General features: G+C 41.2%; 1 protein-coding gene and 1 pseudogene across 2 annotated transcripts; both read left to right on the plus strand.

Annotated features, from left to right (window-relative positions):
* The first annotated feature begins 10574 nt into the window (after positions 1–10574).
* Positions 10575–102657, plus strand: LOC124723015 (copper chaperone for superoxide dismutase). Of its 2 annotated transcripts, none has more exons than XM_047248190.1 (6): positions 10575–10692; positions 29327–29525; positions 44481–44679; positions 80745–80811; positions 96025–96206; positions 102429–102657. In XM_047248190.1, the coding sequence occupies exons 1-6, from the start codon at positions 10642–10644 to the stop codon at positions 102565–102567; spliced, it is 837 nt and encodes a 278-aa protein (XP_047104146.1). In that variant the 5' UTR covers positions 10575–10641; the 3' UTR covers positions 102568–102657. The 2 variants fall into 2 exon arrangements, with proteins under 2 accessions (XP_047104146.1, XP_047104147.1); XM_047248191.1 differs by having other exon boundaries at positions 10593–10726.
* A 30837-nt stretch (positions 102658–133494) lies between these two features.
* LOC124724010 lies at positions 133495–133612 on the plus strand (annotated as a pseudogene).
* Positions 133613–144179: the final 10567 nt, after the last annotated feature.

Consider the following 144179-nt stretch of genomic DNA (forward strand, 5'->3'; position numbering starts at 1 on the left):
TCACAAGATTTGCTGGAATCAGTTACATTGACATTGAGACAGTTTTTGTTGAAATTTAACAACCTATTAGGCCTAACAATGGATGGTTCTCCAGCAATGAGTGGGAAACACGAAGGTATAGTTCGGCTGATTGAAAATGAGGCCCGCAAATTCGGCAACATATCGATGATAAATTTTCATTGCATTATCCATCAAGAGAATTTATGTGCCAGGTCCATCAAAATGGACTATGTCATTGGGGCAATTGTCAAAACAATGGGCTTGATTAAGTCGAAAGGATTAAATCACCAGCAGTTCCCAGAATTTCTCAGGTCTTTGGATTCAAGCACGATAATGTTACATTTTATGCAGAAGAGAGGTCGCTGACTCATGCCAAAATGTTGAAAAGAGTGTTTGATTTGAAGCAAGAAATACAAACATTACTCGAAAGCAAGTCAAAGAGTATCCTGGACTTTGAAGATAATGAGTGACTTTCTGATTTTGTTTTCTTGATCGATATAACTAACCACATTAAGACCGCATATACGCTCGCGACACTCATTGCTGTGAAAATTATTAACGTCTGACAGTTGCAAAGACGCTATATCCCCTAGTGGTGATTATGCCAGCTCTAAGATTAATGTTTATTTTTAACTGTTTTTCTACTTGGGGCCGATTGTACAATCTCTATTTACCAGTCATTTAAGCTCTAGTCCCATAATAGCGAGAGAAGCGCGTTGTACAAACCTGGAAAAACTCCGAGCCGGAGAATAAACTCGGGATAACTTAACAGACAGTTTCTGGTCAGCTAGCGAGTTTAACAGGGGAATAAGTCTTCAAGATGGCAGGGATAGTGACACATGCAATTACAGACAGCAGTGACAAGATTTTGTCTGAACTTTTCATGAGAATAAGGAAGGAGAAGAAAGTGAGAAAATGGCGATTCCGAATTTAGACTGAAGAGCCAAAGAAATTGGTGCACCTGTCTAATAACGTATAGGGTCGCCGCGAGCACACAGAGGTGCCGTAACACGACGTGGCACGGACTCGACTTATGTCTGAAGTGCTGCTGGAGGGAATTGACACCATGAATCCTGCAGGGCTGCCCATAAATCCGTAAGAGTTCGAGGGGGTGGAGATCTCTTCTGAACAGCACGTTGCAAGGCTTCCCAGCTATGCTCAATAATGGTTCATGTCTGGGTAGTTTGCTGAAGTGTTTGCGGAAGTGTTTAAATTCAGAAGAGTGTTCCTTAAGCAACTCTAGCAATTCTAGGCATGTGGGTGTCGCATTCTCCTGCTGGAATTGCATAAGTCTGTCGAAATGTACGATGAACAAGAATGGATGCTGGTGTAGTAGAAGTTGTAGTAGCTTTATTCATGTGTAGATCCTTTTTACAAGGATATAGGACATGTCAAAGTATTTACAAGTTTAGATCAATTTAAAATAAGCTAATTTGTATACACATATATTTACAGAATTCTAGGTAGAGGCAATCACTAGATTTACTCCTGGTATACAATACTTGCAAGTAACTTAATAAATAATGTAATGCCACACTGTTCACTCTGTTCACTCATATCTTATTATCAGTCACTGCACACACTATACACATATCGTTTCATAAGGTGATCAGACAGAATTCTTACATATGCGTCACCTGTCAGAGTCGTATCTAGCCACATCAGGGGTCCCATATCACTCCAACTGCTCATACTCTACACTATTACAGAGCCTCCACCATCTTGAACAGCCCCTGATGACATACATTGTCCACAGATTCATGAGGTTTTCTCCATACCCGTACATGTCAATCCACTCCGTATAATTTTTAACGTAACTCATCCGACCAGACAACATGTTTCCAGCCATCAACAGGGTAATGTTGGTGTTGACAGGCCCAGACAAGGCGAAAAACTATGTGTTGTGCTGTCATCAAGGCTGGGCCTTGGCATCCGAAAGCCCATATCGATGATGCTTCATTGAATGGTTCGCATGCTGACACTTGTTGATGGACAAGCATTGAATCTGCAGCAATTTGCGGAAGGGTTGGACTTCCATCATGCTGAATGACTCTCTTCAGTCGTCGTTGGTCCTGTTCTTGCAGTATCTTTTTCCGGCCGCAGCGATGTCAGAGATTTGATGTTTTACCAGATTCCTGATATTCATGGTACAGTCGTGAAATGGTCGTACGGAAGAATCCCCACTTAATTGATACCTCGGAGATGCTGTGTCCCATCGCTCATGCTCTGACGGTAACACCACGTTCAAACTCATTTAAATCTTCATAACCAACCATTGTAGCAGCAGTAACCGGTCTCACAACTGCGCCAGACACTAGTCTTATACAGGCGTTGCCGACAGCAGTGCCGTATTCTACCTGTTTACATATCTCTGTATCTGAATACTCCTGCCTATACAAGTTTCTTTGGCACCTCAGTGTGTATCCAGATTTCGGTTATCAAAGGAAGGTGTACAGCGTCGTATCAGCCATGTACTTAAGAAACTGGAGCCTATGCCATACAGATGATACTATTTTTCTGTTTTCTTAAATAATACTGTTTATTTGTAGTAACATGCATTTGATTTCTGAACTTCGTAAATTCCGTTGTGTTATTTATGTAAATTAGGCGCATTAAAATGACGATTCGCGCCAAAATAGTCTCATTTATTTGACGTGTGTTACAATTTCTGCAGTAGTGGAAAGGACTGTTTCGCTTTATTTAGCAGTGTCATTATAAACCAAACCAAATCGAAAAACCACAGCAGTTGTGGGTACTATTTGTATTAAGAGCTGTTTCAGTTTTGGACAAAAACGTTATGGTGTTTCATGTCGCAATACATTTCGATAAAGCGGTGGTGTTCCAATTTATGTCAATAGCAGAAAATATTGTTCCACTCTGTTGCCTATTAGGAATGACTCTTTTTAAAACACCACAACAGTGTCAGAACAACTTTCGCCTTTTAGTGAACATATTATGATTACAGCCCTATTAATGCTTCAGAGCAACATCATTATCTTCCACCTACCATTATTCAATGAAGCCTCTGAACTATTTGTGCTTACTCAAGCGAAGTTTAACACAATAAGATTAACAGGAAAGTTACTGTTTAAAAAAGAGGAAGGTAATGTCTCCTCAGATACAGAAAAATGCTGTTGTTTCTCAGTTATTAGTATTATCCACATAAGCCCATTTATAATTATCATAAAATAATAGCTATATAGCTACGTTATAAGCAGAACAGGAATCTAGTTAATGAATCTTCATAGTTCTAGCATATGGAACGAGTGACTGGAATGCTATGTTTTTATCTTTCCTTGAATATCAAGTTATTTTCAATGTCCTCTCTTTCAGATTATAGTTAGCTGAAGGTAAAAAATTGAAATATCTTATATTACACTTGTGTGAAGTACCATTTTTCTGAAATTGATGGCTTAAAATGATTGTTTATTGCAACACAAATTCTGATAGTACACTGATGTTCTGAGCTCACTCAGCCACATCTGTAGCAGAAAATATTGTTCACTCTTATCTCCCATTGGGACTACATTGTAGATGTAGAACTTTTCATCTGTCATAACATTAAATAGTCTACCACTTAGTATTATTCCCATATACATGTAAATTATTTTTGCTTACTCAGGGTAAGTTTAACACATTATAATTCAGAGGAAAGTCAGTCTTTTTAAAGAGAAAGCTATGGATATAGCTGTTGTGTTTCTCAGTTAATAGTATTATACACATAACCACACCCATATTTGTGATAAATGAAATGTTATCTGAGTGTTATAAGAACATAGGTACTTTTCGTTCACTGAACAGGAAACTTTAGTTATTGAATTCATGTAATCATAACACTGGAAGGAGCGGCTGACAAGTCATGTTTTTAAATTGCTCTTTAACTGTCCCACAGATTGTTTCATGTTGTTCTTTTCTTTTTTTCCGAAATGGCTCTGTTCCATCAATGAACCAGCTACTATTGACACTCAGATATTTTGCCTCTGGTTATTTCGTTCTGTTCATTGGAGATTTCACTGGTATTGGCAGGGGGGCAGCCAGCAGGATTATTAAAAGGATGTGTGTGACACTGGATAGCACGCAAAAGAGACAGCTATTTCATTATTTCAGTTGTCTGTTGTAGTAAATGAAAATAAAATAAACAAATGCATATGGACTAATATGTTTTACTTCTAAAATCATTTCTTTTAATTTTTATTTAATGATCCTAATTTTCAGTTTTTTGCTCTTTTTAATAAGTATGAGGTGCATTCAAGTTCTAAGGCCTCCGATTTTTTTTTCTAATTAACTACTCACCCGAAATCGATGAAACTGGCGTTACTTCTCGACGTAATCGCCCTGCAGACGTACACATTTTTCACAACGCTGACGCCATGATTCCATGGCAACGGCGTAGGCTTCTTTAGGAGTCTGTTTTGACCACTGGAAAATCGTTGAGGCAATAGCAGCACGGCTGGTGAATGTGCGGCCACAGAGAGTGTCTTTCATTGTTGGAAAAAGCCAAAAGTCACTAGGAGCCAGGTCAGGTGAATAGGGAGCATGAGGAATCACTTCAAAGTTGTTATCACGAAGAAACTGCTGCATAACGTTAGCTCGATGTGCGGGTGTGTTGTCTTGGTGAAACAGCACATGCGCAGCCCTTCCCAGACGCTTTTGTTGCAGTGCAGGAAGGAATTTGTTCTTCAAAATATTTTCGTAGGATGCACCTGTTACCGTAGTGCCCTTTGGAACGCAATGGGTAAGGATTACGCCCTCGCTGTCCCAGAACATGGACACCATCATTTTTTCGGCACTGGCGGTTACCCGAAATTTTTTTGGTGGCGGTGAATTTGTGTGCTTCCATTGAGCTGACTGGCGCTTTGTTTCTGGATTGAAAAATGGCATCCACGTCTCATCCATTGTCACAACCGACGAAAAGAAAGTCCCATTCATGCTGTCATTGGGCGTCAACATTGCTTGGCAACATGCCACATGGGCAGCCATGTGGTCATCCGTCAGCATTCGTGGCACCCACCTGGATGACACTTTTCGCATTTTCAGGTCGTCATGCAGGATTGAGTGCACAGAACCCACAGAAATGCCAACTCTGGAGGCGATCTGTTCAACAGTTATTCGGCGATCCCCCAAAACAGTTCTCTCCACTTTCTCGATCATGTCATCAGACCGGCTTGTGCGAGCCCGAGGTTGTTTCGGTTTGTTGTCACACGATGTTCTGCCTTCATTAAAGTGTCGCACCCACAAACGCGCTTTCGACACATCCATAACTCCATCACCACATGTCTCCTTCAACTGTCGATGAATTTCAATTGGTTTCACACCACGCAAATTCAGAAAACGAACGATTGCACGCTGTTCAAGTAAGGAAAACGTCGCCATTTTAAGTATTTAAAACAGTTCTCATTCTCGCTGCTGGCGGTAAAATTCCATCTGCCGTACGGTGCTGCCATCTCTGGGACGTATTGACATTGAACCCGGCCTCATTTTAAAACAATGCGCATGTTTCTATCTCTTTCCAGTCCAGAGAAAAAAAATCGGAGGCCTCAGAACTTGAATGCACCTTGTAGTGCAGCTTTTCCTCTCTTCTCTGCTTCTTGCTACTTTTGAAGCAGCACCATCTGCAACTCTGCTAATTCTTTCACATTTGAGAACAGGTATTTTTTTTCTGAAAACAAAGCTGACAGTTTTAAGCTGAGATGACTGTAGAAAAGAAATACCACAGTGAAGGTGTCACACCTCCAGGTGCACCATGTTCAATAATTCAGCAATGGTAATTTCTTTACAACACCCCTTGCTGCTTTAATGAATTAATCATTCTAAGACATAAGTACAACAGCAAGACAGCCAGTAACATCTCTGAGGATTGTCAGCCAAATCAATCTCAATTATGTCTGTGTTGTCACAGTTTGTTGAAGACTCTGAAAAGCCCAGATATTTCACAAAGCAAACCACATTCCACAGTTGCTTTTATATTATGTCCGTATTTGGACTGTGGCATCCTTCCCTTGACAACTTTATCAAATAGTAAGTTTCATTGTACACAAGTTCGAACTTACATTCCACGTATGGGGAGTTACCGATCTGTAGTCTCTGCTACCTTTCCTAGGCATAATATTCACGTGTTTCTTTCTTGGAAAAAAAATTGTACATCTGGCTTAGTTGCTCTGTTGATCTATGTGAAGTTGTTTATGAATGGAAACTGTTGCATATTTTTTCCCATACTTTATTTGGAAATCTAGAAAGATCTTTTACTGGTCAAACAACGAATACATAATCCTGTAACTAATTTTTCTGATGGATTGTTATCTGTTACACTTGTAAATACCCTACAAACTTAGTTAAATGTTTTGTGCCAATGTTTTCATAGGATGAGACCACAGCAGTTTTCGTGTTTTCTACTACACACTTGAACTCATGTACAGTATCTACCAGCCTTAAAAATCCTCAAACGAATAATTTTGCAAACTGGAACGCTTATTGCTCAAGTCAGACACGTAATTTCTGTAGACGACAACTAAAGTGTGAAAGACATATGCCAAAATACCCAGTGTACTGTACACTTGTTGTCAACTTAAATGGGCAGGAACGCTATTCTGGGAATGACTAACTGGGAAATAAAACAGTGTTGTACAAAGCGTGCTCCAACTTAACCCAGGGTTCTCCTATTCCTTGGTTAACTATCTCTGGATTTAACCTGAGATTGTACAGCTGGCCCTTCAGTAACGAAATAGTTATGATGTGTTTACGTTTCATGTATTAGCAAATTATCAAGAGGCATAAATGTAAAATCTCAATGCTTCAGTGACATACACTACAACTTACTTAGGAAGAGATTCTTTCGAATTCATGTAAAATTGCGGCTTACTCCGCTGAAAGCAAGAGTACATAAACACACATGAGAGCATATATTTCTGTCATTTTTTGTTCTTAATAAAAATAGGCACTTTCATTAACATGTAACACTCATGCATGCAGTCTATACTGAGTTAATACTCGACAATAAGGAAAAGATCAACTGATTACAATCATTTATGGTGTTATTCCCACATTCTAAATTAGACTTGGACTTTGGGAACAACAGTTACAAACAAAAAAATTGACTCATTTTCCTACACTGCCAAAGCAATCGGATGTCGCAGAGGTGGCAACTATTAAATACGCTTCTTTAATATTAGACTTTAAATTCGAATTCGAAGACCGATTTCAAGATTTTAAGAAACACAGTCTGCCTTTTTCTGGGTTTGCTAACCCATTCTCCTAAGACATGACTTCACTACTGGTGCATGTGCAATTGGAATGCTGTGAAATATAATGTGATGTACAGTTACAGCAGAATATTAACCAGGTAGTTTTAGGTGAGTTATACAAAAATATTTGAACAAGAAGGAATATCCTACATTTTACAAAGATGCTTCATCATTTCATTATTTGGAAACTTTTATGTGTGTAGAGGAGAGTAGTGATGAGTAGAGTTTTATTGGTCCTGGTAATCATATGGTAAACAAGTAGTACATTCTGAAGTAGGACAAGTCAATTGTATAACAAAATATAATTTAAATAACTTAAATTCAAATTAATTTCACTATTTCTACGTTAAATGATCATTAAGTTACAATATACAAAGCAAATATTGTACAAAAATATAGAGAAGATATTATAAAGCAGAAGAGCACGTACTATACTGGCAAGTTAATATTTGTGTTACAGTAACATTTACATGATAAATCATTAAGGTTCTGCTAACACTTATATGATACATCACTAAGGCAAAGACACAAATCTTTAGTGTACTACCTGAAGGAGCTCATGGAGGCAGCAGAAACAGTGATGGGTCAAATATGCCTTAGCAGCTGACTTGAAATTTACCATGCCATTTATTGATTTGATTTCTGAGGCAGATTGTTATAAAGAACTTTCTCATAACACTGTGTTCCTTGTTTATTTAAGGTGATGTTGGTGGGCTCTAAACAAAAGTTTTATTTTTACCTAGTGTTATTTAAGTGGATATTTTAATTTATTTTGGAGGAGTGTGGGATTTTCCGTCGAATATTTTTTCACAAAATCAGTTCTCTCATTCACATATATACATGGAAGTGGGAGTATTTCTAGCTTTTTAAAGAGTGGTCTAGACATTCTGTTCCATTTTACACCTTCCATTATTCTTATAATTCTTTTTTGTGGGCAAAAGAGCTTTTCGCTAAGAGAAGAGTTGCCCCAGTAAATAGTTCCATATTTCAGTAGTGAGTACATATAGGCATGATATACAGTTTTCAGACAATGTTTGTTGAGCATCCTTCTAATATTCCCATTAAGTAGCATGTAGTACTTAATTTCTTAGAGACTTCTTCAATATGTGTCCCCCATTTAAGATTATCTATGAGCCATACACCCAAGAACTTAATATTGTCTACACTCTGAAGATCCTTGTAGATCTCTGAATCTGAACAGTTTTAACACATTATTGAAATTTAGTGCCCTTGCCTTGCTTGCATGGCAAGCAAATTGTTATAACTGAACCAGTTTTCAGTATTGGTCAGTGTCTCTGTTGTAGACTTCTGAAACATTTCCATTTCTTTCCCACTCCCTAGTACAGTTGTATCATCAGCAAACTGGATGGTGTTCTCACAGAATTTGTTTAGGCCATTCACATGTAACAGAAATAGAAAAGGTCCCAGAACTGAACCTTGTGGCACTCCATATTTAATGGCTTTACAGTTTGAATAGTGTTGATTCTTTTTTCTGAAACTTTTATGTTGCACTTTGACCACTTGTTTTCGACTGCTTAGGTATGATTTTATAAAGTTGTTAGATGTTCCTCTAATCCCCATGTTGACAAGCTTAGGTGTGGTCTATAATATTAAAAGCCTTAGAAAGCACTAGACATAGTCCACTAACATTTTTGCCATTATCTAGTGTCTGAAGCACTTCACTTAACAGTTACAAAATTGCTGTATCAGTTGGTCAGCCTTTCCTAAACTCATGTTGTGCTGTTGACAGTATTTTGTGCTCTTCCAGGAAATCTACTACTCTTTTTGAAAAATATTTTCTTTGATTTTTGAGAATACAGATAGTAGAGCAATGGACCTGTAGTTAGGCACTTAATTATTTATACCTTTTTTCAATAGTGGTTTGAGCTTAGCTGTTTGTAGGCATGATGGGAAGATTCCAGTTTGAAAGGAATGATTACAGAGATGAGCTAATGGTTCAACAATGAGATCTCCACATTTTTAATAAGACTGTCTGGCATGCCATCTATTCCTGGAGAATGGTACCTTTTTAAAGTTTTGATAACTGTAAAGACTTCTTTTTGAGTTGTTGAAGAGAGAAAGAGTGAAGTAGGATTTATGTTGGTTCTTACAGATCATACTGGACAGTTCTTATTGCAAGGTTTGATGTCATAGACTAACTACTCACTTTTATTGCTGAAATAAATATTGAACATATTTGCTATTTCTTTAGCACCATTAATTTCTTTGTCATTACAATTCAATTTAATATTGGAGTTCTGAGGAGAAACATTATCAGTTTTTTTGTTTCACTATATTCCATACAGCTTTCAGTCTCTTTTTGGAGTTATTTATATACCAGTCATTTGCCATTACATTAGCTTCTTTGATGACTTTTTTAAGTATCATTTTATATTTTTCTAAATATGTAAGGAATTCATTAGACTTGGAGATCTCATATAACCTTCGCTTCTCAGCACATGACTTTTTTATACCTGTTGTCAACCAGCAATTTTTTTCTGTTAAGCCTACCACACTTTCTTTTCTGGTTTTGAACTGGAAATGACATGTTAAAATACCGTGTGAAGATATCCATGAATATCTTGAACCTCTCATCTGTGTTGAGTGTCCCACAAACCAAACATCATCAGCCCATCTTTCCTTCCTTAGTAAATTCCTGAAGTGTTCAATGTTTTGATGGCTGAAGGTTCTTCCTATTTTCATTGTTTCTGTTTGTATAATTAAATTCAGCACTGAAGATATTTCTAGCTGTGTAGTCACGGCTTTCCCTGTTTATCAGTATTGTATCAATAGTGGTGCAGGATACACTTGTAACTCTAGTAAGGGAATTTGTAAGTGGGAGCAGGTTCTGTGAACAGCTATGTGGTTGAATGAATTCCATCATAACGCAAATGAGAATACGCATAAATTAGATGTTCATCTGGAAAACTCTTAGGTTGTAGAGGCACTTTCAGTCGAAGTAAATGAGCCAAACAAAGCCAAACGTCCCACAAACATTTGCTTCATTAGCTAATAAAAAAATGTTTTCGTCAGATATGTTTTAGTTTCTTCTCATTTTACTTACTAAAATAAAAACTGGTAGTGCGGCCCGCAGGGAAATCCCACTACCAAAAATCTGGACCGCCTGCCGAGAAGTTGGCCAGACGTGGTCTACACAATTCAGCATAATGCGGGGGGGTTGCTGTCGCAGCAGCGTGCACATGGACTATAATGTGACGACAGTAGAGATACGTTGTGGATCGAAGAAGCTTGTGTTCAGTTTTACAGAGTCCCCACATTTTTCACTCTGTTGGAAAATCTAGCACTCTGAATCATTTCAGATGCAGACTGCGTATCTATAGTATGAAGCCCTATCTTCATACATGACATCAAAGATGTTCACTTGCTCAGATGATACAGTATGAGTATACCCAGTTACCCACTCCGCGGAGATTTAAAGCTGTTGGTAGTCGTAAGTGTATAATTTTGAAATGACAGCAGCTAAGGTTAGTGAGATTAAGATGAAAATATTGTAATTTGACTTGCCTACGTTCCTGTATGTGTTTGCTTGCCGAAGATCTTCAGGACATCACAGTTTTTGTAAATTCTGGTTGTGACGGTGAAAATTTTAAAACTGTAAAGCATCCCGAAATTTCGGGTGTGCTTTTGTTATCTGTGTTTATACGTTTATAAAGAATCGGAATACCACATTTCAAGTACAAATGGAGGCAACCACGGAAGCTTTATAGATTACGATTGACAGGCAAAACGTGAAGTGCTGAATCACGGGTGCAACACTGCCATACATATTAAGCCGATACGTCCGTCTGATAATGCTTAGTATTACGTCTCACGACAGCCTATTGTACGAATTCCTTATACAACCTAGTACATACTGTTCTGGGGAAACTCATGTCGTTACATCTGAAGGATCGCTAAAGTGGGTTTCCCAAAGGAAAGCTCCTGTTTGTTAACGAGATTTGTTCTTGGCCATTTTATGAAGTAGACAGCTGCAACTGTGTGTGCATGTATATAATTTTCAGGACCACTTTCTTTAATTGAAGCCATGTCTAAAATTTCAAGTCATTTTGACATGTTAGCGTAAAATCAAAATTTCACAGACTATACACAAACGTGCCTTTAACAAAACAAAGATTTACGTAATACTGAAATGAAATTCGTTCAGTAGTTGACTGTATGCCGGCTGTGAATACGTAGTTTAGATTAGATTAGATTTACTTTCATTCCAATTGATCCGTAGTGAGGAGGTCCTCCAGGATGTGGAACATGTCAGTCATTTGGAACTTTATCAGAAAAACTCAATTAAAGAAAATCGCCATTAGATGCTATTTACGAAATAGTCTCATTATTTCATCCTTCTGTTAAACACTTTTGTTTCTTTTTCTTTGTAGTACCCATAGTGATTTTACTTGTAAAAAAGACATTGTAAAATTTAAAAAAATGTTACACTGTGTGTACTGTCTCTGTAATTGCTTATTTTATTAGGCATTGTACATTTATAAGTTCAACTCAGTCTTCAGAGTTGCAGCTGAGTACTGAGGTACTTTCTTTGTGATGAGACCAAAGAGGTATCTCCTTCTGAATGTTGCTGCTCTCTTGAATATTATACAGTATATTCAAGAAAGTGGCAACATTCATGATTGTGTCCTTTGTGTTGACATGACAATGATGGCCCTTAAATACTAAACTGTGACATTGACTGATAAAATTAGCTATTGAAAGAACTGTAGATGAATAATTATTTTTATTTTAGCTTGGTTTCTACTGTGAACAGATTTAAACTTTCCATTGAGAAAAAAATTGGGCGCATCTTGCTGTCTTGAATAAGTCATTCTAATGGAACAAAAATGGAGTGTAACCCTGATCATACACAAAGTAACAGCCAATTCTTCTAATCTTCAGCCAGCCTTATCGTCATCATTATTGTCGTCTTGGTCTGTGCATTACAACAGTTTTTCTTACAGGCTTGCAGTTAATTAAATGATTTTTTCGTGTTGAGCTAGGGTATGTGCAGCAATGCACAAATAGCTGGAAATTTAATTTTCTGTTTCACCCTTTACAGGATTAAGATATTGAATATTTGAAGGGATGTTTGTATAGTGTAGTTTTTAAATTCTTCTTGAAAAACTCCGTAGGTGTCTCGAGGGTGCTGGGTAGATAAAATTGAGTGGAATCTGTCAAGAGACAAATTGGTTTTGTTCTACAGGAACAAAGAAGTAGAACAATGTATACATCCCTCCTGCATCTGTCTGGTGAAAGGGCAATAGTAATTTATTGTAACAACAGTAACGACAGAATTTTTAAACGTGTTTGTGGTAATGCAGTGCTATTGTCCATGAGAGATACCAGCCTTTGTGTATCACATTATTCATTTAGCGTATCTTCTTTCATAAAAGGACTGATGTTTCACATCTTGTTAAACATAGTTCAGTAACATGTTGTAGGCATTTGTTACGGGAACATAGAATCATCATATAAAAATATATTTGGTTAATGGTTAGTACCCACTTGAATATTCATTGCCACAATTAATAAAAATAAACAGCTTCATATAGCTTATCTATGTTATTGCCTGCTGTTGTAATTTTGAGAGGCATTTGACCCACTGATTAGTTTTATATTGTTAATTTTGTAACACTTCCTCTCCAAGGGAAGGATATTGTTATTACTCAAGTTACAACTTTTGATCAGAAAGGAGGACAAACATGACATAAAAATAAACATCAGTTTGGTGTTGGATGATGGTTTTCTTTAAACTCATGTTTTTGTTGTATATTAACATAAATTTGGTGAAAAATATAGCTACAGCCTAGTGGCACAGGCGACACAGTGTTGTTTAGTGGTCATCCCTCCCTCCCTCCCTCTGCTGCCCCACACCCCTAAACTGATTTGGGGGGTGGGGGCTGTTAATGCCTTAAATGCTGCCCACGTTGCTCTCAGTGAACTTAGACTTGGGTTAGATAAGTAAACTGGAATGTATGCTGATGGAACTTCCGGACTTAAATTCGTTAAATGTGGTGTGTCTTAAGGATCAGTGCTTGTCACACTACTTGCCATTTTATGTGAAAGTAGGTAGATATGCTGTCATGTATACTGATGCCACTTCATTTGTTATTTGTAGTATTTCAACAGATAACTTACAAATGTAAGCTATTCTAAATATGAAAACTATGTAGAAACCATTACTTCATTGAAAATAATCTTTTTATAAATTCTAACAAAACCATCATATGCAAACATGCAAGCTAAACATCAACTTGAACAATGTTACTATCAAGTTTACAGGCTTGGATCTAAAGAGGACTGGAAGTTATAGATGCCTGGTTGCGATGGTGGATAAGTACTGGACATAGGAGAATCGCATAAGTAGCATCTGTTGTGAAATGATTTCAGGCATATTTCTGATAACAATGATGACAATAAATACACACACTACTAACAGTGTACTATGATCTAGTCCATTCACAACTATCATATGGTATCCTGGTCTGGGGTAATGCTGGATATGTGCAGATACAAGGATTACTGCAACCACAAAAGAAAGAAGTATAGCAAAATTATCTCCTAGATATTCTTGAAAATATAAATTCGGGCAACTAAAACTATTAAGAGTATTATAAGTATACATGCACAGTGGGCAGCATAAAAGTGTCTAGTATAATATTTATATTTATAAGGCGGATGTTGAATAGACCCTTGTTAACAAAAAGAACTGCCAATCACAGAAAAACTGGAAACCGTGATTTTGATGTACCAGTCAGTTGCTGACACATTTCTGCTCATGCGCATCTTCCACATGCTCTGTCTTGAGTACTTCCTTGTGTCATGTTAGAGTGGGTGAGTGAGAGGAGCAGATGTGTTTAGTGACCAGTGGAAAACACCACACAATGCTGGTCACAATAAAATGGGTGTTCATTGTCAAGTGTTATGCGAAGGACAATTTGTTAAAGTGTGTATGAAAATCTTTGCAATAAAATTTGAGAGTGGAAGTGTTTTGACAAAACTTGCCAGTAAAATGCACAAGACGGGCTCTGTAGTGAGTAAAAACTATGGGACCTTCATCTGTACCCTTACAAATGTACTGTCATGCACGAATTAAAAGTGTCTAGCTGAACTTTCATATTTGAGTTCTGCCAGTAATATCTGAATGAAGGGAATCGGGACTTTTGGTTCCTCAGTGTTTCATTTCTTGAAATGAGGCCTGGTTTATCATGTCAGGGTATGTAAACTCGGAACATGCATCAGAAAATCCCCATCAGTACTTTGAAGAGCTGTTGCATAATCTCAGGCTTAGTGCAGTTCTCTTACCAAATTTAATGCTGACCGGTATGTCCAGAAATGTAAACCACATGTAAATCAACTTGCAGAAGACAAACGACAGATAGTACGGATATTTTCAGCAAGATGAAGCAATAGCACACACTCCCTTGACGACCTTGTTAAAAGTGCACAGGGTGTTTGGTGAGGAGAGTACAATCGGCAGAGGCAATGCAACCAGCTGGACACACAGATTGCCTGAGCTCTCTGCATATGATGTTCATCTCTGGGGCAAATTGAAGGGTATGGACTGTATTGTACTCAAATAATTCTTACACGCTAAAAGAGCTATAGCAGAACATTGAAAACTCTATTGCTCAGGCAGAACTTTTATACGTCTCACATTATAGTAAATTGAGTACAATGCTGCATTGATGTCAACGGAGGCCATTTCCAGCAATCTTCTGTGATGTTCATTAACAAAGATCAGTCCCGTGTCAGTCTTCTTGTAAATATATATTTGGCCAGTTTTATTTGCTGACTATGTATGTGAAACAATTGCTTATGTAAAAATTAACCGTGCTGTATTGTTGAACAAGTGATCCATGGTTATAACACAAAAAGTAAAAATGATTATAACATTGAAGGAAATCGGCTCAAATTAACTGAAAATAGCCTGTAATTACAGGATGTTTTCTATACAACAGTTTGTTAAATTATATAGAGATGATAGAAGATGCAGGTATTTTCAAAAGTAAATTAAAATGTTACTTGGTTACAATTTGTCCGTACAGTGTTGCAAAATATTTTAAATGTAAAAATTGAAGTTGGACGTTTGTATGAATTTATACAAATATTTTTAAAAAATTCAGATAGAATCAGTTGACTATAATCATTGTTATAAAGCAATTATTTTAAGAGGTGTGCCATGTGTTTTAGGTCCATGAAACAGGCTAAAAAAAAAATCTGTGTATAAATGTGCTTTTAGGTGCTTATGTTAAGAGAATCATTCATTTCATTGGTAAATTCATGTAACAGTGTAGGAACTTTTAAAATTCATGTAAATGTGTGTCCAATGCTGTTGCATAGAATAAACCATTAGCAATTTACTGAATGATATGTATATTTTGCAAGAGGAGTTTTGAATTGTTATCCATATTGGTGTCATTGTTCTAGTTTCCTATCTCTACACCTAAACCTTACTCTTGCACAGAAAATAGCAAATTATGTAGTAGTAAAAGTAAATTACAGGTGGTGGTGGATGTGGATAATAAATGTTTCAAGAACAGATTGAAATCATTCCTGCCTTATGAGACAGTGGTAGCAACAATGATCGCCAATGTACAAAAGAGAAACTAAAATAAATATAACTAGAAAGAGGTATACGTTTAGTATACTAGATAAAGAGGCAGTAGTGACATAGGTCAAGTAGAGACTTGACAAACATTTAACTCTGGACAAGAGCATGTAGAGGAATTCTGGCTGAAGTTTAGAGGAATAATTGACTAAGAACTGCTCATGATGGATCTCTTCATGGTATAAAGTAAAAATTTGACATTTTGATCTTCGTGTGCAATAATCACCATACACTCCAAAATTACAACTTCAAGCATAATTATTGCCCTAGTCATAAAGTAAATTTCAGGCTTCCAATGCAAAGATTAAAACCTTATGTCCATACACCACTATATAAAGGCCTAAATATTTCAGGTAAACTAAAAGGCAGGAATATATTTAACTTGAAGCTCATGTCTTGGAAATGACAGCTGCACAACCTTTTAGTAGATGTATGCTACTGTTCTATAGCATGAATTATTTAGAACAGTTTGAACAAAAATACATTTCTATGTTCATTTTTTAAATGTTTTGTTTGTTGTATACAATAAAGCTTGAAAAAATTAACTCTTTGTTTTATTGTATTAATAATTTGCTCCTATATAACAAATATAAATGTAAATAGTGTGGTAGTAATTTATATAAACTAATTCCAAAGTTTTCATTATTTTTTAAAAATCTATTTAGTCTTTTGTATAAAAATGGCATAAGATGAAAATCCTTGATGTGTGTCTTGTGTAACAACTAAGACGATTTTATCATTGTACCTTGTCAGGTAGATTACATTTACTGCAAAGAAACTTCTAAAGGAACAGCAAGTACTGCATAATAGATGTATAACAAAGTACAGGAGTATAGACAGACAGATGTTAAATGACCAATTTTGGGGTTTAAAATGCATAAAGTTTCCAATGGCCACCATAGCAGAATATTATAGAAGGATCTCACACAAAATCGAAAATTGTTGCCATATGTAAAGGCTTTCAGTTGCACCAAAGTTAGTTTGAAGACTTGTATAACTTACACATGAACTGAAACTGATGGTATCTTTAGAAAGAAGACTCAAAGAGTACTGTGCCATTTTGATTCCCACACCACTGCAGTGATAAGTAATATAAACACTAGGGTCAGTAGCAATGAACAACAGCTGAAATCGCTAAAATTGAACAAAGCCTCAGGCCCCATTGGAATCACTATCAGATTCTATGTAGGATTTGTGGGGCTGGCATAGTAAATGAGTCTTTCAGTTCAGATACTTTTCCAGAGGGTCTAAGGTGCACATAAGTTGTGTCTTTACTAAAGAAAGATAATGTAGAAAATTTTGAAAACTGTAGGCCAATTTCCCAACTCTCAGCATTTTGAAAAGTAATAGATTCAGCAATGAAAGAGAAACTAATGAGTTACTTGAATAAATACAGCCTTCTTAAAATGAAGCACAGTTTGCTTTCTGAGGCAGCAGAAGTACAGTATTGGCCATAATAGTTTACAAAAGTAATACTTGAAGCTCTAAGCAGAGATGGTTGACTTAAATTATATTTTTAGACCTGTCAAAGGTTTTAGACACTGTTAACCATAAAACACTACTAACTAGATACAACAGATATAAGAGAATATGTGGTTCCAGTCATTTCTGATAATTATGTATTAAGGAGATAGATAGAGAGCGAGCGAGCGAGCGAGCGAGCACTCCCACACTTCAGATAATGCTAAATTTTTAGTGAAACAGTTATCACACTCAAAACATATTAAAATAAGCATTCATTGTGGTAGTATACTAGAACCAATCCTATTTTTAATATATGGTGTGTCATTGACTATCCAGACAGTACAGGATATGTCATGGAGAAAAAATTCTCTTTGTGATGATAGCAACATTATTCATTCCTTCACAGTAGGAAATGGTTTCAAAATATACTTAATAGTCTTGCAGGGGCATTTCATGACAAGCTACAAGTATTAAGAGGATGAATGTTAATTTATTTTTCTGACACTTAAGACTTGATGTTATTGATCTTGACCAATAGTAAGTAATAAAGGAAAACAGTTGTTAGGAAGCAGGAAACTGTCCCACCACCACAAGCCCCACATAGCCAAATGCAGGTAACTAGGGTTGTAACTGGTATGCACACACTAGCATTAGAAAGCAGATGACAGAACAATGGTGTGCTGCCTGTATCCCAGGTGTATGCCTGGTCGAAGAGCTTATAATGGCAAGCATACCCTACCAGATGCTCTTGTCAATGCCTCAGTCTTAATAGATGAGGTTTCCCATGCTGCTGCAGATATACTGTCAGCTATGGTCAGCACCTGATACCTGTTGCATAGGCTTAAGGGGCCAGCCATACAATGCTACTCGCATTCACCTTATGCTTGGAGATTCACGATCCCTCCTCTATTTGCCTTTTATCTGTGTCCATCCAGTTGGCACATTGGAAGTAACATCGGGGATCCCTCGCAATGCCAGAGCCATCAGATGTAAGGCAGCATTCATTGCATGTGTCCCTATTGCTGCTGCAGCTCAAGACAGGCAACTAATATAACTTCCTTCTTTTTCCAGACAGCATCCAGTTTCCATGTCTCTGTGCACAACAAGCACAGTTCCTATCCATTTTCCACTACGTACAACTGAATCACAAAGTGAACAGAGCAATTGTATCTGATCCACCAGATTCAATGAAGCTACTACATGAGAGTTCATTCTCAAAAATTGGTGCTGCAGCTAACCCAAAACTACACTTTAGAAGTATTAAGGACAAGGAATGAAAACAAGAATGGGACATGGCCTCTTGTAGACAAGGATAACACTATGTTCTTTTTGTGAAAGCAAAATTTAAATCAGTGAATAAGCACAAACACTGAGCATTACTGCTCCATATACTGTCAAACATTCAAAGAATTATTATTTAATCTGTGAGAATTTAACAAAGTGTTACAGGTCCCCAAGACTTTGTTGATTTAGAATAGTGCTATAATAATTAAAAAAAAAGCTCAGAAGTGATTCAATCAGTATGCACACACTTGTTTTCTGTATTCAATAACAACATTGTGGATTCGTCATTTTTAAAAGGGAGTACAAAATTTCATAGTCAAAGTTGGTTGTTGGGAGCAGTCTGCTCGCCTCCCCCCTCTCTCACCTCCCAATTTTCTTCCCACTGTGTTCTAGCTAGTCACTGCTGTGAATTAAAAGACAAAAACTGTAGTACTGCAGTATCCTAACAGAACAGCTGGGAGTTTTTTTTCCACTTAACAATTGCTGTAAATTTGGGGAGGGGATTGTGCTCACTGTGTTGAGAAACTGTGAGAGCTGTACTTGGAGAACTTGGTTAAATTATATCTGACTTCAGATTTCACAAACCCAAAGCTCATGAGCAGTGACTAGGCCAGCAATACCAATCCTCTGCAATTATAAACTCTGTGTTTGCTTCAGCAAGCAGTATTTGGTGGGAGAGTGCAATGCTGTCTTCAGCAATAAGTGGTATATTGAGTTAACAGCTCAAATTGCAGAGGAGGAGATGACAACCCCAGTCTCACAATACTGTCCAATTTGTGCTATTGGAATACCAGTTACAGTGGTTGGCATTAGTCCCCCTGTTGCTGCACTTATTGTCTTGTATATAATTGAGAGTTCTCATGTTCTTCAGTGAGCATTGTGACCATAACATTGTCCTTTCTATTTTCCTATGTTTGAGTAGCCTTTGCTGTGACTAATTTTGGGATATTGATTGCCCAGTGCCACATCCTCTTCTCAAAAGGACAGCTACTATCCAGGTAGCCTTTGACATGGTAGAGTGATGCTTGTGGGAAGAAACTCAAATTGGACTGAGTGGCATCAAGGCAGATGATTCACAATGAAATGGATCAAACTCACCCATACCAGTGGCTGTGCCAACAAGGCCAGATAGAAAACAAGATTTGAATGCAGAGGCTTACAGCCCCATGTCATTTCCGTCTTTTGCCACACCGTGGGATGAGAGTCAGACAGGTGACATTAGTGGTGGACAGTTTGTCCAATTCTTGGTGTGCTTCAGAACTGACAGAATATTTCGCAACAACAAAGCCACTGTTTTTCATTGAATTTATTAAGTACCATTTCGGAGAAGTTGCTGCAATACAGATGATGAGAAATCTATCTTTGTTGATCAAAACTTTGAGTGCTAACTAATCACGTCAATATAAATGGTCTAGTAAAATACATTGGAAGCTCTTTAAGGTTGTTTACAGGTGATGCATTTGTCTATAAGAAGGTAGCAATGCCAGAAGACAGTAATGCTTTGCAGAAAGACTTAGACTTAGGGCTGATGAGTGCAGGGATGGCCATTGACCCTGAACATAAATAAATGTAACATACTGAATGTACACAGGAAACAAAATCCACTACCACACGATAACACTTTTTTCCTTTTTTTTCCAGGATAAATTTTCAGTCATCAGTTGTCGAAACCGATAAAACATAATAAAATTTATTTGCAACTGATACTGAAAATTTATCCTGAAAAGTTACTGATAAATTACAGCCATGAATAAAATAATAAAACTAAATTATTGATGACAAATTGCTGGAGACAGGAACCACATTAAAATATCTAGGAGTATCTATCTGTAGCAACCTTAAGTGGAATGAGCACATAGAAGAAATAGGAAAAGCAGATGCCAGAGTAAGATTCAGAGGAAGAATCTTAAGGAAATGTAATTCATTCACTAAAGAAGTGGTTCACAAGGCACTTGTTCAATTGGTTCATAAGTATTGTTCATCAATGTGGGACCTTTACCAGATAGGACTGATAGAAGAGAGAGAAAAGATCCAACAAAGAGTGGCACATTTCGTCATGGGATCTTCTGCTTGACACAAGAGTATTACAGAGATGATCAAAAACTTTAATGGGAGACATTATAAGAAGAGGCAGTGTGCATCACTGAGCAGCTCACAATTGAAATTTCAAGAGTATTTTCTGGAAAGAATTGGACAACATATTACCTCCTCCCACATATGTCTCGTGAAGTGATCATTACAAGAAAATTTGACAAATTAGAGATAAGATACAGGCTTATTGGCAATCATTCTTTCCACACAGCTTTTGCGAATAGAACACGGGAGGGGGGGGGGGGGATCAGTTAGTGGTACCAGAAGTACCTTCTGCCATACACAGGCAGGTGGTTTGTGGAGTAATGAGTAGATGTAGATGTAGGCACAGGCACTTCAGACCTGTGACAAGCTCCGAGATTTACCAGTTACCATCTATCCTCATAACAAATTCAACAGGATTCAAGGTGTCGTCTTCCAGCGGGACCTAATGCTACAAACAGATGAAGAACTGCCTAGAGTCCATTTTGTTCATCTCATCCGGAGAGGACGTAAGGATAAGGGGGACAGTGAAGTGTTCACCCTGGTCTTTGATGGAAATGTTTTACCTGGGAAAGTTAAAGTGAGAATTTATAGAGGGCTTCAGTGCCAAAAGCAAGGAAACATATCCCACTGTACTAATGAGGCTACTGGCAGGACAATACACAAGGGCAGCCCTTGCGAACAACCTCCTATATATGTAAACTGCCCAGAACACCGCCCCCTCATTTGCCGACATGTTGAGATTTCAAGAGGGAGAAGAAAATGCACGAATATAAAACACTTGACTGGCTGTTTTATCAAGGTGCTAATAAAAAGTTTGAATGACTCCACCCAATCGATATGATGTCAAACCTTGCAAACATTGTATCAAAACTAACACTTTGCCTGATAAGGTCTCAAACTTAAACCCCTGACTCTCTAGTCACAAATTAGTGCCAGTTTTTCTGTCAAGGGAAGGGGCACTAGCTCTCTCGACCCCCACACCCACAGCACCAGTGGTAACCACCCCACCCCATTGGTGCAGCTGGAGTTGCCGCATCCTCTTCTGGCATCAACAGGGAAGAGCGTAACTGCCAACATGTTCCCCTCTAAGGACGAAGCAGACGAGCAGTCTCCCACTACCCACTGACTGACACAGCCACAGACTGTGGGTCATAGAAAAGAACGGTCCTTCTCTGTCCCAGAAGTCAAGACAGGAAAATCCTCACAGGGACAGGAAGGTTAAATCTAATTCTAATGCTTCAGTCAATCTGGCCCCATCACCCTGGAGGTTGAGCCTGTGAATACTGATGAAGAATTGCACATTCCAATGGGGTATAACTCTGCAGCAAAGTAGTTCATATTTCCATTTCTCCTGCGCTGCTTTTTCAGACCACAACCTGATGTTTTTTCAATGGAACTGTAGCAGCTACCATAGCCACCTGGCAGAATTCTGTAAATTAACTTACTCTGCAGTTGGCACCTCAGGAGAGACAGTTCTTAGAAACCCAACACCCTACTACAAAAAATTCCAGATTACACTACAAATTCCATTAATGCTGAGAGGGCATCTGGAGGAGTCTGCACACTCATTCGATCTGACACTTTCAGTTAACAGGTGCCATTAACTACTGTGTTAGAAGCTGTAGCTGTTTATCTGTCTATCAGTTAGGGTAATGGTATGTAACATCTATCCATCCCCAGACAGGTCTATACCATATCATGAGACGGCAGAGATAGTGCATGCACCAGCTGCCTACACCCTTCCTCCTACTTGGGGGACTTCAGTACCTACTATCCTCTGTGGGGCAGCCAAACCCTGTCTAGCAGGGACCAAGCAATAGAGAAATTAATTTCGGATCTCAAAAATTGGAAGTCTGTGTGCTTAACACTGGAGCTGCAATGCACTTCAGTACGGCCCATGGGAAAAGACTCGGCCATAGGTATTACAGTCAGCATTCGAACATCTCACTCTTAAAGCACTGGTTCATCCACGATGACCTCTGTGACAGCAGCCACATTCATATTACTCTCTTTCTTGACTCATTGACCAATGGAGCATGCACCACTTTGGAAAGCCAACTGACAAGCTTTCACTTCCTAAGCAACTTCTGAAACCAGTCAAGGTGAGGATATCAAATGAGAGGTACAAGGTGCTATTGACACAATAGTACAAGCTGCGTAAGAAATGATAACCTATTCTTTGGGCTCTTCCCATTAGACACCACTGCCATGGTGGCTGGAGCTATCAGAGAGCCTCGCAGGTCACTTCGACGATACAAGCACTCTCCCTGCATGGAACATTTAATAGCATTCAAGAGATCCAAGAAAAGGCTTGGTTTTCAATAAAGAAGAGAGGTAAGAAGTGTTGGAAACGGTATGTATCATCTATGGGAGCACACACCCCACTGTCTCAAGTATGGACTAAACTCCCACCATCCACAGTTGTTCCTGGCATCTCCCTCAATGATGACATATGTACTGATCCCACGATTATTGCTGAATGTTTTGTGGCACAATCTGCTGAAGTGTCCACATCAGGTATCTACCATCCTAATTTCCTGACCCGGAAAGGCCTGGGGCAGCAAAACTTCTTATCTGTCCATGCAGAGGGAGAGTATTATTATTCCCACCCTGAAACCGGTAAAGACCTCCAATTTTGAGTAATTATTGACCAATCTCACTAAAAAATATACTGTGTAAATTATTAGAAAGAATGGTCAACCGACGAGTGTGTTGGTGCTTGGAAACCAGAAGACATATATCACAATTTCAGACTTGCTTTTGGGTATTCCGGCCCACCACAGACCAACTGGTTCATCAGGAATCTGCAGGGCACAATGCTTTCACGAATCAACAACACTTAATTGCTGTGTTGTTTGACCTACAGAAGGTGTACGATGGTATCACACCCTGTCTACACTGCATGAGTAGGGCTTCCGTTGCTGTTCAACGATTTTTACACAGAACTTCCTATCCCTCTGGCAATTTGGAGTCCAGATAGGTTTAACTCTCATCAACCAATATGTACAGGAAACTGGCATCCCTCAGGGATCAGTTCTGAGCATAATCTCTTTGCCATTGCTATCAATGATATTGTGACTCCAGTGGGATACCTCACCATTACTGCGTGTGGACAACCTTTGCCTTTTAACAGTTCTCCATCATTGTGCACCACAGAGTACCAACTACAGGTCACCTTATAGAAAGTATGTAATTGGGCCCTTAATCATGGATATCAATCCCCTGTGAAAACTCACATCATGCACTTTTGTTGGCACTGGACTGTGCATTCCCACCTGGAATTTTACTTTGGCATTCGGGAGGGCAACAATTCAATCCAGCGTCTGGCCATCCTGATTTAGGTTTTCCGTGATTTCCATCAATCACTCCAGGCAAATGCCGGGATGGTACCTCTGAAAGGGCACGGCCAACTTCCTTCCCCATCCGTCCCTAATCCAATGAGACTGATGACTTCGCTGTCTGGTCTCCTTCCCCAAACAACCAAACCCCTGTATGCCAGCTCAAGGCAAATTACTTGAAGAAGCATAATAACGTCAGATTTCACAGCACCAACTTCTGGAATATAGTCTGCACAGTTCTTCTGTGATTTTGTAAAGCTTTAATTTTTATCCCAGCTGGACTATAGATGTGTTGCCTAAGAGTCAGCAGCACCACCAGTACTGAGCTTGTTAGACCTGGTCAGCTACAGTGGTGTGCAATAGGCAACTGGAGCCTTCCGGAAGAGTGCTGTAGACAGCCTCCTGGTGAACTACGCAGTCACAATGTCAGATACCTACCCTTCCATGTTACTTGATCATGTTTCACAACAAACTGTTCAAACTGTGTATCAATCGTACGTAAATAGGTAGACCAGCTGGATACCTTTGGGAAATTTAGGCAAGGACTGCCGACTGCCCTCTCTTGTCTGTTTTCTCAGAGTTTCCTGTCAGCACCCCTGTTGTGTGCACCCATTCCTATAATTCAATTATGATTACAACTGTGACTCAAATTTTGAAAACCTGGGACATGTGATGGCAGGCTACTTCAACCCTCAACAAGCAGAGAACAGTCACAGGGAGCACCAGGGCATGGCATACTTCTCTCCAGGACTGTTTTAAAGGTGCCATCATACTTGCTGGTAGCATATTGGCTACACCAGACTTACCCACGAGTTCCTTTCATGTGAGGAGGACTCCCCTCAATGCAGCTGTGGTAATCATCTCATGGTCACACATATTGTCGCAGTGTGTGCCCCAATGCCTAATCCGAGATGAGCAATCAACTTGCCTACCTCAGTACATCAGATACTTTCAGATGATAGGTTAGCATTTACCTGATTCATGTATTTCCTGAGGAAATGAGGATTGTATAATAAAGTTTAATGAACCTCCATGCCCAGTGTAAGGCGGTTGTGAGGGTGGTGGGGGTATCTCTTGTTGTGACGTAACAAGACTGTTACGCCACACGGTAGTAGCCAAAAGAAAGGCACGCTAAACTAACGCTGTGGCCGATAGTGCACGTTCGGCATAGAGCAGGCGTGAAGTCTGGAACATGAGAACTTATGAATGAATAAGAAGAAAAGTAGGTAGATGCTTTTTACTTATCTTTTCTTTATTCCTTGGAATACATCGCTCTTGAATACTAGTAAGCTATAGGCACTGATACAAATGGCTCCTTGCTAGTTCGTAGCCATTAACTTAGCTGATGGCTATTCTGTCTCTCGGCTAATGAGAGAGAAAGGCTTCATACAACTGGGCGATAGCTAGGTTCGCGTACAACTGGTCGGTAGCTTGGTTCTCGTACAACTGGGCGGTAGCTTGGTTCTCGTACAACTGGGGCCGAGTCCACTCTCGTATCACGAGACCTGCCTAGGTGGTGGCGCTAGGTCTGCGATCACAGTGGCGACACGCGGGTCCGACATGTACTACATGGACCGCGGCCGATTTAAGTTACCACCTAACAAGTGTGGTGTCTGGCGGTGACACCACATCTCTCACTGCAGCCTGTGTCCCTGAGTGGCTTCAGGCAACTTCCTCCTTCTGCAGTGTCATGCATTTTTAAACTCCTGTGTACATGTTTTATTTATTGAATTGTGTAAGCTAATTAGCTCTCTAGTCTGTACAGTCTGCATTTTCTCACTCCATTTTAGTTTCTCGCCCCATTTTTAGTTTTACTGATTATGGTGACACTTTTTGGTGTATCCCTCAGTGACCAGCCACAGTTTTTACTTTCTGACTAAATTCACTGTCACATACATTTTCAACCAAGATACATGGCCACAGACCTTGAAGCTGCCAATGCTTGTTTTCTTGTGTAATATCTTTTGTGTGATTTTTCTGTGAATCGAGTGAGTGCTAACGAAGTAGTTTAGTACCTTTAAACCCACAACAACAATAATAATAATAATAATAACCATCACCATCACAGCAGCTGGCACGACACACTGAATCATGTGTTCTGTAGGTGGAAAAAATTGTGCCCTTTGAATCAGTCAGTCATTAGTTGATGTAGCTCTGAAATAAAGCTGTTATTTATTGCACTCCAGTTGTGGAAATCTTATAATTCTATTTTCCTGTCAAGAAAGCCTTTGGTATTCCAGTTTGAACAGGCAGCTTCCATAATAGTAAACAAATATATCACAGACTATACCCTTATTGTTTCTAGACACACTCACATTATATGATTACCATAATAAATGGTTCAACCATATGTAGGCCATCTTCAGATTCTACAACTGGAAATGAAAAGTCAACCATAAAATTTGTAAAACTTTTGTCCAGTTCTGTTTGTAAGTAATGTAAAGTAAATGGCACTTACGATGTATAGGTATGAATCACGTGTATTTTGGCTTTCGCTTTATATTGCTTAAAAATAAAACTTACAAAAGTTTTATACAACTTAATGTAGATTTCTTTCTTCTTATCCTGTTGTTGAATCTGAAGATGGACAAAAACCTGTTAAGATTGTATCATATTATGTGATTTTATCTGACATCAACAAATCAGTAGAAATGTATAATATGTGAATCACAATTTTCCTTAGACAGAATGTCATTTTTTCCAAAATATCACAAACTGATTGAACTGTGGTGATAGATTCACATGCTCTGATGATAGTTCTAGATTCTGCAGAAATCTCTCTCTCTCTCTCTCTCTCTCTCTCTCTCTCTCTCGTGTGTGTGTGTGTGTGTGTGTGTGTGTGTGTGTGTGTGTGTGTGTGTGTGTGTGTGTGTAGAATTAAACGATCTGTCCTGGAAGTATAGGAATTGGTGAGACTGCAACCTAAACATGGATTATGAGTTTGGCTAGGGCACCCCTGCACTGCCTATGGTTCATTAGCACTCTTAGCAAAGTTGAGCATCAATGATGAAAGACAGACTGCAAATACTGGCAAGAAAATGCTTTATTTACACCCTCCTCCCCCCCCCCCCCCCCACTCTCTCTCTCTCTCTCTCTCTCTCTCTCTCTCTCTCTCTCTCTCTCTGATATCAAGATATACAATAAGGGCATGCTGAAAAGTAATACTTCCAAATTTTTTAAAGAGTTTCAAAGAAAACACATTATTAACATTCTGCACCTTTATTCTTCTTGTCTATGTATTTATTTCTCAACATAATCACAACGACCACATTGCTGCCAACGGGAGACCAGTTTGTTGATACTGTCACTGTAGAATGTTTAATTTTGGAAGTGGAGTCACAACCACACCTCTGCTTGCACTGCTTCATCACTCTCAAAGCGAAGTCTTCCAAGGTGTTGTTTAAGTTTTGGAAACAGATGAAAATCAGATGGTTTGTTGCAGGTATTGCAGGACTCGTGTGTGTGGTCTGGCACTGTCACGCTGAAGGAGAGGGTGTTCCGTGTGTGGACGGCTCTTCAAATTTGAAATTTGATTACAACACACTGTTTCTCACGCACCAGCATAGTTACACATTGCCATGTCATATGCTACAATTTGGAGCCCTGTAGCGGCAGAGGGCTGCAAATATGTAGACATGAAAAATAATAGTGATGTAGAACGTTAATAACATCCGTTTTATTGAAAAAGCGTGGAGTTTTCACATAAATAATTTGGGGGCATTACTTTTCAGCACACCTTCGTATTTACAACCACCTGTCTAATGGAGTAAAAATAAACCTAATTCTCAATGTAGTTTAGCAGAGGACATTGGTTTCTAATTGTGAATGTGACAGTGTGGGTTGTGTACACTGTTTAGTCAGTCAACATGCCTTAAAGGATCATTTCAGGCTTAGATAGTGCACTTTGCCACTTTGACAAGAAGTGTTCTCAGCATGGGAGCTTGCCCGGCAAATTGGCATTCACCAAAGTGACATCATTGGAACATTGAACTGCTGCCATTGTGAGACACAAATGGTCGATGAACTTAATTTTAATAGTCACCTGACTTCAGCAACACAACCTGATGACAGTTATCTGGAAATTATGGCTTGCAGATATGCCGAGGAGGGTGCATCACAACTGTACTCTGCCATTTTAGAGGCAGTTGGGATGGCCGTGTTAATCCAGGCAGTATGCGAGCATCTTGCACAATCAGTTTGCTCTCCAGGCATCCATTATAAACAACAGTACAATTTCCCAATGTGATGCTAAAGAAAATGGGCAAAGGAACATGTGGGAGGGAACCTGGATCGATTACATCAGTTCTTTTCATTTGTGGGTGCAGGTTTTGCCTGCCAGCTGACCATCATAGAAATATGTATGGAGATGGCACGTCTGTGGTTGGTTGGTTGGTTGGTTGGTTTGGTTTGGTTTGGTTTGGGCAAGGGGACCAGACAGCGAGGTCATCGGTCCCATCAGATTAAGGAAAGATGGGGAAGGAAGTTGGTTGTGCCCTTTAAAAGGAACCATCTCAGCATTTGCCTGAAGCAATTTAGGGAAATCATGGAAAACCTAAATCAGGATGACAGATGTGGGTTTGAACTGTCATCCTCCCAACTGTGAGTCCAGTGTGGTAAGCACTGCGCCACCTCACTAGGTCACGTCTCAGGCACGCAGTCCATGGTGTGGCTGGGAGGTGGCTCAGTCACATTTAGGATTAGTGTCCTACATGACGTAAAATGCATTGCCAAAACATTTTGTTTTTCATGCAAAATTTTCACTTAACAAAAAATGCTACGTAGCAGACAGGTCCTTTCAATCCCACAAACCAACCAACCAAAAAATGCCAACCAAGTAGATAAAGATGGATTACTTTCAAAATTTTTTTGTTGGCTATTGTTTAAGAAATTTAATAGATACATTTGTAACATTAAATTTAGAATTAGCTGATAGGAGACTAATTTAATTTAATGTAAATGCACAGTAAAGACGAAACCAAAGATATTGCATGAAAGAAGTTGTTTTCTTAAGAAACTGTTGAGTAAGTTCTTGTACTGCCTTTATATGAATTTTTCTAAATATCTCATGGTTTACCCTGCAGTTCCCTTAAGGGGCAATGAAAGATGCAAGTACACAGTGAGAAAAATATGAAGCCATTTTTGTTGCTGTTTATAGATAATTAATTAATTAAGTAGGAAGCAATTATATGAATAGAAGTTACTTATCATGTATGGATTTTTTATTTTATGCACAAATTAACTTATAACCAATTACAGAAATAGTTTTCGAAGTCTTTTGACTTGCGGGTGTTTTACTGTATATTTTGCAGGTAGAATTTGCAGTGCAAATGAAATGTGATTCATGTGTGGAGAAAATAAGGAAATGCTTGACCAATGTTGACGGTATTTCTAAGTTTGATGTGTCATTAAAGGATGAGTCTGTTGTTTTGGAAACAACCTTGCCAACCTCGGAGATTTTAGAAAAACTTGAATCAACTGGCTGTAGAGCTGTCCTGAAGGGTTATGGTGGTACGTATGACTGTAATTGTTAAATGTTGTAGGGTTACATTCTTGCCACTAATCAGGATCTGCACTGATGGGGAAACCCACTGCTCAAATAGTAATGTGATAATGGCATCAATTAGTGAAAGTGGAAAATTTATTTGAAATGATTTAGAAGCAAGTGTTTTGGTTGCAGTTCTTTAGATTATTGATAGAGAATGAGTATACTTGCCAAGGAGTGTCATTTGTGAGCTCTTCACCATTAATAAGTGAATATGATTGTGATTACGTGTAAGGATAGTGTGTGTGCAGGGTGACAATTATTGAGCTGTATGAAATAACATTGTCATAACTTCTAAATGGTTTGCGTTAGGACATCCAAACTGCATGGTTGACCTTAGGGCATGATGGGAATTATGTGCTGTATGGTTTGGTTTAGTGCGAAGCCCACTCTCATTTGGATGGTTTGTCAGCAAGCAAAATTGGCACATTTGGGGGACTGAGACTCCACATTTTGCGATTGAGAAGTCTCATCACCCTCAATGGGTGTCACTTTAGTGTGCAATGTCCAGTCACAGAATAATCGCTGTGATATTCCTTGATGGCATGGTGAATATCGAACGGTACTTAAAGATTTTGGAAGATGATTTCATCCTCATTATCCAAAGTGACCCTCATTTCGACAAGATGTGGTTCATGCAAGACGGAGCTCAACCCTGTCAAAGCAGGAGTGTGAACTCTGGGGACCGCATTCTGGCTCTGGGGTACCCAGAGGCCACTGGCATGGGCCTTGATTGGCCGCCATATTCTCCTGATCCAAGTACACGTGACTCCTTTTTGTGGGGACTATATTAAAGACAAAGTATTCATCAATAATCCTAAAACCATTGCTGAGCTCCAACCAGCTATTCAGGAGCTCAGCATCGATCTTCCGACACTTCAGCGGGTCATGCAAAACTTCTCTTTTCATCTGCACCATATTATTGCCAATGGTGGCAGGCATACCGAACATGTCATAACCTCAATCTGAGTATCTGTAGTGACATTTACATGTTGAATGAAGTGTGTGCACACTGTAGTTTGTAACTAATTTACAATTTTTCAATATAGTTCAATAATTGTCACTCTGTATTTGCTAAAAGAAAAAGAAAATGTGTTCATATGAAATACTTGCTGTTGTGTTGGTTACTGTGGGAGTCAGCACTGACACAAATGAGGAAGGAGAAAAGTTGTGATGGCCGTTGTCAGACGTGCAGTTACTTTTCCACACTATAACTACTCATAGTACACATGCTAAGTATTGTCTTCCTATTACTCAGTATTGATGCCCTCGAAGTCTGCAACTGAACTGGGCCTGAGCAGAGATGGGCAGCTTGTTAAGTCAGCATTGACAGGGGGTGTTGAACTCTGTCTTGCTGGAGGTGTGGCGCTGCCCTCTCCTTCCACTAGCACACGGGTCAGCGCCTTCTCGATGCCATTTTGTGGTGCTGCACTGGTTGATGTGCAGTTGATGCTTCGGACTGCACAACCCTCCTCTCCAAAATGTCACACTGTTGTTGCGTAGGGAGCCATCTTGCCAGCTTATGACAATGGGGAATGGGGAGGCAGGAAGCTGGGTGGCATGAGGAGCCAGGAGCCACAAGTGGGACCAATGCTGAGCCCTTGGCCAAGCCCCAACATCCGTCCTGCCCTCTGAGGGGAAAGTCAGTTGGATAACCCCCAAAAAGGTACCCACCCTCCTCTTGAGCCAGTCTGACAAAAAACAGAGGGGGCAGTAATGACAAAGGCAGTGATGATAATGACGACGATGACAGTGATGACAATGACAGTGGCGGTCCACGGCAAAGGCAACGGGTCCAACTCCTTCGATTCTGCAGGTAGTGCCGAAAAGGCACCTGGGCGCAGTCACGCCGGCTACAAGATCCTTGTAGGATGCAAGTATGGGGACAGAAAATCTACAGAAGGATCTCACAATCTACAAGCACGAATCTGGTTCTGATGGCGGTGCAGCATCCCAGCAGGACCTTCAATTAAATATATGCAAGTGCCAAAATTTCGAAGAACGTTTCCTCTCTCCCAGCATCTGATGTGACCAAAACCTCTGAAAAGAATAGAATCATTAGGGGCAGAGCAATACTTCGGAGCATGGGAGGCGCCGTATGCTGCAGTGGGTGTTGCAGCTGGAGCAGTATGTGGTGACACCGGCCATATTGAAGCTCTGCCAGCGATGGACTGTCATGGTGCTGGGAGTGATACATTACAAGGAAGAACAGCGTTTGCTCCCGTGTGTGGATGCATGTAGCTTGTTCATTTGTAGCTTGAATGTACGCACAAATCATTCAGCTTCTGTGTTTGACTGAGGATGAAATGGAGCATTGGTGAGTGATACCGTTGGCTACAAAACTGTTCAAAGTCCTGAGCCATAAACTGTGGTCTGTTGTCTGTACCCATACTTCAAGCAAACCTTCCAAACAAAAAACAGATGACAAAGCCTGAGGTGTACTGTGCGACGTAGTTAAGTTCATGAGCAGTGCAAATGGATGTTTGCTAAAAGAGTCCACAGTGATAAGCCATTGAATGTTCTTAAAGGGACCAGCAAAGTCAATATGAACTCGTTGCCACGGCAATTGAGACTTTGGCCAAGCTGAAAACATTCGCAGTTTCAGCACAAGCTTGACACTGTGACATTATCTGTTCAATGTGGGCATCCATGCCCGGCCAAGTACAGTGCCACTGTGCTATCTGTTTTGTGCGTACAATTCCCTAATGTCCTCGGTGGAGCAATCACAACACATCTTTTTGCAACACCTAAGGAATAAACACACGCAATTGTCCAGAGTCATTTTGCAATGAAATCACTCTGTGCTGGATGGAGAGGCCATGCCAGTGAGCAAAATATTGGCACACAAAATAATTCTGAATGTTCTGCACTGAATGAGGCCAAGCAATACGGATGTAGTGCAACAAAAGGTTCAAGTCCGGGTCTTCTTCTGTGGCCTGTGCAATTTTCCTGTAGTGCAGTGGAAAAGTCTGTAAAAGTTCAGTGTCCTGACAACAAGATTGACAGTAACGTCGAATTCAGAATTGGGACCAACAGTAGGCGAGAAAAGGCTTCAGCATGTGCATGCTTCAACATGGGCTGTTACAATATGTCAACATTGCAGTTTATGAGCCGTGTGTGGTGTAACAGGTTCTGACAGATGAAACAAAGACTGAAGTGGTTTATGGTCTGTCACTAGGTAAAACCTCCGACTAAACAGATAATGGTGAAACTTTGTCACACTATAGATAAAAGCAAGTGCTTCCATCTTGGTTTGGGAATAGTTACATTTAGTCGTGGTCAATAACTTGAAAGCGAAAGCTATCAGCCTGTCCTGTGAACCAAATCTGTAAGGGATCACAACTCCGATCTCGTACAAAGAAATGTCCATGGCTAAAACCACACACTTAGTGGGATTGAAATGAACAAGGCATTTATCACTCAACAAGGCATTTTTAAGTTTCTGGAATGGAGCCACAGTGTGGGATGTGTTGTGTATAAACCAAATATAATATGTCATATTTCCGAGAACTGCCTGTAATTCCATCACATTCTGCAGGGCAGGGAGGTACTGGATGGTCAGCAAATGTGACTGAAGGTGGTGAACATCTTGGCTATTAATAACGTTACCTAAGTACTGAATTTCAATCTGAAAAAAAGGCACATTTGTCCAGGTGGCATTTCAAATCTGTAGCTGAAAGCACTTGAAAAAGAGTACGAAGGTTACTGATTGTTCCTCTGGTATATGTCCTGACACCACAATATAGACAAAGTAATTTGAATAGAATGGATTTTTTACAGTAGGCTGTTCTAAGTAGCTTTGGAATATGGTAGGCGTGGCAGTGCTGCCAAAGGGTAATCACAAAAATTTGAGCAACGCTACATGTGTGTTGACCACAAACATGTTAAGACTCCTCATCTAGCAGAATTTGGAAATGTGTGTTGTGTAAGAATTTTTGAAAAATAGCAGCCTACACCAAGTTTGTCCATTAATTCCTCAGGGCAAGACAATGGACAAGTATTAATTATTTATTGTTTGTGGATTCACATTGGGTTTGAAGTCAACACAAAGACGAAGTGTTTCAGAAGGATTTGGTAAGATTGCTAAGGGAGAAGCCCATTGACTAGTTTGGATAGGAGTGATAACACTATCGTCTTGCCATTGTTTAAGCTCACTTGTAACTTTTTCTCTAAGTGCATGAGGGACAGGATGTGCCTGAAATGACTTAGTTTACGCATTCTCCTTCATTGTAATATGCACCACAAAATTATTTGCTCTGCCAAGTCCTTCAGAAAATAAATCAGGGAACTCCTCAATCGATTGTGTAACATTGTCTTTTGGGTTGAAAGCAGAAACAGAAAGTGCATTGTCCTGAATACAAAGACCAAACAAATCAAATGAATCTAACCCAAAAATATTTTCACAGTCTTGTAAACACAAAATTGTAAATGTCATCATTCTGCTGAGAGACTGGAATGTGGCAGGCAAACTACATGTATTGTACCAAGCACTGGAATGTGCTGGCCATTATACGCAGTAAGTTGTGTGCAAGATTTTGTCAATTGTGGCGATCCCAGCTGTTCATAAGTGGCATGATTAAGCAATGTAATGGAAGTGGCATTGTGTAACTGAAGTCGCACACAGCATCTGACAATGATTTAAGTTCACAAACAGTTTGTTTGACTGTCATAGCACGCAGTTGGGCAGGGTGAGGGCACATCCTGAATCTGGTAATTACTAGGACCAGTAGCACTGAGTGAGAAAGTGCTCCGTACTTACAAAAGTGAACATGGGTAGAATTATTTTTCTGTTGCAAACACACACACATACACTCTCTCTCTCTCTCTCTCTCTCTCTCTCTCTCTCTCTCTCTCTCTCTCTCTCTCTGTACATGACCTGGCTTTCTGCAAGCTGTTTTCAGTGAAGGGCAGTTTTGTCTTTTATGTGTGGCAAAGCAGTGGGGACATGATTTCACACCAGACACACACATTGACACTTGTTTACACTGCCCATGGCACGGTGGCCTGTTTATGCATGATAGTTGGGCACAAGGCCATACCTGTTTGTCACTTTGTGTTACACTGCAAATGGGAGCTACCTCAATGTTTTCCGTGGAACTATCACACGAGTCCTGATGTTCAGTAATTTGTAACACTTGTTTCAAAGTAGAATCAGAATGTTATAGAATTTGGTCATGAATTCTACTGTCTGGCACATTGTATGTAATTGCATCGCTGTAGTACTGTCCGCAGCTACAGTGAAAATGACACTGTCGTGTCAAACCCTGAAGTTCAGTGACCCACTGACGGTATGTTTGTTCTGGCTCTTTCCACAATTGAAAGAACTTGTGACAAGCAGCAGCAACCTGTATCTGATACTCATAATACTTAGTGAGGGTGGAAACTAAAACTTCAAAAACCAACAACTCCAGCCGGGAATAACTTCTGAGTGAGGAGGTCAACTCCTGTGCCGGCCATCGACAAGAAATTGAAAGTTTCACTGTATCTTGCACTTGCTGTGTACCCCTCATTCCTCTCCTCTTGTTATTCACTGAAGGCTAAGAACAGTGGAATGCATGGAGGCAGAGCCATGGATGTGACTGACTGTTGTGGCGGAGTTGATGCAGCAGTAGCTTGTGCATTAATGAGCTGCTGGACTGCCATCTTCAACTGCGACATTTGGTGGTTCTGAAACTGAATAAACTGCATTAGATCAAAGCCAGCAGTAACCGGAGGCATCGGTGCAGATGGTGTAGGAGGTGGGTTAGAGGACATTTTAATGAGCGGAGCGCTGCAACAAATTAATTATAAGCAATGCAGATACACAAATAGTTGAAGTGTTGCTGTAAGTCTGCTAGAAAGAACACAATTAGTAACAACGTTCCTCTGAAAGAAAGAGGGAGAAATATTAGTGATGCACTGTGATAGAGCGGCGAAGAGCGAAGGCAGCGTTGATTCTGTAATCCACAGTGCCAGATGTTTTGTCGGCTACTGTGGGAGTCAGCACAGACACAAAGAAGGAAGGAGAGAATTTGCAAAGGCCGATGGCAGGAATCCAAAATGGTCTGTACATAACATTTGCAGATTAATAGAACACTTTATTTCTAAAAAGGAAAGAAACATTACTTAATTTCTTGTTATGAGATGGCTTGAGGGGCTTCCTGTGCCTCCTACATGCAATTACTTGTACGCACTATTACTGCTCACGAAACGCAGGGTAAGTATAGTCTTCCTATTATTCAGTAATAATGCTCTTGAAATCTGTGACCAAACTGGGCCAGACTAGTGATGGGAGGCTGGCTAAGTCAGTGTTAACAGGGGGCGCTCAACTCTGTCTTCCTGGAGGTGTGGCAATGCCTTCTCTTTCCATTGCCGCATGGGTCAGCACCTTCTTGATGCCGTTTCACAGCACTGCACTAGTCGTTGTGCAGTCAATGCTTTAGAACTGCACACTTGTGACTGATAGTAGTCACAGATTTTTAATATTTACCAAAGATACCAGTAGGCATACAGTAAGGGGCATAAACTGATGCTTATGCAGAGTTACAGACAAACCATTTGTAGAAATCCTAGCAGTGTCTCAGGTAGTGAGATCCAGAGTTAGACAAACTGCTGAGAAGAAAAAAGAAAGTAATGACAGGAATTTCTAAATTCCATAAATTGTTTCACAAAATTATCAGTAATTGGGGGTTAACAAGGAAAATAAATATGAAAGAGAAATTTTTATTCTATAACTACCGTTCAACTAAATCCGTTTTTACAGCTACAGCAGAAATTGTAGCCCAATTAATGCCAAAGCATTTCTTTATTGTCACCTCTGAAGTCTTGTGTTGAGAAGTCAATGGAAAATCTAGGACAGATGATGTCTAAATCCAATAAAAAGCAGATCCATTTTCCAGGTGCAAACTGGAAATGTTCTGTATAACTTGAATGAAGTGGTGGTGGTGGTGTTTTGTCAGACTTGCATAGAACATTTTTCAGTGTCCTCAAAATATGGAGGTATATTTTTACACATCATAATCTGATACTAGTACTGGAGGCCATGCTTTCGGACATGGACACTTTATAGGAATTTTCTGTGAGCAATAGGCATACAATGTCATTTGATACAGCAATTTAGGTCATTGACTAGAAATTATAAAGAAACCCAGCCATACCTCTCACTCCACAGTGCTTCAGCTGTAAGGAGAATGATGTTCGTGAAGGCAATGTGTAAAGCAGGTTGTTTAAAAATATTCTTGTGACCAACCAACCTAGAATAGTGTTCAAGTATGTGGGACACATACCACTAACAGAGGTATTGAATATATACAAAGAAGGGCAGAAGAAATGTTTACATGTTTGTTTGACCAAGGGGATAGCATTGTGGATGTATTGAAATATCAGAATTGGCAGTCACGTGAAGATAGATGCCAACTAACTTGCAACATAATTTCAAGAACCAGTATGAAGTGAGGACCCTAGGAATGTACTACAGCCTCCTATATGTTGCTTTGTACAGACTACAAAGACAAGATTAGACTAATTACAGTGGACACAGAGGTGTTCGAACGATCGTTCTTCTCGCACTCCATACAAGAATGAAACAGAAAGAAACCTCATCCAGGAAGATTTTACAGACAGATTGTTTATAACATCAAAGTTATTTCTTCTGTTGCTATGAATGTAGTAAAGTAACTTGTATTGATAGTCAAGTCCAATTTTCTTCAGTTTGTGTCCTTGAAAGTAATTATGTTGACTTCCTTTGTCTTCATGCTTTCTAAAAATTTCATTGTTTGTCATCATACTGATGATGATAGAGATGATGTGGGCCTTTCTTCCAACGAACATTTTTAAATTTCAGCTTCTCTGTTCCTCTTCATTGCTTTTGTGACTCAGTTTATAGCAACTTGGTCTGAAATATGCTTGGGTAATTCACTACCTTCTTACACAGTTCTGCTGAAATGGTATAATTCTTTCCATCCTTCATTGCTGTTGAGGATTTAACATGTTACACTGTGTGGTACTGCTGTTGAGGACATGTAAAACTCTTTGCCTTGCTTCATGGACGTATCAGTCTAGTGTTAACCTTACAACTCGTTGTAAGCTTGCACCCGTTGGTGCCTCTTGTGTTAAACTAAGGAGCTCATTTAAGGCAGAGCTGTTTATTCATGAAACTCTGCGTCATGAAACTCTGCTTGTGCTATATGACCACAGAAAGTTTAGAATTGTTTCTTTCTGTCACATGCATTTATGTGTGAAGTAAATAGATAAAGGATATATTACAGTAGTATTTGATTGTAATCATCATACATGTGGACAATAAACACTGTGTAATAAAGCATCAAAACTATGACACTTATACATATCACCTAAAGGGTGGCAATGGTCATGCCTTGTGAAATTTATCATTACAACTGAAGATATCACCTTAACTTCAGTTTTATGTGTTGGTGACAATTGTTTTTTGTCATTGACATAAGTGTATGCAGAGTACAATAGTAGCACGCTCCTGAAAATTTTGGTGCAATATTAATCTGAATAGTTCATATATAATGGGATTTTGAAGTTGGGAAGGTTTGAAAAAATGGCAAGAAAAATCTTGTTTCATATTTTTAAACACTTTGAGTCAGATCATGGGAAGACCACCTACAGCAAAAACCTGTGTGGTAATAGTACTAATTGTTATCAAAAGAAAATGTTTGTTGAATGTGTCTCTTTGTTTGTTTCCTATTGTCATGGTTAAAGTTATGCTCAATAATGTTGCAGGTAAATTACTGAAATCCTGTTCGTCAAATACCTGGTGGTTGTAATTGAAGTGCATCTACTCACAGATGCTGTAATTTTTGTATGGCAGCAAAACTTGGTAGACGTTCTAATGCATTAATGCAGCAGCCACCAGGTGCACATCTGGCACTATACAGCATCTCCTTAATGTCTCTGGTGCACATATTGAACAAATTGTGCAAGCAACGGTTAATAACATCAACATCATGCCTTTCTCACTTGTTTGACCTTTCCCGCCCATGTCCCGTTTCTAATCCATTACATATGGAAACATTTCTGTATGTCTTTCTTGAATTCACAATGCCATATTTGCCCTTGGTGGCCAAAATTGGAACTAATTTTGTTTCATGTGTAAATATGTTCCGCATTAGAATCTCTACCAAGTTTCACTGCCATGCGATAATTACAGCCCACACTGGACATATGTGACCTGCTGCACTTTTAACATTCGGTATATACAATGTATTCAGTCACATGTGCAACACATTACTATCACATTGTATGTTTCCAGAAAGGTTAAAATATTGTATCATCACAGCCTGTTAGAAGAAACATAGAACAGTTATTAAAAATAATTACTGCCCTGTCTCACTACTTACTTCCTTGTTGAAGATACTGGAAAAGATTACGCATACAAGAGCATTACCAATTTTTCAATTACATAATCAAATGAAACAAAATTTAAAGGTGAAAGATTGTCAGCTGGTATTTCAGTGACTTGGCGAAAAAATTTGATTTTGTAGTTCACAGTATACTCCCATAGAAGCTCAAATATAATGACATTGCACGCCTTGCTGGTAACTGTTTTTCAGCCTACTTAACAAAAGATTGCAGAAAGTCTCATTAAGAAATTCGTGCAGTGCACGCAAGGAAACCATGTTCAGAGTGGAGAAAAATCACTACAGGTTTACCATGGGATCACGTCTCTTGTTACTCTTGTTATGTATGTAAATGATCTGCTGATTTTTGGCCAACAATGCAAATAGCTTAATGAAACCTAATGAAAAACTTCCACACTTGAAATTTAAATAAAATGTTCTTGAACATTATAAATTGTTCTGTATGTATTAACCGTCAGTGAACTTTTGTAAAACACAATCCCTGCAGATCTATGCTGCAGAAGGCCTGACCTCACTGAATGAAGGAAAATCTACATCTGCTAAAAGCCTAAACTAGTTACCACACGTTAAACAGCTTCTTAAATGTCTGATCCATATGAATTTTGCATTATGGGTAGTAGCAGACTTTGGAGATGAAAAATGTCAAAAAGGTCACTTACTTTACCCATTTTCATTCATTAATGTCTTATAACATCATACAGAGTGCTTAAAAAAGATTTTCCAGTTTCTCGCGATTATATCTGCTACAAGTATGAAGAGAAAAACTTGGAGTGATTTTTAACTTACCTGTAGGACTACAAAGCTTTTGTTATCAAAACAACAATCTGGTTTTAGAATAATATATCTTTTAGATGCGTGCTCATACAACCATTGGATCCTTTTTACAATTTTGTCTACGATCAAAGTTTCCATTTATGTATAATAAAAGTTCAATGTGCCCTCCACTGCATGCCTGACAGACAACATCCAGACAATAGCTGAACTCATATTACACTTTTGTGAGCATGTCTGGAGTTACAGCATTCACTTTTATTGCCATGTTGTTCCACAGTTCTCACAAAGTTGTGGGAAACAGGGCCACATAGACAAAGTCTTCCACAACCTGTAACATCCCTCTAAAAGGAAAAGACATACATACTGTGAGATTAAGTGACCTTGGAAGTCAGTGGTGCAATGTTAGATCTATCATCCCTTACAGGTGATCCATCATTGAGGCAGTTCATTGTTAAGAAATGCTCCAACAACCAGTTGCCAGACTTTATCTTCTAAGTGAAAGAAGATAGAAAATTGGGGTAATTTTAACTTATGCATATGAACTAAAAGTTTATCTTGACACCAGTTATTGCTTGTTGGTTCATGTGGTTGCCTGTAGGGGACTCCCTGGAGCACCTTGCTTGCTCACTCGCTCACTCACTCACTCTCTTGCTCATGCTAATAAATAAAATTTTTGGCATGATCTCACAATCATGGAAAAAGCCAGATCTTAAACGTATCCAGGTACACGATTCATGTTACCGTCTTTTTCACAAAGAAGAAGAGGCCTTGAATCTTTTCTCTGGAGATATTACAAAAGGTGTGAAGCTTTGGAGTCTGTTTCTTGTGCTCGAGTATGGTATGTGGCTACTCTGTTTCCCATATTCATGTTGCAGTGGTGCACTTTTCTGCTTAATTGGAATGTAGCTTCATCAGTAACCATTAAATGTGGAAGGAAACTATCTACCCTTTCCACACCCAGAATGAATTAAAAAACGACATATTCTCATTTATCACCACTATGACCACTTGTATCCTGTACAGCATGAAACACAAATGTTACTGCAAAACTTACTGAAGAGATGCTCAAGGAAAGGCTAAATCTTCGCTGGTGTGATGAGCAGATTTCTGTGGACTACATACAAATCTCTGTTGAGTGTGGTATATGTCTTGAATTAGCATGTGATGGTTACATGTGGATTTCATCTTACATAAACAACTAGTGTCTTGAAACTGTTGTTGCCATTGTTGAATGCTTTGAGCTGTAGGAGTTGCAGTGCTGTACTCTGAACAAAACTCCTTCTGCACTGTTGTATGAATTGCACCTGTTGAAGTAGAGAATATAAAAATGTATTTTGTTGCTCTGTTGTTGCCATCTCAATTCTACGCATGTTGGGTAATGAATGAGCAAGTGAGTGAAGTGCTCTAGGGAGTTTCCTACAGGCAACCAAATGAACCATCAACTTATAACTGATGTCAAGATAAATTTTTAGTTTGTATGCATAAGTTAAAATTACCCCAATTTTCTATCTACTTTCACTTAGGAGCTATAGTCTCCTGAAATTGGGTGTATCTATTTGAAGCAACCTTTAATATGGCACAACTCTTCATTGAAGAAGTGTGTGGATTGCACAGAAGTGTGCAATAATGATAATATATGGTGTTTACACTATAACCACTTGTAGATTGCTATTTAAACAGTTGTGTATCCTGACAACCACCTCGCAGCACATCTACTTCCTAATGAAGTTTACTATCAACAATTAGTCACAACATTCTTAAACATATACTAGAAGAAGTAACTTACAGTATCCACTGCTCAGGCTTAGTGTGATAAGAGAAGCCTTTTTGTGTGTATCTTTTGTATGTATGTAGATCATTGTATGTGGAAAAGAAAAAATTAAACATAGCTTACAGTTAATGTAAAAGACAATTGTGTAAGTGGCCATATTTTTCACTGAGGAAGTCCATTACAGTTGTAAATTAACTGGCATTTTCCACCCCATAGTAATACATCTCAGTTACAAGCCATGGGACCTGTAAATAACAAACAACAGATTTAATGTGACTGGACTTGAAATATTACCAGTAGGATTCAACAGAGGTTATGTGAAAGACCTTTCTCCTCTTTTAGTTGACAGACATAGAAAAAACTTCTACTTACCCAGTGATTGCAAATGTAACTGTAAACAAAATGTGATATTTCTCACTATTGTTTCTGCCATATTCTCTGATAGTGTCTGTTTTTCTCCTTCTGAGCTCTGACTCAGCTGCCCACTCTGATTCTTATAAGTTTTCAGATTTTGTTTGTTTCACGTATTTCAATATTGACTTGAATTTGCCCCATCTTTCTGTGACTTTCGCGTGGGATTCTGGATGACTTTCGTATTCAAAGTATATGTCTCATTTTCCTTTCTTTTGGTAGGTGATGGAACTTGGGTATCTTCTATTTTAAGTATCAGTTGACCCATGTCTCATGCGTACCATCCTTTGATACATTCTGGGACTAGATATCCACTGTCTTTTTTCCTCTTGAGCCTCCATGATCAGTTTACAGTGTAGTAACATATCACCTGTTCAGAGACCATTTGATGTGGTATTGGCACTGTGATGAATATTTTTATTTTGTTTCTTGAAATGTTTCATGAAACTTTCCCAGTTTTCCAGTGACTGGTAAACTTAAATGGATAAATCAATGTACAAAAATTTCTAGTGCCTAGAAGAGGCACTGAAATTTAATTAAAACAGACGTATTACTGAGTATGTTAGACATTATGATGCTACATTTAAAAAATGTTATGAAAGCAGCCAAATGAATACAAGTTCATTTTAAAACGTAAGTCAAAGCTAGTGTGGTCCATTACCAAATAAGAGTTAGAGTTAGTAGTCCTGAAATATCTAGGATTAAGGTATATAAAAGCTTTACTATAAACACAGCTTCAAATGTCAGAGTGTAAGAATTTTTCATCAATGTGTCAGATGTTGACATAGCTGAATATTAGAGTAACATAAATCCCTTTGGACTCCACAAAGAATCTGAGTATATCACAGCTTTGAAATAAGTCTCAAAAAGGATGTGGAAAATGGTATATTGTCATTAACAAGTAAAAACTCTGCTGGATGGGATGGGATAACCACAAAGTTGTGTATCTCATAGTAGCGCCTCTTTCACTTAAATAATCAACCAATTTTTCAAACAAGGATGCTTTCCTAATGTGTTAAAGTATGCCAAAGCCAAACTTGTGTTCAAGATAGTGTTGAGAGAAAACATGAGAAATTATCACCCTGTTTCTATTGCAAACCTTTCAAATTGTTAGAGAAAGTAACTGCATAACAATCAACTTATGAAAGAAGTTGACATGATCAAATTCCTTGGACTAAATGTGGACAAGAACTTAAGCTGGAATATACATATTGAATTCCTATCAAATAAATTGAACAGTTTTGCATTTGAAATGCAAGTACTAACAACTTCTACTTATGTCACTACACAAAAAGTAGCATATCATAGTTATTTTGAATCAGTCATTCAGTATGGTATAATTTTCTAGGAAAGTTCAAATACTATATCTCGAATGCTGAAAATGCAGAGGAATAGTGTCAGATAAGTGTGTATTAAACAGCAAAAAGAATCTTGCAACCTGTTATTGTGGAAACTGCAGTTTCTAACTGCTCCCTCCATATACATTTATGAGTTATAACCTTCTTCCACGGCAGACAAAAATTACTTGAGCTGTATCAGTTTAACCACACATACAACACGAGACACAAAAAGAATTGTATGCTACCTGCACACAAATTGAAATTGAATGCATGGACTTCACAGTACATGGGGATGACAGTATGTAATAAATTGATGGGCAAAAAGTATTTCATATGAAGCCAGGGATTCTATGAATAAGGCTACAACAAATTCTGTGGGAGAAATGTTCATGGAGGCTGAAACCATAATTTGAGCAATTGATAACTTAGTATTAGATTTTATTATGTATGTAACAAATCATATTATTATTAGAAGACACTGGACTCGCATTCGGGAGGACGACGGTTCAATCCCGCGTCCGGCCATCCTGATTTAGATTTTCCGTGATTTCCCTAAATCACTCCAGGCAAATGCCGGGATGGTTCCTCTGAAAGGGCACGGCCGACTTCCTTCCCCATCCTTCCCTAATCCGATGAGACCGATGACCACGCTGTCTGGTCTCCTTCCCCAAACCAACCAACCAACCTATTATTAGGAGGCTATTATTAACATCAGTTGTTCTACGTTTATGGTGAAGCTTTACAACAATATCTGATATTCTCCTATACCTGAATCAAATGATTTAGATTATGTAATGTATGAGACTAATAAATGACAGTTCACAAAGAAAAGATAAATGACAAATTTTTCTCTGGTTTTTCAAGTGCACAAGTTCATTTACATGAAATTTCTACTTTTTGTAACAACATTCAAACACTTTTTCATTGACATAAAAAAGATAGTCCAGAGATGGAAAAAACATATTTTTAGCATTAGTTTTGTGAACTCTGAAAATATAAAATAATTTGTCATGTATCTGCATAAAGTATGTAATCAGTGATTAGGCAAGGGTCCTTCTTATAATGTTGTTTGGATGTATTATATTGTTTACTATAGAGAATTTTGTGTCCTGTCCTGAGTTATTTCAGAAGATATAACTCAAAATTTAATAAATTTTTCGAGATGCATATGTTTTCAAAATGTTTCTGTGATCATAAATGTTTTTAATTTATCTGTTTGGTACGTAAACCAAGATGGCTCAAATATCCATAATATTCCAGGTGGTGTATGTAAAACTGCAGCTGTTGCAATGGTTGGAAATGACTGCGGGCGGGCAGATGGTCATATAAAGGGTGTTATCAGATTTCTACAACTTGACAATGATACTTGTGTAATTGATGGTACTATAGATGGATTGGAACCAGGAAAACATGGCATTCATGTATATGAATGTGGTGATATTTCTGATGGTTGTGAAAGGTAATTTTTAATCTGTCACTGTCAAAAAAAAGGAAAAGATAATGCACAATTGTATGGATGTGAAAATGAATTTGCTTGTATCTGTTAGTCCGGATTATTGCGCAGTTAATATTTATGTATGTTGTGTGTGAAGCTGTGTAGCAGTACATTGTTCAGTGAACTTAATTGTTAAGGTACTGTCAAAATCAGATAGATAATGTATTCTCTCTCTCTCTCTCTCTCTCTCTCTCTCTCTCTCTCTCTCTCTCTCTCTCTTTCACACACACACACACACACACACACACACACACACACACACACACACACACACACACAGAGCTGGAAAATAGCCAGGCTCGTAAGTAACGATACTATTGTTGCACAAACACAATATCAGCATTCCCACCAATCAACTTTTAATCCGCTTCCACATGAAGGATTATGCTAATGCTGAATGACATAGTAATCAGTACAAACTCACAAAACAAAGGAGTACATTAAGGCACAGTCTACCAGTGAAGTACACATTTGTCACATAAATGGTGGCACTTGCTGCGCCATCTGTGCTGATGTGAGGTGGTCTCTTTAGGCCAGCTGTGGATGTGTGCACTGTTCAATTATACATGTTCACTGTATGGGATTATAATACTCTTTCCCCCTTCGGGAAAGGTGTTCTCCAAGGAGGTGTCCATGCCTTCCTCGGAAGGGGATGACTTCTGGAGAATACAGTCTGAAATGGCGCAGGTGTGGCATCCACTCTCCTGCGAGAGACCATAAGGGAGTACCAATGATGGAGACACATGTCCACATCCTGGCAGGCACTTGGCAATGGAAGCAGCAGAGAAGACAAAGGCGACAGTGGCGGTGACGGGCTGCGTAGACAGAGGTGGCCTGGTGCTAACTATTCTGCCCGGTGGTAATGGCTTCCAGAACACAGACAGTGCAGGAGTCAGAGGGGGGTATGGACCATGCTAGGGGACCAGCGTGGATGGTGGAGGTAGACCCAGGAGTGGCAGGGTCTCCGGTGCTTGGTTGGACATTTATGGGGGTGACTGGTCTTAGTGTTGTGACACCAAGCCGTTGGAGGTGCGCACGAGGCAGAGGCAGCAGCCTCAGAACTGATGGATGATTGCTGTTATCCACTTAAAGCATCGGCCAAATCTGTGGGCCCAGACGGCGGAGGCAGGTGGAACTGCTGTGAGGCAGTTGCTGGTGGATGGCTGGGCATCAGTCGAAGCAGGTGAAGGAGTGGCAGTGGTGGCCATATAAAGCAGTTCTGCTGGGTTATGATTGACAGCTGGAGGGATCCTATATGAGTTCAAGGATCTATTGAGGGCTTCCTTGGGAGAAGATAGTGTGATGTCTTTTTTTGGCTTGAGTTTTGAATGTAATGACCAACCACTTCACCCTACCATTGGACTGATGATGAAATGGAGCAGATGCAACACGTCAGATGTCACTCTGTACAAAAATCTTTGAAATCCTGAGACACAAATTGTGGGTGTCTGTCAACAGCATATTCAGTGATCCTTACAAGGAGAAAATAATTGCGAGGGCCATGACCATAGCTGCTGTGGATGAGTATGGGAAAGGAACCACATAAGGAAACTTTGAGAAAGCATCAACTACTACAATTCAAAAGGAGTTTAGGAAGCAACCCGCAAAATCAGCATGAATATGCTTCCAGAGATGTTGGGGGGTGAGAGACAAGGAAAGAGACACCTGTAGTGCTGCTTGATGGGTGGTGCACTTCAGGCAAGCGGACACAACATGCATGATCTCATTGTCAATATCTGGCCAAAGCACACGATTGTGGGCCAAAAATTTTGTATGAGGAACACCCCAATGGTCCAGGTGGAGAAGGCGCATGAAGCCCCACGGCAATGCAGACAGGATCACTACCCTGGGCACTGACTCTTCAGTAGCTAATAGTAACACACCATCAAGAATGGAGAGCATAATAATTGCACAAGGGATCTGATGCCTGGCCCAGTGGCGTATCCGGTCAGCCGTGGTGGACAAATAGAACAACCTGACATAAAACAGGATCGACCATGACAGCCGCCAAAATCTGAGAGCTGGTAATGGGGAAACCATCCACGATGTTTTGGGCTTCAACGTATAAATGGAAACACAACAGTCCATCCTGATCAAGTTCTGGATTGGGGGCCAATCAGCAACTGAAAAACAGCATCAGCATTACCGTGTTGTGCTGTGAGGTGGAAATGAATCTTGTAGTTATAGTGTGACAGAAACAGACCTAGCGTTGCTGGCAAAGGGCTGCTTTGTCTGGAAGAGATGCTGAAGGATGAAAAAGAGAAACCAGAGATTTATGATCAGTACTCAAATGAAATTTAAAACCATATAGGAAAACAAGAGATGTTTTTAGTGCATACACAATAACAAGTGCTTCTTTTTCTATCTGTGAGTAGCACTGTAGTGCCTAATTCAGAGTTTGGAAGCATATGCAATTGCGTGCTCAGAACTGTCTGTGTATTTGTGTGCAAGAACAGCCCCACAGCCACACTGGGAGATGTCTGTGGCCAAAACAAGATCTTGGAGTGGTTGGAAGGTAACCATGCAAGGTACCAAGTGTAATTTTGACTTCATCAGGGTAAAAGCAAGCTCACAGGTGGGTAACCAGTGAAAAGGAACACATTTATGTAAGAGAGCATGAAGGGACTGAGTCACTGTGGCTGCATCAGAAAGAAATTTATGGTAGTACGCAATCTTTCTGAGAAAGACCTGCAACTCTTTGACAGTGATAGGAATGGCAAAGTGGCAATGGCATAGATATGCTGGCTTTAAAGGCTTGACACCTGCACGTGAGATTTCAAAACCTAGATAGATGATAGGCAGCTGAAAAAATTGCTGTTTGTCTAAGTTAAAATGTAACTTGGCAGCCTGCACCACTGTGAATGAGGCACAAAGATTTGTCAAGTGTTCATCTGATGGGCAACCGGAGACCACAATATGATCCAGGTAGTTAATATGTCTCGCCACAGAGACCGTGAGCTGCTCCAAAAATCATTGGAAAATAGCAGAAATGCTAGCTACACTGAGTGATAGGCACCAGTATTGGTATAACCCAAAGGGGGTATTCAGTATGAGGATGCGTTTGGAACCATCATGCAGAGGCAGTTGCAAGTAGGCTTCTGACAAGTCTATTTTGGAAAAATATTAACTCCAGGAAAGCTGTGCTAAGAGTTCATCTTGATGGGGTAAGGGATAGGTATCAATAATAGGCTATGAATTTACTGATGTTTTAAAATCACCAGAGCTGAAGGTGACAGTCAGATTTTGCAAAAATTACCAATGGAGTAGACCATTCATTAGTGGAGACAGGTGTGACAACACTGAATTATGTAAGTTGATAGAGTTCTGATATGACTTGCTCCTGTAAAGCCATTGAGTTTGAGCGGGCATGAGAAAAACAGGAGCGTGCTGTCAGTTTCATTGTGGTGTGAGCCTTGTAATTGATAGCACATCCAAAACATTCTCAAAACGGTGAGGAAAATTCCGAGCAAAGTGTGTCCAGTTCTTAGTACAGAACTTGATCTGATAGCGGATGCACTTTGTCAGAAATAGAGAATCCAGAAGTTTTGAAGGCATCTAACTGAAATACGTTTCCTCTGTTGGCATCATCCACTAGCATGAAGGTCAAAGGCTGAACAGCTGCTTTATACACTATGGGAATAGAAAACTGCCCCAGTGTGGGTATTTGTTGTTTGTTGTAACTCCCCAACCAACAAGAGACAGGGGATGACCCCGGTGATCCAAGATCAACATAGGTTTGAGAATTTATCAAAGTCACCGCCGCACCCAGGTCTACTTGCATGTTTAACATCATGTCCATAACACATACTTCAATGTACAGTTTGTTTGGGGCTTCTGTCGCGTGTGAAAAACTGTTCACATCCACATTCATGTTTGATGGAGGAGGTGGAGAGCTACTCACGGAAGCAATATGTCCCTTTCTTTTACAGTAGTCTCATACAGCCAAACACTTTGATACACAGCCTGCTCATGTTGAACCAAACAGCTAGGGCATGACGGGACAGGAGCACGCGTCCACAGTTGTGATGCTGACTGTTGTTGCTGTTTAACATGGCACTGCACCAAGCATTGTGGAGAGCACGATTTCACCACCGTGACGTCATCTTCCCCCTGTGAGCTAACTGACAGTGGCTGAGGAGGAGAAGCAATGGCAGCTACTTCAGACCAAGCGTCTGTCTGACTTTCTGCTGCTCTATACACTTCAAAAGACTAGACAATGTTCAAAACTTCTGCGAGAGAGGGATTTTCACATTGTAAAGCACATTCATGAACTTACCTGCCAGTCAGGGCCCAAGTGTGAGATAGCATGTGAGTCCCAATGAGTTTTAGTAACAAACTGGCAACTATGGCTAAGCCCATGAAGTTTCGCTGCTCAAGCTCTGTATGACTGTTTCAACTGCTTTTGACAACAGTAGAACTCGCATGAGCAGCAATAACAGTGATGAGTGATGAGCAGAGAGCAAAAGAGAGGCTGGTAGGTTCCTGGAGAGGACCTAGCTGACACAAGGAGAAATCCATGACAGAAAGAAAGCCTTACACATGTTGAGGTTGGTGACAACAAAAGCTTGGAAATGTTGCTGAAGGTGTTTTTTGTATGCATCCCAATCTTCTGCAGATTCATCATATGAAGGAAACCATGGGGGTTGCATCAACAGTATTGAATATTGGCGTGTCAGTGATGCTGCCAAATTGTTTCATACCATGGAGAGAGAGCCTGCTGTTGATTGGTGAGAGCTTGCTGCTGTTCAGCAAGGGCTTGAAGAATTTCTTCCACTGACATACTGGCCATAGTGAATTGCAAAACAAAATGTGCAGAGTAGAATACCACACTTGTCAACAGAAATATTGTAATGTTGCACAAACACAATATCAGAATGTCCACCAACCAACTTTTAATCTGCTTCTACATGAAGGAGTACACTAAGACACTGAATGACATATTAACTAGTACAAACACACGAAACCAAGGAGTACTTTTAAGGCACAGTCTAGCAGTGAAGTATATATTTGTGACATAAACATTGGAGTGTCTGAGGGCCTGGTGCGCTGGCTTGTATAAGACTGTTTCGCACACGGCGTGGCGCTTGCTGCGCTGTCTGTGCTGATGTGAGGCGGCCTCTTTAGGCTGGCTGTGGAGGTGCACGGTGTTTAATTTTGCATGCTCACTTTGTAGGATTGCAACAGATAGAATTTAAAAGTTTAAAACCCTGCTTTCAGGAAATTGAGTGTGAGCCTATTTCTTTTGAACTTGATGAGAGACTCCAAAGACCTTGTTAAGGAGCTATTACCCCAGACATCAAATTATCCTGTAAAAGGAAGAGTTACATTGAATCCAGATCTTCAAATAATAAAATGTAGGAACTTGTACCTGTTGATCAGAATTAAAAATTCAGATAGCAAAATCAAAATTAGTGAAAAACAAGAGTGTGCCAAAATCTTCAATATTTGCCATTCCTTCCCAATAAATATTTTTGCTCATATGTCTAGTTTAGAGAGAAAGAATTGTATTCTCTGTGAAAGTAACTCAGCAGCCCATTTGTGTACTATTAGACATAAAATGGAAAAATTTTATACTAATTTCTTACTGAGCTTCAAATCTTGAGGAATGGTGACACCCATTTCAAAATTAAGCTATCTGGGACTGCTTTATAAACACTAATAAATTCGTGATGAAGTGCTTACCAAGTAAATGGATGCTTAAACAGTCTTATGAGTGTAAAATGTTAATACAAGTAGTACTAATTTTCTGTCTTCCATACAGATACAATCTGAAATTACCTGACTGTAAAACTAGCCATTGTGGAGATACATTTCCATAGTATACAGAGTAATTTTTTGGCTAAATGATAATTTTTGCAGAGCTGAATAAAAGGAAATCATTTGATTGGCTTGATTAATGCCTGGCATGCCATTATTGTAGTCTTTGTGTTAGTTTTCAAGAATTTTCTTGCTGTTTTGTTTACAAACTTCAACATATTCAGCACAGTGTGCATGAAAAATGCAGAGAACTTCCCTTTTGTCCCTCCAGCTGCTAACAACTAAAATTTCATTTCTATGCCAAACCACTTGACTTTCCTTCAGTTTCAGAGTAACTAAATTGTGTGAAACAAATACTAACAAAGAGATAGAGGGGCTGGCCAGTACTTACCTCAGCTCAGTACAGCCAATAGATACACAAAAAACAGAACTGAAAATTTACGTTCCTAGCTTTTGGAACAAATGTTCCTTCATCAGGGAGGAGAGAGGGGAAAGAAAGGGAAGAAGGGAAACTGGATTCAGTTATTCACAACCCAGGTTATGAAGCAACAGGAAAGGAAAACAGGGAGGGTAGCAAGGATGGAGGCATGGAATATCTTTGGCTTCCCTCTGACAACCATGCCTCCATCCTTGCTACCCTCCCTGTTTTCCTTTCCCTGTTGCTTCATAACCTGGGTTGTGAGTAACTGAATCCAGTTTCCCTTCTTCCCTTTCTTTCCCCTCTCTCCTCCCTGATGAAGGAACATTTGTTCCGAAAGCTAGGAACGTAAATTTTCGGTCCTGTTTTTTGTGTATCTATTGGCTGTACTGAGCTGAGGTAAGTACTGGCCAGCCCCTCTATCTCTTTGTTAGTATTTGTTTCACATCTTTATATGAGATTTTCCATTAATCATTTAACTAAATTTTGTGTGTTATTTGTTATGTTGTTGCTCAATGTTCCATTAACATTGGTTTTTTGAAAGCAGACAAGTTTTTCAGAGCTACAGAATTATAAATTTGTTATATACAGCAGCATGTATCCTTAACCCAAACCATCAAACCACAAAACTTCTGACTCGTCAGTGCAGAGGTTTTTATCTGGAATTTAACTATTGCTAATAGTGCCATTGGAATGATCCACAACTGGTCTAATTTAATTGTCAATCTTTAGATTGCAGTGAATCATCTGAGAAGTGAAAATATCTGTGTCACAACTGGAATCTACTCCTGTTTGTGGCAGATTGCCAGAACTTGACAATTTAAAAAAGGAGTTGTACTTCGGTAATATTTGGTTTATGGGAAACGAGATCTCTCTTGCAGCAACAGTCAGAGAATCACTTTTCTTTCAACATCATCTATTGTGCTCCATATTGAGAGTGTAGTCATTATACTCCTCGCACATTTTTCTGTTTCCTGGCTTGTGTGTGCTATCGTCTGCATCTGAATTCACAGTAGAATGCTCACTTCAAGGTGACTGATAAATGCTTATGCCTTCTTATACCTTTTGAGAATTTTCCCATGAACCCTTCCCACTCTAATTCATTGACGTTCTACATCAGTGAGCATTACTAGTCACTTTATTAAGAAACAGGGTACTTTTCTGGCTCAATGTTATGTAAAACTCAACACCTATTTCTTTCAGGCACTTTTTATAATATACAGGGTGAGTCAAAAATAATACCACAATTTTAAAAATGTGTATTTAATGAAAGAAACATAATATAACCTTCTGTTATACATCATTACAAAGAGTATTTAAAAAGGTTTTTTTCACTCAAAAACAAGTTCAGAGATGTTCAATATGGCCCCCTCCAGACACTCGAGCAATATCAACCCGATACTCCAACTCGTTCCACACTCTCTGTAGCATATCAGGCGTAACAGTTTGGATAGCTGCTGTTATTTCTCGTTTCAAATCATCAATGGTGGCTGGGAGAGGTGGCCGAAACACCATATCCTTAACATACCCCCATAAGAAAAAATCGCAGGGTAATATCACGGCTTCTTGGAGGCCAGTGATGAAGTGCTCTGTCACGGGCTGCCTGGCGGCCGATCCATCGCCTCGGGTAGTTGACGTTCAGGTAGTTATGGACAGATAAGTGCCAATGTAGTGGCGCTCCATCCTGCTGAAATATGAATTGTTGTGCTTCTTGTTCGAGCTGAGGGAACAGCCAATTCTCTAACATCTCCAGATACTGTAGTCCAGTTACAGTAGCACCTTCGAAGAAAAAGGGACCAAAAACTTTATTGGCTGAAATGGCACAGAAAACGTTCACCTTAGGCGAGTCACGTTCATACTGAGTTGTTTCCCGCGGATTCTCAGTGCCCCATATACAGACATTGTGATGCTTGACTTTCCCGTTAGTGTGGAAAGTTGCTTCATCACTAAACACAATCTTTGAAACGAAAGATTCATCTGTTTCCATTTGAGCAAGGATAAAATCACAGAAATCGATTGTTTTAATCTTATCAGCTGCAGACAGTGCTTGAACCAATTTCAGACGATAAGGTTTCATAACTAACCTTTTTCGTAGGACTCTCCATACAGTTGATTGTGGAATTTGCAGCTCTCTGCTAGCTCTGTGAGTCGATTTTCCTGGGCTGCGAACAAATGCTTGCTGGATGCGTGCTACATTTTCATCACTCGTTCTCGGCCGTCCAGAACTTTTCCCTTTGCAGAAACACCCATTCTCTGTAAACTGTTTATACCAACGTTTAATACACCACCTATCAGGAGGTTTAACACCATACTTCGTTCGAAATGCACGCTGAACAACTGTCGTCGATTCACTTCTGCCGTACTCAATAACACAAAAAGCTTTCTGTTGAGCGGTCGCCATCTTAGCATCAACTGACGCTGACGCCTAGTCAACAGCCCCTCAAGCGAACAAATGTACAACTAAATGAAACTTTATAGCTCCCTTAATTCGCCGACAGATAGTGCTTAGCTCTGCCTTTTGTCGTTGCAGAGTTTTAAATTCCTAAAGTTGAGGTATTCTTTTTGAATCACCCTGTATATGGTTTTACAGATTTTTTGTTGATATCGGTTAATACAGCACACTTTCTAAATAAATTAGAAGTATTTTGAATATTTTTGAACCTGCTTAGGGTTATTAAAAAAGATCACAAAGAAATTTATGCAATTTTTTTTTCCAAAATGCTTCCTCAAATTGAGGTACCATTTAACCCAATGTTATACATTAGAAGGAGACCAAATTTTTACCAGATATACATTACATGATGGCTGAGGTACCAGACCTATTTAATTCTACCTATTATGTATATTACAAGGATAAAAAATATCAAATCTTACATTTTAATTTTTATAATTTTTTTCCTAATAAAAATGTTATTTTTTCTATAATTTAGTTGATTTGCAATAAAGCGTAGGTCTACTACATAAGTATGGAGGGTTGAAAGTTACAGAAAAAAATTAGAACAATGATTTATAAACTTTAGGAAATATTTGTTCCTGAATTCTGAAAAATACAATGTGTGGGAAATTGCAAATGAAGATATGAGTCCAATTAAACTGTGCCTCAGAACATTCCTGCAGCATTTCTTCATGTTCAAGCTTCCTCTTATCTTTCAGCCTCATGCACCTGTTGTAGCAATTGATCTTTCATATTAGAGCCACATTTTATGCCTAAATTTCTCATGACTCCCAACCTTCCTATCACTCCATCATTGAAACATATCACTGCATCTAGTACACCAACTTTTAATGTACTTAGTCCAACAAAAACGTTCTTGGGCAATCTTTCCCGTATGCAATGGTTCAAACTTTCATTTGTATTCTGAGTGCCCCCATGAAGACATTTACTAAGCAAAACAGGGTCACTCAGGTCTCTAAAAATTGAATTTATTTTATTTATAGCAGGCTCAGGAGGAGAATGCTTATGATGGTATATTTGACAACTTTCTTTTGCTTTTTGGTAACCACACCAAGACTCTGCTTCATTAGGGCAATGTCCATGATCCGGGTGGTCATCTGTGGACAACTTAGGAAAGTAGGTGGCCCATACAGCTTTTCTCATTGCTGTAACATCATTCAGAGGTGCAATTTGTCTAATGGCCAGTCCATAATAACTCTGAAGAAGGTTTATTTCTGTCAATCTGCCTCAGCCAGACAGAGATTTTCCATCAGATAGCAACTTTCCTTTCATTTCTCTTCGTAGCTTCCTCAGTCTAGCACCCATCCTCTTTTGCACATGTCCACAACACTCCAGTTTTGTTACTAAGGTATCTCCATAAACATTGAACTCATTAATTGTATTGAAAGCCTTAAAGTCCCCATCGCCTAGGTACTTCGTATATCTAATGTTATAAATGGGCACTGACCTGTGAAATATGTGTAGAGCTCCATCACACTCCATACTTTTGCTGTAACCATCATAATTCTTAGAACACTGATGTTCAATACATCCTTCAGTGTTACCTTGGCAGGTGTGGCAGTACTTAGATAAGCACTCAACATCAACAACTTTTCCATTCTCCAGAGAAGTAGCACTTACAACACCATTCAAGGAACAATGTCCTCGATATTGCTATATCCCATCAAGTGCAACAGCAATGTCCTTGGTTCCACTTACAGTTTCTTTACTGCATGTTTCACAGATGCTTTAGACACAACCATCAAGGCACCTAAAAGTGATTTTATGTACTTGCTGAACCTACTGGGAGGAGGAGGAAGGTCCATTAAACCACAAAACATTTGAGCAGCCTTTTTTCCTTGTCCTATTGCATGCATTACTTACACTAACTTCAAATTCATGTCATATGAATTATGCGCGATGTTTGAAGTCATTTTCGAGGTAGATTTATTGCAGGATCTACATAGAACAATGAACTTTGATGTTAAACCCTTCCTGGTACTTTGTTGTTCAGTTATTTCCAGACAAAACCTACACCATCAAATTGTTTACATTTTGCCACTTCCTTTATCAAAGAAGATAAGAAGCCCACAACAACAACAACAACAACAAATCCACTACAAACAGTGTCATTGTTAACACAAAAATTTGAATTACCAGGAGGTGTGCCATGTGGGAATTTCTTCCCTGAATAACTGATACATAGGTTACTTTCAACAGTGTGGATTGCTTTGTTTGTGAACTGGTTACCATGGAATTTCCTTTTATTGAATTTCTTGATGTGTGGCATAATTCGTATTTATTGCACACTAAAGGATATGCACTTCCACAAATATATGTAGCACTTGGGCAACAAACATTCAGTAACACATGAACAAACTGCTTCAGCAAAACAAAAGTAAATATTAGCAAAGATAATCATTTACAGACACTATAAACCTGCACTGTTACCAACATATACAATGTACCTTATGTACAATCGCTGGAAACAGAAAGTTCACAGTTCTTTTTGAAATAATACTGGTTTCTGTAACAGAAGTAAAAGGGGTGTGGCAGCATACATGATGGTAACTTTAAAATTTGGTATATATCAGTGTAATCATGAAAGACTATAGTATTCAATAAATTCATAAAAAATTTCTATTTTTCCGCCATTTATAAGTACCCTGTATCCTTAAGGTAATCAGTGAACCACCTACAATGAAAACCAGGTCAGCTACTGATGCATGTAGAACAGACATGGAATGTATTGTCAGATATGCACAGAAATACAAAATTCATCTACCTGTTGGCATCTGAGCAGAACTTTCTACTCTGTATTATTGTAACCTTTGGCTGAGTGGTGTGCCAAGGGTATGAAGGAAACACACATATTAGAGTAACAACTGTTATGAAAAGGATAGCTTGCTTCTCACCATGAAGATGACGCATTGAGTTGTAGACAGGTACGACGACAAGGCTAACACACTGAGCTTTCAGCCAAAATCTTTTTCATAAGAGAAAGGAAAACGAACACACACACACACACACACACACACACACACACAGGCAAACCTCACGCACACATGACCGCTGTCTCCAGCTGCTCTGTCTCAGACTGCAGTATCAAAAGTCACAACAGGAAATTAACTCTTGAGGCAAAAGTTTACTAGTCCAGAAATAGGAAATTAAGAAACAGTATAAGATTCTGGCTATGAAGTCTTCCATGACAGTGTCCTTGGAAAAAAATTTCTTGATAAAATTGCCACATCAAATTTGGATAAAATCCTCAGGTTTTGATGACTGTCTCCATCATCTACATCAGTCAGACATAGCCTCTGATGATAATGCAGGAGGTAGTCATTGAAACCTCGGAATTTTATCCACGTTTTATGTGGAAAGTTTACCAAGAACTTTTTACCCAGTACAACATTCTTAGGGAGAATAGTGACAACTTTATTTGAGGAGAAATGGTGTAGGCCTATTTTGTATACTTGAACCAGAAGGTCTTTTTTTCGTTTTGTGTTAACACGCACAAAAATAAATAACCCAGTTAAAATCTGGAAATTGGTCTTGCACCTTTCAACCCAAAGATGAGTGAATTACTGTATTTACCCAAATATAAGACAACCATGAATATAAGACAGTTCCCCCATTTTTTAATAGGTTGCTTGAGAAAAATTAATTTTTAACATATTCTGACTAATCAAAATTACGGACTTTTGTTGATGTAAGGTATCTGCATAAAAAGCTGCCATTACATATATTCTGAACTTACACTATGTGATCAAAAGTATCTGGACACCCCAAAAAACATAAGTTTTTCATATTAGGTGCATTGTGGTGCCACCTGGTGCCAGGTACTCCATATCAGTGACCTCAGTAGTCATTAGACATCGTGTGAGAGCAGAATTGAGCTCTGTGGAACTCACGGACTTCGAAAGTGGTTAGGGGATTGGGTGTCACTTGTGGCATACGTCTGTATGCGAGATTTCCACACTCCTAGGTTCACTGTTTCCAATGTGACAGTGAAGCGGAAACATGGAGGGACACATACAGCACAAAAGCGTACAGGCCGATCTCGTCTGTTGACTGACAGAGACTGCTGATGGTTGAAGTGGATGTAATGCGAAATAGGTGGACATCTATCCAGACCATCACACAGGAATTCCAGACTGCATCAGGATCCATTGCAAGTACTATGATAGTTAGGCCAGATGTGAGAAAACATGGATTTCATGGTCGAGTGGTTGCTCATAAGCCACACATCACGCCAGTTTATGCCAAACGACACCTTGCTTGGCATACAGAATCTAAACATTGAATGATTGAACAGTGGAAAGACGTTCTGTGGAGTCACAAATCATGGTACACAATGTGGCGATCCGATGGCAGGGTGTGGGTATGGCAAATGTCTGGTGAACATCATCTGCCAGCATGTGTAGTGCCAACAGTAAAATTCGGAGGTGGTGGTGTTATAATGTGGTTGTGTTTTTCATGGAGGGGTTTCCATCCCTTATTGTTTTTCGTGGCACTATCACAACACAGGCCTACATTGATGTTTTGAGCACCTTCTTGCTTCCCACTGGTGAAGAGCAATTCAGGGATGCTGATTGCATCTTTCAACAGGATCGAGCACCTGTTCATAATGCACGGCCTGTGGCAGAGTTTTTACACAACAATAACATTCCTGTAATGGACTGGCCTGCACAGAGTCCTGACTTGAATCCTATAGGACCCCTATGGGATGTTTTGGAATGCTGACTTTGTGCCAGGCCTCACCAACCGACATCGATACCTCTCCTCAGTGCAGCACTCCATGAAGAATGGGTTTCCATTCCCCAAGAAACCTTCCAGCATTTGATTGAATGTGTGCCTGCGGGAGTGGAAGCTGTCATCAAGGCTAAGGGGTGGGCCAACACTATACTGAATTCCAGTGTTACCAATGGAGTGTACCACAAACTTGTAAGTCATTTTCAGCCAGGTGTCCGGATACTTTTGATCACATAGTGTTTATACCATCTATTGGTTGTCTACATTTTCATAATACAAGGAGAAATAAAATAAACAAAACAAAATTGTATACATTAATTTTTATCTTCTCTGCCTCTTTCATTTAGCCTGTCATCCGTGGTGCCACTATTTTTAAGTGTCATCATCATCATCCTAACAGGACAACTGTGAATCTAATATCTTTGCTGTCAAAAATATTTTTCTGTTTCTTTTGAATATGATGTGATTTTTTTTTTTTTACACACACAGTGGATTTCGCTTCTATACTGACTTGAGAATGTTACAATGTCTTTTGCTACAAAAACATATTGACTACCTGCTGCTTCCTCATTGGCTGTGTAGAACCAGCAGCAGACACATTCCCTTTCGTTTGCATGATATGTCATGGTGAGTGTCAGCAACATTACTGCACGAAACACACAAGTACGCCACTGGGCCAGGTTTAGACTTTTAGTGTCTCCTGCAGAAATGTATGCTGATGTTGAGTATTTGGCCAATTTTAATGTCCGTTCGACTCCAAGTACAAATGGATGCAGTCAAACTGCAGTTTATACATGTTAGATGTTTATAAAAAGCCAAAGTGCACAGTATACATTACCGTGGTTGGCACGAAATGAAATTTGCTGGCCCTCGCCATTCACCTCCGTACACTCATTATAGTTCTCAGCTAAACTCATGTCACTGTTTCAGCTTAGCTCATGCCAGTGTTCCCCCTGCAAGCCTTCCATAGTGCTGTGCTTGAGCAACAGTGAAACATGGACAGTTATATCTTCTGGCATGCAAGTAATGTGTAACAACAGCAACTAATACATAAATAAAAGATTGCAGCCATGATTCAGTCCAGTCCTTGAACTTTCACTCATCCCGTGATCTAGTGTATATGTAGGTGCTAACTCCGCCACAGATCTTTCTGGTGTAATTTATTCTTGCAATAACAATTGCAGTCAGCTTACTGTGATTTGTTTCATTTGTTAGAGATTTAATTCTGGATTAATTTTCTTTCTCATTTCATCTGAATGACACCATCTTGTTCTGAAGATGATTAAAAGCTGGTAACATTTTTCCCTGTATTCTAATATGTGAACAACCAAATTTTCATTTGCAACACACTTCATGAATCATTAGTTTCTCATAATCAAATAAAATACTGACTAGGGTTCTGAATCAGGTAATGGTTTTTGAAGGACAAGATTGTCACCTTTGAATGTAACCTTTACGTAAAAAGCAGCATAAATGTATGCATGTGGTATCCATATGTGTGTGAGAACTTCTGTTGCAAACCTTTTCAAATACAACAGACGTTTGAGAGTTGATAGAATTGTTTCCTCCTATGTTGCACAAAATTGTCAATTTTTTAAGGAAAGCATTTGACTGTTGTTTTACCTAGTTCATAATTTATCACGTATCAATCCGGTGCACTAGCGCCATGAGTCAAATGTCACGCGACTGATCGAACAAGATTGATAATGTATTGAGTGCTTCGGTGTATCGGGAAATCTAGTGCCTGTTCAAATGAATGTATTGTTTGCTAAGCTCTACCCTTCAGAACTCTTCAAAAAACTCTTCAAAATGAATTTGTACAAAAACTCAATAACCAAAGTTTCATCTGTAAATTTAAGATGAAAACACTGTAAGAACATTTATCTCGGTAACAGTAGTTTAATGTGAATGTAAGGTGACCCTGTATTTTTTTAATGACAAATTTGGGAATAAAACCTCATCTTATAACCCGGTAAATACGGTACTTAGTATAATGTTTAGCTGTTATAATAATTAGTGTCCAGAAGTAAAGTGGAGCTAAGATGAATTGATTCCCTAAACTATTAAAGTGAAGTGCTAAGCATTGTCCATATTCAGTTTGGACATTTAGTCTGCATAATCCTTAGTTTCACAGTCATTCAACTGCTGGGAATTTATTTAGTTTGTTGTCAACATATGGACTTAAATTGAGTAGCATTACCCACTGAATTCTATTCAGATGCAAATGGAACACTATATATGGTAACAGTCATGATAATTCTATATATATGTTGTGGTAGCCTAAAGGAGCCATTAGTGTCCCCTATCAAATAATAAATTGGGAACAAATTGTGTCAACTGTGGTGTGCTGGGGGCCCAAGCACCTAAGTCAGCTTGGTAAACCCTTGTCTCATAATTCATGGTTTAGGTTACCAGCAATGCATCTGATCACTTCCAGGCTGTGATTTTGCCCATTACATTAGTTAACAAAATGATATCCTATGGTCCTGTGTATTCTACTCTCATTTTTGTATTTTGGTACTCCTTCAGTTTTACCCATGATCACATCACATCACATCTCATCTCTGAAGGCTGGACAGCATGAGCTGTGCATAGCATTGTGATATCTTCAGATCTACTCAAGGAACAAATGCGCTCCAGCAGCTTATTCTTCCTTCTGTTAGTGCAAGTGAGGCTTGAACACATTGTGGGAAATGTTTGGTAACTCGGTTATCATCTGCTGATTATCTGGTGTGGAGATAAATTGTTCAGCTGAATTTAGTTGTTATTCTCTTCTCAGCTCAATGAAACATTCTGAATAAATCTCATCTAAGATATGATGTATTGCCTTTATCTTTCATATAATGAACTGTTTGCCTTAACAACAATTAGAAAATTGAGGCAGTGCCCACAGCACTGAGCCACATGGTACAGTGCTCATCTGATATTGCAAAGGCTATTGAAATAGACAATTCATGTTGTGGACTGGATGTGTCCACTTATATATGAAAATCTCTCTGTCACTGAAAAAGATTAATAAAGGTATCCTGGTAGGACAGATGCGAGGATTCTAGGGCAGCACACACACAATGAAAGTAACATAGAAGGGAGAATAGTAAAATATATTACTCAACTTTGGTAACACTGGTTACAGCAATTGTAGGCTGCATGTTTAGCTTATCAGTCCTGTGTTGACTACATTTTCATGGACACACACAAAATAATGTTCTCTGAACTAAAGTCATAAGAAAACTAATCTTTTGCCTTGCTGTATTAATAGAAGAACAGATCCAAACTAACAGTACTTGGTTAACTCTCTAGGCAGGTGGTCTCTGCCCACACGTAATACTTATATTCACTATTCTGTTTCTACTGAAGGCTAACCATGGTCTATCTATTGGCCTCTGTTTCTATCTCACTCAATGACTTGAAAAAACCACGAATGTTCTGCAGCAACTGCTTAAACCATCGGCACACGGACCGTGCTGTCGAACGTTAACGTTGAGCGTGCCAAGTTCAACGTGCTGCTGAACACTCAGGAACGCTGCGACTTGTGCATACGGTACATGGGCCCCAACATGGTATACACGATCACAAAGCACTCCAGCGGTAGTTTGAGGGACGTTTCTAGTTCGTAAATCACACTGTTTACTCAATGGGCGCGCGTAAAATTCCCGCGTTAGCTCCATTAAAATGCAGATTTCCTCCATGGTCCACGAAAAGGAAAGTACCATGTCCAGTCAATAAGGATACAGGGTTTCAAATGTTCCATTATAAACAGTGCGGTACAAATTTGGAATACTTCTCCGCATAAGATAAACGTCATTTCATCATTCCCACATTTTAGTAAAACCCCAAGGTCAGTCTTACTTGATCACTGTTCCCACCCAATAGCAGAATCTTTGCAACATGTGAATTACGAAGCGTAAAAGAAAAAGGAGCAAAATACCTTTATACAAGTAGCGCAAGCTGTCCTGTAGATTAAGCCAATCGAACAAAATTCCCCTCAAAAAAAGGTGAACTTATATTTATGTAACATAAAATATTATAGTATATACTTATACTAAACTAATAATAAAGTATCAGAACCTAATAAAAACACGAATGTTAAGAAAAAAATTTTTTTTGTTTTTAAATCATTGTTTTTGATCATTGCAGACGTCACACGACATCCATTCAAGTTCGTTGTCGATCCTTTTACTCAGTTCTTTTATTACAGAGGCCAACCAACTCTCTGACTGAACACGCTGAGCTACACTAAACCAACAACACACGCCTTATATCTAAGCATATTATGTTACCCCTTGCTGAAAACCTTAATCGTAGATATGTTACTAATTGAAATTTAATTATAACAAATTGTACCAAGAACAATGCGTTTTTGGAGGATCTTCAGTTTGTCGTTGCCTTCAAATAGCCTACTCTCATGATACGCAAGTTACAATAATTCTTTTGCCACAAATATGATGTTTCTCGTTATTTTATTGGGACAAATCACACAGTTAACAACAGGTTTTCCTGTGATTCTCAATTTGCTAGTGCTCAGAAATGGCATATATACATATAGGATTGAAATGAATGCCAATATGGTGCCTCACAACTCTGTACTGAAGGGAGACGGCATGCATGTGACGTAGGTGGCATTGTGCCATCTCATTGGTCAATGCTCAGATGCACGCTCAGAATATCTGACATGCCGGATATTGCTCTGCATGTTCAGAAAGACTCCAGAACATGCTATTCCACGCTATGACGTCAGAAACTTGGCACGCTCAATGCTCAATGTTCGGATGCATGGTCCATGTGCCGGCGGCTTTAGCAAGAACTAGACTGACTTACAACTTGCAACTCACAACTACTGCTCGTGCAGGTTACTTAAGCACGCATTTCTCTTCCTGGTGGCACAGTTGTTCCAGGGGGCGCGATTCTCGCAGGCAGCATGATTGGTTTGCATGCAGCAATGTTCCTGCTGTGGACGGACATCCGCAGTACTTCTAGTACCAACTGTCGGAAACTCTTCTTGTGTGGTGGCTCAGTACACCATGGTTCAAATGCTTTTTAGGAACTAGTTTATTTCAAGTCAGTTCTTTTTTTCCTTTTTTAAAATCAAACTGTAACTGAATGTAACTAAATTCAGCAATGGTAAATCATTGGAAAGCCTTTGCATTCTTATTGTTGTGTAGACTGAATTTCAGCTTTTGACACTCCTAAAACTCTGACTGATGGATATAATCAGTTAACTATTACTATATTGTTACAATTGTCATTTCTTATAAAAGTTAGCCATCACATATCTGTGGACTAGTGCCAGAAGTTGCAGTCATTGAATTTCCAGGTTGTTGTCAGTTTCATCACGTGTGTCAGCAAAAGTGACCCTTGTTGGTTTATATCTAACTCTCAATCTTTTATGTATTTATGTTTTGTTCATAACACATAATTTTACATGCGTGGACAGTGACAACCCATTACAAATTACAGCATCATTTTCTACAATAAGCTGTGATTAAATAATAAAAACAATAGGAAAATAATTCATTCTGTAGTGCTAAGTTGGGCGATGCACTTGAGGACAATATTATGGAAATGGAAGAGGATGTAGATGAAGATGAAATGGGAGATACGATACTGCGTGAAGAGTTTGACAGAGCACTGAAAGACCTGAGTCGAAACAAGGCCCCCGGAGTAGACAACATTCCATTGGAACTACTGACGGCCTTGGGAGAGCCAGTCCTGACAAAACTCTACCATCTGGTGAGCAAGATGTATGAAACAGGCGAAATACCCTCGGACTTCAAGAAGAATATAATAATTCCAATCCCAAAGAAAGCAGGTGTTGACAGATGTGAAAATTACCGAACAATCAGTTTAATAAGCCACAGCTGCAAAATAATAACACGAATTCTTTACAGACGAATGGAAAAACTGGTAGAAGCCGACCTCGGGGAAGATCAGTTTGGAATCCGTAGAAATACTGGAACACGTGAGGCAATACTGACCTTACGACTTATCTTAGAAGAAAGATTAAGGAAAGGCAAACCTACGTTTCTAGCATTTGTAGACTTAGAGAAAGCTTTTGACAATGTTGACTGGAATACTCTCTTTCAAATTCTAAAGGTGGCAGGGGTAAAATACAGGGAGCGAAAGGCTATTTACAATTTGTACAGAAACCAGATGGCAGTTATTAGAGTTGAGGGACATGAAAGGGAAGCAGTGGTTGGGAAGGGAGTAAGACAGGGTTGTAGCCTCTCCCTGATGTTATTCACTCTGTATATTGAGCAAGCAGTAAAGGAAACAAAAGAAAAATTTGGAGTAGGTATTAAAATCCATGGAGAAGAAATAAAAACATTGAGGTTTGCAGATGACATCGTAATTCTGTCAGAGACAGCAAAGGACTTGGAAGAGCAGTTGAACAGAATGGATGGTGTCTTGAAGGGAGGATATAAGATGAACATCAACAAAAGCAAAACGAGGATAATGGAATGTAGTCGAATTAAGTCGGGTGATGTTGAGGGTATTAGATTAGGAAATGAGACACTTAAAGTAGTAAAGGAGTTTTGCTATTTGGGGAGCAAAATAACTGATGATGATCGAAGTAGAGAGGATATAAAATGTAGACTGGCAATGGCAAGGAAAGCGTTTCTGAAGAAGAGAAATTTGTTAACATCGAGTATAGATTTAAGTGTCAGGAAGTCATTTCTGAAAGTATTTGTATGGAGTGTAGCCATGTATGGAAGTGAAACATGGACGGTAAATAGTTTGGACAAGAAGAGAATAGAAGCTTTTGAAATGTGGTGCTACAGAAGAATGCTGTAGATTAGATGGGTAGATCACATAACTAATGAGGAAGTATTGAATAGGATTGGGGAGAAGAGAAGTTTGTGGCACAACTTGACCAGAAGAAGGGATCAGTTGGTAGGACATGTTCTGAGGCATCAAGGGATCACCAATTTAGTATTGGAGGCCAGTGTGGAGGGTAAAAATCGTAGGGGGAGACCAAGAGATGAATACACTAAGCAGATTCAGAAGGATGTAGGTTGCAGTAGGTACTGGGAGATGAAGAAGCTTGCACAGGATAGAGTAGCATGGAGAGCTGCATCAAACCAGTCTCAGGACTGAAGACCACAACAACAACAACAACAACAACAACAACAACAGTGCTAACTTTGTTTATATGCAATTTACTACCATACTTATACCACTGCAGGTCCAGGGGTTAGCACAGGCCCGAGGTATTTTTGTCCGTCGTAAGAAGCAACTAAAAGGGGTCTCAAATGTTTTGGCATTTCTGTGATGGTTTCCTGTAGGGTTTCACTTCCGTTCTCCAAAATTATCCCAAAGAGCGAGCCAGTTGGGGAAGGGTGCCTTTCATGGTGCATCATGGCTTTGCATTTCCATTCATTCTCCAGCTGTTGGGTGAGGACACCTTCCTGGGTGTGTTTTCCTCCATCCATTGTGCAGTGTTGTTCTGTGCCGATGATGATCATGGAGTTCTTTGCACCTCATATCCAGCACAGTAGTCAATCCATTGTGTTGGGGCCACAATGTACCTTATTCGTTGTAGCTCCCTGACTACACAGGGATAGCTCTGCTGAAGTCTGCACCATTAACTCCCCACGTATGCCAAGGAGTAGATGCCCATCTACCTGGGGCATCAGGGATCAGGGCATCAGGGCTCCCGGCAATGGCCAACCTGCCAAGTGACCTTTGCTGAGGCTGGGTGGCACCCTTTGGGGGGGGGGGGGGGGGCAAATTGCGTATCATCAGGGCAGATGAAAAGTGAACGACATCATCTCTTGCTGGTGGTCATACACCAGCAGTCTCTAAGCATTCGAGGTTCAATTTAATGCGATGAAGTATGACCCCAAATCATTCCCCTCCCTGGCCACGCCGCCGTGGGATAAACGCCAGGCTAAAGGCGGAAGCGAACATTATTCGTCCCAGTACCTCGTATGCATGAGAGCTGATGGTGAATCCTTCATGTTGATGAAGCCTCAGTTTTTTGTGGAGCATTTAGAGGACAAGTTTGTGGAGATGGAGCGATTGTTCAAAATGCGATCTGGGTTAGCCTTGATAGAAATAGCATCCTCTGTCCAGTCAAGGACTGTGACAAGCTGGAGGATGTTTGTGTTTCCATCACACCCCATAGGAGTTTAAATATGGTGCAGGGTATTGTATTTCACAGGGTCCTTCTTTTCAGATGCAGAGCGACGAGATGTTCATTTTGTCTGGCGCATCCGTAGGGGTTCAAAGGATTATCAGGTGGCCACCGGTGCCATCATCTTGGCCTTTGAGGGTGATACATTATCCGAGAAGGTTAAGGTGATGGTATACCGCTGTGATGTAAAGCCATATATCCCTCCCCGATGCGGTGCTTTAAGTGATGGAAGTTCGAGCATATGTCTTCCTGCTGTACTTCCAGCATCATATGTTGTGATTGTGGACATCCATAGCATCCCAATGCCCCATCTCCCATGTGTGTCAACTGCAGTGAGCAACATTCCTCTTGCTTGCCGGACTGCAGGATTCTACAGAAAGAAAGAAAAATCATGGCATACAAGACCCTGGACTGACTGACCTACACTGAGGCTAAAAGGAAATGTGAAAGGCTACATCCTGTGCACATGACATCCTCTTATGCCACTGCTACAACAATGGTTCCAGCTGCTTCAGTTCTGCCATTTATAGTTGGCTCTCAGAACCGCAAGACTACACCTGCCCCTTTGATGGTGGGGAGCACTCCTATTCCTGTTGCTCCCACACCACCTGCTTCAGGAGCAATGCCATCCCAACCATTGGGGACATCAGTCCCCACTTCTCAGCCAGAGAAGTGTCAGTCTTCTTCAGCTCCTCTCACCACGAAGGGGTCACTTGCTTCCCAGTTTCCTACCAGTGGGAAAGAGGACACCCTCCAGTGGCTGAAGTGCCCACAGGCACCTGGTCATAGGGCTTAAAGATCCTCCTCACACCTTGAGACTGAATCAGTGAAGCCCTCCCAGCCAGAGAAATCCAAGGAGCAGTGAGAGAAACCCAAAAATAAGACCATGCCAAGAACAAAAAAATTGCAGCGGCACCCACACCACCATTACCTACAAGCTCTGTGTCTGAGGGTAAGGTGGAGATTCTGGCATCTGCTGAGGACCTAGGTCTTGCTGGACTCCCAGACACAATGTATATAGAATGCACAGGTACTCACGTCAGTGGCAGCAGGTGGCCCTGAGGTGTAAACTGCCTCCTTGATCGCTTCATACCTTCCCTTTCTCATGACGAGATCATCCTCCAGTGGTATTGTGGTGGTTTCTTCCACCACCTGGCTGAATTATGACAACTGTTGAGCTTTACACGTGCCTTCTGCATTGCCCTCCAGGAACCCGGGTTCCCGGCAGTGTGGACCCCTGCTCTTCACAGCTATAGGGGATATTACAAAAGTTGCACAGAATACGAGGTGTGTCCACAAAGTAAGTTCCGTTTGGTTATATAAAACAAACGTGTACAGATACAAAAAAATATTTATTGTACAAAAATCTACAACTGTTAAACTACTTTTCTACATAGCTTCCGAAATTTTGTAGGCACTTGTCATAGCGTGGCACAAGTTTTTGTATGCCTTCTTCATAGGCCTGTGTATTCAACCACGTGGTAACATGTTCTTTCAGCTTGTGTTGCAGTAACCATGTGCATTGAATGTTTAGCCTTTTGGTAAGAAATAAATCAGCAAAATGCCTTTTCTGTCCCAAAAACGGTGCACATGGCTTTTCAAGGTGTCAAGATTTGCTTAGGCATAACCCCCTTCCCTGGAGCACCTAATAGCTTTTAAATGGCTCCATGCCCGTGTTCACCAGCTCATAAAAAGGCAGAAACAGGAGTGTTGGGCGAGGTATGTCTTGACCATTGGGTACCCTATGTCACCTTCACAATCTGGATGAAGATCAGATGTGTTTTTGAGTACCAGACCCCAACAGGTGTCCCTGTCATTAACATCAGTGGAGTGTTATCTACTGACGCAAATGCAATTGCCAAGCACTTTGCTGAGCACAATGCTTGAGCCTCTGTGTCAGAGAATTACCCCCCAGCCTTTCGCACCCTCAAACGGCAGATGGAAGGGAAACTCCTCTCGTTCACTGCACGCCACAGTGAACCATATAACACTCCATTTACTGAGTTGGAGCTCCTCAGCACCCTTGCACATTGCCGCAGCAAAGCTCCTGGGCTGGATTGGATCCACACTCATATGAGTCAACATCTCCTGTTGGACTGCCAGCGATATATCCTCATCATCTTCAACCGCATGTGGTGCAATGGCATATTCCCGTCGCAATGGCAGGAGAGCACCATCGTTCTGGTGGTCAAACCTTGTAAAAACCTGCTTGATTTGGAAAGCTATTGGCCCATCAGCCTCACCAACGTTCTTTCTAAGCTGCTAGAATGTATGGTGAGTCAGCGGTTGTGTTGGTTCCTGGAGTCACGGGGCCTAATGACTTCATATCAGGGTGCCCCCAAGGGGGCCCACAGTCCTTTTGTGGGTATGTGTGTGGCGCGCGCGGGGCCCCGAGCTATTGCAGTCTCCTTTCCTTTCCTTTGAAGGCTGCATTACCGTCCGTGTTTCTCTCCCTCCCTATCCTTGCTCCTTTGTCCCTGCCCCCTCTTTTCCCTCTTAGTGGACTTCTTTATGTCGACCTGGCTATCCTCCTGGCGTTGTTTTGGTCTGTGCTATTGTTTAGTTTGCTGTTTCCACGTCCTTTTCAGTGTTTTTGGTCCCCTTGGGGTTTGACCTCCATTTCCAAAATTTTCCGTTCAGTGTGAGACATTTGGGGATGAACTCCCTACCTAGCTTCCATGGTGCAGGTTCCTCTCCCTGTCCCCTCCCCTCCCCTCCCCTCCCCTTTCTCTTTGCATCCTGGCCCCCCTCCTGCTAGGTCACCAGCACGGTAGCCAGTCCGTGTGGTGGGGCTGTTAAGTACCCACTTGGTTGAGCCCCCTGAAACCATAGGGATCACACTACTAGTACCTGAGCTGTTAACACCTCGTGTATGCCCAGGAGTCAATGCTCATCATTTTGGGGCACCAGAACTCCTAGCAATGGCCGCCGTGCCAGACAGCCCTTGCTGTGGTTGGGTGGCACCCACGGGGCGAACCCCTGATCAGAGTGGGTGGTACTAGGGCAGACGCCTTGCGCATGAAGCGACAAAAGCTTCACCATCCTGGCCATTCTGTCGCTGTGTCTAAGAGTGGTAGCAGACGTGACACTCCTTCTGATCCTTCGGCCTTTCCCTCCCTGGCCACCCACTGGAAGGAGGGTCAAACTCGCCGGCTTGGGTTGAAACCTTTCCTTTGGTACCTGGTTTGTACCAGGACAGATGGCGGTAGTTTTGCCATGACCAAGCCTTTGTTTTTCATGGAGACGATTGAAGATAAGTATGGCGAAGTTGAATCGATGAGTAAAATGCGGTCCGGTGCTTTGATTATGAAGACATCTTCTGCTGCCCAATCTGACGCCCTGCGTGCTTGTGACTGTCTCAGTGATGTCCCAGTCTCTGTTACATCCCACCAATCTTTGAACTCAGTACAGGGAATTATTTTCCACCGAGATCTTCTTCTGCAAACTGATGAGGAGCTCTGTGCTAACCTTTAGCTGTGAGGGGTTCGTTTTATCCGCTGTGTGCAGTGAGGCCCTCCAAACAATCGCATTGCTTCGGGCGCCTTTATCCTGGCCTTTGAGGGGGATGTCCTCCCAGAGAAGGTGTATCGGTGGAATGTAAAACCTTATACTCCACCACCGATGAGATGTTTTAAATACTTAAGGTTTGGACACATGTCTTCCCTCTGCACCACTGGTCCCCTCTGTGGTGACTGTGGGCACCCCTCCCATGAGGGGAGTGCCTGTGCTCCTCCGCTAATGTGTGTAAATTGTAATGTACAGCATTCTCCATGCTTGCCTAGATGCCCGATGTTTTGTGAAAGAAAGGAGGATTCAAGAGTACAGAACCTTAGATTGGCTCACCTACACTGAGGCTCGTCAAAAATATGACCGGCTGCATCCCGTGTCTATGACCTCTACTTTTGCTTCAATTACGTCCATTCCCCGTTCTACCCCCTCCTCTTCCCAGCCCTACCCCATTCACCCCATGCCTTCAGCCTCCTCCCCCCCCCTCTCCCTCCCTTCCCCCTCCTCCTCCCCCTTTCCCCCTCCTCCCTCTTCCCCCTCCTCCTCCCCCCTCCTCCTCCTCCTCCTCCCCCTCCTCCTCCCCCTCCTCCTCCTCCTCCTCCTCCCCCTCCTCCCCCCTCCTCCTCCTCCTCCTCCTCCTCCTCCTCCTCCTCCTCAGTACCCATACCCACCCCTTCGAGTGCTGCTCCCCCTCCCCTGCCGGAGAAGTGCTCCCCTCCTTCAGCAGCTGCCGTTACTGGAGCTCTGTCCCAGGACTCCTCTTCCTGGCACCCCCCTGAAAGGTGATCTACTGCTCCACAACAGCAGTGTGATCCACAGCCGGTGGGCGCCGCCAAGATTGCCCGGTGTAATTCTGTGCCTGCCCTCACTGAAGTCTGCCCTTCTCTTCCTTCCCAAGAGAAGCAGCAGAAATGCAGGAACAAGGGCAAGGCCCCTCTGGTACCCCCTGAGGTGCAGTCTTCCCCTCCTACATTCAATTAACCAACAGAGTCTGACCCCACCTATATGGATGCTTATGGATGCTTATCGGTGACTGATAGCGACTCAGTGGCATGACCAACTCCAGTCCATTCGCTTCCACTTTGGACTCTGGCTTGAGAATCCTCCAGTGGAATTGTAATGGACATTTGCGTCACCTTCCAGAGTTGCAGCCCCTTCTTTCCTTCTACTCTGCTGCTAGTATTGTGCTCCAGGAGACTCATTTTGTCAATTCTTACTCACCTACCCTTCATGGGTTCCACGGTTTCTGTCGGAACCGAATTGGTCCCTTGCAGGCTTCTCGTGGTGTTTGCACCTTGGTCTGCAAGGACATTGTTAGTAAATGGGTTCCCCTCTGAACTATTCTGGAAGCCATTACTGTCAGGGTCCATCTGGCCACTCGAACCACCATCTGTAATCTCTACCTCCCACCTGACAGGCTGCCCACATTCCATGCCCTCACCACCATTCTTCAGCAACTCCCTTCTCCCTTCTTGTTATGAGGGGACTTTAATGCCCACATCCCTCTTTTGGGTAGTCATACAACTACTGCCCTGGGCAGGACAGTTGAAGCTGTTCTGGCAGAGCTTGACCTCAGTTTACTAAACACAGGCGCTCCCACACACTTTAGTCTGGCATGCGGCACTTTCTCAACCATTGACCTCACCATCTGCAGTTCTGGCCTTCTTCCCTCCATTCAGTGGGCCGTCCACGATGACTTATGTGACAGTAACCATTACCCGATTGTTTTGACCTTCCTTCAGTCTCTCTCACTCCGTCACCCTCCCAGGTGGGCCATATCTAAGGCTGATTGGGGTGCCTTCTCCTCTGCTTCCATCCTCCCTGTATTGCCACGTGACAGTGTTGATGAATCTACTCAGACTTTGACTGCCACCATCCTTTCAGCAGCTTTTTCAGCAATCCCTTCTTCTTCAGGTTCCCCCTGTTGGAAGATGGTCCCTTGGTGGACTCCGGAAATTGCTGAAGCCATAAAAGACCACTGCTGTGCTCTTCAACACTTCAGGTGGCTCCCTTCTACTGCTCTTCTTCTGGTCTTTAAACGACTCTGTGGCCGGGCCCACTACCTAATCAAATTTCAGAAACTGATTTGCTGGGAATGATATGTAGCTGCCATAGGACCCCACACCCCCTCTTCACAAGTCTGGGCGAAACTCCGGTGAATGTTTGGCCACCGTCCTCCTGCCAGGGTTGCAGGAATTTCTGTACATGGTGTTGTCTTTACCAATCTGGACTTTGTGACAGAAAATTTCACTCAACACTTTGCTCAAGCTTCGGCATTGGCTCAATATCCACCCACGTTCCTTCTCTTGAGAGAGTGTTCAGAACAACTACCTTTGTCTTTTGTTTCTCACTGCTCAGAACCATATAATTCCCCATTCAGCGAGTGGGAATTTGCCAGCGTCCTCGCCCTTTGTCCTGACACAGCTCCTGGATGGGATTGGATACATAACCAAATGCTCCAACACTTACCAGTGGCTGGCCACCATTGTATACTGACCCTCTTCAGCCGTCTGTGGGGTGAGGGGGTATTTCCTACCCAGTGGCAGGAAAGGATTGTTGTTCCAGTGTTGAAGCCAGGGAAGCTGCCTCTTCAGTTGGGTAGCTACCATCCAATTAGCCTTACTAACACCCTCTGCAAGCTCCTTGAACATATGGTGAGTCGGTGTCTGTTTTGGATCCTTGAAACCCGCAACCTTTTGTCATCGACTCAAAGTGGTTTTCGCTGTGGCCACTCTATGGTGGATAACTTGGTCTGCCTGGAGTCTGCTGTCTGGTCGGGTTTTGCTCATTGGCAACACCTCCTTACAGTCTTCTTTGATTTGGATAAAGCCTGTGACACCACCTGGCGCCACAACACCCTCAACACCCTTCACGAATGGGGCCTCCATGGTGCTCTGCCCATTTTTATCCGTAACTTCCTTTCTTGTCACTCTTTTCAGGTCAAAGTTGGTTCCTCCAACAGCTCTCCCCATCGGCAAGAAAATGAGGTTCCACAGGGTTCTATGCTGAGCGTCCCTCTCTTTCTCATAGCCATTAATGGTCCGACAGTGTCCCCCTCTTTGTATACTGACGATTTTTGTATCTACCTCACCTCCTCTGTAATGGGCGGTGCAGAACGCTGTCTACAGGGGGCAATCTGTCAGGTGCACTCATAGGTTCTCTCTCATGGCTTTCAGTTTTTGCCGGCCAAGACTTGTCATGCATTTCTGCCGTCGCCATACAGTCCATCCCCATCTGGAATTGTTCCTCGATGGCCAGCCCCTCAAGGTGGTGGACACCCATTGCTTCTTGGGTCTGGTCTTCGATGCCCGGTTGACACGCCTCCCTCACCTTCGCCAGCTGAAGAGGACGTGCTGGTCCCACCTCAGTGTTCTTAGGTGTCTATGCAATACCACCTGGGGTGCAGACCGCTCTGTTCTCCTGCGATTGTATCAAGCATTGGTCCAGTCTCGTTTAGACTATGGAAGTCCTGTCTATGATTCTGCGTTGCCTTCGACACTGCTGATACTAGACCCCATCCACCACTGTGGAGTCCAACTTGCGACTGGTGCCTTCCGGACTAGCCTTGTACTTAGCCGTCTCACAGAGGCGGGGATTCCACCACTGTGAATTTTGCGCCAGCAAAAGCTGATATCTTATGCGCTCCGCATTCACTGCACCTCCAAGCACCCTAATTATGGTCTCCTTTATCCAGACACGGAGATCACCCTGCCGCAGTGGCGCCCACAATGTGGGCTTACCATGTCTGTCCTTATTCAGTCGCTCTTTTCTGAGCTCCAGCAATTGCCTTTACCACCTCTCTTCTCCACTCATGCACGTATCCCTCCATGGTGCATCTCTCGGCTGCAGCTCTGCCTTGATCTCTCAGTCGATTCAAAGGATTCTGTCCCTCCGATGGCTCTTCGCCACCAGTTCTCCTGTCTCCTCAGTTCTTTTCAGGATTCAGAAGTGATCTATACTAATGACTCCATGGTTGCTGGCCGCACTGGTTTTGCTTACACCTATGTGCGATGCACAGAACTTTGTTCCTTGCCAGGTGGCTGTAGTGTTTTTACTGCAGAATTGGTAGCCATCTTGCATGCACTGGACCATATCCACTCCTGCTCAGGACTGTCCTTCACTATATGTAGTGACTCATTGAGCGGTTTGAGCACTATCGACCAGTACTTCCCTTGCCACCCATTGGTCATTGCTATCCAGGAGTCCCTTTCTCACCTCTCTCAACGTGGATGCTCGGTGGTTTTCATTTGTACCCCAGGCCATGTTGGGATTCCTGGCAATGAACTTGCCAATCGACTGGCTAAATTAACTACTACCAGACCATCTCTTGCTATTCCGGAAATAGACCTTCGCTCGGCATTATGTCGTCAGGTTTTGGGCCTTTGGGATGCAGACTGGATCACTCTTTCTTCTCGGAACAAGCTCAGGGCAATGTAGGATCTACAACTCCATGGCAGTCCTCCTTATGGGCCTCTCGTAAGGCCTCTGTTGTCCTCTGCTGGCTCCGCATCAGCCATACTTTTTTGACTCATGGTTATCTCCTCAGTCGTGAGGACCCTCCTCTCTGTCGTTGTGGATCGATGTTGACTGTGGCTCACATCTTATTGGACTGCCCCAACTTAGCCACCCTATGACGGACTTTCAGCTTTCCAGACTCGCTACCCCTGGTGTTGGCTGACAACGTTTTACGTTTTATTTGTGATGGGGGTTTTAATGCTTTATTTAAGGGAGGGTCCTTCCACCTTATCAGTGAGTGGAGGGGATGGCAGGCCCTCTTGCTCCCCCCTTCGCCCTGACTGGATTGGCTTCAACTGGGCTTGGTGGTTCATCCCGGCTCTCTGCCTTCCCACTCCTTTCATTATGGGGTCTGTTACGTCTTGAGTGTCTCTCGTCTCCTGTGCTTCTTCCTTCCCACCCCTGTCATTAGTCACTTTCTTTCCCTCACATCTTCTTCTGCCCTTTTACTTCCTTCCCTTAGTTTCTCATTTTATGGACATTGTAGTTGCTTCTCCTAATGTGGGATTTTATCGGTTTTAGTTAATCTAAGGTAGGAGGGACTGATGACCGCGTAGTTTGGTCCCTTCTACATCCAGCCAACCAATCCATACCAGGGGGGTTTCCACCAGGGTCACTCTACCACTGATAGTCCAGTGTCCCTAGACTATTCCATCCGAACAGACTTTTCCAGATGCCAATGCCTGGTTGTCATCATTTTTAATTTAAGAGAAGCTTATGACATGACCTGGCGACATCATATCCTTGCCACATATGAGTGGTGTCTCGGAGGCCCGCTTCTGATTTTCATCTAAAACTTCCTGTCGCTCCGTACTTTCCACGTCCAAGTTGATGCCTCCCATAATTCTCCCCATCCAGGAGAATGGAGTCCCACAGAGCTATGTATTGAGTGTTTTCTCTATTTTTAGTGGTCATTAATGGTCTAGCAGCAGCTCTGGGGCCATCCGTCTCACCTTATCTCTGTGCACGCAACTTTTGCATTTCCTACTACTTCACCAGTACTGGTGTTGCTGAGCGGTGCCTACAGGGAGCCATCCACAAGGTGCAGTCATGGGCTCTAGCCCACAGCTTCCAGTTTTCAGATGCAAAGTCATGCGTCGTGCACTTCTGTTGACATCGTACCATTCATCTGAAACCAGAACGTTACCTTGATGATGATCCACTTGCTTTAGTGGAGACATATTGATTCTTCGGATTGATTTTCGGCACCCAATTGACTTGGCTTCCTTACCTTTGTCAGCTTAAGCGTACCTCAGTGCCTTCCGCTGCCTGAGCAACACCAACTGGGGTGCAGATCACTGTACACTGCTGCAGCTCTACAGAGCCCTTGTTCAATCCCGCCTTCATTATGGGAGTCTGGTTTATGGTTTGGCAGCACCCTCAGCATTGCAGTTACTAGACCCAGTGCGCCACTGTGGAGTTCAACTAGCGAAGGGAGTATTTTGGATGATTCCGGTGACCAGTGTGGTGGCTGGAGATTGGAGTCCCTCCATTGCAGAACAGGCATGCACAACTGCTCACCAATTACGTCGCACACATTTGTAGCTTTCCTGACCATCCAAATTACCGTCTCCGTTTACCAACCATGGTGGTTCATCTCGTGCATCGGCGGCCGAGGTCAGGGATTATGATCGCGGTTCGTGTCGGATTGCTTCTGTGTGAACTGGAGTTCTTCCCTTTACCACCTCTACTCCAGGTCCATTCATATACACCTCCACGGTGTATACCTAGGCCGCAGCTTCTTCTGGACCTTTCACATGGCCCTAAGGACTCAGTTCCTCCCGAGGCTCTCCACTGTCACTCCCTTTTGATTCTTGACATATCCCGAGGCTCTTAAGTAATTTACACTGATTGCTTGATGGCCGATGGTCATTTTGGCTTTGTCTATTCTCACAGAGGACATATCAAACAGCACTCCTTGCCAGATGGTTGCAGAGCTGATGGCCATATCTCGTGCTCTTGAGCATATCCGTTTGTGCTCTGGTGAGTTGTTTCTTGTCTGTTGTGACTCCTTGAGCAGCTTACAAACTATTGACCAGTGGTACCCTCGCCATCCTTTGGTAGCAACCATCCAGGAGTCCATCTATGCCCTGGAACAGTCTGATAATTCAGTGGTGTTTGTGTGGACCCCAGGTAACGTTTGATTCCCAGGCAATGAACTTGCTGACACACTGGCCAAACAGGCTATATGTAAACCGCTTCTGGAGATTGGCATCTCTGAAACTGACCTCCGTTCGGTATTGCGCCATAAGGTTTTTCAGCTTTGGGAGACAGAATGGCATCACCTTGGTACGCACAACAAACTGCATGCCATAAAGTAGGCTACGAATGTGTGGAAGTCCTCCATGTGGGCCTCTCGCAGGGATCTGTGGTTCTCTGCCAGCTCCGCATCGGGCACGCTTGGGTGACCCATGGCTATGACCTTCTCCATGAAGACCCATCTCAGTGTCAGTGTGGTGGCCGGTTGACATTGGCTCATATTCTGTTGCATTGTACTACTTTGGCTGCCCTGTGATGTAATCTTTGGTTACTGGACTCTTTATCATTAATTTTAGCTGACAACACCTCATCGGCTGATTCAGTTTTATATTTTATATATTGTTCTATCTAATTTTTAGCACATGTCCTTTGTCAGTCTGTGTTCTCTACCCTAGTGCTTTTAGGCTGGAGGTTTTGATGTGTTGCAGAGTGGTTGGCTTATCCTTTTTATTCTCATGATCAGCCAGACACAGTCATCTGCTCTCATTTTAGTCCCTTCTATCTGTTTCTTGCATGTCTCTGTGGTCTTCTTGTCCATTGTAGTGTTTGTTGCCTTTCTGTCGTTCTTGTGATTTTTTTTTTCCCTCCTGGTTTTCTACTGTGAGTCTGGTTTTTTAGTCTTTCCCTTGTGGAGTTGTTTCTAGGCACAAGGGACCAATGACCAGGCAGTTTGGTCCCCCCCCCCTCCCTCCCCCCTTTCAATGAACCAACCAACCAACCAACCAATCAACTACCATACTTATATCTAGTACACGATTATTGTTTACATTATTATTCACATTAATCCTAGTTACACAGGTGTTCATGGGTAAGCGACTGCTTGGGTCACTTTTTAAAAGTACCCCCGTCAACATCTTAAGATGATTTGGTAGCGAATTATGAGGGTCAGCCCATGTGACATACAGGCTTTTTGCTTTTCATCTTCTGTTAAGTACATGAAAGTCTGTTTTATACCTTTTATCATGGTTGTGAATTTGTGTTCCTGTATGTGACCTTAGTGTCTTCTTTCACTACTATAATGGCTTGTGGCATGTACATGGCATAAACTGTGAGAATATTGAAACTTGTAAACAGACTTTTACAGGATGTACCATATTTCACTTTTGCTGCAATTCTCAAGGCTTTCTTCTGCAGTTTGAAACCATTTTCATATTAGTGTGACAGTTCCTGACCCAAAGTACTATTCCGTAAGACAAGAAAGGTTATACTAATCCAAAATATACAGTCCTTGGGGTTTCAGAATTTAGTTGAGAATTTAAAGATGATGATAACCTCTCCTTAATGCATGTAGGTGTTGTTTTGAGACATGGTCAACTTGTTGGTCCCATGAAAGTTGGTCTTATATGAATCAGCTCAAAAATTTACATTCCGAACAGGTTTTTGACAGAAACCCATCATTCGCAATATCTTGTCTGTTGGGATCACTCAGTTTAAAGTGAATAATATTTATTTGTTCTGTGTTAACTTCTTAGTTGTCTCTTTCAAAGTGAGCTGTTGCCTTTTCAATAAAGTTTTGAATCTCTTCAGACACCAGATATGTCATCAGTATACATAGCGATGAGATGCTTACTATCTAGAGAACTTGAGAAATAATTTACATAACATATGAATAGGAATGGAGCCCTGAGGAACACAGCCATGTCCTCTCCAATATTTCTCCATTATTATATACTGGGTGCACCTCCTAAGAGTCATCAGGCACATTTTCTCTGGTGTTGCAGCAGACATTTGCTATATCTCTTTTGCAATTTATAGATGGAGTCAGTCCAAACAAATGCTGCTCATCTTGTCTTTCGTGTGACGCCCAGCATTGTTGGACACATCTGTTTTTTTGCCGTTACAAAGAAAATAATTTTTAAAGTGGAATTTTACATGTTATTCAATAGGGCGGTTCCAAATTAGTTTAGTGAAATATTCGTTTATTCTGGTTCATGCCAAATGCTAGTGCCATGCAGTGGCACTGCTGAGTCACTGTTGGAGTACTGGTTATTCATTGTTTGTTACTGTCCCATTCATACATATTAGTAAAAGGAGCATCAGACTAGACTAGTGTTTTTTTTTCTAATTTAGGACTACTCTATCAAATGGGCATGTAAAATTCTTCTTTAAAAATCATTTTGTGTTTAATGGGAAACATACTGACACCTTCTGTCATCACTGGGCATTCCACGAAAACATGATGAACAGTATTTGTTTGGGCTGACTCCAGCTACACACTGCAAAGGCAAAATTGCAAATATCTGCTGAAGCACCAGAGAAAACATGCCTGACAACTCTTAGGAAGCTCATCCTGTATAATTTGCATATGCTATTGTTTGACTTTTAAATATGTTTGTAGAATTGCATTAGTTTTCCAGTGACACCACTCATTCCAAAATTTTTTTTGCACATCATGATGTACTGTATCAAGTTTTTGAGAGGTCTAGGACTACTGCTGCTGCTTGGTATTGTTAGTTTATTTTTACAAGTACATAATGGACATTTTGTACTGCTGCTGATGTGATACTTTGACTTCTTCTGAAACCGTGGTGGAAATCACTAATGTTTCAGCATTATTCCAGTGTTGCAAGACTCCTTTTAACATTATTTCCTGAATCAGTTTCCTGACTGCTGGGATTGGGGCAATAGATTTGTAGCTATATCACATCCATTGTGACAAATTAACTGGGCAGTATTGTAGTTAAGAAATGTGTTTAATGTTGAATTGTGAATGGTATCATAGACATTCAATTATTGAAGCTCAAAAAGAGTGTGTGTGCGTGCACGCGCAGCATGGTCCGTGTGTGTACACCCACTGACGGATGAAGAGAAATGAATTCAGTTGTTGGGTGTGAAAAAGTATAAGGCTAAAGAGAAGGCCTAAGAGTGTTAATTTGAATAGTACTATGCATACATACGTGTGTGCACACATGCATGTATGCACGCACAGGACCATTCAAATTAACACTCGTGGGCCTTCTCTTTAGCCCAGTACTTTTTTACACTCAACAAATGAGTTTGCTTGTGTTGATCAGTCAGTCTACAATGTAATGTGATCTTTATCATTTCCTGATTGATTGCTTCTTAGCCCTGTAGATTTGATGATAATTATTCCTTAAGGTCACTTTCTATTCATGTCCATCGGTTGAGTCTGGTAGTCATGTGTTTCAAGACTGTGTGACTCTGGTGAGTACGCCTCTTTGGTACATTCTTTGTGTGTCCCTCAAGTTCAGCTGCCCGTACATACTGTAATCAGAGTTTCTATATTTGCATATACATTTCTGCACGTGACTTGGGTAATGTATTCAGAATTTTATTCTTTGTCATAAGATTTTTCTCATAATTTTACGTTATTTTGCTTTTAATTGCACTTTAAAAATTTTTTTTTGGAAAGTAAATGTGTCTAATGTGTAGATTTATTCTGTTTCAATAACTGTTGTATGCATTAGACTTTTAGTGTAAGGACAGGTTAACTGAAATTTAGTTTCTATTTTCTGAAGTTTGACTTTTATAGAAACCTTTTTGTAAAAATTTTCAGTGATACATTTACCTAGGTATCTAGATTCTTTAATGCAGAATATTTTGTTGTTGCTAATTTTGATCGTACATGGTGTTTTGCATCAGTCATGTTTTTGTGTCAGTGGTAGTCTAATATTTCCTATTTCAAGTTTTTTTGTGCATTTGTTATGTCTTAAGCAATTAATGCCATGTCATCAGTATAGACTAGACAATATAATTTTACATATTTGTGCTTAGGTCTCAGTAAGTGTGTTGATGTTCCTGCTTTTCCCAATTCTCCTTGTCTTCTCAGGGTGCAGTCGAATAAGAATGGGATAGGGTATCACGTACTCGTGCTAAGCCCTCTCATAACTGTGTGTCTTGTGAAAAGAAAAGAGACTGAAACAACAAACAATGACACTTTGAGTCAAAACTATGATCCTGTTCATGTCCATTCAGGTGTAGACCCTCAGCAAATGCTTCCCTACTATTGATAATGGCAGTAATTTTTTTGCAGGGAAGTTTTTCACTCTTTGATGTCTAAAATATAAAAAGAACTATATTTGTATAGTATTTAAAGTTAACTTTTCTGTTCAGGGTTCCCCAACATAGATTGAAAAACTTCCATGTTGCATTTCATTTGTGTCAATACTGCACAAGAATTGGAATTTTTGCTTGATTTCTAGCTAGCATATTTTTGCACTTTCAAGTGTATGTGTATATTTTCAGGTATTGGAGTGCTGGATTAATTTTAATTTTCTTTATTCCATTAACAGCTTGGGTGGGCACTATAACCCACAGAATACAACCCATGGTGGTCCACTTGACAATGCAGGATGTCGAGTAAGTATGTAATTAAGAATGATATTGATAAATAATATTGATTCCATAACAGTATGTGGGTGCAGATAAGTCAAGTAAATGCATGTTGAGACACTACAGCAAACTAGTCAGTCATGGCTCCCCCTTTTCTCTGCGGGGGGGGGGGGGGGGGGGGGGGGGGGGGGGGGGGGGGGGCAGGGCAGGAGGCAGTGGAAAAGTAATAAGGATGAAGTAGAGGTGATGTGATACATGTGTGTATTGGGATGGCAACAAAATTAAGCATATTGTAAAACAGTAAAGTGTTCCGATTACATTATAAACAAAGAAATAGAAAAGTTATTTACACACATTGTTTTACAATAGATGGTTGTGATGATACACGGCAGTACGACTACTGTTGATTAAACTGACAGAAAAAATGGCATTCAAAATTATAAAATACATATAAAGTCAATACACATTATTCAAAACTGGCACTCATAACATCATATGCAGAGTAAAAGCAGTATTTTTATCTGTAAAATTGATAGTTAACTTAATCAGAAGTATTCCCCTGTGTCTAATTCTGTCATACCCATGATATATGTGCTGGTCATTTATCTGATGTTATTTGAGTGGCAGGTCTTGTATATGTGCTGTTCATTATTTTTAGTGAATCGGTGATAACTGTTGTTCATAAAATTAAGTTTCTAGATTACACACTGATGGATAAAAAATGTTAAGCACCCAGAAGGAGAGGGGGGGGGGGGGGGGGGGAGGAAACTTCATGTGTTGAAAGCTTATGTGATGTTATTTCAGTGATTACAAAGTCAAGTCAAATTTACAAAGAACTTGCAGTATGCGCCCACTTATTAGTATAGCATTGCACTTCCTCTGGCCATGAATGCATGCAGTGATTCAGTTGGAAAGGATGTCATAAAGACGTACCCTCTCCCTAGGCAGCTGTTGTAACTTATCATTGATATGCTAGATACTGGGACAAATTTGACATCCGAGTTAATCCCACACATATTCTATCAGGAACAGATCTGGAAATCGTGCTGGCAGTAGGAGTACCTCAACATCTCACAGACACTTCATATACACACTTCATTTGTAGAGCATTGAAAAATGGTACCACAATACTGTCACACAAGAGGATGCAGGATGTTCATGATGTACCATTGTGCCATCAGAGTTCCCCCAATCGCTACAAGCCGTGACCTGAAGTCATATCCGATGGCTCCCTACACCGTGACACCAGGAGTAACACTACCGTGCCTCTCCAAAACATTGGAAAAATAGGACCTCTTCCCAGTTTGCTGCCATACATGCCAGTGATTGTCATCCAGGGTAGTCTGAACCGCGATTAATCACTGAACTCAGTGTGACACCATTCGTCATCAGTACATACTTTCTGGTCATGGTACCACTCCAAACACAGTTTAGTCTTAATGGTACTCTTTGCGTTGGATGGGAATTCCCTAGTCCAACTGCTGCCAGTCTCCAACCAATGGTGTGAGATAAGCCAGATGGTTTCAAGAGGTCCATTCCTTGTTCTTGGATGGCAGGTGCCGATGTGAAGGCATTATGATTTGTTTAATGCACAATATAGACGTAGTAGACCAGAACCTTGATGATGAGTTTGCCTACCCTCACGTTCCCATGCAGTCCATCATCTGACCACTGTCACATCCAAATGTCCCACAAATCTGAATATTGCATGAGTCTAACAGCCAGCCAATTGGAGACTGACAGTGAGGCACATTCCAAACTGTGTCAGGTGCTGATGAAGCTGTGTACATGATAATGCAACATCTCCATGTCCTTCAGCTATCACACAACATTTGACACGGCTCACACCCCTTATTCTCCATCATTTTGACAACACTAATGCACTCTAGTGGCTGTTCTGCCGGTCACAGAAAATTGCAGCTACATCTACATCTACATGACTACTCTGCAATTCACATTTAGGTGCTTGGCAGAGGGTTCATTGAACCACAATCATACTATATCTCTACCATTCCACTCCCGAACAGCGCGCGGGAAAAACGAACACCTAAACCTTTCTCTTCGAGTTCTGATTTCTCTTATTTTATTTTGATGATCATTCCTACCTACGTAGGTTGGGCTCAACAAAATATTTTCGCATTCGGAAGAGAAAGTTGGTGACTGAAATTTCGTAAATAGATCTTGCCGCGACGAAAAACGTCTTTGCTTTAATGACTTCCATCCCAATTCGCGTATCATATCTGCCACACTCTCTCCCCTATTACGTGATAATACAAAACGAGCTGCCCTTTTTTGCACCCTTTCGATGTCCTCTGTCAATCCCACCTGGTAAGGATCCCACACCGCGCAGCAATATTCTAACAGAGGACGAACGAGTGTAGTGTAAGCTGTCTCTTTAGTGGACTTGTTGCATCTTCTAAGTGTCCTGCCAATGAAACGCAACCTTTGGCTCGCCTTCCCCACAATATTATCTGTGTGGTCTTTCCACACCCATATCACGCCCATATCACGCCCATATCAGCGCACACTCCGCTGCAGAGTGAAAATCTCATTCTGGAAACATCCCCCAGGCTGTGGCTAAGCCATGTCTCTGCAGTATCCTTTCTTTCAGGAGTGCTAGTTCTGCAAGGTTCGCAGGAGAGCTTCTGTAAAGTTTGGAAGGTAGGAGATGAGATACTGGCAGAAGTAAAGCTGTGAGGACCGGGCGTGAGTCGTGCTTGGGTAGCTCAGATGGTAGAGCACTTGCCCGCGAAAGGCAAAGGTCCCGAGTTCGAGTCTCGGTCGGGCACACAGTTTTAATCTGCCAGGAAGTTTCAATATTGGATGTAGCCAATGTTTTCTGCACATGAAAATGTGATGTGCTGGTCAGATTTAATGAGCTATGGGGTTGAAAGAGAATTGCTTAGAAACAGGGAGAAAACGGAATGCTGATGTCCCACAAAGTCCAAAATGTGAGAGACTAAACAGCTGACAAGATATGCACATATAGGAAGATATTATATGACTAACTGATTTTTCAGTTTCTACATCTTGTTTACGGATAACCAGCAACTTCTTTTTTAATACATATTTCATGAAATATATATTAATGAATCTGTCAACAGTTTGCAGTTAATGTGTTTGGTGCCTAGTTTCAAACCATCAGGTTCATTTTCAAGCCTGAGCAATCCACGTTTGCCTCTTAGCGAGTCAAAATCAAACTCGTTAAGAGGCACATGAGGATTGTGACAGTCATTCTGTGAACATTTTGTAAAGCATGTATTGCTATTTTGGAGCTTATTATTAAGATCAGGTACTTTCAGTGCAGCCTCAGCAGGCCAGACTTGAAAATTAACCAGTTGGTTTGGAACTAGTCGCCAAATATGTGTACTGCAACTGTTGATAGATGTGTTAATAAATGCTTCATAACTATATGATGTTGTTCATTACTTAAGTGCTGAATATTCAATTGCGTCATTTACTGACCAGATTCCTTCTGTGGTTGGCAGACATGCACCATTTCGAGACTGAGAAACTGACAAGTCACTACATGATCTGTTTAATGCCTCAGTCCCAGAGACCACCCAAATTGGCTGGGCAATGAAAGTTATCTACCCACATTGAACATGGAGGGAGGTTGACATGTCATTTAGCCTCACAACACATATTTGTAAAGTATACACTAGTGCATTCAGGAGAGGCCAGTGAATTAATTGGGCTGTTTACAGGCCTTGAGATCTCATTCTTCTTTGAGGCACTGCATATCCTCAGCTTCGTTACCAAAGCCTTGGCTGGTTTAATCATAGGTCCTTAATAATCTTGACACTGCTTTCAAGAGAGGACAGGAAATTAATGAGGCTATATACAGGCTGTGGTATCTCATTCTTCCTTGAGGATCTGCATCTCCTCAGCTTTCTTACCAAATCCTTGGCCAATTTGATTGTAGGCCTCTAATAATCTTGATATGACGTACTTCTTTGACATTTCTTTATTTATTTTACTCAGCATTATCCACAGGAATACAGTAAAAAGACAGCCATGGTACGTTCTGGCAACAGTTTTGCATCCATGGCCCAAGTTTCAATTAGAGCAATATACAGTATTTGAGCATACTGCATGTTTTTTGTTTGTTGCTAACAAATGTTTACAGAGATTTTTCAACAATGCTGTCTTGTTAAGTTCATACTTAAAAATTGCCATTGATTCCTGTTTGAAAGCCTCCCCCCCTCTCCCCCCCCCTACTTCTGCCTTCCACCTCTCACCTCTCCCCCTTTTTATCCTCCCCCTCCCCACCCCTTTGTCCTCTTCCCAAATGCTTTAATGTCCACATTTTAGAAAAAAAATTCTTCCAATGATTGTTTTAAGATTTTTTGATGATATCAGCTTGTAAATAACAAAACGTTAATTACAATTATTAAAACATGCCTTCTATATCACGATTTTTCCCAGGACATTCACATAGACAGGCAAAGAGAAACTCAGACATCCGGAGGGGGTGAGTGTGGGTCAAGAGGTTCTAGACAGATGGAAACATTAGACACACACACACACACACACACACACACACACACACAAAATGTGTTTGTTGTGAGTTCAAGTTCATACCTGAGGTGTAGCCCAGTGCCACATTTTTGTGATAGATGAGCTGTCAGTTGCTTGTAAACATTCCACCTTAGTAGCCCTCAGTTGCTTCAGCTACCTCACTGTTTTGTAGCTTTTCTGATATCATTGTCATAGCAATAAATAGTACACTGAAATGTGGCTTGTAACTGAAGTAGTAGACTGAATGTTCAAAAATAATTTTATGGCTTGATGACTGCTGCTGGATGGTAGGAAGATTGTAAGTGAAACAGCATTGAAGGCAATACTGTTCTGATGGTGAAACTTGAATGTACACAGCTAGGAATGGCCAGGTTGCTCTTAGCTGAAAATGGACAAAAAGGCTGAATGGGGGTCTGCTGGTTATGTCCTGGGTAAAGTAGTACAGCTCCATTTGTAGAGAGAGTACCTGTATTTTCTGTGACTAAAACAGATTTCACATTGTTGGGTGTACTGAAATTTTAGTGTTACTTGTTAGGTGGCCATCACCAACCATGTCTGGCCATCTATCATCCAAATGGCATACATCCTTGTAAGTTCCCATCACCCATGTTCCTTGGGTTTCTAAGGAATAAATTATCATTGAATCTCTAGGCTGGAGCTTGGTGTGATGGCACATTACCTTCCTGTGTTTTTACAGGCAAAATGTTTTCAGTAGGGTCCGTGGTTGATGTAAGGTCCAGGGTTGATGGCCATGTGAAATTTCAGCCAGGCTTCTACTGCCAACTTAAGTGGCTCAGTATATTCTCATAAAAAGTTTTAACGTGCTATCTTCTGATGCTGCTGAATAGTCTTGAGCGCGTGTTTCATAGAAGTCCGAACCATGCTTTCTGCATCACCATTTCCTTGTCAGTGCCAGGGGCTTTGATAAGATTTGCAATCATGTGGCTGGCATACAGTTCTTAGAGAAACCACTGAAGTTAACTGGATGCTCCATACAAACATCACAACTTCAGGCAAGATGCGTGATATCGTCCTCGATTCAAAGCAAGTAGCGATAAAGGTAGAGCAGTTACTTCATCTGTATTACATCCTAGTGACTTAGATATAATAAACAGAGAACTTTGTCAGTGTTGACAGTAATTACTCTTCGATGTCCATCCATGGGTGATTGATGGTACAAGAAGATATTCTACTTGATATTCTGTTGCACATAAAACAACTGTCTGGGGGCTGTGGCAAACACCTATCACTTTGAACGTGGCCATCCACTATGTACAAACACTTTCCACAAGACTGTGTTATTGTTGGTTTGTTGGGGGAAGATGTACACATCCACTGGGAAATTTCATACACTAGCACAATTGTCTATGTCTAAAGCAAAATATACATCATCTTCAGTTTCAAAAGCTGCATTTGGTCCTGTGGTAATTTGTTTCATAGGTGTAACCATCCTAGGTGAGTTCCTATCATCAGAGTTTTATGATCTGGAGTGTCTTATGCAGTGTTAAAACTGGTAAGCAATAGCTTACTGTCCATTATTAGGTGTAACAAATGTTAATGATACTTTAATATGAACATGATTGTCTGCTACTACTACTGCTTAATCTAAGAATAAATGCATTGGCCTATTGGAGGCACTTGCACAGACATTCACAGTAGTTGTATGTTAAATAGTAGTTGCAGTATAACTCCATGGCATTCAGTATACTAGACAGTGCCAAGGGCCTGCACTTACAGATGACTTTAGCTTTGATTTATTGATGCTACTTCCTGAACTTTTTGTAATTACATATCAGAGTTGCTTTGAATGTGTTTGCTGTAATCAGCACTTCTTCCAGTGGCTGCCAAACAGGCTGACACAACACGAACTGTACAAAATACTGAGACCACATCCGAAATGCACTTAATAATGAAGATGTTATATCACTCTCAGGACAGTTCTTCTTTGATAATGTAAACACTTCTGATCTTGTCAATTATAAGAACAAGGTGTTTTGCTGATGCTGTCCTTATAACACGTGAGCTTGAGTGTATTGGGACAAGAAAGACAGAGAGACTGTGGGATTGTGGGTATTATCTTTTCACCGTTTGCAAGAGCCTAAAAACATACCGACCATAATTTCCAGTCTGCAAGTCCACATTATTCTTCATACTCACTTAAAGAAAATGTACCTACTTGATGTTTACTCAGTAGGATCAGGAACTATGACTATAAATAAAAGTTTTGAGTTGTAACTGATTAATACATTGAGTAAAAATTCATATACACATAATATAATAACATTCCTGAGAATAATAATAATAACAATAATAATGTCCGTATCACAAACACCACTATTAACAGTTCAGAGATGATCTCTACAGGAAGTTCCAAGTAAAGTGGTCTATCACTGTGACTTCTAATCATCAAAGTTAATTGCATGCCTTGAAAGTGGACTGTAATCTCACCAATTGCAACACAGTTTTATCAACATTATGGGCGGCACACGAACAGTTACAGCCATGAAATCTAAGTGATCAAGGACGGTGTACAGTCGTCGCAAGTTCACTTCCTACCTTTTTGGTAGCTATCTGGCTGTGACGTCGTCCGAGGTACAGCATATGCAGGTGTTTGACTGACATGACTTGAATTTGGTACAGCTGTGTTATTTCATGAGTGTAATCAACTGCTGTAATTAAAATTTTCTATAACAAATACAGATGTACTTAATCTATTATGACTAAAGACTTTTTGTTCCAAATTTGGTTTTTAGTAAATAACTTGAAAACTAATAGAGGTAGCTCAATGGAGTCACAAAGTTAATGTTCTTATATGAAACTGAGGCTATTTACGAATTTTCATGTTTCTGAGTCTAATATTTAATGCCTTCAGATTTTCCTAAAGATGCCGATTTTGGCCAAAATGTTGCCCCAATCAAATTGAGACCTGTAACTTTCAATTGTGATATACATTTGCACATTCTGAACAATTTTTAGCTTTCTAGCATCATTATTTAAACGCCACTTATTTTTTTTCTTAAAATAATGTATTTAGCGGAACATATTCATTAGACCATTCTGAGATTTAACAATGTTAACATTAATATACTGAAGCATACACTGTCAAAGCCTGGGAAAGTTATTTCAATTTTTAATTTCATTCTTGGATTATGGTGCGATCCTTTGTCTATTACACACAAGCGCATTATGATGATATGGCACCGGTAGTAGTGAACTGGGGGTAAGTCCTGGCACACACACTCGCCTCTGCATCTCTCACAATGATGCAGCTCTTGTTTTGCCACATGACCCCCTGTTTATTTTTGTGAAAAGATTTATTTGTGAACAAAATTAAACGTTAGAAACTAGTGATGTTGCTGTAGCTCTTTTAAATGGAACTGCTTTTAGCTAATTTTTTCTTAATACTACACCCACAAAGTTAACCATTTACAAATCATGTGCATAAAATAACATAGTAACATGAAATAAAATTTTAGATTATTACAAAATTAATCTTGTGATTTACAGTGTTCAGTCTTTACCTGAAAGAGAAACACACACAAACATTTCACTTTTCAGTACTCACTCATTTAACCACAACTGTGGGTGCTATAGGGCATGTCCTTGTGAGCCACTTTCTCTAAAACATTAAAGATAGAGAGTGGGAAGTCACCATGTATGGCAGTCTTCATGATAATCTATTACAAAAAGGAAAAGGGGGGAGTTACTGTGGTAGGTGTCCTTGCTTCTTTCTCCATACAACTTGCAGGCTGCTTTTCAAGAAGCCTCCATGCCCCTGAGAAGCAGATAACATAGCCTAAGCTTCTGGTCTCATCTTACATCTAAGGGAGGACAAAAGACATTCTGTATTCAATTTTCCTTTTATAATTTAAATAAACAATAGAGAAGTTATCAGAAACAATTTTTCTTTTTTTTTTAATTTATTGTTTGGGAAACTATGATCAACTTGTCAACTTTTTCAAAATGATTAATGGCAATTGCTACTTCATAAAATCGTGACATTATTCTAGCTCAATTTTACTAATTGCTCCATTTTTAAGGTTGAATCACGAACTTTGCAAAATAATTTTTTTTTATAAACCATAGCTAGTATGCTCCGAAAGTCAGCATAGGTTTTTAAAATAAGTTGCATTTTGGGATAGTTTGCAGTTTACTTCATTACCTTAGATGTTTCTTTACTCAGAAAATTGAGGTACTTTTGTAAACTCTATCTTCATATGGCTCAATTATCGTACAGATCAGCATACTAAAAAATTTATTTGATTTGACAGCAGTTACTTTGCTTTGTCACACACATAATGAAAAACCAGTTTTTGTTATAACATACCTAAACTCTGCAATCTGCATTTGTGTTATTGTCTGTATGTGTGTATATTGATTTGTTAAGACCCTCTGCCTTGAGCAGAATTACATGTTTCTCAACCTTTTTACGAGACGTAAGGGAATTACTCACGAATTTTCCACCATTTTACCATATATGTCAGCCTACTGTTTCATTACTCCTCTTTCTCCCTATTTTCATTTATCCTTATATTTTGACACTTCTTTCTCCCTTTCATCTTCATCAACCTACTGACCTCATTATTTACATATCGTCGGTGAAGAAACAATACCGCGTAAGTAGCAAAATAAGAATTTTGCACGAGAGACAAAAAACTGTCTAAAATGCCTAATACATTTCACAGCGGTGCTAAATTTGCATTGTTGCGCTACAAGGAAATATTGGATCAAATAAAAATGTGGAAAAAAATGCTTTAGAAAGCTTAATTACGGCACATACGTGGAATTGTCTCGGTATTTATGCCATGATCTGCTACTTACGCGGTATTTGTTTGTCAGTCTCCCGGCACGACTTGACACATTTACGTTGGTATTTGGTGCTGAGAAAGCTAGTAACAGCACGTTTTGGAGCATTAATCATTTTTTATTGAAAGATTTCATAGAAACATTTTAAATAAATATACTGTTTACATAGTTGTGATAATGTCTGCTCATTTCTTCAAGAAAAATCCTAAACGTCACTCAAAGCACCAACAGAGAATTACACTGCACTGATACTCGTTACACAGTTACCTCCATGATAATTTTCATTCATAAGGAATGTTGTCATAATAACTATTACAATCTTTAGGAAGAACAGATTTAAGTTGTTGTAAATGATCCCATTTGGATTTCTTGATTTTCCGTCTTTCCTTGTATAGTTTCAGGAAGCAAGCATCTCCAAGAATTTTCCTTGGTCGCCTTGGTAATTCTTGCCACACCTCATTGAAAGAGCACTTGTAGTAAATAATACCATTTGGGCGGCACTGTAATGCCTTCAGATCGGTAACTGTAGGCTCATTTTTTACAGCTCTTCCAGGCCTAATTGAGTCATACAGCCACAAACTTTTTTCTACATGGTTGCTGAAAAAGGAATAATCTCGGAAATGGATTTCGTATGGCTGTGCCTTTTTTCTCACTTCTTTAGATATCATAGCATATTGGCTAGGAAGTGTAACTTCACGTCCTTTAAGCTTGCACTCAATGGAACTGTGAACTGAGTCACATTCTATCTGAGTATGGCCTTTCTCCAAAACCTTTTGTGTAATCAATACTCCAGTATCAATTGCTAATCTTAAAAGAGCATTTGATAATATCAGATTTCTGTTCTGATACGTGCAGCCGTCAGAATACAGAATGACTTGAACGGGATTTTCCTTAATCGTTCTGGATAGGGTGTCCACGATGCATGAGGCAAAACATGATGCAACCAAATCACCTTGCGTTTCTTTGAACCGGTAACATACTGCATTATGACTTTCTAAATTATACATTGTAAAGTTGTGAACAGCCAATTTTGTTTTATAATAAACTGCACTTGCACTTAAAAATGGAGCTACTTTCCCGCCCTGTAAGTCCATGGTGTACACTGAGCAGAGCTTCTGCTGGGCTTCTTTCTTGTCAGCATCTTTTTGCATCCTTGCCTGCTCTTTCCGTTCTGTGTGTTGCTTCCACACATCTTCACTCAAGTTACCAAGCCTGTAACTACAACACAAGTCGCACTTGTCTTTCTTGGGGGAAAATAAGCTAATGTTACCATCTTATAAAATCAAGTTAAAGGTAGCCCGACTTGATGGTGAAACCTTCCCCACATGACATTTTTCCACATAGATTCCATGCAGCTGTTGTTTGGATTGTAGAATATGCTCAAGGTACAACTTCGAGGAGGATTTCCTGCATTAATGTGATGGAAGTTTCGGGAGTCCAGGAATTCTTTCATGAAGGTTTTCTCATCTTTCTTCTTCATCTGTTTGATTCGAGGTCATGATGATTCTGTATCAGGAGTCATCCCATGTGTGGAATTACCCAGCCAATATCGGACTGTCCATTCTTTAATCCCAAGAGTATTGAGAAACATCTTTCTGCATACTTTATGTTTCCCCAGCTCATTTTTCGAATGATAAATGAGCATCCTTTTTCTCCTGGATTTGCCAGTGTTCTTCCCTGGATGTTTGGTAACATAAACCTTTCTCTGATCCCATGACATTGTTTCCCAAACTGTGTTAAATACTGCCTGCCTATCATCAGCAGAAAACTGATGACACCTCCTTTGAACGGATTTCTGGCACATCTTCGAAGTACATGTTGGACCTAATTTTCGTACCTCTCTTGGAGTATCATGAGTGATTTTACCAATTCGACTTCTTCTGTATCCACGCATTCTCAGAATTTTATTGGCATTTTTCTTCCAATCTTCAGGATGTTGTTTAGACTTCCTTTTCCTGTCACTGCTTACATCACCATAAAATTCTTGGCCTTCACTGTCAGCATCATTATTGCTCCCATGATCTTCCGATAATTTATCCAGAGTGTTTGGCAAACAATGAGTACCATTGCGTAGCAATGAGTGTGAAGTACTGTCGTCTCTAGTGGAAACAGTGACTGTGGTTTCATTTTGAGCATTGTTGGATACAGCCACTGAAGTTTCTAGATGGAAAAAAATTTATATATTAATTTAAGCAGACAAAGATGAAGCTCAAATTCATGTACTCATGAGAGCAACAGCATCAGTAACACTATTAACAATAATTCTAAGAAAATTTACCTGCGTCATTAGATGTTGCAGGAACAGTAACCGAGAACCCCATGTATGAAATAAATTCTTCTTCGGTAAAAGTAACTTCAGCATTACGACTTTTCTCATTTGTTGTTTGTTCTGCATTTACGGGAGATCCTACAAGAAGATGGATAGTCTAGAAATCTTTGGCAGAAATGAATAAAGCACAGAACGAGTGAAGTGGGGGTGTTCTGATTTATATCACAATGAGACACTTGCTGTGCTACTAACATTCAAAGGTGAATAATAAAACAATTTCCTTACCACTATCAGTCACTCTCAGGAACGATTCTCCGCTTTCATAAGCTGATTTCAGCTGAGAAACAATTTCTTCTTCAGTAAAAAGATCATCTATATCACTGTCCATTATCACGAATGAAGCTACAAGCATGGAACCACTTTCGAGCACTGTTAAATACGTAATAAGGCAGTAACAATGTGCTGTGGCTGCGCGCGCTTTTATATTTACGTGGTATTGTTTACAGTATCCATAGATTGTAGATACATGGTATTCAATTCTCTACAGTTCTGCTGTATTGCCATCTATTTATTTGCTGTGTCACATATGTGGTATTGTTTTAGATAATTTTTTCATGGTAAATAATTAAAAATTTGGCATTATGGCATTAAGAGCAGATGTGCGTACGGTCAACGACATCATCTGACAATTTTGAACATGGCCAATAGTGCAGCAACTGTAGATGAAATTTATAATATTACTTGAAAATACAGCTCTTCGGTTGCACAGGTAAAAATTTCCAACTTTACCTAGGTTTCAACTGCTCTAAGGCAGCCTTCATCAGAAGTAAAAAAAATTTACATTAAATAGAGTAAATAGTTATGAAATGGTTTAGAGCAACAGTGCTCACGATAAAGATAAGAATATATTTGTACATTATAAAATATTCCTAGGAATGCAACTTGATTAAGACGCGCCGCTAAGGGTCGCGTCTTAATCAAGTTGCATTCCTAGGAATATTTTATAATGTACAAATATATTCTTATCTTTAACATAAGCACTGTTGCTCTAAACCATTTCTTAACTATTTATTCTATGCAATATAAATTTATTTTACTTCTGATGAAGGCTACCTTAGAGCAGTTGAAACCTAGGTAAAGCTGGAAATTTTTACCTGTGCAACCGAAGAGCTGTATTTTCAAGTAATATTATAGACATCATCTGACTGAAAAATGAAAAATCGGCAATTTGTCAGTTACATGGTATTGTTTCTTCATCAACGATATATTTTTGGTGTGATCCTCACACCACTTCCACCCATCTCCTTTAATTAATATCAAAATGCTTTGGCTTGCCTCTAGTGGCTCCATTTTATTACCGTCTCTTACCTATAGACAATCTTACTTCCAACTGGAAATAATTAATTTATGCAGAGTTTATTGTTTCAGATTTTAGGGATTTCCAGCTTCAATTGCTTCTCTTGACACAAAGTATCTGTATTTTACTATTACTGATCCTTTTTGTGGATCTCATTTATTATTTGTTTACTTTAGCCGTTCTTTTTCTGTCGCTGGTACTCATATGTTATCCACTGTTATTTTATAACACTTAGCATTCACTATTGCAAACTATCTCTCATATTCTCTTGCAAGTCATCATTCGGGTTTAGTAATTTTTGGGTATCATTCTTATTAAATATGAATATATTACAAACTAATAGCATATGTACAACATGAAGGCGTATATTCCTTACCTACTATAGATAAGACAGAGGAAGAGAATGAAACTTGAAAGGGAAATAAAGTTTCATCCAGCTGGGTCCACACAGTATGCCAAACTCTGTATCCGTCAAAGAGTTACAAATTCCCTACAGAACTTAATTACAGTCAGTTATTAAAGTCTTCAGATCTACAGTGGTTTGTAGGCCTAGTTCTCTCTTACTTTTCTGGTATTCCGAATGGTATGCGTTTACATGAGGCTTACTTATTATCCTGAATGGTCCTTGATAAACATACATAAACTTCTTTGTTTCTGCTGAAATTTTCTTAGGTTTTCCTTTAGTTTTGACTAACACTAGTTCAGCAGTGTTAAAACTAGTGGGGGGGGGGGGGGGGGAAGATTATGCATCATGCCCTCTTTTTGTTTCCAAGGCTCTTTTATCAGAAATTTGATCTATTGATTGTCCCTTAGTCTCTATTTCTTTGAGGATGTAGTTCTTTTCCACATTAGTATCTTGCACATTATTTCCCAATTCATTATCTTCCTGCAAGTATCCTTTATTCCTCATTACTCTAATAGGCAGTTCCAATGCTTCATTATTGCTGCCCACATAAGTTTCAATGAAATGCTCTGTAATCACTTGAGAATCTGTTAAAATTGATACTAAATGGCTCTGATCAAAATCAATCTTTCCTTTATATTTCATTAAAAGATCTGTGCCAATTAACATTTCAACATTTAAACTGAGCACAATTAAAAAAGGATGGTCTATTCATGTGTTACCTATACCAGTCGGTATCGAAGCTTTGAGCAGTACTGGTCAAGAAACTTTTCCAGTAGCATGTATTATTCTTAACCCCACTTACTTTCATGACAGTTAGCTCATTCTTATTAGGAACAGAATTAAAAAATGCTTGGGACGAAGCACTTGTTTCACCACTACTATCAAGAAGACAACACATTGTTACTGCTGAAATGCTAGTTTTTATAATAGAGTGAGTTATTCTAGAGGTTCTTCATAAAAGTCTTCTTATAATTCCTTTTCAATTCATTTCCAGCTAAAGTAATTTTGTTCAGCTGCAAGTACATTTACACTCAGATTCACAGGTTCATCAACTTTACATTCGCAGCTGCCTTTTCCAACTTGTCCATCAATTTTAATTCAAAGCACTTGACAACCTCCTCAACTTTTGTTTGTTACACCACTCTACATCCCTGCACAACATTGCTATTTATAATAGTGTCGTCTGCTCTTACAGTTTGGGGCAAGTCAATACAGCTAATAGGTTCCCTGACCTCGTCTTTATTGCTACCTCCTTCATCTAACAACTCCTCACCTCCCCCCCCCCCCCCCTCCTCCTCCTCCTCCTCCTCCTCCTCCTCCTCCTCCTCCTCCTCCTCCTCCTCCTCAAAACCTTCCAAAACTGACTGTGCTTCCTCTACCGAAACTTTAGTCTTCAGATTGCCATTATTGTCGAAGATGTAAGCCTTTACTTCATCTTTGTCCTCACCTGACTCAAACCAGTTAATTTGTTCTTTGCTATTACCTGTAGCATTTTCTTTCTCCTTCTTGACCCATTTTTCTAATTTGTCCAGCATACTGTCAACTAGATAATGAGAGTGATTTAGCACATTACTGGTACTGACTGTTTCTATTTTATCATCCCTGTTATCAATTTGCGTGTGCTGACTGATTGTGGTCTGTATTCTTGTCACTGGCTGTGTTTCTGTTTGCACCTGGTGAGCACCAGTTTCTTCATAAATGGGAATTAGTTTCCTATCTGTGGCCAAGGCAGGAGTATGAAATTAGGGTTTGGTATTGCAGCTCACTAACATACATACATTAACATAGCAGTAGATAAACTATAAATTCAGGCACAAGGATAATACAGTTAACAAATGATTTTCAGTTAGTTTATTTATATAAACTATATTACTGTTTCAGCATGCTGGTGACCTAGGGAATATCAGTGCTAACAGTGAAGGCCGTGCTGTGTTTCGTTTCACTGACTCTGTACTTAAAGTGTCTGATGTAATTGGCCGATCTGTTGCTGTTACCGACTCTGAAGATGATCTTGGAAGAGGAAATAATGCAGGCTCATTAGAAGATGGCAACGCGGGAAGAAAGTAAGTGTAATCTGTATGTTGACATCATGTGTTGTAATTATATTTAAATAAAAAAATCAGATGTTTATGTATATGAGTGTAAACTTCCACAGACACTGTCAGTTTCACTAAAATGTTCTCAAGTATGTGAGCATGTTGTAGTGTTGGGTTGTTGACTGATGTTTTAGCTACTGTTGCATGTGGCCTTGATCAGCATGGTTTATTTACTGCTGAATCAAGGCAGTGTCAACTATTATATACTTGTACTTTATCCTGTCCTTATTGTCACTTGCTAAGGACAAAACAGAACCCTTCCTGAGACAATGAAAGCTGTATACCTGGGCCGGTGAAACATGTCACTTGGCAGCTCACGTGTGGTTGGCTACACTGCGATTGCGAGGCTGCAATAGCTGCCACCGCTCATGCTCATAACTCAGAAGTACGTTTTGTAAATGTAAGCTACAATCAATGTTTATACGTAAGTGCAACAAAGTACGTTATTCTAACAATGAAGAGAACGACAACAGAGACTAAGCGTTTGATAGAATATGAAACCGGTAAATAAAATACCCGAAGTTAATGACAATATCTATGAAAAGTCGTTCCAAATTGTTACAGTAATAGCTGCATGTAAAACGTCATATAATATTGTAAATCTAAGCATACCGAATAACACACTATCCGCACTCATAAAAAGAAATAAAGCAAAACAGGCATAGCCTACCCGATTGCAGAGAGAAAAAGAGTTAATTCTGTATACATTTACACTCACCAATTTACGATGTCAATGGCACTATTCCATCCAGTTCTCCTTCACTATCATTGGAATTGGCACCAAAACCATTGTTTTCATCATCATCATCATCATCATCATCATCAAGAGAAATCATTAATTGTTCGTTCTCATTTATAATGTCGTCTATAGTCTGTGCTTCTCGTATCAGTTTAGCAACATGATCCACTTTTATCCTCTATGAGGTAGCATCTACAGTAGCAGTCTTTCTGCTTCTGTTATAGTAAAAGTCTTGTTACTTCTAATGTACGCCTTGACTTCACTCCAAACCAATTCAATTGGATTAAAATGGTAGTGATAAGGCGGTAGCCTAATTACCAAGTGACAAGTGTCCCTGTTCACTTGCAATTTCATCTATGACTTGTTTAGGTGTCACAGGCTTATTTTGTTTCACGAGCGAGTATAACAGCAGCTTTGTCATGCTCCTGCCTGCAGCAATGTCTCTTGCCTGCAACCACCGCACCATAGTTCCTTTACGGTCACTAGTGGTGGGAGTTTTATCTAAAATCATGGAATGGTATGGTGCATTGCCCATCACAAAAACCGTCGGAACACTAAACTGGAGCAACAAATTTTTTAACCACTGTAGAAACCGTGGGTGGTCCATATCCTCATAATAGTCACCATTTTTTTGATTGACAAATTAGAAGTCCCTCAGGCACAAAGCCATTTGAAGATCCTGCATGGGCCACAATTAATCGGGATCCTCTTCCTGTTGGCTGATGACCGCTGCTATTCAGAGTATCATCTGTCCAGCCCTTCTCAACTGATTCTCCAGCATTGACCAAGGTTTTTTCTAAGCATATGTCCTTTCCTACAATTTTGTGTAAGAAAATGGTACGAGCTGCAACAACATGAGCTTTTTCTAGTAACAACTTTCGCCCATCTAACTTTTTAAAACAGAAGCCCATACTTTTCCCCCCTGAGAAAAGTTCACTTTCTTTTAAAGAAATTATCAACTTCACTATTGTGGGGTAATCTTTCCATTTATAGTATCTGTATATGTGCCGACAAATTGCATTGAATTGGAAAGACCCAATATCTGCAACACGACGAGGCTGCTTTTTTTTCTTGCCCAGGTACTTAAAAACACACTATTCCTTCCACAGGAGCTTTCTTCCACACTGTTTACTTCACTGTCTTGTAAGTCTTGAAGTAGTACTCCTTTCCTGAGTCCTAGAGTTTTTGAAGTATGCTCTAAAACTTTATCGACAAGAATCGAAGCATGCCCATAAACAGAAACAAATTCTTTTTCTTGTTCATAAAACTCATGCATCCTCTGTAGCAATTCCAAACCCTGACTATTTAATGGCACTCCACAGCACAACAGAGTGTCGCTTGGTGAACGACATAATTTTGGTGACATTGTTTAACAAACAAAAACTGTAGTTGAGGTGGTAACACAACACATTACAACAGCAGGCATTCGCACACTAACATACAATGTTTACATGGAAGCCGGCAACGTGGTAGCGTCGACACTGGAACTGACTTCTGTTCGGTGTTGTTATTGGTTCAGAAGATGTGGTGCCTCCCATTCCTCACTTGTTTGTTAGTTTTTGTTATGGTCTTCAGTCCAGAGACTGGTTTCATGCAGCTCTCCATGTTACTCTATCCTGTGCAAGCTTCTTCATCTCCCATTACCTACTGCAACCTACATCCTTCTAAATCTGCTTAGTGTATTCATCTCTTGATCTCCCTCTACGATTTTTACCTTCCATGCTGCCCTCCAATACTAAATTGGTGATCCCTTGATGCCTCAGAACATGTCCTACCATGGATTTTAATTCCTACTCTGAATTTTTCTTTTGTTTCCTTTACTGCTTGCTCAGTATACAGAGTGAATAACACCGGGGATATGCTACAACCCTTTCTCACTCCGCTCCCAACCACTGCTTCCCTTTCATGCCTCTTGACTCTTATAATTGCCATCTGATTTCTGCACAAATTGTAAATAGCCTTTTGCTCCCTGTATTTTACCCCTGCCACCTTCAGAATTTGAAGGAGAGTATTCCAGTCAGCAGTGTCAAAAGCTTTCTCTAAGTCTACAAATGCTAGAAATGTAGGTTTGCCTTTCCTTAGGGTAGTAGCTATGACAAGATGGTGTACTATGTAAATTTGGATGCTAAATACTGCTTGAAGTTATCTGTGCAAAAAGAGATTGTACTCCCTTAAGTTCCCCCCCCCCCTCCTCCTCCTCCTCCTCCTCCTCCTGCTCCTCTTTCTCCTCCTCCCCACACATCAGGTGCCAGCTGTGTGCCCGTTAACCACTATCTTGTAATTTGTGGGTATTGCTTTACCTGTGCCTAGTCATCTGGTGTCACATATTTTTGGAATCCTGTCAAGGACCTGTAGAATCCGTGCCAAGCAGAACCTCTGTTGTACTGTGTTTGAAAATTGGAACATGCTATTAAACAGGTGTCCATAATATTTTGGCTCATCAGTGTCCAGTTAAAGATCAGAACACACATCCCCAACCTCCTCCTGCTATAAATGTCAGCGACATATGACACATGGCTACCTGCTGCAACAGCCAAGGGATAAGTGATGTGTCAGTGATGTGTATCACCTGTATGTGTAATCAACACTATTTGTGTCTCCCCATTCACAAACGTATGCTACTCACATGCACAGATAGTGTGGAGGGATCTCTTATACAGTGGCTTAACTGAAGCATATTTGAGCCAATTCAGAATTTCACTGGTAAATGACTTATTACAGAAATAACTTAAGGTGTTACTAAATTCAAAAGAACACACTTTAATTTTGTTGATATTTTATCATAACCACTGGATTTTTTTATTTGGTATGTATCTTGGTAGTTTCTTAAAGGAAGTCATTTTCTTGTGTTAGCTGTTCTTTTGTTTTGAAGTAAGCACTTTATTTATTTATCATTTAGTAAAATTTACCCCTTCATGCATTATCAAGTTACAGCACAGTAAAAATTGTTATACTCACTATAGGTTATATTCCATACGTTAGTGTGTTGTGAAAGCAGCATGTGATGGTGTCCTTAATAAGAGTTTCATACAAATAAAAGAGTAGACTACACAGGAAAATGGGTGCTTGTAAGAAATTTACAGAACTTGTGGACCCATAGATAAAGGACACTTTTATGGTAGTCATCACTGCTTGTGCTGTAGTGAGAGTCATAGTTGTGTTACTGAAGTTACTTGTAAAGATTGGTCTCAGCTATTTCAAAACAACATTTACTGGACCTGACAAGCAATTGCAGTAGTTACCAAATTATAGTGCTTACCAGAAAGGTTTGCAATACTGCATACATTTATTAGCAAAATATAACCTACTCTTAAATTCTACACAGTCTTAATAACTAATGAATCAGTGAGAAACAGATAAGTATTGACAACATTTAAATATAAATTAACATATATCTTAACATCCACCAATTACAATAAGGAAATGCTATGCATAAGAACTTTGCGTGACTTGTAGTTTGTTCATGTTATGCACCATTTCCAAATTTATTATGAACTGTTGTGTGAGGGACACATTATTGTATTGTTCTTATCATTGTTCCTTCTTTAGATGTGCATCCATTTCACATCCAGTTTCATATCTATCAATGTAAAAAACACTTCTATGTATTAGCTATAGGGAATTGAAAATCACTGGCAAGAATTTGTGCAAGAAAGTTACGGATCTCTCTTTGTGAGGTTGTGTGCAGTTGTTCATAGAGGGCTATTGTTGAGTGTTCCTTTGACGGCCATACAGATGTCCTGAAAATGACATTCTTCTGAACATCTACCATCAGTGCTGCAGAATTAGCCTGCCCAGTCTCACATTTCTGAGTGCTGCTTCCAAATTTTGAACAAATATTGCAGGTATAGACCATGGCCACTCAAGAGATGAAGTTGCAGGCTTTTACAGACATCTTGTCTCTTGCTTTGCTACATTCATCCACTCACATTGCCATGTGTTCATTCTTTAGATTTTTATATTGTCTTTGCAGGATATCATGATGAATGTGATTTGAGAGGACAATAGTGAAACTGCTGTTTTTTATTGCCCCCCCCACCCCCCTGTATAAGAATTGTTATAATGTGATCATTGTCTGTGCTGCCAACCATCTGATCAAAGGGGTCTCACATCTTTTCCAGGTTAAGCTTTTGTTCAGGGGATATTTTCTCACATTAGACAGGTCTCTGTAAATACTGCATTATAATTGCTACTAGTCAAAATACCCAGTTGTAAATTTCACATGCCAATTTCTTACTGTAATTACTTTTCTTCTATGGAAAAACGTGTAACATATAGGCAGGTGCAAATTGACACATTTACCTACCAGAAGCCTGTTGGGCAATATCTTTAGTAACTACCATATCAAAATCCTATTGCAGAAAACTGGTCTGTATCTTAATAAAAGTTGGTCAAAGGAGTGCTAACTGAAATGTTGAAACTGCTGTAAATGTTACAAAACAAAGGAACATTGAATACTTCTGCCAACATTCAGGTATCCTATCAGCTCAGAGATGAGTTTATATAAATCATTATGTGAGTTGTGGTAGTTTCAGCTGCTTTTTCACATACTAATGTCTTAAGACCCTACAGGATACTCATCAGATTCTATAAATTGTTTTCATTCAGCTACTTTCTCTTTCAAGCCTTTAACAGATCAGTGTTAACACAAGGGAATAATAAATTCTTGCACACTATCCACTGCCATAATTGTGGAGTGTAGTATGCCTATCTGCTCTCATTGCACTTTGGAATCCTGGCTAAGCATATATTATTTAATGAATGTCTTGCTGGAGGGCATTTTTAGATGACAGTGGAAAGAACTTTTGTGTTTTGGTACTATAGTACTGGACCTACTTTTCCAAGCAGTTGTCATGAACTGAAGAGAAATAAGTTCTTTAAAAAAAAAATCTTAAACTAAAGCCATATCTTTTCATTCTGTCAGCTGGCGGCCTCTGTATTTATCCTAATGTACTCTTTTGTGAGAGTTCATCTTAAGGTGAACCTGCCTTAAGAACTGACAGCTATGTGAAACTGATGTAGATTCTTTTTTTTTATGAAAAACATGCTAGTCATAAACTATTTTTGTTCGTTCTTGATGAGACTTTGTGAGTGAAATGTGCTCGTTAGTCAATTAACGAATTTTTGTTTAGTCTTGATTTTCAGTAAATAAATTGTTATTGCAGGTGTTGCATTGAACACTGTAAAACTGATGAACTTTGATAATTGAAGGGTGTATTACATGTTGCACACCTGTAAAATAAATTCACAGTGATGCTAGGCTATTATGCTTACAAAACAAGTGGACCTGATGACTTTTTCATGTACAACTTTCAAGCAATCAAACTCTTTTGGTAATTGTGCAGTGGAAGGAGTAACCATAATTTATACTTGAATTAAATTTGAACTTTAGCAGTAAGAGAAAGTAACTTTAATTAGACTGTATAAATATTTTCTGTAAATTGTTGCAGGATTGCATGTGGAATTATTGCTCGTTCTGCTGGCCTGTTTGAAAATACAAAACGTATTTGTGCTTGTGATGGTGTAACTCTCTGGGATGAGAGGGATGTACCTCTGGCTGGACCTGGTCGTCGCACTGCTAAAGTTTAGGCTGTTCACATGTTTTGTGTGCATATGTATACATTTTGTAAATAATGGTTTTCTTGTGCATTTAAAATAAATTTGTTAATTTCTCTCTGATTTCAGTTTTTTTCATTCTGTTTCTCTTTTGCATGCCTCTGATACTGTGGATGTCCTTTCGGAGGTTTGGTTTATTCTGTATTGTTGGGACACAGTTCCTACATTAATGTTGTGAGGAAAGAAGGATCTAAGATAAATTGTAAAGAAATTTAATAATGTGTTGGTCACATGTGTGTAAATTATTTTCTGGTTGGTCGGCAAAAAATTAAGAGTCTGTATTATCATAAATATCTTAGAAGATTTCTTGGTTTGGTTGGTAAATTAAAAGGTGAAAGAGTTCCTCTGATACAAAAGAGGTGAGTTAACTTAAGGTGCACTACAGCCTACTAACTACACTGACACAAAAGAGCTGAGTTAACACTTACAACACGGTGCCCGTACGCCATACGGGCGCGGCCGCCCTGATGTTGGCGACGGCGTCTGTATACCGTATGGGCGAGCCTTTTATTCGGCTCCGTGAGCGCGTTTAGCGGGTCTCCGAAGCAGTTTCGTCAACTAATGTGGAGGTATTTCATTCTTCTTCTGCAAGAGGCAAGCACTTATCAGCTATCTCATCCTGGGAGCGGTTGTGAGCACTGCAAAGACGAAGTTACCTGCAGTTCATTCACAGGTGTTTACGATCATGAAAATATCGCAGAGCGAGTTGACAGAGGCAGAGATCTTAGATATTCTGTATGGAGGTGCAGGATGTGAAATTGACAATACTGACAAAGAGGATTCGTGCTCTCCAGACGAAAGTACAAGTGATGATTCAGGTATGTATATGTCTCAATTGTTTATAAAGTGGCTGGCCGCGGTGGTCTAGTGATTCTAGGCGCTCAGTCAGGAACCGCGCGACTACTACGGTCGCAGGTTCGAATCCTGCCTTGGGCATGGATGAGTGTGATGTCCTTAAGTTAGTTAGGTTTAAGTTGTTCTAAGTTCTAGGGGACTGATGACCACAAATGTTAAGTCCCATAGTGCTCAGAGCCATTTGAACCATTTTGTTTATAAAGTGAAGAGTTCATTGCCGCATTTTGTATTGTGATTAGTGTTCATTACTTCACTTAGTACCTCTTAGTACCAATCTTAGCATTATTTTTTTTTATGCAGACAGTGGTACAGACTATCAGTCACCGTCTGTGGTACCTGGTCGTGTGTGGCTCACTGAGCACAAAGAGCAAGACTGGTCGGAACTAGACGTTCAGCCAGTACTGCTGGATTTCCAGGAAGTAGTCGGCGTAGCATTGCATTTTTCAGATGCCACTGAGGAGATTCAATATTTTAGTTATTTCTTTGAAGACTACCTTATTCGGTTATCAAAAGTGAAACGAATCGGTACGCTGGTAACGTTATTACGGCAATGAAGTGCAAAGATAGCCTGAAAATAAACTCTGTTTGGCATAAATGTTCTGCAGTAAAATTGCAAGAGATTTACTGGTCTCTCAGTATTATTTTGCATATGTGCTTCGTCAAATTCCCGAAAATCAGTGATTATTGGTCAGCAGACCCGTTTTCGCAGACAGGATTTGCAAGTAAATTGTTGAGTCGCGACCGATTTTACACTACATTGTCGATGTTACACTTGAATGACAATGCTATGTTCATTAGCAGAGGCGAAGAAAAGCACAACCCACTTCATAAAGTGAGGCCTTTGTTTGATTTCTTTGTGAATAAAAGCAAAATTAGTTTTCTTCCAGGCATGAATCTGACAATAGATGAGGCAATGTGTCTCTTTCATGGTAGAACAAGCTTCGGAGTATACATGAAAAACAAATCCAATAAATATGGAATAAAGTTGTATGCTCTCTGCGATTCATCAACAGGTTATAGGCTAAACTGTGATGTATATACAGGTTCTGCAGGCAGTGCTGACAATAGTATCCAGGGCCTTGTAAAAAGGTTGTGTTCACTGTACTTTGGCAAAAGACATTGCATTTATATGGATAGGTACTACACCAGTCCATCTCTTTTGGACATGTTGTGGAAAAATAAAGCTCTTGGAGCGGGAACTGTAATGAAAAACAGGAAAGGTTTGCGACGAATATTCAAAACACTAAAACTAAAAAAAGGATAGTTTTTCAAAGGAAACATCATCTCTTGGCTGTGAAGTGGAAGTCGAAACGAGATGTTCTTTGTCTTTCCACAAAACATAAGTCTACCAGCACTACTATTCAACTGAGGGCCAGGGGTGGAATAGCAGAAATTTTAAAGCTAGACATTATTATTGATTACAATAAGAATAAAGCTGGGGTTGACAGAGCACATCAGTTCTCCAGCTATTATCCGTTTGCCTGAAAAACTTTGAAGTGGTGGAAAAAGCTGTTTTTCCACTTGTTTATCGCGTCAACTGTCAACAGCTTTATTTTATATAAAGAGAAGACTAGGAAGAATGTATCCCTAGTAGACTTTATTCGCAAAGTGGGGAAGAAATTGGCTGAGAAGGGCGGAAATATTTTTCAGCAACAAGCCGCTTCATCCTCACAAATTGAGATGGCATTTGCAAGGCAGTTTCCAGAGAAGGTCCCACCCACTACAGACAAGGTGAATACTACTAGGTATTGCAAAGTATGTTCAGACAGGGGGAAGAAAGAGATGGGTAAGCGCATGAGGAAGGAAAGTAGACGGTGGTGCAAGGACTGTGGCGTTGGCCTTTGCGTCCCACAGTGTTTCCAGAATTTTCACACAAAGGCTAACTACATCTGAACTATTAAAATACTCTAGTTTACAGGTACCTGCAGTTAAACAGTCCAGTTATAATTTTTTTAAAATTAGATACAGTAATAATGGCATTACTCAAGAGAGAGATCATGTAAAACTTTTTTATCCACGACATTTTCGTGTTTTCTTTTTTTTAATTATAACACCCATTTGTATTTTATATTGTAAAATAAACTTATATTCATGTAAAGCTCTTACTTTTCCTTTTAAATGATGCAAGAAACATATTCCTATCATTTTTCTGTTCTTTGCAATCTAACTTCAAACATCCATTGAATGTACCAGTTCACAGGCAAGTGCCGAGTGTAAAGAGGGCAGTGTTGAAAGTGTTAACCTGAGGTGCACTACAGCCTACTAACTACAGAGTAGTACACTATTACTAAGCAGAACAACCTGTAATATATCAACTGTGTTATGTAGTACTGTGTAAATGTTTCCTCTTTTACCTTTCATTTACTTTTATTTAAGGTCAATAGAAGGTGGTGGAACAATCTGGTGACAAAGCTCCTGTAGTTAATGTAGCTGGAAGTTAGATGGGGTTGTCATTTGGACATGAAATCAGAGAGCGACTAGAATGTTCTAGAACAATGTTTGCTTAGGTATGCCTTCCATGAGGTAGAAAGTGCACCTAACAGCTGTGTGAAATGGGGATCCTTGTATTGATCTGCTGTGTTATGTCTCAGTATATTATAAACGTAAAATAGCGCATAGTATTAAGAACTATTTATTTTAATAATGGAGGACAGAACCTAATGAACTTGTTTTTCCCTCTTTTAGATTTAGTAGGCATTCATTCATTTGCAAAATTGAGTATGTCTAATGTGACTAACGGAACAGGAGGATATGTCTTGTGGGGAGGGGTGCCAGTTCCCGTACTGATGTGCTCGCAACTACAAGTTGCTGCTGGACTGCCTTACATGAAGGTCTCATATATTAACATTTCGCTGCAAATGTTCATTTCAGCATTAAATTAGTACTTTCAAAGAACTTACTTTTTTTTACATTGCCCCGAGTGTCCTAAACAGCATCTGAATAGCGACAGGTTATTATTTTGTGCTAATTACCCAAAAGTAACATGTCATGTTGGAAGTGACCACCAACTGTGTGTGCAAGTACAATTACTGATTGTCAAAATCTTTAGTAAAACGATAGGTCCATGTTGTCCAGTCAAAATCCTGTTTTCACATAATGGGTGAGTGATTCCAGGACATGGCTTTGCAACTGAGAGAATTTCTGATTCTTCATTGTTCAATCATACAGATGTGCGAAGTATTAAGGTCTGGTCTTTTGGCACAGCTTTATGATGCTCAGATGAGCAATTCTTTGTTTTAGAATTATTGTCTAAAGTCCCATGTGGCAGTGGAAATTTCCTTATATACTATTTTACAATTTAAATCCTTACTAAATTCCAAAGTGTTTGTGGTAGTTTTTCTTGGGTCCTAAAAATGACTATCGTATGGATAGTTTTGTACTGACTACCTGTTTCATACTAAAGAAAATGATTAACATAACCGACTCAGGTATCATTAATGGCACGCAAAGGAAGGTGTTCACCAGGTACAGGTTTTTTGTGTATGCCCTCATCAAAATCAATAGGTGCCAAACACAACTGTACCTGTCAGTCTCCTGCTAATTTGAGATGCAGATTCAGAGTAGACTATGTGTTTCTTAATTAAAATTGATGATTCATTATAGTTTTGATCTTTTTATTTGTGGCTAACATCCTAGTGATTTATTAAGATTACTTCTAAAGCATGTAGTAATGATGGCAGAAGAGTAGGGTTATCCTTGAGTGCAGAATCAATGAGATCCTAATATGCCTGGGTTTGAGATGCTCACAGTATTCTGCAAACTGGAAGATTGTTGTTGGCAGGTTTTGTGGCGGTGTTCGTAGCGACAAACAATTCGCTGTAGAAATGGCTTACGAAGTCACCGCCACACTTTTAATAGCGGGCCGACCGGTCCGCTGGAACAGTGAACAGAAAGATGAACCCAAACACTCTGATTAAATAAAAGTCGGTACTTATCTTTAGTACGAAGATACAGAAATACAGTAGTGAACTCCGTGTCTACAGAAATCTGTCTAGTTCGAGTCGGAGCGGCTAGGTCAGCGTTGGCTGACAACAAACAACAACTCTGCTGCGATGAACTCACAACTGACTAGCAAGTACACAATTCGGTGGCGAGTATACAACTGAGCGGCGAATACAGAACTGTCCTAGCGCTCGCGACTCCAGCGCTTAAGAAGCCAGAAGCCAGCGGTGGCGCGCGCAGACTTGCGGCGATTTGCTGTCTCGCTGGCGCTGCTTATGCGGACGGCGTCCGGACTTTGATGCTGCCAACCTTTTGGCAGCGGGCGCAGTTGGCATTACTGGCTAGGATATAACACTCCTCCCCCCCAAATTGCCGCACCGTTGTTGAATAATGACGTGGTGAGCGTCGACGGCGGGGGAGGGGTCTGGCCGCAGGCGTAGCAGAAGAGACCGGGGCGGAGACTGTTGTCGGTGGCAGTCCCCGGTCCGCACCCCAGCATTGGCTGCGCGGGGCCTCGGGAAACACCGACTGAAAACCGAGGTCAGGGTGCACGCCTGTGACCACGGGCGCAGCTTCTGGTACTGGACGCGACGGGGCGTCGGGACCCACGAAGAGAGGCAGCGTCTCCTGACGCTGCGTCGACGGCTGCTGAGTGGGCGCCGGACAAGGCGCTGCGGTGTCATACTCCTTGGGGGTGCCCAAGGAAAGCGGCTGCAGGACAGGCTGCACAGCCACCGCTTGGGATGGCGGCCCGGCTGAGGGGTCGACGTCCATCTGCTCCGAAGGCGGTGGCGACTGAAGAGGGACCGCAGGCGCCGGAGCGACCACCTGGGGCGCTCCCGGATGAAGCTGCGCGGGAGGCATCAACGGGACGGGCTGTCGGCGTGGTAGCGGCGACGGCTGGTGCTGCTGCCCTGGGGGCGGCAGCGAAATCGGAAGGCGCGGCTGGAACCCGCCGCGGACCAAATCTGTGGACAAAGAACGAGCGGCAGAATCCGGGCGACCAGCGCGGCGCAACTGGTTCTGATGCCTCCTGTGCACCCCAGTAGCACCTTGAACAGTATAAAAACCGCGACCCTGGACATTTATCACGGTACCACGTTCCCAACGACGGCGACCGTGATAAACTCTGAAAAAAACGGCGTCGTTGCGCTGAAAACGCGTGCGATGCTCAGAAGCGGCGGGTCGATCCGGGGGGTGCAACAACCGTAGGAGGGTGCGATGACGACAACCGTGGAGAAGCTCCGCAGGCGAAGGGCCGTCGCGTGGCGTGGTCCGGTACGACGATAGGAACGTGATGAGGGCCTGCTGACAAGAGTGCGTAGCACGAAGGCGGTCCATATGATCCTTGAATGTGCGTACAAAACGTTCCGCTGCACCATTCGATGGAGGGTGGAATGGCGGAGTAAGAACATGGCGAATGCCATTGGCAGAACAAAAACTTTCAAATTCAGCAGAGGTAAAATGTGGACCATTGTCAGAGACTAAAACTTCTGGAAGACCCTCAATACAAAAAATGGAAGTCAACGCCTGTATAGTTTGTGCAGACGTTGTAGACTGCATGGGCACAACAAACGGAAAATTACTAAATGCATCTATCACGATGAGCCAACGAGAATTCCAATATGGACCAGCGAAATCAATATGTACTCGCTGCCAGGGACCGGCAGGGCGTGCCCACTCAAAATAGCGTTGAGGCGGAGCAGCTTGGTGTTCGGCACACGTCGAACAATCTGTAGACATCTGCGTAATCTGCCTATCAATGCCGATCCATGTACAATGACGGCGGGCAATCTGCTTGGTGCGGACCACTCCCCAATGACCTTGGTGCAACAAGTCGAGGACCTTGGATTGGAGCACTTGGGGAACCACTACACGAAGCTGGTCATTCTCGGTGCGTAACAGCAAAACTCCGTGCGAAACAGACAACAGATGACGTTGCGGATAATAGCGACGAACCACAGGATCCGATATGTCCTTTGCCTTGGACGGCCAACCACGTTGAACAAAACGTAATAGCAAACTCAGATGAGGATCCGTAGCTGTCTCACGTGCCACCTGATGATAATCAATCGGAAAATCCCGGAGGGATTGATGCTCATCGGCGTCAATCTGATGGCAAGAGTCGTCAGAGGAATCAAAGACATCATCCGCAGCAATCGGCAATCTAGAAAGCGCGTCAGCGTTTGCATGCTGAGCTGTAGGGCGATACAGTATCTCATACTGGTATTGTGATAACAAAAGAGCCCAACGTTGTAGTCTCTGAGCTGTCCGCTGAGGAACTGGTTTAGACGGATGAAACAGTGACGTCAGGGGCTTGTGATCTGTTACTAAATAGAATGGTCTACCATAGAGGTAGTGATGGAATTTTGTGACACCGAACACAATAGCCAACGCTTCCTTGTCCAATTGGCTATAATTACACTGAGCTTTGTTTAGCAATTTAGATGCGAACGCAATAGGACGTTCGGTGTTACCGACTCGGTGAGACAACACAGCACCGAGGCCGAAAGAAGAGGCATCACAAGCTAACACCAGAGGCTTGTTAGGGTTGTAATGGACCAGACAACGATCATTCAATAAAGCCTCTTTAAGCTGCTGAAAGGCTGATTGGCAATCAGCTGACCACACAAACGGAACATTCTTACGGCGGAGACGATGCAACGGTGCAGCAATCTGTGATGCATTAGGTATAAACCTAATATAATACGTCAATTTGCCAAGAACTGCTTGCAATTCATGCAGATTGCGAGGGGCGGGCAAATCACGAATAGCTGCTAAATGTGACTGGGAGGGATGAATGCCTTGAGCATTAATAACATGTCCCAGATACTCCATCTCCGTAAGGAAAAATGAACATTTATCGATGTTGCAACGTAGGCCTGCCTGAGACAACACTTTAAACAAACACTCCAAATTACAGAAATGTTCAGCAGGCGTCCGACCGGACACAACAATATCGTCTAAATAGTTGCAACACGATGGCACATTAGCCAGAAGTTGTGACAAAAAACGCTGAAAAACAGCTGGAGCTGACGCACAACCAAAAGGCAAACGCAGAAAACGGAACAACCCCAACGACGTGTTTATGACAAAATACTGTTGTGATTGCTCGTCGAGGGGCAATTGCAAATATGCTTCACGGAGATCAATTTTGGAAAAGAAACGAGCTTCCCCTAACTTATCCATCAGCTCGTCCGGTCTAGGCAAAGGAAAAGACTCAATGACAGTGTGAGGATTAACTGTCGACTTAAAATCAGCACACAAACGTAACTTGCCAGACGGTTTCTTTATAATAACTAAGGGAGAAGCCCACTGGCTCGCTGAAACGGGTTGAATAACACTGTTGTTTTGCCAACGACGAAGTTCATCTTCTACAGGTGCCCGGAGGGCGTGAGGCACTGGACGAGCACGACAAAATCGAGGCTGAGCATTATCTTTTAACGTAATGTGAGCGGCAAAGTTCGCAGCACAACCTAGTTCGTCTTTAAATATGTCACTGTATCGTTTACACAAATCGGTTATGGTGTCTTGAGGAACAACAACAGAATTAATTTGCAACACATTGTCTTGGATAGACAGGCCAAACAAGTCAAAACAGTCTAATCCGAAAATGTTTACACTGTCTGTAGCGCGGAGCACTGTGAATGAAACTGTTTTTGTATTGCCACGGAATGTGGCTGGCACGCTACATACACCTAACACAGGAATTTGTTCTCCACTATAAGTAGCCAAAGAATGTTTTGCCGCTGAAAGTTTAGGGCGGCCGATAGCCGCATACGTAGCACTATTTATGAGAGTCACAGACGCACCAGTGTCTAAGTGAAAATTGAAGGTCTTATCCTGGATGCGTAGCTTCACAAATAGTTTATTACACTGTCTCTGGATCGGTGCAGTGGAGGCGGAAGACACAAAATCAGCGCGTTTAGCGCGTGTTCGCTGCTTACGACAACTCGTGGGTTGGGCGGGTGGAACAACAACTCCCGCTTCACTTGCAGTCTGTACATTACTTTTTACAGCGTTTGAATTACGCTTGGGTCGCATAGCAGAGGGCTGGGTGGGTGGCTTATTGCGAACAAGTTTATTACCCACACGAACCGTGGAAGAGTCTTTAAACACGACCTTCTGGGCGGGCTGGCTTTGAAGAACATGAATATCCATGGGCTGGGCAGCACTAGAATTGTTCTTGCGTTTACGCAAACAAACAGTCTGGATGTGTCCTTTCCTTTGACAAAAGTGACAAACCGCGTTTCTCAACGGGCAACGTTCACGAGGATGAGCAAGAACACACTTAGGGCAAGACTTAACTCTATCATTTTGCACACGCGGCTGACGAATGTGTTTAACATGACGCGGCCGGCTAGTGTTTACAGTCTGACTCTGCCGGCGGGGCCGCGGGCGTGACATAACTTGCTTAGCACAGGCAATTTGAGAAATACATGGCTGATCTAACTCACACTCAGCATAGTCAAAAGTATCTTGGGCTTCAATGATGTTCATCACAGTCTCTAATGACGGGTCAGGCAACTTTAAGATAGCAGCACGAATACCAGAATCTGCAATGTTTTGAGTAATAGCGTCTCGTAACATGACATCACTGTAGGAAGCTCCACACACACAATTAAATCGGCACTGACGGGTGAGGCCCCGTAAATCTGTTAACCACTGTTTATTAGATTGATGTGGCAGTTTCTTTAATCTGAAGAACTTGAATCTGGCTGCTGCCACATGAACTCGCGACTCGAAATACTCAGCAAGCTTGTTAACAACAACGTCATAGTCTAAAGCTTCTGGCTGGGATTCCGGGAACAACTTACAAAGTAGTCGATAGACTTCCACGCCTGCAGTGGAAATTAAATAAAGCTGCCGCTCAGTACCTGTGATTTTGTAGACTGTCATGTGCGCCTGCAACTGCGCGAAATATTCTCGCCATTCTTCTCTTGATGCATCAAAAGCACGGAAAGGTGGTGCTGCCTGTGCTTGTTCCTTTTGTGTTGGAGGATTAGCCGCTTGTTTGGCGATTGCTTCCACCAGACTTTGTATTTGCTGACTCTGTAACAAGATCAACTGTTGTAAGTCGGCAGACATAGTGAACACAAATTAAACCAGCCCCCAAAATTTTATCGCTATAATTAGTATAACCAGAAACAAGTTGAACCAGCCCTGCACACGAGTTCGGAAGTCCTCGTCGCCAGTTTTGTGGCGGTGTTCGTAGCGACAAACAATTCGCTGTAGAAATGGCTTACGAAGTCACCGCCACACTTTTAATAGCGGGCCGACCGGTCCGCTGGAACAGTGAACAGAAAGATGAACCCAAACACTCTGATTAAATAAAAGTCGGTACTTATCTTTATTACGAAGATACAGAAATACAGTAGTGAACTCCGTGTCTACAGAAATCTGTCTAGTTCGAGTCGGAGCGGCTAGGTCAGCGTCGGCTGACGACAAACAACAACTCTGCTGCGATGAACACACAACTGACTAGCAAGTACACAATTCGGTGGCGAGTATACAACTGAGCGGCGAATACAGAACTGTCCTAGCGCTCGCGACTCCAGCGCTTAAGAAGCCAGAAGCCAGCGGTGGCGCGCGCAGACTTGCGGCGATTTGCTGTCTCGCTGGCGCTGCTTATGCGGACGGCGTCCGGACTTTGATGCTGCCAACCTTTTGGCAGCGGGCGCGGTTGGCATTACTGGCTAGGATATAACAGCAGGCAGCCTGCCCTGACTTATAGTATGGCACCTATGCACTCAAGGAACTGGATACTGACCTCTTACAGATATAAATTATAACTGTTTCAGGTTTAGGTGTTACATAAAGAGAGGCATTCTTCCAGTTACAGCAATAAGAAGCTGCAGTTAATTAATATTTTCAGCATTCCGCCGAGCCTGCTACTTACCAAACCCAAAATTTTTTGGTGTGACAAATATACCGGGTGATCAAAAAGTCAGTATAAATTTGAAAACTGAATAAATCATGGAATAATGTAGATAGAGAGGTATAAATTGATACACATGCTTGGAATGACATGGGGTTTTATTAGAACAAAAAAAAAAAAATACAAAAGTTCAAAAAATGTCCGAAAAATGGCGCTTCATCTGATCAGAATAGCAATAATTAGCATAACAAAGTAAGACAAAGCAAAGATGATGTTCTTTACAGGAAATGCTCAATATGTCCACCATCATTCCTCAACAATAGCTGTAGTCAAGGAATAATGTTGTGAACAGCACTATAAAGCATGTCCGGAGTTATGATGAGGCATTGGCGTCGGATGTTGTCTTTCAGCATCCCTAGAGATGTTGGTCGATCATGATACACTTGCGACTTCAGGTAACCCCAAAGCCAATAACCACACAGACTGAGGTCTGGGGACCTGGGAGGCCAAGCATGACGAAAGTTGCAGCTGAGCACACAATCATCACCAAACAACGCGCGCAAGAGGTCTTTCACGCATCTAACAATGTGGGGTGGAGCGCCATCCTGCATAAACATCGTATGTTCCAGCGGGTGTTTATCAGCCAGGCTGGGGATGATGCAATTCTGTAACATATTGGCGTACCTCTCACCTGTTACGGTAGCAGTTACAAAACCAGAATCACGCATTTCCTCGAAGAAAAAAGGCCCGATAATGGTAGATGTGGTAAATCCAACCCATACCGTGACTTTCACGTCGTGCAATGGAGTTTCCACGACAGTTCTAGGATTTTCAGTAGCCCAAATTCTGCAGTTGTGGGCGTTGACAGACCCTCGGAGCGTGAAATGTGCTTCGTTGGTCCACAACACGTTACTCAACCAATCGTCATCTTTTGCCATCTTTTGAAACGCCCACACCGCAAATGCCCTCCGCTTCACTAAATCACCAGGTAACAGTTCAAGGTGCCGATGGATTTTGTACGGATAGCATCGGAGGGTACGCCTAAGTGCCAACCAAACAGTAGTGTATGGAATGCCGGTGCGACGTGCGACTGCACGAGTGCTGACTTCCCCATGCATAGACGAACCCGCTACAGTCTCCATTTCTTCCTGAACTGTCAGCAGCATTACGCCTTGTGCTCGGTTGGCCACTAGGTGGTCTGTCGTCTAAACAACCCATGGCTTCGAACTTTGAAATCATTCTTGCCACAGCTGCATTTGTCAATGGACCTTTAACCGTTCGAATCCCCTTCCTATGGCAATAGGATCATAACGCTGAACTAGCACAGTCCCCATTCTGGTAATACAGCTTCACTGAAAGTGCCTTTTTGGGTAACGCCAACGTGCTGCGACTGCTGGCGCATCTGATTCTCTCTCTCATTACAGCTCCTTTTATACACGATTGTCATGCGCACTCACTGACATTTTGCTGTCCAGCGCCATCTGTCGGACATTTTGTGAACCTTTTTTTTCCCTCCTAATAAAACCCCAACCCCATGTCATTCCAAGCATGTGTGTCAATTTTTACCTCTCTATCTACATTATTCCGTGGTTTATTAAGTTTTCAAATTTATACTGACTTTTTGATCACCCGGTAAATATCCTTCACATTAATTTTGTAGGATATGTTTAACAGTGGGGCAATGTGAACTGTCAGTATATAAGCCTTCTGTGTGGCCCTTAATTGTTGGATACAGTCTTTTGGTAGCTCTTGTTGTAGTCGTGTTGGTTTAATTTGATGATGATAATTATTGCATGGTGTATAAACAATGATTTAGGTGATAGTTCACCACTCAGCTTTGAGACAAAAGTGCGTAGTGGTGGATAAGTACAGGGTGTTTCAAAAAAGACCTTACAACTTTAAAAATTCATATAAAATTATTGAAATAAGATATATAGATGGGTTTAGTGTTATTTTGTAGGGAAACACATCAAGTTTTTTCACCTTAAATTAAAGATTTTGTATGTGGCTTCCATTGGTTATCCTGCACACATCCCATCGGAAGTCAATTTCTTCCCAAACTCGCTGTGGCATTGCAGATGTGACTTGCTCAGTGGTGGTAGAAATTCTTGCTCTAAGGTCAGATAGAGAAGCCAGCACAAGAGGTACAAACACGATATCCTTGATGAACCCCCATTTAAAAAAAAAAAAAAAAAAAATATCGAGTCATGTCCGGTCTGGGGAACATTGGGGCCATGCAGTTGGCACATCATGGTCAATCCATTTGCCTGAAAAGTGGTCACTATCACTAACATGTTGCAGTGTTTGATGTGGATTTTAACTGCCCCAAATCCTAGAGTTACATATGTGTGTTAACCTTCGACTTAAGTGAAAAGTTGACGACTCATCAGAAAAGATGACTTTGTCCAAGAAATGTTCATCCTTGTATAATCGATTGAACATATCTACCCAGAAGTTCTTGGCAGCAATCTTATCAGTGTCTTTTACTGCTTGTTCGATCATCGGTCCGTATGGTTTCTCAACACACGCCAAATAGTCGTATGTGGAATTTGCAGTTTGAGAGATGCACGGCGGGTCGATTTCGTAGGGCTGTTGACAAAAAATTGTCTCACTCACTAAACATTGTTGTTAGATCTGCTTTGATGACCTGATGATTTCCCATCTTACCGAGTACTCTGTTTCTACAAAACATTTATGCCACTCATAAATTGTAGGCCTACTAGGAAGGATCTTTAGCATACTTTGTATGGAAATTATGCTGAACTGTGGTCACTGACTTTGATTCTTCAAACCAAAACACAGCTAGCACGCTCCGGTCCAGTGAAGACAGTCGTATTTAATCCAATAGCCCTCCTTACTTTGTGATTCTGTACTAGTGAACCACTCGAGACAAAACTGGATGTCTTTCCCTACAAATTGATATTACAATCGCCTCTGTAGGCACTAAGAATTAAGTTATATGAATTTTCAAAGTTATAAATTCCTATTTGAAACATCCTGTACTTAAAAAGTTATGGTATGAAGTTTAATCAGATTGGTAGATACCCAACTTCCGATGCCATTACATGACTGACTTTTTGTGTGTGTACCTGTCACTCAGTGCTTCATCTTAAAGACAAGGGAAATCTTTCTGTGCAGTCATTTTTTGGACAATAGTAAGAATAGTAGTCTAAAGGTTCAGGGTTTAATTTCTAGTAACTTCCATAATTTTCTTCTGTTTCTTAATTTTACTCTCACCTCAGGCAATACTTTGTACATAAAAAACGAGAAGTAACACTTTGATTCAAATTCTGTATAAAGTGAAGGCTATCCAGAAGCGCTTGTTTGATCTGCTTCTTGAGTTCAATGAAGATGAGGTCATGCCTCTTGCAATAAAGACATGTGCAACAAGATACTTTGATCATTACACACTTTTCAAAATGAATGCTTTATTTTTGTGCTAACAAATATCAGCATGTTGTTTCTTCTCATAGGTCTGTTCTCATGGAAAAAGGACAGTTTTTCTATGGTAATGCATACATAAACATTTTACCTTTAGGCTGACTTTCAGAATGTAGAATGATTGTGAATGGCAGTGCAAGGGAGGTCTCATCGCAAAGTTGTTAATGCTGGACAAATGAATTATGACTACATATACAAGGTTTATTACAAATGACTGAAGCGATTTCACAGCTCTACAATAACTTTATTATTTGAGATATTTTCACAATGCTTTGCACACACATACAAAAACTCAAAAAGTTTTTTTAGGCATTCACAAATGTTCGATAAGTGCCCCTTTAGTGATTCGGCAGACATCAAGCCGATAATCAAGTTCCTCCCACACTCGGCGCAGCATGTCCCCATCAATGAGTTCGAAAGCATCATTGATGCGAGCTCGCAGTTCTGGCACGTTTCTTGGTAGAGGAGGTTTAAACACTGAATCTTTCACATAACCCCACAGAAAGAAATCGCATTGGGTTAAGTCGGGAGAGCGTGGAGGCCATGACATGAATTGCTGATCATGATCTTCACCACGGCCGATCCATCGGTTTTCCAATCTCCTGTTTAAGAAATGCCGAACATCATGATGGAAGTGCGGTGGAGCACCATCCTGTTGAAAGATGAAGTTGGTGCTGTCGGTCTCCAGTTGTGGCATGAACCAATTTTCCAGCATGTCCAGATACACGTGTCCTGTAACATTTTTTTCGCAGAAGAACTTTAAAGCGTGAGATTGCACAAAACACGTTAACTTTTGGTGAATTGCGAATTGCTGCATGAATGCGTGAGGATTCTCTACCGCCCAGATTCGCACATTGTGTCTGTTCACTTCACCATTAAGAAAAAATGTTGCTTCATCACTGAAAACAAGTTTCGCACTGAACGCATCCTCTTCGATGAGCTGTTGCAACTGCGCCGAAAATTCAAAGCGTTTGACTTTGTCATCGGGTGTCAGGGCTTGTAACAATTGTAAACGGTAAGACTTCTGCTTTAGCTTTTTCCGTAAGATTTTCCAAACCGTCGGCTGTGGTACGTTTAGCTCCCTGCTTGCTTTATTCGTCGACTTCCGCGGGCTACGCGTTAAACTTGCCCGCACGCTTTCAACCGTTTCTTCACTCACTGCAGGCCGACCCGTTGATTTCCCCTTACAGAGGCATCCAGAAGCTTTAAACTGCGCATACCATCGCCGAATGGAGTTAGCAGTTGGTGGATCTTTGTTGAACTTCGTCCTGAAGTGTCGTTGCACTGTTATGACTGACTGATGTGAGTGCATTTCAAGCACGACATACGCTTTCTCGGCTACTGTCGCCATTTTGTCTCACTGCACTCTCAAGCGCTCTGGCGGCAGAAACCTGAAGTGCGGCTTCAGCCGAACAAAACTTTATGAGTTTTTCTACGTATCTGTAGTGTGACGTGACCATATGTCAATGAATGGAGCTACAGTGAATTTATGAAATCGCTTCAATCATTTGTAATAGCCCTGTAGCAGCATGGACATTAGCTGTGTGACTGAACAAATTTTTGTAGCCTTGGGATACTTAATGTAGGTCAGAGGAGTAGTGGTCCATCACAGTCTCCCCCTGTGGGTGTGGGGGTAAGAATAGGCCCAAGGTATTCCTGCGTGTTGTAAGAGGCGACTAAAAGGAGTCTCACAAGTTTCGACCTTTATGTGATGGTCCCCTGTAGGGTTTGACCTCCATTCGTCAAAATTTTTCTGAAGAGCGTGCCAATTGGGGAAGGGTGCCTTACATAGTGCATCGTGCCTTGAGACCTGTAGCCTATTTTCTGGTTGTCACATTGCAATCCCGCTCATTCTCCATCTCTTGGGTGAGGACACCTTCCTGGGTGCGTTTTCCATGATGCACTATGCAGTGTTGCTTTCTGTGCTGACGATGACCATGGACTTGTTTGCACCTGATATCCAGCACATTAGCCAGTCCATTGTGGTGGGGCCGACATGTACCCTGTTGGTTGTAACCCCCTGACAATACAGGGATCACTCTGCTGATGCCTGTGCCGTTAACTCCCCACGTATGCCAGGGAGTAGATGCCTGTCAACTTGGGGCCTTGGGACTCCCGGCAATGGCCATCCATCTGCCAGGTGGCCTTTGCTGCAGCTGGGTTTCGCCCATGGGGAGACCCCCTGGTCGTAGTGGGTGGCATCACGGCAAATGACGTGCGATGAAGCATACCACGTCATCACTTGCTGGTGATCAAACACCAGCAGTCTCTAAGCGTTCTAAGTCTCAGTACAATACATGGAAGTATGACCCTAAATCATTCCCCTCCCTGGCCGCACCATGGGAGGAATGCCAGGCTAAGGATAGCAGCGAACCTTATTCACCCTGGTACCTCGTATGTATGAGAACTGATGGGGACTCCTTTGTTTCGATGAAGCCACAGTTTTATGTAGACCATTTAGAGGACAAGTTTGGGGAGGTGGAGGGCTTGTCCAAAATGCGGTCAGGAACAGTCTTGATAAAAACAGCATCCTCTGCCCAGTCACGGGCATTACTCACTTGTGACAAGCTGGGGATGTTTCTGTTACCATCACACCACATAAGAGCTTAAATATGGTCCAGGGTATTATATTCCATTGGGACCTTATTTTGCAGTCTGATGACGAGCTGCGTGCCAACGTAGAGTGACGAAGCGTTCATTTTGTCCAGAGTGTCCATCGGGGTCCGAGGGATAATCACTTTGCCACCGGTGCCTTCATCTTGGCCTTCGAGGGTGGCACATTACCCGAGAAGGTCAAGGTGATGGTATACCGTTGTGATGTGAAGTGATATATCCCTCCCCCGATGCGGTGCCTTAAGTGCTGAAAGTTCGGCCACATGTCTTCCCGCTGTACTTCCGGTGTCAAATGTCGAGATTGTCGTCATCCATCACATCCCAATACTCCATGTGTTCCGCCTCCCGTCTGCGTCAACTGTGGAGAATATCATTCCCCTTGCTTGCTAGACTAGAGGATTTTACAGCGCGAAAGGAAAATCGTGGAGTACAAGACTCTGGACTGACTGACCTACACTGAGACTAAGAGGAAATTTGAGTGTCTACATCCTGTGGCTATGACCTCCTCTTACGCCGCCACTACGAGAACAGTTGTAGCCCCATCCGTTCCGTGAGGGTGGGGAGCGCTTCCCTCCTTGTTGCACCCACACACCCACACCACCTACCTCGGGAGCGCTGCCCCCCCCCCCCCCCCCCCCAACCATTGGGGACACCCGTCCCCACTTCTCAGCCAGAGAAGCCTAAATCTTCTTTGGCACCTCTCACTAGGAAGGGTCCCTTGAATCACTCCCTTTCCAGATTTCTGCTAATGGAAAATATGACTCCCGCCAGGGGCTGAAGTGCTCAGAAGTAGCTGGTTGTAGGGCTTCATGATCATCCTCAGTCCCGGAGACTGAATCACTCAAGCCCTCCCAACCAGAGAAACCCAAGGAGCAGCAAGAGAAATCCAAAAAGGAGACACCAAGACCAAGGGACTTGTGGTGGTACCCACACCACCGCTACCTACAAGCTTTGCTTCTGGGGATGAGGTGGAAATTCTGGCGTCCACTGAGGACCTAGATCTCGCCAGACCCTCAGACACCATGGATACAGAATGCTCAGGCAATAAATCGGTGGCAGCAGGTAAACCTGAGGCGTAAACTGCCTCATTGAATGTTTCATGCCTTCCCAGCATCATGATCACGTCATCCTCCAGTGTAGCTGCAGCAGTTTATTCCACCGCCCGGCTGAGCTACGGCAACTGTTAAGCTTTACACCTGCTTTCTGCATTGCCCTCCAGGAAACCTGGTTCCCGGCAATGCAGAACCCTGCCCTCTGCGGCTATAAGGGATATTACAGGAACCGTAGCGACTATAATAGAGTGTCAGGTGGAGTTTGCGTTTATGTACTAAACTCAGTATGCAGTGAACCTATGCCCCTTCAAACCCCTCTTGAAGCTGTGGCTGTCAGGGTAAGGACGACACAGGAAATAACTGTCTGCAATGTGTATCTTCCTCCAGATGGTGCAGTACCCCTGAATGCATTGCCTGCACTGATTGATCAACTCCCTAAACCTTTCCTGCTTTTGGGAGATTTTTAACACCCATAACACCTTGTCGGGTGGCACTGTGCTTACTGGATAAGGCAGAGATGTCGAAAATTTACCGTTACAACTCAACCTCTGCCTCTTAAATACAGGTGCTCCCACAGTGACACATTTCAGTGTGGCACATAGCACATATTTGGCCATTGATCTCTTGGTTTGCAGTCCTGGCCTTCTCCCATCTATCCACTGGAGAGCACATGATGACCTGTGTGGTAGTGACCACTTCCCCATCTTCCTCTCACTGCCCCGCCATCAGGCCCATGGACGCCTGCCCAGATGGGCTTTAAACAAATCGGACTGAGAAACTTTCACCTCTGCTGTCACCGTTGAATCTCCCCCCACACGGTAACATCGATGTGATGGTTGAACAGGTGACTACAACTATCGTTTGTGCAGCAGAAAATGCGATCCTTCACTTTTTAGGGTGCCCATGGCGAAAGGCAGTCCCTTGGTGGTCGTCGGAAGTCAATGAGCCTCGGCAAGCTCTTCAGCGGCATAAGCGGCACTCTTTTCTGGAGCACCTCATAGCCTTTAAACGGCTTTGTGCCTGTGTTCACTATCTTATCAAACGACAGAAGCAGAAGAGTTGGGGGACATGTCTCGACCATTGGGTGCCATACGTCACCTTCCCAAGCCTGGGAAAAGATAAAACGTGTTTTTGGGTACCAGACCCCGACAGGCGTTCCCGGTGTTAACACAAATGGCGTGTTATCTACCGATGAAAATGTGATTGCCAAGCACTTTGCTGAGCACTATGCTAGAGTCTCTGTGTCGGAGAATTAACCCCCCCCTCCCAGCTTTTTGCACTCTCAAACGGGGGCTGGAAGGGAAAGTGATTTTGCTCACTACATGCCACAGTGAATCCTATAACACCCCATTTACAGAGTGGAAGCTCCTCAGTGCCCTGACACAGCTCCTGGGCTAGGTCAGATCAACAGTCAGATGACTAAACATCTCACATCTGACTAGAAGCGACATCTCCTCATCATCTTCAACCAGATCGGGTGCGATGGCGTCTTTCCATTGCAATGATGGGAGAGCACCATCATTCCGGTGCTCAAAGCTGGTAACACCCCGCTTGATGTGGATAGCTATTGGTCGATCAGACTCACCAATGTTCCTTGTAAGCTGTTGAGTCGGCGGTTGGGTTGGGTCCTGGAGTCACGTGGCCTACTGGCTCCATGTCAGGGCGGCTTCCACCAGGGTCGCTCTACCACTGATAATCTTGTGTCCCTCGAGTCTGCCATCTGCACAGCCTTTTCCAGACACCAGCACCTGGTTACCATTTTTTTTGATTTACGAAAAGGGTATGACAAGACCTGACGACATCATATCCTTGCCACATTGTATGAGTGGGGTCTCCGAGGCCCGCACCTGATTTTTATCCAAAGTTTCCTGTCACTTTATCCTTTCTATGTCCAAGTTGGTGCCTTCCATAGTTCCATCCATATCCAGGAGAATGGAGTCCCGCACAGCTCCGTATTGAGTGTGTCTCCATTTTTAGTGGCCATTAGCGGTCTAGCGGCAGCTGTAGGGCCATCTGACTCACCTTCTCTGTATGCTGATGACTTCTGCATTTCGTACTACTCCTCCAGTACGGTTGTTGCTGAGCGGCACCTACAGGGAGCCATTCACAAGGCAGAGTCATGGCTTCGTGTGTCATGCACTTCTGTCGGCGTTGTACCATTCATCCGGAACCAGAACTATATCTTACTGATGATCCACTCATTGTAGTGGAGGCATATCGATTCTTAGGACTGGTTTTCGATACCCGATTGACTTGGCTACCTCACCTTCATCAGCTTAAGTGGAAATGCTGGCAGCACCTCAATGCCTGCCACTGCCTGAGCAACACCAGGGTGTAGATCACTCTACGTTGCTGCAGCTCTATAGAGCCCTTTTGCAATCCTGTCTTGACTATGGGAGTGTGGTTTATGGTTTGGTGGCATCCTCAGCGTTGAATTTACTTGACCCAGTGCACCACTGTGGTGTTCGCCTAGCGACGGGCTTCTTTAGAACAAGTCAGGTGACCAGTGTCCTGGTGGGGGCCGGAGTCCCTCTATTGGTGGTTAGGCGTGCGCAACTGCTCTCCAGTTACACTGCACATGTTCGTAGTTCTTCTGCGCATCCGAATTACTGTCTCCTTTTCCCACCCGCAGCAGCCCGTTTCCCACATCGGCGGCCCAGGTCAGGGATAACGATTGTGGTTCGCATGTGATCCCTTCTGTCGGAACTGGAGTTATTCCCTTTACCACCTGTACTTGAGCTCCATTCATGTACACCCCATGGTGTACACCTGGGCTGTGGCTTTGCCTGGACCTTTCACATGGCCCTAAGGACTCAGTTAACCCTGTGGCTCTCCACTGGCACTTCCTCTTGATTTTCGACATGTACTGGGGCCATGAAGTGGTTTACACTGATGGCTCAATGGCCGATGGTCATGTTGGGTTTGCCTATGTTCATGGAGGACATATAGAACAGCACTCCTTGCCCGATGGCTGCAGTGTTTTCACTGCAGAGCTGGCGGCCATATTTCGTGCTCTTGAGCACATCCACTCATGCCCAGGCAAGTCATTTCTCCTGTGTACTGACTCCATGAGCATTCTACAAGCTATTGACCAGCACTACCCTCATCATCCTTTGGTAGCGACCATCCAGGAGTCCATCTATGCCCTGGAATGAGCCAGTCATTCAGTGGTATTTGTCTGGACCCCAGGTCATGTCAGAATCCCAGGCAACAAACTTTCTGACAGGCTGGCCAAAAAGGCTACGTGGAAACCGCTTCTGGTGATGGGCATCTCTGACCTGACCTGCGTTCTGACTTACACCGCAGGGTTTTCGACTTTGGCAGACGGAATGGCATAACAGTACACACAACAAACTGCATGTCATTAAGAATACTACAAATGTGTGGAAGTCTTCCATGCGGGCCTCTCACAGGGAAGCAGTTGTCCTCTGCCGGCTCTGCATTGGCCACATTTGGGTGACCCATGGTTACCTCCTGTGCCGTGAAGACCCGCCTCAGTGTCGTGCGGCACCTGGTTGACAGTGGCCTATCTTTTGGTGCACTGTCCCACTTTGACTGCCCAGCGATGGAATCTTGGGTTATCGGACTCGTTGCCGCTAATTTTATCTGACAATGCCTCATTGGCTGATTAACTTTTAAGTTTTATTCGTGAGGGTGGGTTTTATCATTTGGTCTAAGTTTTAGTGCATGTCCTTTGCCCCTCTGTGTCCTCCACACTGGTGCTTTTAGGTTGGAGGTTTTAATGCGTTGCAGAGTGTCTGGCTTCTCCGTTTTATTCTCATGGTCAACCAGCCATGGTAATCTGCTTTGTTGTTTTACTCTCTTCATCCCATTTCTTGCATTTCTGTGGTTTTCTTGTCCCCCTTTTGTCCATTTACATGTTTGTTGCTCTTCATTGTTCTTGTAATTTTTCCTTTCATTCCGTTTTGTGTTGTCAGTCTCGTTTGTTTTATTCTCACACTTGTGGCATTATTTTATTCGGAACAAGAGACTGATGACCTCATAGTTTGGTCCCTTCCCCCCTCTTTTAATCCAACCAACCAACCATCACAGTCTGATGCTGAAGCAGAGGTAAATGTGTCGTTCTGACAGTATTTGGGAACTACATTCCATTGTGATTTCGTACTGAAATATACTTTTCATATTTCGGCAATACTGTTTCATTGATTAATTTGTTCCTTCATGGCAGTGCATCATTTCATTCCAGCTCAAGACTAACCAGTCAAAACTTGTATAAACAGTCACATGCTGAAACAAATATAATGGCTGACAATGGATATTTTGTATATGGTACTGGTACTACTCCTTTGATAAAAATCTGATGGAAAATATCAATGCATGCAACTGAAAAACAAGTAGTATACACTCTAAACAAATAGAAAAGTAAATATATAGTACTATATAAAGACTAGTCATTGTTTAATACTGTTATCAAAAATCTTGAAAAATTCTCTTGACTGATTTATTTCAAATTATTACACAGTACTCTGATGTTTAGATGGACATAGGCTACATAATTTTTGTAACATATATAGTATATAAGTACGTGAGTACCATATAAAGAGGAAAGTTTGTTACCAAAAGTCTCAAAAAGTTCTTGACCAATTTACTTCGAATATTACATGACACTCTAATAAATTTTTCAATGAACATAAGCTATATACAGGGTGGTCGGAAATTCCTGTTACAAACTTCTAGGACATGTAGAGGGTAGTGAGTACATAACATTTTGAATAGGAACCCATGTCCAGAAACATATTGTTTCCGTTCTAAGACAGTTTCAACACAGATGATTATCTCATTCACACCCACATGAGGAATGTGCTTAGGAGTCACCCAGTACAATTGTTGCAATCCATTTGAAAAGAATACTGACTCGTTCTGTTATTACTTACGGATTTGCATTACAACTTACACCTTATGGTTTACATTAGTCGACAACAACAAGAACCCAGCATCTACGGCACCAGCCACAACGTACTGCTGTGTTACAACAGCGGCTCGATGTGGTGACCACCAACATTGTTACACACATTGTACCCCCGAAACATGTTCTGGTACACTCTCTCCATCCCACCTGGTGTCTCTTCAATGTCTTGTGCAGTGGCCAGAACTTGTGCTAGCAGATCTTCTAGGTCTCTACTAGAGTCCTGCATGACCGAGTAAGCGAGCACAAAGTATGAGATGGGGCGAGCACACCCTAACTGGATAGGCTGCCCGCACTAGTTCTAGTGACCGAGCATAGAAGCCGTGACCGAATACGTAGCACGTAACTTCAAACACATTACACGTATCATCATCCGTGTGAGACTGTAGCCAGTACGGGCTTCTCATTTGTGGTGTGTCTCTCTCTGTAATCATGCAGCGCGAGGAAGCCAGTGCAGTAACACGCAAGATTGAAACCAATATTTACACATTGAAGAAACGGGAAGGTCTAAAAAGCCAAGTATGGAGTACATTTCCATTGGTTGTTGACGAAGACAGTGCGTCTACTGGGTACGTATCGTGCATATACTGCTCCACATTATTGTGTTTCCAGTCAGGAACCACTCATTTAAAGAAACACAGTTGCGAGAAACCTCACAAAGATACAGCTCCTTCAGGGATACCGGCGGTAATAAAAAATAGTATTACTGCAAAGTGTGTTGCAATGTGTGCTAAAGATATGGGACCTTTTAATGCTGTTTCCGATTAAGGTTTCAGAGAACTATGCCAAGAATTAATATATCTAGGTGCGCATTATGGAGAAGTTCACGTGGCAGATGTTATGCCACATCCCTCTGCTATAAGCAGACATGTCAAAGAACAAGCTGATGCAATACGATACAGAATAATGCCTCCCGTTATTGCAGAAGTTATTAATAAAACATGTGCTGCGACAGTTGATATGTGGACTGATTCGCATAATTAGGTGCATTATTTGACACTTACAACACATTACATTAACACAGATTGGTCTCTTGTAAACAACGTTTTATTTACAACAAAATTCCCGGATGTTAAGAAGACGGGAGTAAATATTATGAAAGAAATTGAAGAGTTGATGGCTGATTGGGACATTTCGCCAGACATGTTGCACAGTTTTGTTTTTGTCTCCGACCAGGGTGCCAATGTAATAACGGCTTTGGAAAATCATGGAAGGATTCCTTGTGCTGCTCATTGTATAAACACAACACTTAGCCATACTTTCGATGAAGATAACTTCTTGTTAAATCATGCCCCGAACATCGCATCAACAATAAATACTGCAAAATGCATTGTAAGGTACATTAAGAAAAGTGGCCTCTGCTCGTCTTTGAAATTATCATTGAAACAAGAGGTCTGCACATGCTGGAACAGCTTGTACACTATGCTGGAATCCTTACACACTCAGTATAACGAAGTTGCTGCTTTGCTGACGAAAAAGGAGTCCGCTTACAGATTGCAAGGATACGATAATGAGCTTGCAGGAAAAATTGCGCATTTTCTGAGACCATTTAAAGAGGCCACAGACGAATTGGAAGGCGAAAAAGAACCGACAATCAAGTTAGTTCTTTGGTTTCACAAACTGCAATAAATTTGCAGCGTCAGTGACATTGACTGTCAGGTGAGTAATTACTGCATTACTGATACGCGATAGATTTATATTTAACTAGCGTAATTGATGTGTTCTAACAGATATGTATATTTCAACAGGAGGTACAAAGGATTAAAAATCGAGCCTTGATTTTCGTTCGTGAGAAGATTGTGATCACTTCCAGACATAAAATTGCTACGTTTCTTTGTCCGTCATTCCGTGATCGTAATATGCTTGAAATATATGAAAACCAGGAAATTCTTACCAATGTGCGACAAATGTGTGCTACTTACGCAGGTACAACATGCAATCATTAACAAGTTCGTTTTTGCATAGTTAGTGGATAGTGTATTATAGAGGAACGGGAACATTATAATTCGTATAATATTTCATTAACGTAAAACACCTCGTTTTTACGGGAAAGTTTCGCCGATTACCATATCAGTTCTGTATTGTCTCGTTTGTTTATTATCATAGATCCTTCAAGTACTGTGTCATCACCACCCAGAAAGAGAGATCGTTTCAAGGAATGGAGGAACAACAGATCATCCGCAGCAGATGAAGTAGATCTCTACATTTTAATGCACCCCGGAGATGATGATGACATCTTAAAGTGGTGGAGCAGACGTGAAACAGATCTGCCAGGCCTGGCTGCAGTTGCAAGACGTATTTTATGCATCCCGGCAACAAGAGCACCTCGTGAAAGATGCTTTAGTAAAGCAGGCTTGTTACTAACAAATTGCCGTAGCCAGTTAAATCCGGAACACGTTAGTGATTTACCGCTGATCAACAATAACTATAATTTTGTTTCTGTTGCAAACAAGTGAAAAGTATGACAAGTTACGTCTGTAAACTTTTAATGTTATTTGTATGCTTTCTTTATGAAGATGGTTGTCTTCTAGATTACAGGGACAGCACTTATTTAATGTTTTCTTTTAATGAAAGGAAAAATATATCTCCTGTTTGGAAATGAGATTCGTCTTCTACCCGCGATTGTATTGAAATATCATTTTACCTTCTAGGTGCTTTATGAATCTAGCTGTGTCACATACCCATTCTTGGAAATGTTACTTTTGTATTAAAAGAGAGAGAGACAGTCAGAGATAATAGAGAGTGTGTGTGTGTGTGTGTGTGTGTGTGTGTGTGTGTGTGTGTGTGTGTGTGTGTGTGTGAGAGAGAGAGAGAGAGAGAGAGAGAGAGAGAGAGAGAGAGAGAGACGTTGGATTTGTCAGTACAGTGCAGAGAGCCGGAGCGAGGTGAGGTGAGATGTCAGCGGTGACCGGTCATGCTCGGTTATCCGCATGTCCGAAATCCGGACATCAGACATGGGGCGAGTACGTGACCAAGCCGAGTCGTGTGGGGCCGGACACGTGCGGCTCCGTCCCCCTGTCAACAGGCGAGCAGTGACCGGTCAAACATTGAGCATTGCAGCACTCTAGTCTCTACAGGTGTTTCATAAATTAGGCTCTTCATATGACCCCACAAGAAGTAGTCCATAGGGGTTAAATCCGGCGATCGTAGCGGCCACGCGGTTGGACCACCATGGCCTATCCATCTTTCACCATACCGTCTGTTGAGATGTCTCCAGACAGCCAGTGAAAAGTGAGGTGGTGCTCCATCATGCTGAAACCACATTTCCTGATGGACATTCAATGACACAGCTTCCAAGAACGGGTCCAGTACGTGTCGTAGGAAGACTAAGTATGCAGGACCCATGAGCTTGGATGGAAGGAGGTATGGTCCAATCACAAGACCGCCCAGGATACCTGCCCACATGTTAATTCCAAACCTGTCTTGAAATCCCTGAACATGCGTGGCGTGAGGGTTTTCATCTGCCCAGACACAGCTATTTTGAGCATTCACAACACAATCCCTTGTGAACCTACATTCATCTGTGAAGAGAACTCGACATGGAAACAGGGGCGCATCGATGCAACGGTGCAGGAACCATATGCAGAAGGCAACATATTTTGGAAAGTCTGCTGGACCCACAGCATGTACCCTTTGTATGTGGTACGGATGTAATTGTTGCTCATATATATTTGGTATATAAATATAGATATTAAGGGGAAATCTAGTTTGCAAAAATCTCAAAAAGTTATTAACTGATTTATTTCAAATTTTTACTTGATAATCTAATAAATGTTCAGACTGACATAGGTTACATATTTTTTAATTATATGGTACATACATGTATGTATTCTTTATAAATGGGGAAACATTGTTAGCAAAAATTTCCAGAAGTTCTTTAACAATTTACTTCAAATTTTTAACTGTAGCCTAATAAATATTCAGACGGAGATAGCTTATATATTGCTTTAAACAAAAATGTACAGGATTTATGTTAAAACTATCTGGGGACAAAGAAAATACTGTGCTGTGAAAATATGCAGTTTTGTTTTATTTCCTGCAGTCATTTTTAACTATGATAGGAGGACATGTAAACCAGTGGGCTAACTGTTTCATCCATATATGTCCTTTGTCCATGTATATAAAATATTTGTCTAAAATTATATATAACTGTGCTGTTTTGTTTTCTTCCTTGCAGTTGGTTTTAGCAGAAAACAGGAATGTTGTATTTATGCGTTATTGGCTTATGATTAGAATACTACTATGGAATCTCAATCTTCTGAAACTTTCTAACCCTTCCTATTTGCAGGTTACAACTATGCGAAATACTGTCACTGAAGCTACTATCCTCATATATCCAGCTGCAAGAGAAGTTACTCGACTCCATATACCAATGATCCCAACCAATTTACCTATTCATTTTAAGTGACTTCAATTCCCAGTCTAGGTTTCATTGGCAGTAACAATAAACAAGGCTCAAGATTAAAGTGGGTGGAGGAGGTTGCCAGAGAGGGAGAGGGAGGAAATGGAGAGAGAGAGAGAGAGATAGATAGATAGAGAGAGAGAGAGGGGGGGTGGGAGGGGGGGGGGGAGAGGAGGAGGTGGACATAGGAGATGGAACAAGGAGGGGTTTATTAGTGGCAATATAAGGCTGTTGCTGGAAAGTATGCAAACAAGTCTCATGAGGTGATAAGTGAAGATGACATGCGAAAACCACACATTACACCAAGTGACAAAGTTCTCAGAACAGAATTTCAGCTGTATGGTGTGCTTTGATAGCTACACCACCATGAATCGCTTCTCAGCTTTTGACAAGGTCTTTTTTTAAATTTATGATAGTATACAGTCAAATCACCAACAATTTTTACATTTGCACGAACACCATATCCTTTACACCATACATAAATAGCTTCATCTTGATCCACCTTATGATGACTCTGGGTCCTCAGTACAAGAGGGCTATTACAGTAGAAATAAGAGGTACCACTACCTTTATGAAAAACCTCACCTACATTAAAAGTATGGTTGGTAATCACATCTCAATTGTTGTAAGGTGGAAGCTGCAATCGCAGTATTGCTGAGCTGTATATAAGGCCACTGATTACTGTTGCGCCACCAGTCTGTCTCAGGCTGCTGCACAGGCAACTGCACTGAATGACTCACAGAGATGCATCATTATCATAGGAGCCAGTGCCACACTACTGTGTGCAAGGTCATTGATAATACAGAACTAACAACAATGGCCAAGGAGAAGAACAAAGTGAAGATCAGAGGGATTGCCTCATATGCTGTCCTTGTGTTTTTGTTAGTGGTATTTGAATTTTATGCTAATGTAGCAGGGCAGAAAAGGAATGATCAATCTATTATATTGTTACTGTGTAGAAATAAAACTATTAGTGCATCATAATTGTGCAATATATTTAATGATATTTTATCCATGGACCATGTGGAACTCAGTAACTGTTTTTGAATTAAAGATTGGCTATAGGAAACACAACTGTGTGCCACCAGTGACGCATTAAACCAGATGCTATGGCTTGCTCCAGATAAATTGCTAAACTTTACAATCCCACATGATTCTTCAGCTCTTCTTTGTTGCTGGGGGGCGACTATACACCTGTCATGCTAGAAATGTACTGTGGTGAGCTGCTGTGTCCAGATACTCCACTGAAAACTAAGCTGTGTATGAGGAGGCTGATATGAGAAACCCAGACATACATCATCTGTCCAGAAAGTTCAAAAACTGATTTCATTCCTGGCCTCCAAGCAACATCAGCACAGTAACTATAGTGGCAGCTTGAACCAACAATTGTAAACAACAGGTGTTCACTCTATTACTCAGCTGCAATAAGGCCATAAGTAGTGGATGAGTGGCTGATGTATGTCCACATTGTTGTGTGTCAAATTGCTTTGGAGGAACACTTGTAAATCAAGTGTTGAAAACATTCTCCAGAATGTTTTTAGGAAGAAAAATGTGTGTATAAAGCTTACCCTTCTCATCTTGACTCCCGAACAAAAGCTATGACATGTGGATGCCAATGACTTGGTCAAAATGCAGAACACAGATAATTCTTTACAGAAAAAAATGATAATCACATGTTATGAAACTTGGTGCTATCAATACGATCCTACCACAAAGCAACGAAGTGCAGAAATTCACATGAAGAGTCAAAACATTCATGACATATCCAACTTTCAAGCTGATGTGGCACATAAGTTGAGCAACATTCCAAAGAAGAGCTTTTCTGGCAGTTTCACATCATATGAATGTTCTGTATGTTGTACTCAAGTGAGTGGGAGACTATATAGATCACCTTGAAGCATCAAGACCACCCCATCTTAATGTTTCTCTACTTTTTATTAGTCTAGTCTAGTCTAGAATCTTATTGGACTTGTAGGTAGCCCAGTTACAGAAACACTGAAATCCAATGGTACAGGAATGAACAAAATTTAAATAAAAGTTAATCTAACTGATGCATAATTAACTTAAACTCTAAACTGTGCTACTTCCACTTACTGGTCAGTGATTGTTTACACTTCCAGTGAATTATTGCAAACTGTATTTAAAGTAGGGAGATCATCATTTGTAATTGGCCTTGCCACTTTGGAACTATTGCCTGAATTTATTATGCAAATTCTACTATGCTAATTATGTCTAAATCTAAATACTAATTATTTAAGCAATATTCTTATGTTAAGTTTACTTATTCTAATGTTGCACTGATGTTTTTCTTTGCAATAGTTCAGAATTTGTGTGCAGCATGATTTGGGTATCAAAAGTCATAAATTATAACACAACTCGTATATGCTGCACATTTTTACATGTGTAATATTTTGTAATAAATACTGGCCAATAACTCCAAACCATGGTTGTCGGTGTCTGTGTTCACTTACAACTTAATATAAAAGTGGTGCTGCAACCATAGTATATAGCGTTGGGCACATACTATGCATAACATCCTTGATTATCATTTGACTTACCGTTGGTGGCCCAGTGGTGTTTCATGATACAGTATGAATAAAAATGTTGAAAATAGTACTAAATTCAATTAAATTGCACTTAGCTTGTAGAGTTTTTGGATTAGAGATAAGATCATAGTCTCACTGCATTAATCACATCGATACAGTGAAATTGATTTGTGTTTCTTATTTGGATACCATAGTTCATGCTTTTTGCATATAGAAGTAATCGTGTCCAGTCTCAAAATTGCCATCCTAATCCACTGGTTATTGTGCTAGACTGGAAGTATCCCCTTCATGATGACTGGCCTTTCATCAACTGCCAAAGCTTTCAGGATCGTGCTAGCCCTGGCTCTTAATTGTAATGTCATATTGTATTGACACAGGTTTCAAAATTGCAATGCTTAGATTCATGTTTTGTGCTCTTTCTTTCTTTTTTGTACATAGATTCCCTCTTTAAAATTATACATTCCTGAAATCATTTGATGGAGTTTTGAGTGAATTAGTGTCATTCATAGAATTGTAAACCTCAACATACTTGTAGATCAGCACTTTATGTGACTGTAAGAAAAACAAATGTTTTACAGTTTGTATCAGATCTATTTTATCTAGTACCTACCAGAGCAAATAAAATATACACTACCTCAATGAATTCTATCCACATTGTCTTGGCATACACTATATTTGGTCATCTCTCACATTATTAGGATCAAAATGTTGTGCTAAAATGTAATACCAAATTCAAACCAAGAAAAATGTCTGAGAACAAGATGATAATATCTGCAAACAACATTGTTATATTAAGACATAGTATAAATCAGGAATCTTGGGAATCAGTATTTACTACAATTGCAGTCACCAATAAATTGAACCTGCTCTTAGAAGTTCTGGCTGGCACATAAATGGTACCAATCAGAATATTCATAAAAAATTTACCTTTAAAAACAAAATATATGCCCTTAAGACACTAAAACAGAAGAGCTAAAAGGAAAAATGGAAAACATATAGTGCACACAGACTAACTCGGAGTTATATAAAGAACTCTACAAGCAATGTAAATATCAGTACCACAAATGACTGAGCCAATCAAAAGCAGAAAGTGTTAGCCAACAGATAGGAAGTTCAGATAACTTAAAGTCATGCTGGTCAATTGTAAATAAAATAAAAAATAATATAACTGAAACTAAAACTAATACTGTAGAGTTAACTGTGAATAGTGATGACATTTATGATCCCCTCCCTGTTACAATGTCGGTAATGGCCTTGCCGCAGTAGATACACCGGTTCCCGTGAGATCACCGAAGTCAAGCACTGTCGGGCATGATCGGCACTTGGATGGGTGACCATCCAGGCCGCCATGTGCTGTTGCCATTTTTCGGGGTGCACTCAGCCTCATGATGCCAGTTGAGGAGCTACTCGACCGAATAGTAGCTGCTTCGGTCAAGAATACCAGCATAACGACCAGGAGAGTGGTTTGCTGACCCCACGCCCCTCCTATCCGCATCCTCCACTGAGGATGACACGGCAGTCGGATGGTCCCGGTAGGCCACTCGTGGCCTGAAGATGGAGTGCTTCCAGTTACAATATTCTGATATCCCAGCCCGTTGAGTTCAGCCCACCAGAACACATGGACCTAGACAAAAGCCACTATGTGGCACTCCTAATATCTGTGAGCACTGCTGTTGCCACCTCGGAGCTAGGCATGGGCCACGCCCCACATGCCAGCCTATTGGCACCTGCGGCTGTGCTATAAAGCTCGCAGTGTGAGGACCTGGTCCTCAGTCATGCTCCAACTGCGCTTGTGTTTTTTCATTATATGTAACATTGTTTGGTTTTTTATATTGCTATGTCTAAGGCTACTGATTTGGTTTCCAGGCTTGTTGTTCTGTCATCTTTTGTTGCTCCTCTATCACTGTTGTTGTCTTTTGTGGTTTTTGGCAACTCACCATCGACACCCTCTGCCAGTTGGCCAGTGTCTCCTGGCCGTGCCACAATTCTGGTTACTATATGTGGCTACTAGGTAAAAGGTTAACAGTGCCTTATAGATGTGAAACTTGTGGAACAGCAACAGCAACAACTGCTCCTGCAACAGCAGTTCCAACAGCAGTAGCAGCAGCAAGCTGACTTGCTACATCACGAAATTCAGCTTTTGTCGGAACACTTGTAGATGCAGGGTTCACAATCTGTTGAGGCTGTGGTTGCTTCCTAGGTGGAGCTCTGCCCACCTGCCTTTCCAGTGTTCAGTGACACCAAGGAAGACTGGGACATATATTTGCAGTGGCTAAAACAGCACATCGCCACTTTTCAAGTTCCTGTTGGTGCTCTCCAGTAGTCACTCTTCCTTTCTCAGGCTTCTCCAGAGACATTTTTATTGCTAAAGAAGCTGGCTACCCTCACAAACTTAGTTCTCTCACAATCAAGGAGATGTGTTCATAGCTGTCAATCTATCATTCACAAAGATTCCAAGTGGTCATGTTGCACCTTGAGTTCCACCAATATCACAAGCAACCAAGTCAATCATACCACTTATGAGTGATAGATTTGCAAGGACTGAGTCAATGTTATGATTTCACTTGCACAAACCTATCTTGCAAAACCTCATATGTGAATTCCTTTATTTGAGACATGGTGGTCCAATTGGACCCATATCCAGAAGTGCACACTGCAGCCCTCAAGCTGGACCACCTTATGGCTTGCCCCAGGTAGCAACGGTTCACATGCCACCAAGAGATCAAAATTCTCATAATTCCCTTTCTCGATGACAGTGTCATGATTCATTATTTTTGGATGTGTTGGTGGCCTCTGAGCAGCCAGGCAGACCACATTGGCATAAGCAGCAGGGTCTCCCCTCTTGTCCTTCACCGTTTCACAATGAACCAATGTGCAGGCTGTCCAGATCACTGAGTGCACTGCACTCGTGGAAAGGATGAGCTTCACCAAACTGTCTGCCATCAAGCATCAGGACAGCTGAACTCCACTCCACACTTGCATCAAGGGACGATGCACGATTTCCAGGCCATTGTTCCCCAGGGCAGTCCTCCTGGTACAAAGTTGTTTATTGAACTCACGATTGCACATCAGGACATTTCTTTCCAAGTGGATATGAGGTTGATGGTTTCCCTGGTGAACCTTGCAATGTAAGCTTGTCCAGGTTACCCAGCACTGACCCCACTCTGCCACACATTATTTGTGTATGGTGACAACTCCATTCCCCTCAGAGATCAGTTCACAGCATTGGCAGCAGGAAAGAAGGTTGCACAGCAGATAACGCTGTTTGTTGTCAATAGTCTCTCGGCTGGCACCATTTTCAACCTGGATGCTTTCTTGCAGTTTGGGTTTTCCATCACAGGTGAAGTTCAGGTCAGTTCGGCCATGGTTCCCTTCTAGGAAATTGATGACCTATGTGCCTCTTTCGCACCTCTGTTTGAACCTGGGCTGGTGCGTGCCTCCTATTTCAAGGTGCGTATTTCTCTACATTCATATGTAGTGCCCCATTTCTGTTAGGCACATTTGCCTCTGGTCTCCCGACAGACAGTGGTTAAGCTCAAACTTGATCACCTTCAGGAAGTTGGAGTAATGGAACCTGTCAAAACTTGGGATTGGGCTACACTTTTGGTTGTTGTTAAAAAACCAAATGGCTCCCTCTGGCTCTGTGAATATTTTGGGTCAACAGTCAATGCTCAGGCACACTTGAAAACCTACCCCATACAATGCCCAGAGGACCTCCTCACAAAGCTGTTGACGGTGAATATTTTTCTAAGATAGACCTTGCCAGTCTTATTGACAGATCCCACCAGATGCAGAATCATAATGCATTATGGTTATCAGTGCACCCTTTGGCTTGTAAAAATACAGACATTTGCCCTTTGGGATCTCTTCCACTCTGGCAATATTCCAGAGATACTTAGAAGAGTTAACTATGTCCATTCCCACTAGTACCAATTACCTAGACGATTTAATAGTTATTGGTACTACATGCCAAGACCACCTGTGCAACTTCTGCACCCTCTTTACTATGTTGCATGATGCAGGACTCAAGTGCTGCCTACAAAAATACCAGCTTTTTCAAGAGCAAGTGGAATACCTTGGACACTTGCTCAACAAAAGTGGGATTCAGCCCACTGATTGCAACGTTTCGGCTGTTGACTCTTTCCCATATCCCCAAAACCTACAGGAGCTGCAACCTTTTTTGGGCAAGTTGAATTATTATATGTGAGTGCAGGATTTCTCCTTGAATTCCATATATGAAGTCTTCACAGGTTGTCAGCCAAATAGTGTCGTCATCTCATAGCAATGTTTTGATGGAATGCATCTCCATCATTTTCACCTGAAGATGATGGAGATGCATTCCATTGACACGTTGCTACGAGACGACGACACTACTCGGCTGACAACCCGTGAAGACTTCACATAAGCTGAATTATTATTCTGAGTTCCTCCCTCAAGCACCACACATTACGCACCCCCTCAATCAGTTGTGGAAGAAGGGCATTCTGTTTCAGTGGTTGGCTGCCTGTGAGCATGCTTTCACACAGCTGAAGCACATGTTATGTTTAGCACCCTGCCTTACACCGTTTTCTCCATCACATCCCCTTGTTTTGGTTAGTGACACTTTCTCATATGGTATTGGTGCAGTGCTGGAACACTGTAATGATGATGGTACTGAGTAACCAATTTCCTATGTGTTGAAGACACTGCACCTGCTCAAAGAAACTACTCACAGACCAAGAAAGAGGTTTTAGTGATCATCTCTGTGATTGAGAAATTCCATGTGTACCTCTTTGGAACTAACTTTACCCTTATTACTGACTACAAACCATTGGTATTGGTCTTTGGGCCACACTCTCAGCTTCCAGAGCAGACAGCTCAAAGGCTCCAGTGTTGATCTCTTTTCCTTGGTTCTTACTATAACGCCATTAAGTACAAGTCTACTGTGAAACGTGCAAATGCAGATGTGCTTTCTTGTCTACCCTCAGGACCAGACTCAATGTTTGACCAACAGGAGAGCTCCTGAAACTTCCTGGCAGATTAAAACTGTGTGCCAGACTGAGACTTGAACTCAGGACCTTTGTCTTTTGTGGGCAAGTGCTCTACCATCTGAGCTACCCAAGCACGACTCACGCCCCATCTTCACAGCTTCACTTCTGCCAGTACCACGTCTCCTACCTTCCTTGGGTAGCTCAGATGGTAGAGGACTTACCCATGAAAGGTAAAGGTCCTGAGTCCGAGTCTTGGTCCGGGACACAGTTTTAATCTGCCAGGAAGTTTCATATTGGCGCATACTCCACTGCAGAGGGAAAATCTCATACAGAAGAGCTCCTGTTTCCACATAGACATAGAATGTCGATGCATCTTGGTTGGGTTCCCAATTACTGCTACTCATATACACGCCCCTTGACCCTATCTTACGGTCTAGCATGCACTATGTATGGTCCACTTGTTTTCCTAAATCAGCTATTTCAGAATGGTGCACAGCTGCTCAGCATGTACCCATCAGACTGCTGTCCCTCAGTCTTTTGTCCCCTGGCCTACTGTCTGTCATCCCTGGGACCATATTCATGTGGACTGGTCTGTTTTTTGGCTCTGTGTGGCTCATTGTCATGGATGCTTATTCGAAACAGCCCTATGTGGTTATCATGTTGTCGACCACTATGACTGCCATGCTCAATGCACTAACCAAAATTCTAGTCATTGAAGTGCTTACCCACACTCTCATGTTCAACAATGGGCTCCAGTTCATAAAGACAGCCTCTGAACAGTTCTGAAATACCAGTGGCATTATACACCTGTTTAGCCTGCCTCTTCAGCTCTCCTCCAACAGTGAAGTGGAATGGATGGTGTGTATGCTTAAAAAACGAATGTTAGCAACAGAGCTCCTCCATGGGCAACAGCCATGTACTCTCCTCCATCTCCTAGCACACAGCCCTTGGAACCCTGGATCCGACATGCTGTATGATACCCATCAGGCTCAGTGGTCTAGGCACAATCCTATGGAGCAAAACCTTAATTGATGCTGGCTATGGTGTGGCAACCGAAGGGCAGCATCTCATGATGTTTGATACTCTCCAGGGTTTGGAGTGTCAGTACATCAACCAACTCTGTCCCCACTCTCCTGAATGTGCGACCAGTGGTGAATCACTTGGAGTTGGTGTCCCAACCTTTTCAAACCCCTCAACCACGTGGGTACAGTTTGTGCTCCAGCACACCTTTGGCGGTTCCTATGAATCCTCTGCCTGGACACCAGCTGTGCCACAGGTTCACCTTCTGAAACATCATCCAGGGCACTTAGGCTCTATGTACCCATTTCAGGGGGAGGGGGGAAGGCATCTGGTATCCCAACCCAATGAGTTTGAAAGCCTGTCAGAACATGTGGACCTAGACGACAGCCACTAGGCAGTGCTCATAATACACTCCTGGAAATGGAAAAAAGAACACATTGACACCGGTGTGTCAGACCCACCATACTTGCTCCGGACACTGCGAGAGGGCTGTACAAGCAATGATCACACGCACGGCACAGCGGACACACCAGGAACCGCGGTGTTGGCCGTCGAATGGCGCTAGCTGCGCAGCATTTGTGCACCGCCGCCGTCAGTGTCAGCCAGTTTGCCATGGCATAAGGAGCTCCATCGCAGTCTTTAACACTGGTAGCATGCCGCCACAGCGTGGACGTGAACCGTATGTGCAGTTGACGGACTTTGAGCGAGGGCGTATAGTGGGCATGCGGGAGGCCGGGTGGACGTACCGCCGAATTGCTCAACACGTGGGGCGTGAGGTCTCCACAGTACATCGATGTTGTCGCCAGTGGTCGGCGGAAGGTGCACGTGCCCGTCGACCTGGGACCGGACCACAGCGACGCACGGATGCACGCCAAGACCGTAGGATCCTACACAGTGCCGTAGGGGACCGCACCGCCACTTCCCAGCAAATTAGGGACACTGTTACTCCTGGGGTATCGGCGAGGACCATTCGCAACCGTCTCCATGAAGCTGGGCTACGGTCCCGCACACCGTTAGGCCGTCTTCCGCTCACGCCCCAACATCGTGCAGCCCGCCTCCAGTGGTGTCGCGACAGGCGTGAATGGAGGGACGAATGGAGACGTGTCGTCTTCAGCGATGAGAGTCGCTTCTGCCTTGGTGCCAATGATGGTCGTATGCGTGTTTGGCGCCGTGCAGGTGAGCGCCACAATCAGGACTGCATACGACCGAGGCACACAGGGCCAACACCCGGCATCATGGTGTGGGGAGCGATCTCCTACACTGGCCGTACACCACTGGTGATCGTCGAGGGGACACTGAATAGTGCACGGTACATCCAAACCGTCATCGAACCCATCGTTCTACCATTCCTAGACCGGCAAGGGAACTTGCTGTTCCAACAGGACAATGCACGTCCGCATGTATCCCGTGCCACCCAACGTGCTCTAGAAGGTGTAAGTCAACTACCCTGGCCAGCAATATCTCCGGATCTGTCCCCCATTGAGCATGTTTGGGACTGGATGAAGCGTCGTCTCACGCGGTCTGCACGTCCAGCACGAACGCTGGTCCAACTGAGGCGCCAGGTGGAAATGGCATGGCAAGCCGTTCCTTAGGACTACATCCAGCATCTCTACGATCGTCTCCATGGGAGAATAGCAGCCTGCATTGCTGCGAAAGGTGGATATACACTGTACTAGTGCCGACATTGTGCATGCTCTGTTGCCTGTGTCTATGTGCCTGTGGTTCTGTCAGTGTGATCATGTGATGTATCTGACCCCAGGAATGTGTCAATAAAGTTTCCTCTTCCTGGGACAATGAATTCACGGTGTTCTTATTTCAATTTCCAGGAGTGTATTTATGAGTGCTGCTGTCACCACCTCACTGCTAAGTGTCAGCCATGCCCCATGTGCCAGCTTGTCAGTGCCCGTGGATGTGTTGTAAGGCTTGCAGTGTATGTGCCTGGACCTCAGTCATGTTCCAACTGTGCTCTTGTTTGTTCATTATACACAACGTTGTTTGGTTCTTGATATTGATAAGCCTGTTCGGAATGCAGGAGGTTGGTGTAGGTTATCTTAATCAGAAAGATTTCCAACAATTTGTAATACAATGATATTTATTAAATATGAAGAGATACTTAACTTAAATGATGCTTCTTAGGTGCTTGAAATTATTACAAGTCCTTTGAAATATTAAAGTCCTGTCACTGTGCCTATGAGTAATACCTACATAGAGTCCAGAGCTGGCATATGATTCCTATGGAGCCTAAGTCTTGAAGACGATGGACAAACACTGCAACTTGTAGACTCAGTGGTAATTGGAGACTGTACATGACTCAGTGCACTGAAGAGAACTGTCCACTGTTGCTCAGTGCTCTGGTATTTAATGAGGCATTGATCAATTGCTATCCACTCGTGATGCCTCTGGCGGACCTCAGTATAGTTCGAAATGCCAACCCATACAGCTGCTGTGCTTCAAGAGCTTTGAGCACGGCTTATCAGTTGTGGTGTGGTACTCTCTGGAGCCACAAGTACCATCACCACAAAGCCTAAGGCATCCGATTTGGTTTCCCCTCCAGACTTGTCATTCTGTCATGTTGTCTTGTTGTTCAGCCACCACTGTTCTGTCTTTCATAGTTTTCAGTTTTCAGCGACTCACCATTGACGCCCTTGGCCGATGGGTCAGCCTCTCCTGGCTGTGCCACAATTCTGGTACAATAGATATTTTTAATGGTTACTTTATAGATATTGTTGAAAGGGATGTCAGCATGAAACGAGATGTGCAGCAGACATAAGATACCCCTAGCAAATAGAAATGACATTCTGTACCGCTTTATAGCCTCACAAAAAGAATCGGCAGACTCATATGAAATTTCTTTGTTTTTTCTGAAAGTAGTTAAATATGGGTTGGTGAAAGCATTCATAAATCTAATAAACTATGTTCTTGAAGAAGATGTGCTATTTGAGAAGTTGAAACTGACAGTTGTTAAATCTTTGCTCAAAGAATAGAATAAAAGGTATGTTCAAAACAACAAACCTACTGTTGCACTCTCAAATTTCAGCAAACTTATTGAGAAACTAATGTTATAAAGCATCTTGGAACATTATAACAATGCTGACATATTAGGTGATTCCATCGTGGCTTCAGAAGTGATCGGAGTACCATATCAGTAACAGTGCAGTTTGTCCATTAGGTACTTGAAAAAATAAATAAAGAGCCTCAGACAGGAAAAGTATTCTTGAACCTCTCCAAAGAGAGAGTATGGGTAAGAAAAAGAGAGGGGACAGTAAAGAAATAAAAACAGAGTTTTAGTGTCCCTCAGGGTTCCAGTTTAGATTGATTTTTGTTTGTATGTTACATAAATGATTTTCCAAGTTCTCTAGATAATAAGCATCTGATTACTACATATGACAATGACACACCTGGTGTCTATGAACCTCCAGTGTGATGGAAGAAAAATGTGTGAGCAACTTACCTTTATTACAATTATTACAGTAGAACATGGATTATCTGAATGTCAGTCAGCTGAATGACAGGTTTGCTGAACTGTTACTAGCTCGCATTTACAATTCACCCTCCATTATGGTCTTGCATGCCCACTCCCCTCTCGTACCCTTCTGTCCACACCAATGCCCAGATGCTGATGAAAGTAACTGTTTGCACTCTGTTAAGATCATTTGTGTCAACTTTGCCATGTAAAGTAAACTTGTTGTCCTTTCTATAGAGATAAATACAAGATTAATAAAAAGTTAGAGCAAAGTGAATGTGCAACCAATTTACAATCCTGGTAAGTTGACAATTACGGATGTAAACAACAACAGACAAGCATCACAAACTTTATATCTAAGCTTCTAAAACTATGGAGCTCGCCATAAACATGTATCTAATGAGGCTGTTTACTAGTGGTATACACAAAATCTCATCAGTTGAAGAATGGCAAAAAGGAGAAAACATTACTGCTTCTTGACAATGCACAAACTCATCCATCATGTGATGTCTTAAACAAAAAGAATGAGTTCATAAGAGTGATATTTCTTCTACCTAATGTAATCTCCTTACTATAAACCATGGACCAAGGCATTACTGAAACTTTTAACCAGTATTACAGAAAAGAATTGTTGCATAACTTATTGTCAGAAAGAGAAGAGGAGAGAGAAGGAAGTCTGTTAAGAAATCATAAAAATATTGGTTTGAAAGGCGTGTCTTATATGATTGGAGTAGCACAGGATACTAGAAAGGAACAGAATTTGGAAAATGCATGTAATAAAATTTTGAGTATGGTGGAAAGTTCTCAAAGTCCACTTGAAAGTGGCAAACAAAGATATGTCCAAAATGAAAAAAGAACTCAATTGCCATGACTGTAATGAAGAAGACATTAAAGAAGGGTTAAGTGTCACTGATGCAGATCTAGGGCACCAAATCATGCAGGATAGCAAAATTTTAACCCTTGTCACTGATTAAAACTGATGCTGCCAGCATCTCATCAGCTTGTGGTCCAGAAAATGAATATTACAATATACTGGCAGCTTCCGAAGCATTTATATGTTTGGATACTGCCTTATGATGGTTTGAAGCTCAAGATGAAAATTACCAGTATCAGATATCTGTCCTGGAGAAAATTCATGACTTAGCTGTTCGTAAGTGGGCAGGCTTGCTTATACAGACAAAAACTAAGGATTTTTTTAAAGTGGTAATTCTAAGCATATGTATTGTTCATGTATAATGCATATGTATTACAATTTTTTGTTTACTAGGCTGTACTACACACATTCCTTCTGTGCTTGATTCATGTTATTGTAAATATATGTAGTTTTTATTGGCAAATAAAAGTATACAGTTCAGTCATCCAAATAAAATAGTTTCCTGAACACCCATGTCCCACCAATTAGTTAAGATAATCAACTCTCTACTGTATTTTGTAATTCAATCAAAGTTGCCATGAGAAAAATCCCTTATTTGTGGTGACCACATTCAGACATGATATCCATTATGAAACCATCACCTTCATCATAATATTGACACTTAATACAACCAGTAAATTTGCAAATAGCCTGTACCAACTGATCTACAGTGTATTATCAGTGCTTCTTGCCAAACAACACCAGGGCTGACAAGAGTTGTTGCTGTGCTGTTTGGAATGAAGACTGGATAATACACTGTAGGTGAGTTTGTTCATGTTACTTATGGCTGTTAATTGTGTCTACTTGTAAATGTACTGGTTGTATTGTGTGTCAGTACTTATGATGGGGACTGATGACCTCAGATATTAAGTCCCATAGTGCTTAGAGCCATTTGAACCATTTGAACTTATGATGAAGGTGATGATTTGATAATGGACATAATGTCCAAAACGTATTGTCATAAAAAAAGGTTTTTCTCTCATTGCAACTTTGACAGAATTACACACAATAGTTTTAACACATGGTGTCTATTGGGCAGGCTGTGAGTGTAGCCTTGGTGAAGAGATTCAGAACTTTATTAAAAAGGTAACATCACACTTTGAGAGAGATAAATTAAGAGTTGGTATGAAAAAACAGATGTTCACTTTAAACCAAGTGGTCAAAATAGACAAAATATTGTGAATGATGGGATTCTAACAAACATCTGTTAGGTATGTTTTTAAATGTTTATATATAACAGACTTTCTACATATTCTGCAAACCACTGTGGATTGCATGACAGAAGATACCACATATTAGGGTTTCTTCCTGTTTCAATTGCATATGAAGTGAATGGAGCGATCCGTTGGGAGTTCCTCACTTAACACTTGTCCTTGGAACTTTGTAAGTAGGCTTTTGAAAGATGATTAGCATCTATCATCAAGAGTCTTCCAACTCAATTTTTTCAACATTTCCATGACATCACATGCCTCTGAGTCAAACAGATCTGTGACTTTTCTTTATATACATTTTATATTTCTTATTAGTCCAATTTGGTATGGATCCCACACACTTATGCAACAT

Source organism: Schistocerca piceifrons, chromosome X (genome assembly GCF_021461385.2).
Source record: "Schistocerca piceifrons isolate TAMUIC-IGC-003096 chromosome X, iqSchPice1.1, whole genome shotgun sequence".
NCBI lineage: Eukaryota > Metazoa > Arthropoda > Insecta > Orthoptera > Acrididae > Schistocerca > Schistocerca piceifrons.

Excerpts from the sequence above, each read along its gene's own strand:
- LOC124723015 (XM_047248190.1), top strand. The coding sequence starts at position 10,642 with ATGAGTATACCCAGTTACCCACTCCGCGGAGATTTAAAGCTGTTGGTA. Across the intron at positions 80,812-96,024 it reads TTGACAATGCAGGATGTCGA|CATGCTGGTGACCTAGGGAA; the intron begins GTAAGTATGTAA and ends TTACTGTTTCAG. Across the intron at positions 96,207-102,428 it reads GATGGCAACGCGGGAAGAAA|GATTGCATGTGGAATTATTG; the intron begins GTAAGTGTAATC and ends AAATTGTTGCAG.